The sequence below is a fragment of the Barbus barbus genome (genome assembly GCF_936440315.1).
Source record: "Barbus barbus genome assembly, chromosome: 42".
NCBI lineage: Eukaryota > Metazoa > Chordata > Actinopteri > Cypriniformes > Cyprinidae > Barbus > Barbus barbus.
This window is the reverse complement of record NC_136720.1, coordinates 6,191,844-6,336,022: the sequence shown is the minus strand read 5'-3', so window position 1 is coordinate 6,336,022 and position 144,179 is coordinate 6,191,844. Positions and strand designations below refer to the sequence as shown.

At 36.4% G+C, this 144,179-nt stretch overlaps 6 protein-coding genes across 12 annotated transcripts; 4 read left to right on the top strand and 2 right to left on the bottom strand.

Annotated features, from left to right (window-relative positions):
* The first annotated feature begins 28,658 nt into the window (after positions 1-28,658).
* Positions 28,659-41,167, top strand: LOC306861578 (uncharacterized protein). Its single transcript, XM_079403942.1, has 9 exons — positions 28,659-28,964; positions 29,440-29,642; positions 31,052-31,144; positions 33,637-33,732; positions 34,430-34,540; positions 34,685-34,805; positions 35,176-35,443; positions 39,207-39,259; positions 39,353-41,167. The coding sequence occupies exons 1-9, from the start codon at positions 28,961-28,963 to the stop codon at positions 40,573-40,575; spliced, it is 2,172 nt and encodes a 723-aa protein (XP_079260068.1). The 5' UTR covers positions 28,659-28,960; the 3' UTR covers positions 40,576-41,167.
* A 491-nt stretch (positions 41,168-41,658) lies between these two features.
* LOC306861576 (sugar phosphate exchanger 3-like) lies at positions 41,659-68,692 on the top strand. 4 transcript variants are annotated; one of them, XM_079403937.1, is made up of 15 exons: positions 41,659-41,754; positions 41,903-42,028; positions 43,063-43,183; positions 50,262-50,354; positions 53,030-53,113; positions 58,504-58,649; positions 58,888-58,984; positions 60,788-60,872; positions 61,410-61,600; positions 61,697-61,838; positions 65,926-66,027; positions 66,140-66,187; positions 66,303-66,454; positions 66,811-66,876; positions 67,414-68,692. In XM_079403937.1, exons 2-15 carry the CDS (start codon positions 41,973-41,975, stop codon positions 67,504-67,506), a joined length of 1,476 nt encoding a protein of 491 aa, XP_079260063.1. In that variant the 5' UTR covers positions 41,659-41,754; positions 41,903-41,972; the 3' UTR covers positions 67,507-68,692. The 4 variants fall into 4 exon arrangements, with proteins under 4 accessions (XP_079260063.1, XP_079260062.1, XP_079260065.1 ...); XM_079403936.1 differs by having other exon boundaries at positions 41,662-41,754; positions 41,894-42,028; XM_079403939.1 differs by having other exon boundaries at positions 41,685-41,754; positions 41,964-42,028.
* A 1,249-nt stretch (positions 68,693-69,941) lies between these two features.
* On the bottom strand, positions 69,942-75,126 carry LOC306861577 (cyclin-dependent kinase inhibitor 1-like). Of its 4 annotated transcripts, none has more exons than XR_013783485.1 (4): positions 74,979-75,126; positions 72,800-73,242; positions 71,161-72,652; positions 69,943-70,970 (listed from the first exon to the last, which is right to left on the bottom strand). XR_013783485.1 is itself a non-coding variant. In XM_079403940.1 (3 exons), the coding sequence occupies exons 2-3, from the start codon at positions 73,236-73,238 to the stop codon at positions 72,594-72,596; spliced, it is 498 nt and encodes a 165-aa protein (XP_079260066.1). In that variant the 5' UTR covers positions 73,239-73,242; positions 74,685-75,089; the 3' UTR covers positions 69,942-72,593. The 4 variants fall into 4 exon arrangements, 2 of the variants coding, with proteins under 2 accessions (XP_079260066.1, XP_079260067.1); XR_013783486.1 differs by having other exon boundaries at positions 74,685-75,089; XM_079403940.1 differs by having other exon boundaries at positions 69,942-72,652; positions 74,685-75,089.
* A 4,624-nt stretch (positions 75,127-79,750) lies between these two features.
* LOC306861383 (suppressor APC domain-containing protein 1-like) lies at positions 79,751-87,099 on the top strand. The gene is made up of 4 exons (XM_079403609.1): positions 79,751-79,918; positions 81,357-81,506; positions 84,549-84,704; positions 84,801-87,099. Exons 1-4 carry the CDS (start codon positions 79,832-79,834, stop codon positions 84,891-84,893), a joined length of 486 nt encoding a protein of 161 aa, XP_079259735.1. The 5' UTR covers positions 79,751-79,831; the 3' UTR covers positions 84,894-87,099.
* Positions 86,511-92,221, bottom strand: LOC306861381 (E3 SUMO-protein ligase ZBED1-like). The gene is made up of 4 exons (XM_079403607.1): positions 91,352-92,221; positions 88,643-89,244; positions 87,707-88,555; positions 86,511-87,269 (listed from the first exon to the last, which is right to left on the bottom strand). The coding sequence occupies exons 1-3, from the start codon at positions 92,208-92,210 to the stop codon at positions 88,109-88,111; spliced, it is 1,908 nt and encodes a 635-aa protein (XP_079259733.1). The 5' UTR covers positions 92,211-92,221; the 3' UTR covers positions 86,511-87,269; positions 87,707-88,108.
* Positions 92,222-109,190: 16,969 nt separating this feature from the next.
* Positions 109,191-137,707, top strand: LOC306861575 (xylosyl- and glucuronyltransferase LARGE1-like). Its single transcript, XM_079403935.1, has 15 exons — positions 109,191-109,644; positions 112,612-112,796; positions 118,352-118,656; positions 120,220-120,302; positions 121,471-121,594; positions 123,120-123,291; positions 124,933-125,037; positions 125,208-125,320; positions 125,759-125,884; positions 126,076-126,231; positions 126,356-126,519; positions 129,454-129,732; positions 130,551-130,697; positions 130,919-131,114; positions 134,123-137,707. The coding sequence occupies exons 2-15, from the start codon at positions 112,691-112,693 to the stop codon at positions 134,318-134,320; spliced, it is 2,274 nt and encodes a 757-aa protein (XP_079260061.1). The 5' UTR covers positions 109,191-109,644; positions 112,612-112,690; the 3' UTR covers positions 134,321-137,707.
* Positions 137,708-144,179: the final 6,472 nt, after the last annotated feature.

Genomic DNA, 144,179 nt, shown 5'->3' with positions numbered 1-144,179 from the left:
TAATGTAATTTGCAATGCAGAAGAAATATTTTCATGTTTTGGAGTTTTTCTGCAGAGCAAGTCATATTAGAGCTCCAATGCACAGAATAAATGTGCATAGAGCGTCTAAATACATTTATGCTGTGTTTAGTGCAACTAAGCGAATAAAGAGAAAGCAAGGCCACAGATGCTGAAAATCTTCTTTCTCAGTGAGAGAAAGTTGGTTTATGCAATTTTAAGAGTAAAGCTAAAGTACATGAAAGATGTTTTTTTCTCATGAAATGTAATGTAATTTGCAATGCAGAAGAAAGATTTTCATGTTTTGGAGTTTTTCTGCAGAGCAAGTCATATTAGAGCTCCAATGCATAGAATAAATGTGCATAGAGCGTCTAAATACATTAATGCTGTGTTTAGTGCAACTAAGCGAATACAGAGAAAGAGAAAGTTGGTTTATGCAATTTTAAGAGTAAAGCTAAAGTACATGAAAGATGTTTTTTTCTCATGAAATGGAAAGTAATTTGCAATGCAGAAGACAGTTTTTCATATTTTGGAGCTTTTTGCAGAGCAAGTTATTTTACAGCTTCAATGCACAGAATCAATGTGCATAGAGCGTCTAGAGACGCTGTGTTTAGAGAAAGCAAGGCCACAGATGCTATAAAGCTTCTTTCGCAGTGAGAGATTGTTGGTTTATGCTATTTTAAGAGTAAAGCTTAAGTACATGAAAGAGGTTTTTTTCTCATGAAATATAATGTAATTTGCAATGCAGAAGAAAGATTTTCATGTTTTGGAGTTTTTCTGCAGAGCAAGTCATATTAGAGCTCCAATGCATAGAATAAATGTGCATAGAGCGTCTAAATACATTAATGCTGTGTTTAGTGCAACTAAGCGAATAAAGAGAAAGCAAGGCCACAGATGCTGAAAATCTTCTTACTCAGTGAGAGAAAGTTGGTTTATGCAATTTTAAGAGTAAAGCTAAAGTACATGAAAGATGTTTTTTTCTCATGAAATGTAAAGTAATTTGCAATGCAGAAGACAGTTTTTCATATTTTGGAGTTTTTTGCTGAGCAAGTTATTTTACAGCTTCAATGCACAGAATCAATGTGCATAGAGCGTCTAGAGACGCTGTGTTTAGAGAAAGCAAGGCCACAGATGCTATAAAGCTTCTTTCGCAGTGAGAGATTGTTGGTTTATGCTATTTTAAGAGTAAAGCTTAAGTACATGAAAGATGTTTTTTCTCATGAAATGTAATGTAATTTGCAATGCAGAAGAAATATTTTCATGTTTTGGAGTTTTTCTGCAGAGCAAGTCATATTAGAGCTCCAATGCATAGAATAAATGTGCATAGAGCGTCTAAATACATTAATGCTGTGTTTAGTGCAACTAAGCGAATAAAGAGAAAGAGAAAGTTGGTTTATGCAATTTTAAGAGTAAAGCTAAAGTACATGAAAGATGTTTTTTTCTCATGAAATGGAAAGTAATTTGCAATGCAGAAGACAGTTTTTCATATTTTGGAGCTTTTTGCAGAGCTAGTTATTTTACAGCTTCAATGCACAGAATCAATGTGCATAGAGCGTCTAGAGACGCTGTGTTTAGAGAAAGCAAGGCCACAGATGCTATAAAGCATCTTTCGCAATGAGAGATTGTTGGTTTATGCTATTTTAAGAGTAAAGCTTAAGTACATGAAAGAGGTTTTTTTCTCATGAAATATAATGTAATTTCCAATGCAGAAGAAAGATTTTCATGTTTTGGAGTTTTTCTGCAGAGCAAGTCATATTAGAGCTCCAATGCATAGAATAAATGTGCATAGAGCGTCTAAATATATTAATGCTGTGTTTAGTGCAACTAAGCGAATAAAGAGAAAGCAAGGCCACAGATGCTGAAAATCTTCTTACTCAGTGAGAGAAAGTTGGTTTATGCAATTTTAAGAGTAAAGCTAAAGTACATGAAAGATGTTTTTTTCTCATGAAATGTAAAGTAATTTGCAATGCAGAAGACAGTTTTTCATATTTTGGAGTTTTTTGCAGAGCAAGTTATTTTACAGCTTCAATGCACAGAATCAATGTGCATAGAGCGTCTAGAGACGCTGTGTTTAGAGAAAGCAAGGCCACAGATGCTGAAAATCTTCTTTCTCAGTGAGAGAAAGTTGGTTTATGCAATTTTAAGAGTAAAGCTAAAGTACATGAAAGATGTTTTTTTCTCATGAAATGGAAAGTAATTTGCAATGCAGAAGACAGTTTTTCATATTTTGGAGCTTTTTGCAGAGCAAGTTATTTTACAGCTTCAATGCACAGAATCAATGTGCATAGAGCGTCTAGAGACGCTGTGTTTAGAGAAAGCAAGGCCACAGATGCTATAAAGCTTCTTTCGCAGTGAGAGATTGTTGGTTTATGCTATTTTAAGAGTAAAGCTTAAGTACATGAAAGAGGTTTTTTTCTCATGAAATATAATGTAATTTGCAATGCAGAAGAAAGATTTTCATGTTTTGGAGTTTTTCTGCAGAGCAAGTCATATTAGAGCTCCAATGCATAGAATAAATGTGCATAGAGCGTCTAAATACATTAATGCTGTGTTTAGTGCAACTAAGCGAATAAAGAGAAAGCAAGGCCACAGATGCTGAAAATCTTCTTACTCAGTGAAAGTTGGTTTATGCAATTTTAAGAGTAAAGCTAAAGTACATGAAAGATGTTTTTTTCTCATGAAATGTAAAGTAATTTGCAATGCAGAAGACAGTTTTTCATATTTTGGAGTTTTTTGCAGAGCAAGTTATTTTACAGCTTCAATGCACAGAATCAATGTGCATAGAGCGTCTAGAGACGCTGTGTTTAGAGAAAGCAAGGCCACAGATGCTGAAAATCTTCTTTCTCAGTGAGAGAAAGTTGGTTTATGCAATTTTAAGAGTAAAGCTAAAGTACATGAAAGATGTTTTTTTCTCGTGAAATGTAATTTAATTTGCAATGCAGAAGAAAGATTTTCATGTTTTGGAGTTTTTCTGCAGAGCAAGTCATATTAGAGCTCCAATGCACATAATAACTGTTAATTAATGTGCATAGAGTGTCTAAGAACACTAATGCTGTGTTTAATGCAACTAAGCAAATGAAGAGAAAGCAAGGCCACTGATGCTGTAAAACGTCATCCGCAGTGAGAAAAAGTTGGTTTATGCAATTTTAATAGTAAAGCTTAAGTACATGAAAGAGGTTTTTTTCTCATGAAATATAATGTAATTTGCAATGCAGAAGAAAGATTTTCATGTTTTGGAGTTTTTCTGCAGAGCAAGTCATATTAGAGCTCCAATGCATAGAATAAATGTGCATAGAGCGTCTAAATACATTAATGCTGTGTTTTGTGCAACTAAGCGAATAAAGAGAAAGCAAGGCCACAGATGCTGAAAATCTTCTTACTCAGTGAGAGAAAGTTGGTTTATGCAATTTTAAGAGTAAAGCTAAAGTACATGAAAGATGTTTTTTTCTCATGAAATGTAAAGTAATTTGCAATGCAGAAGACAGTTTTTCATATTTTGGAGTTTTTTGCTGAGCAAGTTATTTTACAGCTTCAATGCACAGAATCAATGTGCATAGAGCGTCTAGAGACGCTGTGTTTAGAGAAAGCAAGGCCACAGATGCTATAAAGCTTCTTTCGCAGTGAGAGATTGTTGGTTTATGCTATTTTAAGAGTAAAGCTTAAGTACATGAAAGATGTTTTTTCTCATGAAATGTAATGTAATTTGCAATGCAGAAGAAATATTTTCATGTTTTGGAGTTTTTCTGCAGAGCAAGTCATATTAGAGCTCCAATGCACAGAATAAATGTGAATTAATGTGCGTAGAGCGTCTAAGAACACTAATGCTGTGTTTAGTGCAACTAAACAAATGAAGAGAAAGCAAGGCCACAGATGCTGTAAAGCTTCTTTCGCAGTGAGAGAATGTTGGTTTATGCAATTTTAAGAGTAAAGCTTAAGTACATGAAAGATGTTTTTTTTCTCATGAAATGTAAAGTAATTTGCAAGGCAGAAGACAGATTTTCATGTTTTGGAGTTTTTCTGCAGAGCAAGTCATATTAGAGCTCCAATGCACAGAATAAATGTGCATAGAGCGTCTAAATACATTAATGCTGTGTTTAGTGCAACTAAGCGAATAAAGAGAAAGCAAGGCCACAGATGCTGAAAATCTTCTTTCTCAGTGAGAGAAAGTTGGTTTATGCAATTTTAAGAGTAAAGCTAAAGTACATGAAAGATGTTTTTTTCTCATGAAATGTAATTTAATTTGCAATGCAGAAGAAAGATTTTCATGTTTTGGAGTTTTTCTGCAGAGCAAGTCATATTAGAGCTTCAATGCACAGAATAAATGTGAATTAATGTGCACAAAGCGCCTAAGAACATTAATGCTGTGTTTAGTGCAACTAAGCAAATGAAGAGAAAGCAAGGCCACGGATGCTGAAAAGCTTCTTTCTCAGTGAGTTGGTTTATGCAATTTTAAGATTAAAGGTTAAGTACATGAAAGATGGTTTTGTCTCATGAAATGTAATGTAATTTGCAATGCAGAAGAAAGATTTTCATGTTTTGGAGTTCTTCTGCAGAGCAAGTCATATTAGAGCTCCAATGTACAGAATAAATATGCATAGAGCGTCTAAATACATTTATGCTGTGTTTAGTGCAACTAAGCGAATAAAGAGAAAGCAAGGCCACTGATGCTGAAACTCTTCTTTCTCATTGAGAGAAAGTTGGTTTATGCAATTTTAAGAGTAAAGCTAAAGTACATGAAAGATGTTTTTTTCTCATGAAATGTAAAGTAATTTGCAATGCAGAAGACAGTTTTTCATATTTTGGAGTTTTTTGCAGAGCAAGTTATTTTACAGCTTCAATGCACAGAATCAATGTGCATAGAGCGTCTAGAGACGCTGTGTTTAGAGAAAGCAAGGCCACAGATGCTGAAAATCTTCTTTCTCAGTGAGAGAAAGTTGGTTTATGCAATTTTAAGAGTAAAGCTAAAGTACATGAAAGATGTTTTTTTCTCATGAAATGGAAAGTAATTTGCAATGCAGAAGACAGTTTTTCATATTTTGGAGCTTTTTGCAGAGCAAGTTATTTTACAGCTTCAATGCACAGAATCAATGTGCATAGAGCGTCTAGAGACGCTGTGTTTAGAGAAAGCAAGGCCACAGATGCTATAAAGCTTCTTTCGCAGTGAGAGATTGTTGGTTTATGCTATTTTAAGAGTAAAGCTTAAGTACATGAAAGAGGTTTTTTTCTCATGAAATATAATGTAATTTGCAATGCAGAAGAAAGATTTTCATGTTTTGGAGTTTTTCTGCAGAGCAAGTCATATTAGAGCTCCAATGCATAGAATAAATGTGCATAGAGCGTCTAAATACATTAATGCTGTGTTTAGTGCAACTAAGCGAATAAAGAGAAAGCAAGGCCACAGATGCTGAAAATCTTCTTACTCAGTGAAAGTTGGTTTATGCAATTTTAAGAGTAAAGCTAAAGTACATGAAAGATGTTTTTTTCTCATGAAATGTAAAGTAATTTGCAATGCAGAAGACAGTTTTTCATATTTTGGAGTTTTTTGCAGAGCAAGTTATTTTACAGCTTCAATGCACAGAATCAATGTGCATAGAGCGTCTAGAGACGCTGTGTTTAGAGAAAGCAAGGCCACAGATGCTGAAAATCTTCTTTCTCAGTGAGAGAAAGTTGGTTTATGCAATTTTAAGAGTAAAGCTAAAGTACTTGAAAGATGTTTTTTTCTCGTGAAATGTAATTTAATTTGCAATGCAGAAGAAAGATTTTCATGTTTTGGAGTTTTTCTGCAGAGCAAGTCATATTAGAGCTTCAATGCACAGAATAAATGTGAATTAATGTGCACAAAGCGCCTAAGAACATTAATGCTGTGTTTAGTGCAACTAAGCAAATGAAGAGAAAGCAAGGCCACGGATGCTGAAAAGCTTCTTTCTCAGTGAGTTGGTTTATGCAATTTTAAGATTAAAGGTTAAGTACATGAAAGATGGTTTTGTCTCATGAAATGTAATGTAATTTGCAATGCAGAAGAAAGATTTTCATGTTTTGGAGTTCTTCTGCAGAGCAAGTCATATTAGAGCTCCAATGTACAGAATAAATATGCATAGAGCGTCTAAATACATTTATGCTGTGTTTAGTGCAACTAAGCGAATAAAGAGAAAGCAAGGCCACTGATGCTGAAACTCTTCTTTCTCATTGAGAGAAAGTTGGTTTATGCAATTTTAAGAGTAAAGCTAAAGTACATGAAAGATGTTTTTTTCTCATGAAATGTAAAGTAATTTGCAATGCAGAAGACAGTTTTTCATATTTTGGAGTTTTTTGCAGAGCAAGTTATTTTACAGCTTCAATGCACAGAATCAATGTGCATAGAGCGTCTAGAGACGCTGTGTTTAGAGAAAGCAAGGCCACAGATGCTGAAAATCTTCTTTCTCAGTGAGAGAAAGTTGGTTTATGCAATTTTAAGAGTAAAGCTAAAGTACATGAAAGATGTTTTTTTCTCATGAAATGGAAAGTAATTTGCAATGCAGAAGACAGTTTTTCATATTTTGGAGCTTTTTGCAGAGCAAGTTATTTTACAGCTTCAATGCACAGAATCAATGTGCATAGAGCGTCTAGAGACGCTGTGTTTAGAGAAAGCAAGGCCACAGATGCTATAAAGCTTCTTTCGCAGTGAGAGATTGTTGGTTTATGCTATTTTAAGAGTAAAGCTTAAGTACATGAAAGAGGTTTTTTTCTCATGAAATATAATGTAATTTGCAATGCAGAAGAAAGATTTTCATGTTTTGGAGTTTTTCTGCAGAGCAAGTCATATTAGAGCTCCAATGCATAGAATAAATGTGCATAGAGCGTCTAAATACATTAATGCTGTGTTTAGTGCAACTAAGCGAATAAAGAGAAAGCAAGGCCACAGATGCTGAAAATCTTCTTACTCAGTGAAAGTTGGTTTATGCAATTTTAAGAGTAAAGCTAAAGTACATGAAAGATGTTTTTTTCTCATGAAATGTAATGTAATTTGCAATGCAGAAGAAAGATTTTCATGTTTTGGAGTTTTTCTGCAGAGCAAGTCATATTAGAGCTCCAATGCATAGAATAAATGTGCATAGAGCGTCTAAATACATTAATGCTGTGTTTAGTGCAACTAAGCGAATACAGAGAAAGAGAAAGTTGGTTTATGCAATTTTAAGAGTAAAGCTAAAGTACATGAAAGATGTTTTTTTCTCATGAAATGGAAAGTAATTTGCAATGCAGAAGACAGTTTTTCATATTTTGGAGCTTTTTGCAGAGCAAGTTATTTTACAGCTTCAATGCACAGAATCAATGTGCATAGAGCGTCTAGAGACGCTGTGTTTAGAGAAAGCAAGGCCACAGATGCTATAAAGCTTCTTTCGCAGTGAGAGATTGTTGGTTTATGCTATTTTAAGAGTAAAGCTTAAGTACATGAAAGAGGTTTTTTTCTCATGAAATATAATGTAATTTGCAATGCAGAAGAAAGATTTTCATGTTTTGGAGTTTTTCTGCAGAGCAAGTCATATTAGAGCTCCAATGCATAGAATAAATGTGCATAGAGCGTCTAAATACATTAATGCTGTGTTTAGTGCAACTAAGCGAATAAAGAGAAAGCAAGGCCACAGATGCTGAAAATCTTCTTACTCAGTGAGAGAAAGTTGGTTTATGCAATTTTAAGAGTAAAGCTAAAGTACATGAAAGATGTTTTTTTCTCATGAAATGTAAAGTAATTTGCAATGCAGAAGACAGTTTTTCATATTTTGGAGTTTTTTGCTGAGCAAGTTATTTTACAGCTTCAATGCACAGAATCAATGTGCATAGAGCGTCTAGAGACGCTGTGTTTAGAGAAAGCAAGGCCACAGATGCTATAAAGCTTCTTTCGCAGTGAGAGATTGTTGGTTTATGCTATTTTAAGAGTAAAGCTTAAGTACATGAAAGATGTTTTTTCTCATGAAATGTAATGTAATTTGCAATGCAGAAGAAATATTTTCATGTTTTGGAGTTTTTCTGCAGAGCAAGTCATATTAGAGCTCCAATGCATAGAATAAATGTGCATAGAGCGTCTAAATACATTAATGCTGTGTTTAGTGCAACTAAGCGAATAAAGAGAAAGAGAAAGTTTGTTTATGCAATTTTAAGAGTAAAGCTAAAGTACATGAAAGATGTTTTTTTCTCATGAAATGGAAAGTAATTTGCAATGCAGAAGACAGTTTTTCATATTTTGGAGCTTTTTGCAGAGCAAGTTATTTTACAGCTTCAATGCACAGAATCAATGTGCATAGAGCGTCTAGAGACGCTGTGTTTAGAGAAAGCAAGGCCACAGATGCTATAAAGCTTCTTTCGCAATGAGAGATTGTTGGTTTATGCTATTTTAAGAGTAAAGCTTAAGTACATGAAAGAGGTTTTTTTCTCATGAAATATAATGTAATTTGCAATGCAGAAGAAAGATTTTCATGTTTTGGAGTTTTTCTGCAGAGCAAGTCATATTAGAGCTCCAATGCATAGAATAAATGTGCATAGAGCGTCTAAATATATTAATGCTGTGTTTAGTGCAACTAAGCGAATAAAGAGAAAGCAAGGCCACAGATGCTGAAAATCTTCTTACTCAGTGAGAGAAAGTTAGTTTATGCAATTTTAAGAGTAAAGCTAAAGTACATGAAAGATGTTTTTTTCTCATGAAATGTAAAGTAATTTGCAATGCAGAAGACAGTTTTTCATATTTTGGAGTTTTTTGCAGAGCAAGTTATTTTACAGCTTCAATGCACAGAATCAATGTGCATAGAGCGTCTAGAGACGCTGTGTTTAGAGAAAGCAAGGCCACAGATGCTGAAAATCTTCTTTCTCAGTGAGAGAAAGTTGGTTTATGCAATTTTAAGAGTAAAGCTAAAGTACTTGAAAGATGTTTTTTTCTCGTGAAATGTAATTTAATTTGCAATGCAGAAGAAAGATTTTCATGTTTTGGAGTTTTTCTGCAGAGCAAGTCATATTAGAGCTCCAATGCACATAATAAATGTTAATTAATGTGCATAGAGTGTCTAAGAACACTAATGCTGTGTTTAATGCAACTAAGCAAATGAAGAGAAAGCAAGGCCACTGATGCTGTAAAACGTCATCCGCAGTGAGAGAAAGTTGGTTTATGCAATTTTAATAGTAAAGCTTAAGTACATGAAAGAGGTTTTTTTCTCATGAAATATAATGTAATTTGCAATGCAGAAGAAAGATTTTCATGTTTTGGAGTTTTTCTGCAGAGCAAGTCATATTAGAGCTCCAATGCATAGAATAAATGTGCATAGAGCGTCTAAATACATTAATGCTGTGTTTTGTGCAACTAAGCGAATAAAGAGAAAGAGAAAGTTGGTTTATGCAATTTTAAGAGTAAAGCTAAAGTACATGAAAGATGTTTTTTTCTCATGAAATGGAAAGTAATTTGCAATGCAGAAGACAGTTTTTCATATTTTGGAGCTTTTTGCAGAGCAAGTTATTTTACAGCTTCAATGCACAGAATCAATGTGCATAGAGCGTCTAGAGACGCTGTGTTTAGAGAAAGCAAGGCCACAGATGCTGAAAATCTTCTTTCTCAGTGAGAGAAAGTTGGTTTATGCAATTTTAAGAGTAAAGCTAAAGTACATGAAAGATGTTTTTTTCTCGTGAAATGTAATTTAATTTGCAATGCAGAAGAAAGATTTTCATGTTTTGGAGTTTTTCTGCAGAGCAAGTCATATTAGAGCTCCAATGCACATAATAAATGTTAATTAATGTGCATAGAGTGTCTAAGAACACTAATGCTGTGTTTAATGCAACTAAGCAAATGAAGAGAAAGCAAGGCCACTGATGCTGTAAAACGTCATCCGCAGTGAGAGAACGTTGGTTTATGCAAGTTTAATAGTAAAGCTTAAGTACATGAAAGAGGTTTTTTTCTCATGAAATATAATGTAATTTGCAATGCAGAAGAAAGATTTTCATGTTTTGGAGTTTTTCTGCAGAGCAAGTCATATTAGATTTCCAATGCATAGAATAAATGTGCATAGAGCGTCTAAATACATTAATGCTGTGTTTAGTGCAACTAAGCGAATAAAGAGAAAGCAAGGCCACAGATGCTGAAAATCTTCTTTCTCAGTGAGAGAAAGTTGGTTTATGCAATTTTAAGAGTAAAGCTAAAGTACATGAAAGATGTTTTTTTCTCATGAAATGTAATTTAATTTGCAATGCAGAAGAAAGATTTTCATGTTTTGGAGTTTTTCTGCAGAGCAAGTCATATTAGAGCTTCAATGCACAGAATAAATGTGAATTAATGTGCACAAAGCGCCTAAGAACACTAATGCTGTGTTTAGTGCAACTAAGCAAATGAAGAGAAAGCAAGGCCACGGATGCTGAAAAGCTTCTTTCTCAGTGAGTTGGTTTATGCAATTTTAAGATTAAAGGTTAAGTACATGAAAGATGGTTTTGTCTCATGAAATGTAATGTAATTTGCAATGCAGAAGAAAGATTTTCATGTTTTGGAGTTCTTCTGCAGAGCAAGTCATATTAGAGCTCCAATGTACAGAATAAATATGCATAGAGCGTCTAAATACATTTATGCTGTGTTTAGTGCAACTAAGCGAATAAAGAGAAAGCAAGGCCACTGATGCTGAAACTCTTCTTTCTCATTGAGAGAAAGTTGGTTTATGCAATTTTAAGAGTAAAGCTTAAGTACATGAAAGATGTTTTTTTCTCATGAAATGTAAAGTAATTTGCAATGCAGAAGACAGTTTTTCATATTTTGGAGTTTTTTGCAGAGCAAGTTATTTTACAGCTTCAATGCACAGAATCAATGTGCATAGAGCGTCTAGAGACGCTGTGTTTAGAGAAAGCAAGGCCACAGATGCTATAAAGCTTCTTTCGCAGTGAGAGATTGTTGGTTTATGCTATTTTAAGAGTAAAGCTTAAGTACATGAAAGAGGTTTTTTTCTCATGAAATATAATGTAATTTGCAATGCAGAAGAAAGATTTTCATGTTTTGGAGTTTTTCTGCAGAGCAAGTCATATTAGAGCTCCAATGCATAGAATAAATGTGCATAGAGCGTCTAAATACATTAATGCTGTGTTTAGTGCAACTAAGCGAATAAAGAGAAAGCAAGGCCACAGATGCTGAAAATCTTCTTACTCAGTGAGAGAAAGTTGGTTTATGCAATTTTAAGAGTAAAGCTAAAGTACATGAAAGATGTTTTTTTCTCATGAAATGTAAAGTAATTTGCAATGCAGAAGACAGTTTTTCATATTTTGGAGTTTTTTGCTGAGCAAGTTATTTTACAGCTTCAATGCACAGAATCAATGTGCATAGAGCGTCTAGAGACGCTGTGTTTAGAGAAAGCAAGGCCACAGATGCTATAAAGCTTCTTTCGCAGTGAGAGATTGTTGGTTTATGCTATTTTAAGAGTAAAGCTTAAGTACATGAAAGATGTTTTTTCTCATGAAATGTAATGTAATTTGCAATGCAGAAGAAATATTTTCATGTTTTGGAGTTTTTCTGCAGAGCAAGTCATATTAGAGCTCCAATGCATAGAATAAATGTGCATAGAGCGTCTAAATACATTAATGCTGTGTTTAGTGCAACTAAGCGAATAAAGAGAAAGAGAAAGTTGGTTTATGCAATTTTAAGAGTAAAGCTAAAGTACATGAAAGATGTTTTTTTCTCATGAAATGGAAAGTAATTTGCAATGCAGAAGACAGTTTTTCATATTTTGGAGCTTTTTGCAGAGCAAGTTATTTTACAGCTTCAATGCACAGAATCAATGTGCATAGAGCGTCTAGAGACGCTGTGTTTAGAGAAAGCAAGGCCACAGATGCTATAAAGCATCTTTCGCAATGAGAGATTGTTGGTTTATGCTATTTTAAGAGTAAAGCTTAAGTACATGAAAGAGGTTTTTTTCTCATGAAATATAATGTAATTTGCAATGCAGAAGAAAGATTTTCATGTTTTGGAGTTTTTCTGCAGAGCAAGTCATATTAGAGCTCCAATGCATAGAATAAATGTGCATAGAGCGTCTAAATATATTAATGCTGTGTTTAGTGCAACTAAGCGAATAAAGAGAAAGCAAGGCCACAGATGCTGAAAATCTTCTTACTCAGTGAGAGAAAGTTGGTTTATGCAATTTTAAGAGTAAAGCTAAAGTACATGAAAGATGTTTTTTTCTCATGAAATGTAAAGTAATTTGCAATGCAGAAGACAGTTTTTCATATTTTGGAGTTTTTTGCAGAGCAAGTTATTTTACAGCTTCAATGCACAGAATCAATGTGCATAGAGCGTCTAGAGACGCTGTGTTTAGAGAAAGCAAGGCCACAGATGCTGAAAATCTTCTTTCTCAGTGAGAGAAAGTTGGTTTATGCAATTTTAAGAGTAAAGCTAAAGTACATGAAAGATGTTTTTTTCTCATGAAATGGAAAGTAATTTGCAATGCAGAAGACAGTTTTTCATATTTTGGAGCTTTTTGCAGAGCAAGTTATTTTACAGCTTCAATGCACAGAATCAATGTGCATAGAGCGTCTAGAGACGCTGTGTTTAGAGAAAGCAAGGCCACAGATGCTATAAAGCTTCTTTCGCAGTGAGAGATTGTTGGTTTATGCTATTTTAAGAGTAAAGCTTAAGTACATGAAAGAGGTTTTTTTCTCATGAAATATAATGTAATTTGCAATGCAGAAGAAAGATTTTCATGTTTTGGAGTTTTTCTGCAGAGCAAGTCATATTAGAGCTCCAATGCATAGAATAAATGTGCATAGAGCGTCTAAATACATTAATGCTGTGTTTAGTGCAACTAAGCGAATAAAGAGAAAGCAAGGCCACAGATGCTGAAAATCTTCTTACTCAGTGAAAGTTGGTTTATGCAATTTTAAGAGTAAAGCTAAAGTACATGAAAGATGTTTTTTTCTCATGAAATGTAAAGTAATTTGCAATGCAGAAGACAGTTTTTCATATTTTGGAGTTTTTTGCAGAGCAAGTTATTTTACAGCTTCAATGCACAGAATCAATGTGCATAGAGCGTCTAGAGACGCTGTGTTTAGAGAAAGCAAGGCCACAGATGCTGAAAATCTTCTTTCTCAGTGAGAGAAAGTTGGTTTATGCAATTTTAAGAGTAAAGCTAAAGTACTTGAAAGATGTTTTTTTCTCGTGAAATGTAATTTAATTTGCAATGCAGAAGAAAGATTTTCATGTTTTGGAGTTTTTCTGCAGAGCAAGTCATATTAGAGCTCCAATGCACATAATAAATGTTAATTAATGTGCATAGAGTGTCTAAGAACACTAATGCTGTGTTTAATGCAACTAAGCAAATGAAGAGAAAGCAAGGCCACTGATGCTGTAAAACGTCATCCGCAGTGAGAGAAAGTTGGTTTATGCAATTTTAATAGTAAAGCTTAAGTACATGAAAGAGGTTTTTTTCTCATGAAATATAATGTAATTTGCAATGCAGAAGAAAGATTTTCATGTTTTGGAGTTTTTCTGCAGAGCAAGTCATATTAGAGCTCCAATGCATAGAATAAATGTGCATAGAGCGTCTAAATACATTAATGCTGTGTTTTGTGCAACTAAGCGAATAAAGAGAAAGAGAAAGTTGGTTTATGCAATTTTAAGAGTAAAGCTAAAGTACATGAAAGATGTTTTTTTCTCATGAAATGGAAAGTAATTTGCAATGCAGAAGACAGTTTTTCATATTTTGGAGCTTTTTGCAGAGCAAGTTATTTTACAGCTTCAATGCACAGAATCAATGTGCATAGAGCGTCTAGAGACGCTGTGTTTAGAGAAAGCAAGGCCACAGATGCTGAAAATCTTCTTTCTCAGTGAGAGAAAGTTGGTTTATGCAATTTTAAGAGTAAAGCTAAAGTACATGAAAGATGTTTTTTTCTCGTGAAATGTAATTTAATTTGCAATGCAGAAGAAAGATTTTCATGTTTTGGAGTTTTTCTGCAGAGCAAGTCATATTAGAGCTCCAATGCACATAATAAATGTTAATTAATGTGCATAGAGTGTCTAAGAACACTAATGCTGTGTTTAATGCAACTAAGCAAATGAAGAGAAAGCAAGGCCACTGATGCTGTAAAACGTCATCCGCAGTGAGAGAAAGTTGGTTTATGCAAGTTTAATAGTAAAGCTTAAGTACATGAAAGAGGTTTTTTTCTCATGAAATATAATGTAATTTGCAATGCAGAAGAAAGATTTTCATGTTTTGGAGTTTTTCTGCAGAGCAAGTCATATTAGATTTCCAATGCATAGAATAAATGTGCATAGAGCGTCTAAATACATTAATGCTGTGTTTAGTGCAACTAAGCGAATAAAGAGAAAGCAAGGCCACAGATGCTGAAAATCTTCTTTCTCAGTGAGAGAAAGTTGGTTTATGCAATTTTAAGAGTAAAGCTAAAGTACATGAAAGATGTTTTTTTCTCATGAAATGTAATTTAATTTGCAATGCAGAAGAAAGATTTTCATGTTTTGGAGTTTTTCTGCAGAGCAAGTCATATTAGAGCTTCAGTGCACAGAATAAATGTGAATTAATGTGCACAAAGCGCCTAAGAACATTAATGCTGTGTTTAGTGCAACTAAGCAAATGAAGAGAAAGCAAGGCCACGGATGCTGAAAAGCTTCTTTCTCAGTGAGTTGGTTTATGCAATTTTAAGATTAAAGGTTAAGTACATGAAAGATGGTTTTGTCTCATGAAATGTAATGTAATTTGCAATGCAGAAGAAAGATTTTCATGTTTTGGAGTTCTTCTGCAGAGCAAGTCATATTAGAGCTCCAATGTACAGAATAAATATGCATAGAGCGTCTAAATACATTTATGCTGTGTTTAGTGCAACTAAGCGAATAAAGAGAAAGCAAGGCCACTGATGCTGAAACTCTTCTTTCTCATTGAGAGAAAGTTGGTTTATGCAATTTTAAGAGTAAAGCTTAAGTACATGAAAGATGTTTTTTTCTCATGAAATGTAAAGTAATTTGCAATGCAGAAGACAGTTTTTCATATTTTGGAGTTTTTTGCAGAGCAAGTTATTTTACAGCTTCAATGCACAGAATCAATGTGCATAGAGCGTCTAGAGACGCTGTGTTTAGAGAAAGCAAGGCCACAGATGCTATAAAGCTTCTTTCGCAGTGAGAGATTGTTGGTTTATGCTATTTTAAGAGTAAAGCTTAAGTACATGAAAGATGTTTTTTCTCATGAAATGTAATGTAATTTGCAATGCAGAAGAAATATTTTCATGTTTTGGAGTTTTTTGCAGAGCAAGTCATATTAGAGCTCCAATGCACAGAATAAATGTGAATTAATGTGCGTAGAGCGTCTAAGAACACTAATGCTGTGTTTAGTGCAACTAAACAAATGAAGAGAAAGCAAGGCCACAGATGCTGTAAAGCTTCTTTCGCAGTGAGAGAATGTTGGTTTATGCAATTTTAAGAGTAAAGCTTAAGTACATGAAAGAGGTTTTTTTCTCATGAAATATAATGTAATTTGCAATGCAGAAGAAAGATTTTCATGTTTTGGAGTTTTTCTGCAGAGCAAGTCATATTAGAGCTCCAATGCATAGAATAAATGTGCATAGAGCGTCTAAATACATTAATGCTGTGTTTAGTGCAACTAAGCGAATAAAGAGAAAGCAAGGCCACAGATGCTGAAAATCTTCTTTCTCAGTGAGAGAAAGTTGGTTTATGCAATTTTAAGCGTAAAGCTAAAGTACATGAAAGATGTTTTTTTCTCATGAAATGTAAAGTAATTTGCAATGCAGAAGACAGTTTTTCATATTTTGGAGTTTTTTGCAGAGCAAGTTATTTTACAGCTTCAATGCACAGAATCAATGTGCATAGAGCGTCTAGAGACGCTGTGTTTAGAGAAAGCAAGGCCACAGATGCTGAAAATCTTCTTTCTCAGTGAGAGAAAGTTGGTTTATGCAATTTTAAGAGTAAAGCTAAAGTACATGAAAGATGTTTTTTTCTCGTGAAATGTAATTTAATTTGCAATGCAGAAGAAAGATTTTCATGTTTTGGAGTTTTTCTGCAGAGCAAGTCATATTAGAGCTCCAATGCACATAATAACTGTTAATTAATGTGCATAGAGTGTCTAAGAACACTAATGCTGTGTTTAATGCAACTAAGCAAATGAAGAGAAAGCAAGGCCACTGATGCTGTAAAACGTCATCCGCAGTGAGAAAAAGTTGGTTTATGCAATTTTAATAGTAAAGCTTAAGTACATGAAAGATGTTTTTTCTCATGAACTGTAATGTAATTTGCAATGCAGAAGAAATATTTTCATGTTTTGGAGTTTTTCTGCAGAGCAAGTCATATTAGAGCTCCAATGCACAGAATAAATGTGCATAGAGCGTCTAAATACATTTATGCTGTGTTTAGTGCAACTAAGCGAATAAAGAGAAAGCAAGGCCACAGATGCTGAAAATCTTCTTTCTCAGTGAGAGAAAGTTGGTTTATGCAATTTTAAGAGTAAAGCTAAAGTACATGAAAGATGTTTTTTTCTCATGAAATGTAATGTAATTTGCAATGCAGAAGAAAGATTTTCATGTTTTGGAGTTTTTCTGCAGAGCAAGTCATATTAGAGCTCCAATGCATAGAATAAATGTGCATAGAGCGTCTAAATACATTAATGCTGTGTTTAGTGCAACTAAGCGAATACAGAGAAAGAGAAAGTTGGTTTATGCAATTTTAAGAGTAAAGCTAAAGTACATGAAAGATGTTTTTTTCTCATGAAATGGAAAGTAATTTGCAATGCAGAAGACAGTTTTTCATATTTTGGAGCTTTTTGCAGAGCAAGTTATTTTACAGCTTCAATGCACAGAATCAATGTGCATAGAGCGTCTAGAGACGCTGTGTTTAGAGAAAGCAAGGCCACAGATGCTATAAAGCTTCTTTCGCAGTGAGAGATTGTTGGTTTATGCTATTTTAAGAGTAAAGCTTAAGTACATGAAAGAGGTTTTTTTCTCATGAAATATAATGTAATTTGCAATGCAGAAGAAAGATTTTCATGTTTTGGAGTTTTTCTGCAGAGCAAGTCATATTAGAGCTCCAATGCATAGAATAAATGTGCATAGAGCGTCTAAATACATTAATGCTGTGTTTAGTGCAACTAAGCGAATAAAGAGAAAGCAAGGCCACAGATGCTGAAAATCTTCTTACTCAGTGAGAGAAAGTTGGTTTATGCAATTTTAAGAGTAAAGCTAAAGTACATGAAAGATGTTTTTTTCTCATGAAATGTAAAGTAATTTGCAATGCAGAAGACAGTTTTTCATATTTTGGAGTTTTTTGCTGAGCAAGTTATTTTACAGCTTCAATGCACAGAATCAATGTGCATAGAGCGTCTAGAGACGCTGTGTTTAGAGAAAGCAAGGCCACAGATGCTATAAAGCTTCTTTCGCAGTGAGAGATTGTTGGTTTATGCTATTTTAAGAGTAAAGCTTAAGTACATGAAAGATGTTTTTTCTCATGAAATGTAATGTAATTTGCAATGCAGAAGAAATATTTTCATGTTTTGGAGTTTTTCTGCAGAGCAAGTCATATTAGAGCTCCAATGCATAGAATAAATGTGCATAGAGCGTCTAAATACATTAATGCTGTGTTTAGTGCAACTAAGCGAATAAAGAGAAAGAGAAAGTTGGTTTATGCAATTTTAAGAGTAAAGCTAAAGTACATGAAAGATGTTTTTTTCTCATGAAATGGAAAGTAATTTGCAATGCAGAAGACAGTTTTTCATATTTTGGAGCTTTTTGCAGAGCAAGTTATTTTACAGCTTCAATGCACAGAATCAATGTGCATAGAGCGTCTAGAGACGCTGTGTTTAGAGAAAGCAAGGCCACAGATGCTATAAAGCTTCTTTCGCAATGAGAGATTGTTGGTTTATGCTATTTTAAGAGTAAAGCTTAAGTACATGAAAGAGGTTTTTTTCTCATGAAATATAATGTAATTTGCAATGCAGAAGAAAGATTTTCATGTTTTGGAGTTTTTCTGCAGAGCAAGTCATATTAGAGCTCCAATGCATAGAATAAATGTGCATAGAGCGTCTAAATATATTAATGCTGTGTTTAGTGCAACTAAGCGAATAAAGAGAAAGCAAGGCCACAGATGCTGAAAATCTTCTTACTCAGTGAGAGAAAGTTAGTTTATGCAATTTTAAGAGTAAAGCTAAAGTACATGAAAGATGTTTTTTTCTCATGAAATGTAAAGTAATTTGCAATGCAGAAGACAGTTTTTCATATTTTGGAGTTTTTTGCAGAGCAAGTTATTTTACAGCTTCAATGCACAGAATCAATGTGCATAGAGCGTCTAGAGACGCTGTGTTTAGAGAAAGCAAGGCCACAGATGCTATAAAGCTTCTTTCGCAGTGAGAGATTGTTGGTTTATGCTATTTTAAGAGTAAAGCTTAAGTACATGAAAGATGTTTTTTCTCATGAAATGTAATGTAATTTGCAATGCAGAAGAAATATTTTCATGTTTTGGAGTTTTTTGCAGAGCAAGTCATATTAGAGCTCCAATGCACAGAATAAATGTGAATTAATGTGCGTAGAGCGTCTAAGAACACTAATGCTGTGTTTAGTGCAACTAAACAAATGAAGAGAAAGCAAGGCCACAGATGCTGTAAAGCTTCTTTCGCAGTGAGAGAATGTTGGTTTATGCAATTTTAAGAGTAAAGCTTAAGTACATGAAAGAGGTTTTTTTCTCATGAAATATAATGTAATTTGCAATGCAGAAGAAAGATTTTCATGTTTTGGAGTTTTTCTGCAGAGCAAGTCATATTAGAGCTCCAATGCATAGAATAAATGTGCATAGAGCGTCTAAATACATTAATGCTGTGTTTAGTGCAACTAAGCGAATAAAGAGAAAGCAAGGCCACAGATGCTGAAAATCTTCTTTCTCAGTGAGAGAAAGTTGGTTTATGCAATTTTAAGCGTAAAGCTAAAGTACATGAAAGATGTTTTTTTCTCATGAAATGTAAAGTAATTTGCAATGCAGAAGACAGTTTTTCATATTTTGGAGTTTTTTGCAGAGCAAGTTATTTTACAGCTTCAATGCACAGAATCAATGTGCATAGAGCGTCTAGAGACGCTGTGTTTAGAGAAAGCAAGGCCACAGATGCTGAAAATCTTCTTTCTCAGTGAGAGAAAGTTGGTTTATGCAATTTTAAGAGTAAAGCTAAAGTACATGAAAGATGTTTTTTTCTCGTGAAATGTAATTTAATTTGCAATGCAGAAGAAAGATTTTCATGTTTTGGAGTTTTTCTGCAGAGCAAGTCATATTAGAGCTCCAATGCACATAATAACTGTTAATTAATGTGCATAGAGTGTCTAAGAACACTAATGCTGTGTTTAATGCAACTAAGCAAATGAAGAGAAAGCAAGGCCACTGATGCTGTAAAACGTCATCCGCAGTGAGAAAAAGTTGGTTTATGCAATTTTAATAGTAAAGCTTAAGTACATGAAAGAGGTTTTTTTCTCATGAAATATAATGTAATTTGCAATGCAGAAGAAAGATTTTCATGTTTTGGAGTTTTTCTGCAGAGCAAGTCATATTAGAGCTCCAATGCATAGAATAAATGTGCATAGAGCGTCTAAATACATTAATGCTGTGTTTTGTGCAACTAAGCGAATAAAGAGAAAGCAAGGCCACAGATGCTGAAAATCTTCTTACTCAGTGAGAGAAAGTTGGTTTATGCAATTTTAAGAGTAAAGCTAACGTACATGAAAGATGTTTTTTTCTCATGAAATGTAAAGTAATTTGCAATGCAGAAGACAGTTTTTCATATTTTGGAGTTTTTTGCAGAGCAAGTTATTTTACAGCTTCAATGCACAGAATCAATGTGCATAGAGCGTCTAGAGACGCTGTGTTTAGAGAAAGCAAGGCCACAGATGCTATAAAGCTTCTTTCGCAGTGAGAGATTGTTGGTTTATGCTATTTTAAGAGTAAAGCTTAAGTACATGAAAGATGTTTTTTCTCATGAAATGTAATGTAATTTGCAATGCAGAAGAAATATTTTCATGTTTTGGAGTTTTTCTGCAGAGCAAGTCATATTAGAGCTCCAATGCACATAATAAATGTGAATTAATGTGCATAGAGTATCTAAGAACACTAATGCTGTGTTAAATGCAACTAAGCAAATGAAGAGAAAGCAAGGCCACTGATGCTGTAAAGCTTCTTTCGCAGTGAGAGAATGTTGGTTTATGCAATTTTAAGAGTAAAGCTTAAGTACATGAAAGATGCTTTGTTCTCATGAAATGTAAAGTACTTTGCAATGCAGAAGACAGTTTTTCATATTTTGGAGCTTTTTGCAGAGCAAGTCATTTTACAGCTTCAATGCATAGAATAAATGTGCATAGAGCGTCTAAATACATTAATGCTGTGTTTAGTGCAACTAAGCGAATAAAGAGAAAGAAAGGCCACAGATGCTGAAAATCTTCTTTCTCAGTGAGAGAAAGTTGGTTTATGCAATTTTAAGAGTAAAGCTAAAGTACATGAAAGATGTTTTTGCTCATGAAATGTAAAGTAATTTGCAATGCAGAAGACAGTTTTTCATATTTTGGAGCTTTTTGCAGATCAAGTTATTTTACAGCTTCAATGCACAGAATCAATGTGCATAGAGCATCTAGAGACGCTGTGTTTAGAGAAAGCAAGGCCACAGATGCTATAAAGCTTCTTTCGCAGTGAGAGATTGTTGGTTTATGCTATTTTAAGAGTAAAGCTTAAGTACATGAAAGATGTTTTTTCTCATGAACTGTAATGTAATTTGCAATGCAGAAGAAATATTTTCATGTTTTGGAGTTTTTCTGCAGAGCAAGTCATATTAGAGCTCCAATGCACAGAATAAATGTGCATAGAGCGTCTAAATACATTTATGCTGTGTTTAGTGCAACTAAGCGAATAAAGAGAAAGCAAGGCCACTGATGCTGAAACTCTTCTTTCTCATTGAGAGAAAGTTGGTTTATGCAATTTTAAGACTAAAGCTTAAGTACATGAAAGATGTTTTTTTCTCATGAAATGTAATGTAATTTGCAATGCAGAAGAAAGATTTTCATGTTTTGGAGTTTTTCTGCAGAGCAAGTCATATTAGAGCTCCAATGCACAGAAAAAATGTGAATTAATGTGCATAGAGCGCCTAAGAACACTAATGCTGTGTTTAGTGCAACTAAGCAAATGAAGACAAAGCAAGGCCACTGATGCTGAAAAGCTTCTTTCTTAGTGAGAGAATGTTGGTTTATGCAATTTTAAGAGTAAAGCTTAAGTACATGAAAGATGTTTTTTTCTCATGAAATGTAATGTAATTTGCAATGCAGAAGAAAGATTTTCATGTTTTGGAGTATTTCTGCAGAGCAAGTCATATTAGAGCTCCAATGCACAGAATAAATGTGAATTAATATGCATAGAACACTAATGCTGTGTTTAGTGCACCTAAGCAAATGAAGAGAAAGCAAGGCCACTGATGCTGAAAAGCTTCTTTCTCAGTGAGAGGAAAGTTGCTCTATGCAATTTTAAGAGTAAAGATCTTTGTTGAAAAGTGTTAGTGCTTCGCAAAGCTTCATTTTACCTTTACTAGTGTGTATCTGTGGAAGATTTTTATTGGTCAAAATATGAACTGTTCAAGTATCACTGTGAATATAACCATCAAGTTATTCTACTATTATAATCATGTATTTGCCTGTGTGTAGAGGCCTGCATGAGAATGGAATGTGCCAACATTACAAAACTGCAGTATATAGTGAAGCTGCACATCCTATTATTTCACCTTTATTTATATAGCGCTTTTAAGAATACAGATTGTGTCAAAGCAACTTTACAGTATCAAATAGGAAAATAGTGTGTCAATAATGTAAATGACAAGATTAAACACTCAATTTTCAGTTAAAGGCATTTAATTATTGAATTCAAAGATGTAATCGTCCAGCTCAGTTCAGTTTAAATAGTATCTGAGCAATCAAGTCGACGATATCGCTGGAAATTAAGTGTCCCAAACTAAGCCAGAGGTGACAGTGGCAAGGAACCAAAACTCCATCTGTGACAGAGTGGAGAAAAAAACCTTGGGAGAAACCAGGCTCAGTTGGGAGGCCAGTTCTCCTCTGGCCAGACGAAACCAGCAGTTCAATTCCAACTGCAGCAATGTCAGACTGTGTAGAGGACTCATCTGGTTCCCGTGGTCTTGTCCCGATGGCCGTCTAGGTGACGAGGTCTTCACTGGGGATTTGTCTCTGGGGCGCTGACGTTCAGGGCTGTAGAGGTCATCTCTAGGTGACCTCTACCATCACCATCTGATCTGGATACGGACTGGATCGGCTGGCTACGGTGATCTCGGAATAAGAAAGAAACAGACTAATATTAGCGTAGATGCCATTCTTCTACCAATGTAACAAGTAGATCGGGTCTTATGGGAAGTGTTCCCGGTTCCGGTTGACCTAATTAATGCAGCCTAACAATCCTTTAACGGATTTGAATAATAGAAATGTGTTAGTGTATTATGTGTAAACCAAGTTAAAGAGATGAGTCTTTAATCTAGATTTAAACTGACAGAGTGTGTCTCAGGCGCGGAGCTGTGGGTGGGCCTGGGCCCGCCCACATTGACAGCTGGCCCGCCCAATCAGAAATAAAAAAATAAAATAAAATACTACTCTGTATTGTTAAACATGGATACTACTTTATGTGGTGTATTTCATCTAGAACATGTTATGTTAAAAACAGTTAAATTATAAGCAAGCCTGATAACTTTAAAATGTGTTGGTGACGTGTTTTCATTGGTCAATGCAACATCAACGTAGCAGGCTCTATTGTAATCTGGCACGAACCATCTATGACGCGAACAACCAACGGTTATAACGTTGGCTAGAAGTTTACGGTATCTTGATTTTTCTTAGTATGGCCAAACAAGTTACTCTCACTCATTTTTTTACCATTATAAAGCAGTTTGTATGTTTCATTGTGTTACAGTATGGTTCTAATGAGAAAAGTATTCCCGAGCAGCTTTCAGCTATGATCACTTTGAGAACTTTTCTTGCAAGCACCCTGAACTAGACAAGTGGAAAATGTATTTTGAATAACACCACGTTATAACCTTAATTTTTTTTTTCGTTTTGAATTATTTTGTTTAAAGACATTTCAAGCTTTGTGCATTTGATGTATTTCTCATGTCTGTGTGAGGCACTGAGTTTCGTTAAGTTAGGATGAGATGCTCCAGTTAACGTGCAGTGCAAGTGACTGCACGGGCGCCTCCATGAAGTGAAGTGACATTCAGCCAAGTATGGTGACCCATACTCGGAATTCGTGCTCTGCATTTAACCCATCCAACGTGCACACACACAGCAGTGAACACACACACACCGTGAACATACACCCGGAGCAGTGGGCAGCCATTTTATGCTGCAGCGCCCGGGGAGCAGTTGGGGGTTCGGTGCTCAAGGGCACCTCAGTCGTGGTATTGAGGGTGGAGAGAGCGCTGGACATTCACTCCCCCCACCCCACCTACAATTTCTGCCGGCCGGAGAATCGAACCCGCAACCTTTGGATCACGAGTCCAACTCTCTAACCATTAGGCCATGACTTCCATGATTATATTGTCTGGTATATTTGCTTCTTATTCATTAAATCCAGGCAATTGGTTGATTAAAAATTGATTAAAATTAAGATACAATTTATACAAAACGAAATTCACTTCAAAGAAAGTCTTTCTACAAAACAAACCTATGAAGTGGTCATAATCATGTCTGACCATGTCATATTGCGCCTCTTATAATGCTGTTCAGTGTTCACTTTTCATAACCAAAATAGATTAAATAAATAAAAACATATATTATAATATTGAACATATATATGAACCTAAATACGTTTTCTTTAATGGCTACAGCACCTAGTAACGTCAGAGGACTCAAGGTTTCAGCATTTCCCGAAACCTTCTTATTTAGGCTACACTTTTTTTTTTTTTTACTGAAATGCTGGAAAGTATTTACAAGAACAATATTTCATCGCAGCTTCACCACAACAAACAAAAATTGTGAACTAGAAGATTAAAGCACGTAAAAAATTGAAATGGTTATTGTGGCAGCAATATATGATACAATTTTAAAATATGTAGGCTAGGCTATCCTAATACATGCAATTTCAACTATTTCTGAAGTGATTATTTTATAAAGAACACCGCTTTCTCACATAACGCAGTGAAGCAGCCCGTGCATCAGAGAATAATTGATTCTGGAGCCGTGGAATCGATATCAACCAATTCAGCACTATCACCACGGACAGCACCTGGTAGAGTCGCACGTAAGAAGGTATATCTTAAGCAGCTTCCTAATGTAACTTATTGTTCGGGGAACACGCCTAGAAATGGTATGCCTTTATAAGTTATACCTTAAGGGGCCGGTCACATATCGCGTCTTTTGCACGCTCAAGTTCGTTATTTCAAATGGAGACGCGCGGTATGCGGGCTCATAATGGAAGCGACGCGGTCGCGGTGCGACGCGCTCGTTTTTTCCAGGCGCGTCCGCGCCGCATCGAGATAAAAACATCTCAACTTTTCAACCGCCTGGAGCTCACGGCTCCGAAATCGGCGAAGCACATTTTCAAATAGACGCTGTTTTTATAAATAAACCGCAGATTTGAGTTTTAAACAACTACATTCTCAGCTGAAATACACGCATCCAGTGCTTCCATAGCACATAAAGTGCAACTACCCTCTCAACAAAAGCCATGACAGCCATTTCGCAACGAGACTGGTCACTGGAGCCGCCTGGCAGAAGCCCCTCCCATGACGCGAATTCGTGTCTGTTGTGAAGTGAATTTCATGTGCGAATGAAGCGAGTAAACTCAAAGTGTTCAAGCGTCCAACTACGTGCGAATAGCGCACTAATCGCGCACTGCGTTCACACCAGAAGTGACTTGCGTGAATAAATCCATAATTAATTCATAGAAACAACTTTCTTTGAATGAACTCACATATCTTCAGGTCATTGTGTATATTATTACTGATCTTGTATATGTTCTTGTGTATTGTATACTGTTTTATGCATGCTTACGATAGATCACTAGTTCATATCACCTCACTTATACCATGTGTGGTCTCTATCAATTCATCTTCGGATGATCTAATTGAGAGTGAATATTACGTATTGATACCTATGCAACATATTAGTATCTTAAGAATATTTAGTAGTTTGTGCATTAACCCCAGGCGAATTACCTATGCAAATTACCATGTTCAGAGACAAAGTGTCGTAAACTTTCCCTCCAAAAGTTCAAGACACCATTGGCTCTTTGACACCCCGGAGGTGTGACCTCTATAGCAGGTAAAGCTCTTGCATCAGTGACGCCCCTCGAGTCTGCGGATCTTTTAGATTCTGAGAAGATGAGGATGTGAGCTAGAACTCTTCTGGACTCTTAAGTTTTGCGTCTTTTTCACTTTCTACCTGGGAAGAAACTCCCAATCACCATCGAGTCAGGACATCTTTGGAATTCATCACTCTTCAACCCGGAAGAACGTGATCGGGAGTCCAAGACCTTGAAACTATCAAAACTTTCATCCGAGACTGCATTCTGGACACTCGTCAAGAACCAAGGCAATGTATGTATCATACATTTAACTAAACGAAACAGAGGTTTAATAGTAATAGACCCCATTATAAACGGCGCAGATGGTTTTATTCAGGTGGTTAACTGACTCTTTCCAAGTGTGAGACACGTCATGAAAAGTGAAGCTGCAGGGTCTTTGATCGCCCCCTGGTGGCTGGCTGCAGTACAGGTCATAAACCCCGCCCTCTCCATGTAAACGAATGGGACTTGAGTCATAACAAAAAAATTAATTACACTTCCAATATAACTTTCCGAAAGATGATTTTGGTCATTTAAGGTAGTTGTTATCACGCTGATATATGTTCAATTGTTCGTTTTTGTGGTAAGTTAGATTTTAGCTAGTAATTTAATGCTATAAAAACGGGGCGTGTCGTTATGGTTGATTGGGTCTGTGGGAGTTTGGGCGGGAGTTTGGTTCCGTGGCTCCACCTCACAACTCTACTGCGCAGACTCGGGTTCCAAACGAAGCTCTACTGCGCAGACTCGGGCTCCAAACGAAGCTCTACTGCGCAGACTCGGGCTACAAATGACGTCATTTACGCAAGATGGCAGCAGCCATACTGAGATGTATTCGTTTCACTTTTGTATAATGGAAGGAAGCGGAGACACGTCATCCATCTTTTTTTACAGTCTATGACTCTTTCCATAACTGCATTCTCTGTTTCCTCTAATGGCTTCATTCATCCACTTTAGCTCCCCTTTGTATGTATGCGTGAGTGTATTTTTATTTGTTTGTTTGTTTAGATTAGTTATGTGTGTTAGCGTTTAGTTAATAAAAGTTGTGTGCACAAATTACATGAGTTTCTGGTTCTGCCTTGCAAATTAATGTCTCTTTACGATTTTGACCCTCGCTACATGCTCAAATGCATTAATAGGAAAGTATTTTCTGTGGCCATGGAAATATCCTTTCTTAGAGTTGATATGAACTTACACTGAATGTTCGCTGGATGAATAGATCAGTTGATAGCAATTTGTGAAGTGACGTGAAGTAACATACTGCCAAGTATGGTGACCCATACTCGGAATTCGTGCTCTGTATTTAACCCATCCAACGTGCACACACACAGCAGTGAACACACACACACACCGTGAACACACACCCGGAGCAGTTCATTTAATTCTGTTAATTTAATTCTGCTACAGTTATTACTGTCAGTCGATATAAGTAATTGTAATTAATCATAATTAATTGTAATTATTTATATACAATTCCCTTTTGAGCTAATTTGCCACACTACCTATGATAAAACTTTCAGGGACTTTTACATTAACTGTTCCCTCCAGGTGGAATGACCTGCCCAACTCAATCCAAGCAGCTAAGTCCTTAATATTTTCAAGAAACGGCTGAAAACATATCTCTTTCGTCTTCATTTGACCCTATAACTCAAGCATTCTCTATTCTTTCTGTATTCTTTCTACTTATTTTCTTTTTGTTTATTATAAGGGGAAGTCGTGGCCTAATGGTTAGAGAGTCGGCCTTGTAATCAAAAGGTTGCGGGTTCGAGTCCCCGGCCGGCAGGAATTGTAGGTGGGGGGAGTGAATGTCCAGCGCTCTCTCCACCCTCAATACCACGACTGAGGTTCCCTTGAGCAAGGCACCGAACCCCCAACTGCTCCCCGGGCGCCGCAGCATAAATGGCTGCCCACTGCTCTGGGTGTATGTTCACGGTGTGTGTGTGTTCACTGCTGTGTGTGTGCACGTTGGATGGGTTAAATGCAGAGCACGAATTCCGAGTATGGGTCACCATACTTGGCTGAATGTCACTTCATAAATAATGACCTTCTAACACTAGCATTATCTATTCTTTTTCTGTTCTATTCACTTGTTTTATTTTTATTTAATAATGACCTTCTAACACTAGCATTCCCTATTCTTTTTCTGTTCTATCTACTTGTTTTATTTTTAGTTATTATAAAAACAAAATAAGCAAACAAACAAACAAAAACCTTGCTAGTATACTGTTAGGTGAAGCCCTGCCCATGTCCCCACCCCCTACTGTCCTCTTTTTGGAAAAGTAAAATATGGTCACCCTATGTGTACATTTTTCTTATTTTGCCTAAATATATTATTATTATTATTATTTAGTAATGCCCTTCAAAAGCTACTTACATGTTTCCCAGAAGACAAAAAAAAGTTAAATTTACCCTGACCTTCAAATTCAAAATTCTTTCAGGCTCTTAATGCTTTGTGTTTTCTTCCGGAGCATCAGTGAGTGTTTGAACCTTTTGTAATAGTTGTGTATGAGTCCCCCGGTGTGAAAAGTTGGATCTTAAAATCAAGATGCTGGCAAAGCAAATAATTTGTGGGACCTGAAGAATTTTTCTGAAGAACAGCAGGCAGTTTAACTGGTTAGGACAAACAAGGGACTCATGAACAACTATTAAAAAAACAACAACAACAACAAAAACAGCAGCTGTGGATCATCCAGTTAACACAGTATTAGGAATAAAGCATATGTAAGTTTTTGAACAGGGTCCTTTTTTATCTATAAATTCAACTATTATATTCTCTTGTGGACTATATGTTGGCCACAGCATATTTTTTTGTTAAATATCTTATTCAGGTCAGTACTAAATAAAAAAATAAGATCCATTTTGTATGATCCCTCTTATTTTGGTAAAATAGTTAATAGTTAATAGTTACAGATACTGCAAAGTGTAGGCTGTGTAAAATGTTGACCACAACTGTAGCCTATACACTATAGATGGCAGTACACTCTCGTTGTGTGCAGTACACTGAAAGAAATAAGGGAGGCTTAAAGACACATGCGTGATGTTCAAAGCAAACATAAAAGTCTTTTTCCTCCAGGGGGTGCATGATGGCCTATTCGGGCAGGCTGTCCATTCCACCGTATTAAAATCTCAACAGTTTTTTTTTATATCTCAACAGAGATGTGTGTATACTAAAACTAATAATCTTTCAATTAAGATTCATGCACAGACTGCCACCTGACAATCACATGTATACTTGCTCCATTTATCTGTATAAAATGGATTTTAAAAAATCCGAGTACAATAATCACAAATCTCTGTGATTGGTCGACCTTGAGCTGTGCTGAGAAAAGAACCGTATATCACGTGCCTCACATATCACCGCCGCTTCAGCAGTGGTCTGGACAATCATTTCTACCCGAGTAATGAGACAGATTACCTCTATTAAAAACAAATGCAAAGTGAAGATTAAAAACTGGAGAATTATTATTTACAATTATCGTTTCTGACCAACTACAGACAAGACTCCGATGAGCCGATGAGCCCCGCCCCTCTAAGAGTCACCTTTTGCTGTTGGCCGTTCTATGCGCAGCTCACTTCTAGACGCATGCGCAGTGTGTAACGGAACGAGTCAACGGACGAAGTTGGAAACAAGACTGTTTGTGAATCCAAATATATTCAAACAAAGAAGCAATGGGTGTGTATAGTCATCTACCTTATAGTCATTAATATTATTTGTCGTTAGATATGTAATGTTCACACCTGCAGTATTTCTCATGACTGGGCTGTTGATGTAGAGTATCATAGCTCTGATGAACACAGCTATAAACTCATGCTGGATGATAGATTATTTACTGGAATGTAGCGTTATTATTAGTTTTAATTTGCATTGTTTTGCATATAAATTAATATACGTGTATGTGTGTACTCATAAACACACATGTATATTCATTAATATGCCAAATATTTAATGTATTTATTTTATCGTTGATTTCAGTATTAACATTTTTCAAAATCCTGAAACTTTTATTTACAGGTTTAAATTATTGGAATGTGGAATGTGAATGTTATTTAAAATGTGGATTCAGATATCTGAATGGCGCTCTATATGAATAAATGCAAATATATCGATATACAGATGTATAAATGTTTGAATATCCATGTCTTTGTAGAGTCTGTCCCTCCTCTCTCCTCACTTCGCCTGCTGGTTTCTCCTCTGCGCCTCACATCCGCCTTCATGTGGCAAGTTGTCAAGGATCAGAATGTGGAGCAATTTGGAAAACTGGAAGAATTTGTTTCTGTGATGACAAACCTTGTGCCAGAGCTCTTAAGTAGGAGGCAGAGGGCCACTTTGATAGTAGGGCTGCGTGCAAAGGTAAGAAGTGTTTTTGTACTGTATTTGTTACTGTTTTCATGGAGGTCTGTTTTTTTTTTTTCCATTTAATTTATTTACTTATAAATCACAAATAAACAACAAGAGTTGACCACCGTGCTGTACAGAAAAAAAGGTAAAATAGAAAGAAAGAAATAATAATAAAAATAATACGCTAAATATAAATTAAAAAGAGACCAAGAATTGTAATGAATTAAATGCAAGGGTAAAAAGATGAGACTGTAACTTAGATTTAAAATCATATACAGAAGATCCATATCTCACAGATAAGAGAAGACTGTTCCATAGCCCAGGAACGGCCACTGCAAACGCATTGTCACCTTTCAACTTCAGTCTTGATCTTGGATATTACAGAGTAATACTGTTTGAGGATCGCAAACATCTGGCTGACTTCTTCACATTTACAAGATCTGACAAATAAGAAGGTGCCAGACCATTTAAGGACTTAAACACAAACAACAAAATTTTAAATTCAACTCTATAATGCACTGGCAAACGATTCAGAGGCATTAAAATTGGAGTAATGTGTTCTCGAACCCCTGTTAAAAATCTGGCTGCGGCATTTTGAACCATTTGAAGCTGTGGCATGGAATTGGGGTTGTCCAATATAAAAGAAGTTACAAACGTGAGAAAACAAAAGCATGTATGACTCTTTCAAGATCCTTAAAGGATAAATAAGATTTAACTTTTGACAGAAGTTTAAGATGGAAAAAGCATGACTTGACTACTAAGTTAATGTGTTGGGAGGAATCAAAAAGAACTCCCAAATTTTTCTCAGTTGTTTTGAAATAATAGTTTCGATGACCACAATTAAAATTGGGTTTTCCTTTCCACAGAGGGCCCAAAGACAATTGCTTTCGTCTTACCCTCATTTTACATCAGCTAAGCATGCAAGCAAGCATTTCTAAACCTTTCTGTTCTACTGACACAGTTACAGTGGTAAAATGTGGCAGGCCACCCACTCCTATTTGATAATTGTTGCTTTTTCTGAAATGAGACAGCTATGATGATGTATGCAGCCAACAAATGCGACCTCTGCATTTGTGCAGCCTTTGAAATAAAAAACTTAATATTTTCACAATAACTTGTGGAAACAATATTTATCACTTGCTTTATTGTTGAACATACTGCTGAAGTTACAAAGGAGTTTTAATTTTCAAAAAGTGAAATGTCGGTTAAAACTTTCACTGTCAGTTTTTAAGTAGCTGCATGCTTAAAAATTTACTGTTTTCATGAAGTATGTTTCCCTTAATAATTCATTGTTGCATATCTCGAGTTCATATATTGAAAAAAAAAACTGGCAGATGTAGTTAACTTTAAAACTTAGATGCTGTCCATCATGTATTTATCGTTTTATGTTTTGTTTATGTTCACTATAATTTATCTTGTAGATGATTCTTGAGATGTGTCGAGGTGAGCTCCCAGCAGACCTTCATACTGTCAAATCACACATTCACCAAATTCAGACTGCTGATTTATTGAAGGTATGTCAAGTCTGGATGTTTTTTAATCTATTACACATCTATTTGTTTTTATATATTAAACGGAGAAATAAAATATAAAAAATATGGATAATAATATAACTTGTGTTTTGTTTGTTTGCTGTTTTTTATTGTATTTGTTATACTTGTATTTTTTTTTATTGTTTTTGCCATGAAAATAGCCTAAGATGCTGACATGGCATTAAATAAAAATATGCTACTACTACTCCAAATAAAATATAATTTTAATAAAACTCAGATGAAGCACTCAAAATGTCTATTTGCACTGTGCACCTGAATTGTCTGATTATAGTCTATTATAATTCAATATTGTCATTTTTGAATTAAGCGCCACAAATGATAGAACTGATTTCCTGATTAAATGATAAATCAAGGTGTCTGTGGACCCTTAAAGTCCTAATGTAAAAATAGGGTGTTAAATAAAATTGGCATTAAAATTTCTTAAATCTATGTTTCAGAGATTTTAAAAATGCAACTGAAGTAACTCAGCAGTAAAGATTTAGATTTTATTTTTGCTTGTTTTTTGTGTGTTTGGCACATCATATGGTGTTTTGTTGTGCAACTCTGCAATTTCCATGCCTGTTTCAATTCGATCCTAGATTGCACCAAAAAAAAAACGAGACAGCTTTGAAGCTACATTGCGTTGCTTGTTTTGCCTACTGGAATTGTCAACACTTTTGGAAATTGGTTCTTCTGTTGCTCATCACAAACCAGACTTTGAGTTCCTCTAGATCCTTGCTTTGTTTACAAACATAGCATCGGAGCCCTTATCTATGGAGCTTATAATATGACACAACTATTTGAATTTGAATTGTGTTAATTTGAATTATTGACAGTGTCATTTAACAAAACTGAATATTATGTGGCACTTAACATAGTTCTGAATTAGATTTTTTTTTTTTTACTTGAATATTGAACATTTAAAATGTAACACAATTGAATTTTTTATGGCAGTTTTTTAATAGACATGTATTTTCAAACAGCAGACTTTTTGTTCTGAATTCTTTGACTGCAAATATCCAGTTTTAAAAAATACAGAAAGTTTTCAAGATGAAGAAGAAATTCGGAACATTTAAATTCAATATTTAAAATTCAAAGCGCAGAAATTCAGATCGTACAGAAAGTAGGTCAGAAGTCATCCACAGGGAAGAGTAGATGATCTCTGAAAAGTCAAACGAAGCATTTACTGCGACCGGGAGGGGATATGTTCGGTTCACTTAGGCTAGTTTTGTCCTGGCCACAACATATTAACTCGTGGGAGTGTGATAATATGTCGTGGCCACGAGATCATTTTGTCGAGGTAATCCTGGAATCGCCACGCGGCTGCCGCTTTCTCTCGTAGTGGAAGTGTTTTGTGCGGTCTCGGGGCAGACATTGCCATAGTTCAGGGCCAGAACTCCGGCGTGCTGCGTTTGGCTGCGAGAAAATGTTTAAAAAAATCCTACATTTAAAAAAAAAACTTGTTGATATCACTTTCGAGTCCATGAGTTCGCCTACCAATGGTATGAGAACAGCTTTCACTCTCAACCAAACTAACATTACTAGCCAATCAGAAAAAGATCATTTCCTTTATTTTTCCTCTTTCACGGACAAGTGCTTCAGTGGAAATGCCTTTAAATTGCTCATATTCTTTAATCTCTTAACCTTAAACAAAAGAGTTTTGAGTCTCGCTGGCTCTCTCGCAAGAAGTGAATCATACTTGCTCTGTGTTGTGATTGGCGGTTTGACACTGATGTCACACATTCATGTGCACGCGCTCCACAAACTCAGGATCAAAGCCTGAGTTGACAAAGAAAGCTGATGATCAGCATCATGGTACCAATAAAGCCAGATTGGAGACTCAAAATATTCCTATAACTCTGAATTTGTTCATCTACCATCATGGTACAGGCCCCAGATGACACCTTTCCCTTTCTTAGTTTGGGGCACCAGTCAAGAACTTTTAGTCTGGCAGTATGAGAACATTCCCAACAGGGGGCTGTTCAATCAGTTTTGGAATTAATGTAAACTGAAAGGACTTGGTCAACAATTTATCTGAAAGATTGGTGATATATTGTTAACTTATAGAGTTTCTTACTGTACAACACAAGGAAGAAATGTGTAGTTATTAACAAAGGATAAACAAGATATATTAACAGCTACAAAATGAACACCATGAATGACAAAGGAATAAAATGCATATGGCAGGGTTACTTTATCTTGTGGGAAGATAAACTGTTGCTTCTCTGAAACTAATAAAGAGAAGAACGTTAGTAGTATGCATCAAACAAATAAATTGAAAGGTAATGTCTGGGCTGTGTATCTAAGCTTTTCCTACTGTGTATCTAAGCTTTTTTTAAGTGAATTTTGAGTATATGTGTGTATTTATATCCATTAACATTTTCTTTACACAAATTGGTGTACATTCCATTTTCTACCATTAAACTTTATTTATGTTGGCATTAATGTTATTTATGTGATTTTCCTGTCCACAGATGAGTGACACAGACATGGAGAGTTTACAAGACAGCGTACTTCAACTTGTCCTGAGCTTGCTAGAGGACTCCATGAAGAGAGAATACTTCTTTCAGGTCAGTGTCTTTAAGATCCATTAAAATAATAGAGACGTATTACAGATAAGTTGCAGAATAAATATGAAATCTTCCAGAAGAAAAAAACACACATATGTAGACGTGTATGTGATGTATGTGTACTATCAAGATCTATTAGAGGATGTTGTTATATTTAGAGTGAAAGGAAATGCATTGAATTGTGCATTAACTTAAGGCTCTTTCTCACCAAACACAATGTTAGCTAATGTGTGCACAGTAAAATTTGGTTATACAGGGTCAGCAGCCGTACTAAATAAAGTGAAATTAAATCCATGAAGTATTGCTTTATTGTTTATTGTGTTATTCAATCCAAGTTTTAAACTTTTTTTTCAGGAGCTGTGTGTAGTAACATGTAACTGCAAAAAAAGATAAAATGGGAATTGCTATCTTGGCATTGCTAGAATATGATACATGTAACTTTGGTTTGCCTATGGGTGAATGTTCGTTCCGAGTATGAATAGGAATTTTTTGAGAGTTTTCTTGCACTTTAAAGTGAAGTCTGCAGTCTTTGTCAGAGACTTGAAAATATGTGCCAAAGACATTTGATGTTTTTGATGTCCAGCCTGGACCAGAAATGCTATATATGATTTGAGAGTGGCTGTGGAAGTTGCATAAAAATGAAAAATTTTTTAGATAGGTTTGCTTGAAAACTTGAAAGTCAGTTTTTGTATTTCAGGAAGTATTTCCAGTCGAGTACGGTCCTGACTTTGACAAAGCACTGCAAGTCCTTGTTGGATTTTTTCTCTCCAGATTGGAGCAACTTCTGCCTGTACCAAACTTCAAACAGGTCTAATGATACATGCTTATCAAATACTTTAACCGTATCTGAATGATTCAAGCCAGCTGCTAGTTATTAAGCATTTTTGTTTATAAAACATAAATAATTGTGTTTCTGATTATTTTTCTGATTATTCATTTTCTTTAATTCCAGCTCTCATTGTTGCTCAACTGTCACCCTGGGGAGCTAGATGCATGTGTGGACTCGGTTTGTAAATCACACAATTTGCTATCCTTGCTGCAGATGGATGTTTGTGGGACTTTGGATAAAAATGGTAAAATTTAGTCCTTGAATGTCAATATCATTCCATGTGCTTCAGGTTCCTTTTTATCGAACATTACTTACTTGGTTAATCAGATATTTTACAGAATAGCTGGGCACAAACCTAAGACATAGACTTCGCCCAGCATGCAGGTTTGAGAATTTTATATACTGCTTTTTTTAACATTGCTGGATACCCTTGCTTGGTAAAAAAGGAAAATGTTAAATTCATGCAAAGTCACACCAAAACTTATCTGGTTAGCCACGTAAGCCTTGGTTGAAGAATAGGACCTACTTTTGTTAATGTTAAAAATACAGTTGCTGAGCACAATTGGTCAATGACAAATTTCTTTATTAATTTTTTAAATATTTTTATTTTGAAGTTCTTCCATCAATAGTGGAGGATCGAATAGTGTCATCGTTGTCATTGCCACCTGTTGGTGACTCAGTCATTATAAACCAGCACAACAATGATGGCACGTTACTGCCTATTGATTCTGAAAACCTGCCAAACCAACAACATGGTGTTGACAAGGAGATTGTGACAGGTGATCCAAACGTCCAGAATGTGGCATCCAGCTTCAGCAGTGAGTCCTCTAGAGGCAGTGATAGAGAAAAAGAAACAAACTCTAATATCGATGAATTGCAACGGTAAGTTACCATATTACTAGTTGGTAGGGGTTGGATGGTCAGCTAGTTTTACATCAACCAACTACTCAGTCACTAATAATGACTAGATTGGTTTTTTTTTGTTTATTCTTATTTGTTTTGTCATTTATTTAGCATAAATTAATAGTGCAAAAATAATTTCTATCACCCTCATGTTTTTTTTTAATATATATACAGTGCCCTCCAAAAGTATTGGAACAGTAAGGCCAATTCTTTTATTTTTGCTGTAGACTGTAAACATTTGGGTTTGACATCAAAAGATGAATATGAGATGAGAGACTAACATTTCACCTTTTATTTACAGGTATTTTCATCTGGATCTGATACACAACTTAGAAGATAGCACCTTTTGTTTGAACCCACCCATTTTTCATGTTACCAAAAGTTTTGGACCATGTGACTGACAGGTGTGTTTTGTTGCCCTGGTGTGTCCTATTAATTGATTATTCAAACAATAAATAGCACTGAATGTCTGTGCTCAGTTTCAGATCCGTGCAGACTGCATTTATAGTTAGTTAGAAGTGTACCAAACATGAAAACCAGAGAGGTGTCTATGAGTGAAAAACGAGCAATTGTGAAGCTGAGAGAAGATGAAAAATCAATCAAACCATTGCACAAACACTGACAATAGCAAGTACAACCATTTGGAATCTCCTGAGGAAGAAAGAAACCAATGATGTACTAAGTAACACACCTCAAGCGGGTAGATCAAGGAAAACATCTGCAGTTGATGACAGAAACATTGTGACAGCTGTAAAGAAAGACCCTAAAACAACTGTTAGTGACATCAGCAACAACCTCCTGAGGGCAGGAGTGAAGGTATCACAATCTACTGTTCGCAGAAGACTTCATGAACAAAAGTACAGAGGCTACACCAGAAGATGCAAACCACTCATTAGCAAGAAGAATAGGAGACGAGGCTCAAAAATGTACTGATTTTATGGACCAAAGTGATGGAAAGGCTAAAGTTTGGAGAAAGAAAGGATCTGCTCATGATCCCAAACATACAAGCTCATCTGAAACACAGTGTACACAGGTGTACATTATAGTACACATTACACAAGTAATGTAATGGCTTGGGCTTTCGTCGCTTCTTCTGGGACAGGCTCATTAATCTTCATTAATGATGTAACACATGATGGCAACAGCAAAATTAACTCAGAAGTCTACAGAAATATTTTATCTGACAATTTACAGAAAGATGCAACCAAACTGATTGGGAGATCCGTCATCATGCAGCAAGATAATGACCCAAAACACAGTGCCAAAACAACAAAGGAGTTCATCAGGGGCAAGAAGTGGAAGGTTTTAGACTGGCCAAGTCAATCGCCACACTTAAACCCCGTAGAGTATGCATTTTACCTGCTAAAGAAGAGACTGAAGGGAATAACCCCCCAAAACTGAAAGAGGCTGCAGTGAAAGCCTGGAAAAGTATCACAAAATAAGAATGCAAAAGTTTGGTGATGTCAATGTGTCACAGGCTTGATGCAGTTATTGAAAGCAAAGGATTTGCAACTAAATATTAAGTCTTTTTCACTTTAATCTATGTTAATTCTATCTGTTTCAATACTTTTGGTAACATGAAAAATGGGTGGGTTCAAACAAAAGGTACTATCTTCTAAGTTGTGTATCAGATCCAGATGAAAATACCTGTAAAAAAAAAGCTGAAATGTTAATCTCTCATCTCATATTCATCTTTTGATGTCAACCCCAAATGTTTTCAGTCTACAGCAAAAATAAAGGAATTGGCCTTACTGTTCCAATACTTTTGGAGGGCACTGTATATATACAGTGTATATATATATATATATATATATATATATATATATATATATATATATATATATATATATATAATTTTCTTGTGGAAAACAAAGCAAGATATTTGAAGACTATTTCTGCAGGGTTTTTTTTTTAAATACAATGAAAGTCATTGGGGTCCCATTGGAGTCATTGGTGGAGGGTCATTATCAAATGAAGTCATTTTGAGTGTTGATGCTTTTAAAGGGTTAGTTCACCCAAAAATTTAAATTCTGTAATTAATTACTCACCCTCATGTCGTTCCAAACCCGTAAGACCTTCGTTCATCTTCAGAACACAAATTAAGGTATTTTTGATTAAATCTGAGAGCTCTCTGACCCTCCCATAGACAGCAACACAACTGAAATGTTCCCAGACCCAGAAACATAGTAAGGACATTGATAAAACAGTCCATGTGACATCAGTGGCTCAACTTCAATTTTTCGAAGCTATGAGAATACTTTTTGTGCGCAAAGAAAACAAGCACGTTCCCCACGTTCCTGAACATATTTCTCCTGAACGTAAACAAAGCTGACTACATTGATTACGTTCTGAAGAATGTGCGTGCATGTGTCGTGGTACTCCAAAATGGCAGATGATGTTAACTTGGGGAGAAGAATTGTTGAATAAACTATTTTTGTTTTCTTTGCACACAAAAACTATTCTTGTAGCTTCGCAAAATTGAAGTTAAGCCACTGATGTCACATGGACTGTTTTATCCACCACCACTCATACTGGGAGGTCAGGAGGTTTGTGTGGTATTACAGTCAAAATGCCTAGGGTATCATCTTGACAATCAATTAAATGGCAATTAACACATTGACGAGTGTGTAAAAAAATCTCAACGTCTTCACTTTTTGACAGTTTTTGCAAAACATGTAGATTCTGCTGATGATTTAGTCAGTATGTTTTGCTCCTTGATCAGATCTTGTCTAGAGTACGCAAATGTGCTGCTAGTTGGTTGCACAAAAAAGCAAGCAGCTTTGCTGGAAAGCATTCAAAAGAACGAATCATTGAGAGATTTACCAACACATCAATACATCTACCTGATTTACAAGGCCGGAGAGAGCAATCCACCATTAAATTAATACAAGAGATGGCCCAGAATGAGCATCCCTTTCATGAACTTTTTCCACAAACCAGGGGTGAAAAAACTGGTCGGCTTCTTAGGAAGCAAAGCAATTTGACATTATTCAAAGCAAGGACAAAACGTTATGCTAGTTCTACCATTCCTTTTGGTATAAGACTGTTCAACGCATGCAATGTGGATGCTTAGGTTTTTTTTTGCTGTTGCGCTTGTATGTTTCAAAACTTTTTGTTTATGTGCGTGAGTGAATGGATGTATATTTTGCTTAAGTATGGACAGATGTTTATGTATATGTGTGCAAATGTATATCTTTTACCATTTTTTTTAAGTAGTATTATTAGTATTCTTGTAATTACATTTTTCAATGTACTTTCTGATATAATTCAATCTCAGTATTGCCAAGCAGAAAAGTAAATAAACTTCAAACTTATCGATGTCCTTGCTACGTTTCTGGGTCTGGGAACTCTCAGATTTCATTAAAAAATACTTTGATTTGTATTCCGAAGATGAATGAAGGTCTCACAGGTTTGGAACGATATGAGGGCGAGTAATTACAGAATTTAAATTTTTAGGTGAAGTTATCCTTTAAAGGCATCTTCTGAGAAGTTTCTGAGATTGTATATTGAGCAAGAACTCTACAACATTCAACAACAAATTTTAAGGTGGTTACTGTCAGACAGTTGTCAAAATATCTTATGTGAGTATTGTCCTGCATAATTACTTAATAATTGTTTGTAATCTCAAAGTCTCTTTTTTGTGAGGGCTTTGAGCACTTCACTACAGAATATTTTCGGTAGCGTTCCTAAATTAAGATATAAATTGTTTTGTTGTAAAAGATCCTGTTTATTCTTTTTGTAGGAGTAACTCAGAAGAGCCAAATGTACCGCCATCCACCGATGATGCTCATAGAGGTACAGCCTCTCTGAATGTCTGTCGAGATTCTTATTATATCTTTTCAAGGATCTTTAAAGTAAACCGTCTCTGTTTGTCATGTTTTCCTCTAGGTGATTTAATTTTTCAGACAGCTGTGCCTCTCCAACGGCCCTCTCTTGACACCTTCCCAAACTCACCTTCTAAAGGCTTCCACTATGCAGGCAGGACTGTACATAAATGTCAGCAGTGTACAAAATACTTCATCTATCGCTCTGATCTTGTCAAGCACCAGGAAATTCACACCCAGGCGGGGACCCATGAGTGTCCTCAGTGTGGGCAGGTTTTTGACGATTCAGCGCAGCTGGTGTCACACAGGAGCACCAACTGCAATTCCAGAGTTTTTAAGTGCATCAAATGCACAGCCCACTTTAGATCCCTCAGGACCCTATACAGGCACAACCGAGTGCACAAAGAGAAAACCACACACAAGTGCCCTGAATGTGGACGGCTGTTCACTAGTCTGTCACGATTAGTCGGTCACCGGCGAACTCACCGAACTCCCACTGTTAAAAGGAACTACACCTGTAAACAATGCAATGAGACTTTCGGGTCGTACCGAGCCAGTTTAATCCACCAGAAGATTCACAAAGTTAAAGATGTCCACCCGTCTAAACCGGAACGACAGCCAGGAAAGTGTCGTTTTTGTGACTTGACATTCAACGTTGACAGTGAATTAAGAAGCCATCTGAAGACCCATGCAGAGTTCAGGCCATATATATGCGACCAGTGTGGGAAGTGCTTTTCGGCGAACAGCAGCCTGCTTGCCCACCTCTCAAACCACACGGGTGAGAAACCTCTCCTTTGTTCGCAATGTGGAAAGCGATTTTACAGCAAAATCCAGTTAAAATCCCACATGAGATGTCATTCTGGTGAGCGGCCGCACGTCTGTCCGTACTGTGAGAAGCAGTTTTCACTGTCTGGGAATTTGAAGATCCACATCAGAATTCACACCGGGGAGAAGCCGTACGTTTGCCATCAGTGCGGAAAGGGTTTTGTTTCCGCCGGATGCCTGCAGGTGCATCTGCGCTCTCACACAGGAGAGAAGCCGTATCAGTGTAAAATCTGTGCCAAGAAATTTGTGGTTTCGAGTCACCTGACGGCACACATGTGCTTTCACACCGGTGAGCGTCCACACTGCTGCTTGCAGTGTGGGAAACGATTCATCCGACGTTATGACTTGAACAAGCACATGTACACTCATATTGGGAAGAGGCCTTTCCCATGTCCTCTGTGCCCAAAGGCTTACACTTGTCGTACACATCTAAACAGGCACATGAAGAGCCACAGTGTTTGACTTTAATCATTTTGTCATCCTGAGTGCCTTTGTGGAGTGAAATCAACCATAATCATTAAAGCAAGAGTTCACCCCACAAATTTTTTTTTTTTAATTCTCAAAAATGTAATTATTTACCTAATTATTTAAACCCAAAAGTCAGTAAATAACTACAGCATTTTCGATTTGGGGTGGACTATCTCTTTTAATTAAAACATGTTTCAACTTTGTATCCTGCCAAGCTGATGTCCTTGAACTTGTGTGAGCTGCAGTGGTTTCATTACAACAGTCATTTGAAGAACAGCTGCAACATTTTCTTGCATTACTGATGTGTAACACAGTTTCGTGTTGTGCATATTTTCTCTAGAACATAGGTTTGGAGCCCACTTTTTTTCTTTTAGATTTAGGTTTTTCTAAGATAATTTAAAGCTAGAATTATCCTCATTTAGCAACTATTAATGAAATATGCTGAATATTATAGCATACTAAACAGAAACAATGTGTTGACATGGCAAAGTGTGAATTAAAAATCATACAAGACAAAAGAGGTGCTGTGTCATTTTTAAATATCATTCGAACATCAAATGCACAATAAAAAACAAATAAAGGATTGAACCTCAGTTGTGTGGTAAAATTATGTAGAAAAAGAAATCAAGAGAACGCCATTATGACATCAGGTTCTAAAGCCCTTTAAATACATATATTGAATTGATGTTCATTGTTATAAAAAAAATCTTATAAAAATAATTAATAATGTTTACTATTTAATTAACTACAACAAAAGATAATTGTAAAAAAACAACGGCAGACACCGTAACTTGCTCTGGCCACCTCCGTACACTTTTGTGCCCCAAGCGAAAATCTGCCCCCGATAATAGCTGTTAATATTTAGCTGTTTTTATTTATTTTTATTTTTTTTATTATAAAGCTGTAAGAGTTATTATAATATTATAAAGCTGTAAGAGACCAATAGCAGCGAAAATGCACATATATTCAAGTTAACGTCTCTGCTGCGGAGGTTGGTATCTTTACAAAATATTAAGAACATCTCTGCTTTTATTTTTCGTTTTAATCAGTTATAAAGTGACTATTATTTTGAAACTTGCAACATCCGAGTGACGTCCGTGTTTACGCGTTTAGCATCGGAAAATAATGGCGATATTTCCCAGTCAGATGAAATAGCAGCAAATGATTTAAACGGTGAGTATTAATGCTTCCTATTATCGTATCTGTGGACGACTGTAAATGTATATTCATTTGTTGATGAGTATTAAAGTGCCACAGTAAGAACGCGGATTCATTTGTCGATGGATAGATGTTACAGTGATTGGATGTGCAGTGTTTGTAGATGGTGCAGTAGAGTGTCCTGAAGACTTCAGATCCTCCACTTCCTCCCCCTCTTGATCCAGACCCATATAATGTGGCCCCCCTATACCTATCATCACCTGCTAGCCTTCCTCCTCACGTTCTTCAGGTATGCTGTCCTGTTTCTACCGCCTTCCGTTCTTATCATGGTAATCCGTGTCTGGCTATGTTTCTGAGCATATCTAGCTAGCTTTTCTTTATTATTGTGGCCCCAGTGTTGGCTAAGAGTGTTTTTGTAGGTCCATAGGTGTTGAAAAAATTAGTCACATGCTTTACATTCATGGATTACTAACATATGCTAGCCAGTGTTTTACTGTAACGTTACATAATAAGAATATTGAACTTTGTCTTGTTTGCCATCTTTGATCTTAGATGACATGTAGCACAAAGTTCTGTGTCATTTAAATAGCTGACTTGAAATGTTATATGATTCATCTAGCTGTTATACAGGAACCTAGAAGGTTTTAATTGGTTGTAATGTAGCATCATCCAAATAAAAAAATGTTTGTAGTCTTCCCAATATCTGTTTCTGAGCTCTGCAGGTGGTTCGTTTGACCTCATGATTTGATTTTTGCTTTTTGCAGTTAAAGTGTAGAAACATTGCAAAGACGGCAACAAGATTTGGTTTGAATAGTTATCCAGTGTAATTATTTACATTATTACACATTTTGAATTTGTCATTATGGGGTGGGGCATGTAAAAAATTAGTGGAGAAAAAACTTTAAGCATTTTAGCATAAGGTTGCAATGTGGGGAAAAGTGAATGGGTGTGAACACTTTCGCAAGGCAGCGTATAAGAGTATTCATGATAAAGAAATAGAAAAAAATTATACAGAATTGGTAATACAGAATTACCAAATTTTGCCATAAGTTAATTATATTAAGGTTCTGCAATATATAAATATATTGTGGAAACTTAAATTCCTGTAGAGCTGCTTTGCAACGATTTGTATCGAAAAAAACGCTATACAAATAAACTTGAATTGAATTTAAAAAAATGCTTTAAAAAGAAAAGAAAATGTAGTTTAAAATACGTGTGCCAAGTTCTTTGAAACGTTTGCTTTGTATTCCTGTTGGTGCCCTATGATTTTGAAGTTTAAATGAAGTGACTTGGTGTAGTTAATAACATCCACTCTCTATCCAGCTACGTTCTGCTTCACTCGTCCCGTAAGACTTTCAGTAATGTGAAAGTGAGCATCTCAGCACAGTGGACACCGTCAGCATTCCAGCAGAACAACAGCACTTCATCTTTGTCTCCTGGGGAGGTAAGGATATAATACAGACTGTCCATTCTCTGTATAACTTTTATATATTTTTTTTTTTTTACCTTTCTACCTAAAGGAGTAACATTTTCCCTAGCCTCATAGATATGATAGTAGGAATGAGATTATTATTATTCACCAGTAATACATTTTTAATCTATGTATTTTTCTTAAGATTTTTTTTTTTTTTTACAGGCTTGAAAGCCTGATCTCAGATCTTAAAAACCCAGAAGAGAAATAGACTGCCTCTTTTAGTGTAACAAAAATGTACTCTGTCTGTATAAAGGCTTTCACATTTTTTATTTTAAGGTTTACGTTTTTGGAATATGGATCATTGTCCTTAACTACTATGATCTTACATTTAAATTAATCATTTGTTACAATGCATTTATTATGTACATACATGTTTTTACATTGTACTTATATTTGAAAAAACTGTCATCTGTAATTACCCCTTAAACCTATCCATACAACAAAACCCTCCCCACATAGTATTTAAAGACACCTAATATAAAGTGGGGCCGGACTATGATCTTATTAAAAACCGAGCAAGTCAAGTCAATATTATTTGTATAGCACTTTTAACAATGCAAATTGTGTCAAAGCAGCTTTACATCGGCTTGATATAAAGCTGGGTGGCTTTATATCAGCTTTACAGTATTTAGACGGGGAAATAGTTTGTTGAAATAGTGTCATTCTCCTCTGGCCAGACAAAATCAGCAGTTTAAATCTAGGCTAGAGCATAATCAGATTGTGCAAAGGACTCATCTGGTTCCTGTGGTCTTGTCCCGATGGCTGTCTTGGAGACAGGGTCTTCACTGGGGATCGGTCTCTGGGGCTCATCTAGGTGTCCTGGCTGTAGAGGTCATCTCTAGGTGCTGATCCACCATCTGATCTGGATACAGTCTATTAGAAACAGACTAATATTAGCGTAGATGCCATTCTTCCAACAATGTAACAAGTACATCAGGTGTTTTGGGAAGTGTTCCCGGTTCCGGTTGACCTAATAAATGCAGCCTAACAATCCTTTAACGGATTTGAATTATAGAAATGCGATAGTGTATTATGTGTAAACCAGGTTAAAGAGATGGGTCTTTAATCTAGATTTAAACTGACAGAGTGTGTCTGCTTCCCGAACAGTGTTAGGTAGATTGTTCCAGAGTTTGGGCGCTAAATAGGAAAACGATCTCCCGCCCGCAGTTGATTTTGATATTCTAGGTATTATCAAATGGCCAGAGTTTTGAGATCGCAGCGGACGTGAAGGACTATAATGCTATAAGAGCTCACTCAAATACTGAGGTGCCAAACCATTCAGGGCATTATAGGTAATTAGCAAGATCTTAAAATGTATACGATCTTTAATAGGGAGCCAGTGCAGTGTTGACAGAACCGGGCTAATGTGGTCATACTTCCTGGTTCTAGTAAGAACTCTAGCTGCTGCATTTTGAACCAGCTGGAGTTTGTTTATTAAACGTGCAGAGCAACCACCCACAATAAAGCATTACAATAATCTAGCCTCGAGGTCATGAATGCATGAATTAATGTTTCTGCATTTGACATTGAGAGCATAGGTCGTAATGTGAGCAACCACCCACAATAAAGCATTACAATAATCTAGCCTCGAGGTCATGAATGCATGAATTAATGTTTCTGCATTTGACATTGAGAGCATAGGTCGTAATTTAGATTATATTTTTAAGATGGAAAAATGCAGTTTTACAAATGAAAGATTGCTATCAAAAAGTACACCTAGGTTCCTAACTGACGACGAAGAATTTACAGAGCAGCCATCAAGTATTAGACAGTGATCTAGGTTTTTGGGCCAATAATTAACAACACCTGCTTTTTCAGAATTTAGCAGTAAGAAATTTAAAGGAGTGAAACGTTGATGAATGGTGGTTCCTGGCTGATGACCCTGCAGCTGACTCGTGGGCACCGGAGGAGGTGCGACCGGCAGCAATGCCTAGCAGGTGTTCCATCTACCTGTACTTTTCATAGTCATCCAGTTTTTGATATCAACTATACATGCTGTTAGTTTTGCAAATTGGTAAGTTTCATCAGGTGGTGAAGAAATATAGAGCTGGGTATCATCAGCATAACAGTGAAAGCTAACACCATGTTTCGTAATGATATCTCCCAAGGGTAACATGTAAAGCATGAAAAGTAAGGGACTTGTGATTGGTATGATACCTCGTCATTTACTGCCACGAATTGATGGCGGTCAGTTAAGTACGATTTGAACCATGCCAGTGGACTTCCTCTAATGCCAAAATAATTTTCTAGTCTATTTAAAAGAATGTTGTGGTCGATAGTGTCAAACGAGGCACTAAGATCCAGTAGCACTAATAGAGAGATACAACCACGATCAGATGATAAAAGCAGGTCGTTTGTAACTCTAATGAGAGCAGTCTCAGTACTATGATATGGTATAAAACCTGACTGGAAATCCTCACATATATAATTTTTCTCTAAGAAGGAACATAGTTGTGATGATACTACCTTTTCTAATATCTTTGACAGAAAAGGGAGATTCGAGATCGGTCTGTTATTAATTAATTCTTTGGGGTCAAGTTGGGTTTTTTAATGAGAGGCTTAATAACAGCCAGTTTGAAGGTTTTTGGGATATATCCTAATGACAATGGTGAGTTAATAATATTCAGAAGAGGACCTATTACTTCTGGAAGCACCTCTTTTAGGAGCTTAGATGGAACAGGGTCTACAATACAGGTTGTTGGTTTAGATGATTTAACAAGTTTATACAAATCTTAATTTCCAATAGAAGAGAATGAGTGGAATTGTTCCTCAGGGGATCTATAGTGCACTATCTGGTGCGATACTGTGGCTTACAGCTGCATGGTTACAATTTTATCTCTAATGGTTTCGATCTTGGAAGTAAAGTAGTTCATAAAGTCATTACTACTGTGCTGCTGGGTAATGTCTGCACCTGCTGAAGTTATATTTTTTGTTAATTTAGCCACTGTATTAAATAAATACTTGGGGTTGTGTTTGTTTTCTTCTAAAAGAGACGTAAAATAAGCAGATCTAGCAGTTTTTAATGCTTTTCTGTAGGATAGGGTACTTTCCCGCCAAGCAATACGAAATACCTCTAATTTTGTTTTTCTCCAGCAGAGCTCCATTTTCCAGGCTACTCTCTTTAGGGCCCGAGTGTGCTCATTATACCACGGTGTTGGACTTTTTTCCTTAATCTTCCTTAAGCGTTATAAGCAACCGTATCTAAAGTGCTAGAAAAGTGAGAGTCAGTAGTTTCTGTTATATCATCAAGTTGTTCTGAGCTATTGGATATGCTGAGGAATTGAGATAAGTCAGAAAGATTATTTATAAAGTAGTCTTTTGTAGTAGAAGTAATGATTCAACCATATTTGTAACAAGTTGTAAATGTCTTTATCATCACTTTTGATCAATTTAAAGCATCCTTGCTAAATAAAATTATTAATTTCTATCATTTCTTCACCCAAAAAAAAAATAAAATAAATATTGAGTAACAACGAAAGCATGTTGCCGGAGACTGGCTTATTATTGAAAATGCAATCTGATTCTCTGCCAGTAAGAGGCGCTTTGAGAGTGGTAGAGCTAGTGGTTTCCTCAGTAATGGCTGTAATCTAAGCAGCTCCGCTCATGAACGCTAATTTATCAGATAAAATGAAAATGTCATCAAAACTATTCTGAAGACAGTCGGTTCTCTTCAGAGATACATTCATATAAATCACCCGCGCCGCGTTTTGATTTTGAAACGTGCAGTGCTCATGTTTATTCAACAAAGTCAAACACCACAAATAAATAAATGTATGGGAAACGCTGTATATCGAAATATCGGAAATGTTTAAAAATCATATCACCGTTATTGAGAAAAATTATATCGCGATACATATTGATATTGAATTATTGTCCAGCCCTAAGTGATCATATCACTTACAAAAAGTGCTTTTGTAGAAAGGGATCTAATATTCAAAAAGCCAAGCTTTATCATTTGCTTATCTTTATTATATCTGTTTTTATTTGTTGAACATCAATTAAATTGTACTCTTAGTTTGGTTTAGATGTTTTCTGTATTTTCTAGTTCGGGGAACAGACACAGTCTCTATAGTGTGATATCTAGGTGAAAGAGTCTCTATGTGCTGAGAATTACTTCTGTGACGTGACGTGGCTAGCAGACGGTCGGTTTAGCCAGTCTGTCTGCTTCCTGACCTGGGCCCCAGTTAGTTAAGGACGAACTCTAAAGGTGATGATACACGAGGCAACATTTTGAGCAATGTTGCCGGGCAACTTTGGGCAATGTTGCCGTCAACCGGCAACCAGGTGAGACACAGGGCAACTAATTAGGGCAACGGACAGTTGGCAACAACCAATCAGAGAGGAGCAAATCTGTTGCCAAGGAGACGGACACAGCAAAAGATGGACGCGGAAACATTTGCAGCTGTTAACTGTTGTCTTGGCTTCAACAATTTTACTTAAGTAAAAAACTTCTTATGCTTCCTCCACACTGTCACAACCTCAACCAATTTGTTTAATGTACAGAACACAAGAAGATGATAATAAATGAAACACTACAAATCAAATACATTTTGTTTTGTTTATTATTTTTCACTTCAGCCACCTTTGCAAATGTAAAACATAAAATACAAAATTAAATAAGTTAATATACTATATTATTATATATTACTGTTATATTAAATAAATTAATTATTATTAAATTAAAATTAATAATTAATTACAGATTAATATACACACTAATATACATACTAGTCCTCATCTTGGACAGCATGAGCCAGCTCAATTATCTGCCTTTTGAGCTTCTTCACCTTGTTGTCAGGCAGAGTTTCTAGACAGCTCTCAAGATCATTTAAAATCCCTGTGTGTGGTGAGGAGGCCTTTTTTTTTAGGAAACCCACAGCATACTGCATGGCCTCTGCAGCTTTATCAATTTTTTGCTTTCTGGGCTCAGACACAGCTTTGTGGCACTGGGGTTGAGGTGGAGTAGTAGGAGTATGTGTTGAAGGAAAGAAGGAAGGAGAAGTAGAAGGAAAAGGAGAAGATGTGATGTTCTGTGGAGGCTGGGATGTTGAGGGAGCATCCGAAACAGTCAAGTTGTCAGAAGCGCATCCAAACTTTAGTTGAGGACAGTAAGAATGTGAGGGCTGTAGATACAGCTTTGGATGCGGCTAGCTCAGGGAGTCCAGTACACTTTACTTTTTGGGGCAGAAAACCAGCTGAAACGAACCAAAATGCAGTCACGTGACAACATCCGCTTCACTTGTTGGTTAGATGTGTCTGTGAACGCATTCCCTAAACTGCTTTTCGATTGGTCAGAAAGAGCGTGTGTGAAAATTCCAATGGTCCCCAAAATTCCAGTGGTCCCCAAGAAAAGTCCCCAAGTTTGTCCGCGACCTGCCATGCTAAACTGCAAACTGTCAACAAACACTTCCTCATCCTATAACGCACAGCGTAGCTGACTACGGCAGCTGGTTTAGTCCAAAAACGCGCAGTTCGTTTTGCAGTTGGGTCTGTTTGAGATTGGATCGCGTTCTCACCACAAACGAACCGCTCCAGGGTTCGTTTGAAAGCGTGCCGAGAGTACGCTTGTTTGGTGCGCACCCGAGTGCGATTGCTGCATTCTCACCTGCCCAAACGAACTGCACCAAGAGGGAAAACGAACTCTAGTACGATTCAACTGAACTAAATGAGGCAGGTGTGAAAGCACCCTAAGACTATGTGCCATATTTCTAGAGAGAAGAGTGGCACCATCCCAAGAGGGATGAAGACCATCTCTTTTCAACAGGTCAGGTCTGCCCCAAAAATTCTTCCAATTGTCTATGAAACCTATGTTATTCTGCGGGCACCACTTAGACATCCAGCCATTGAATGATGACAGTCTGCTATGTATCTCATCACCCCGGTAAGCAGGGAGCGGACCAGAGCATATTACAGTGTCTGACATCGTACTTGCAAGTTCACACGCCTCTCTGTTTGATGTTTTGATTGGAACGGAAGAGTGGTGTTTTGACCCGCGACTAGGCCGCCTCACAGTCACCCAGTTGCCCTGCTGCACAGGCTCTACCGGAACTGAACAATGTACTGGACTCCCTGAGCTAGCCGCATCCAAAGCTGTATCTACAGCCCTCACATTCTTACTGTCCTCAACTAAAGTTTGGATGCGCTTCTCTAATTTTAAAATCTTCTCTGTCAGCCTAACTATTTCTCTGCATTTATCACGTGTGAATCCCTCGTCGCCGACAGAGAGAGATAAACTGTACGTGTGGCAAACAGTGCAAACAACAATAGCAGGAGAAGAAGCCATTACTCACCGTGATTGAAGAATGATTTGCTTACCACTGTTGTTTGATGAACCCATGAAAAACGGAGCGAGAAAAAAGAAAACAATAATAGGCGCGAATGGAACGCGAGTGACAAGCTAACCGGCTAACGAATGCTAACATGCTGCACGCACTCTGCACTCACGGTTTTAAAAAGCGAACGATCAAATTAGTTTGATAGATAATACCAGAAATATAGTGGTAATTAAGTTATATATTATCACTTTAAACAACAGAGAGTGAAAGTAAGATTCAACAGAAAAGCGAAGCTACATGGAGCTACAATCGCAAACGCATGACAGACAGGGACAGACAGAAGCAATCGATCATAGGAATAATATTATTCTTATGTCACTGCATGCTATGGAGAAAATGTGTTCAGCTAGGTAGAGGTGAGAGAAACATTGATTCAAAGTATTGTAATATTTTATCCTCAAAATACTATACTGATACTCGTCTTATGAATAATACCTCACAAAACTGTATCAATATTAGATTTCACGTTAGTATTTTCGTTCAGATTAATATTTTTGTGGTCACCATTTTTAAATCTATTAGAGGACATCTCAAGCATTACATCAGTATTTCAAGCACTATATTCTTTCTATTTGGCAAAAATACAAATTAACGTTCTCACAACTAGCAATATAGGCCTAGTTGTACACTTAGGCTAAGTCCAATGTACACCTTTCAGTTTAAAATATAATCTAAAAATGTTGCTACACACTTATTTTTGTTTATATTTTTAGACATGGGAGGAAAACAAACTTTTTGCTGATGTGGGAGAGGCCACGCTGTTCCTGGGTGCTCTGGACTCAATCTTTCTCTTCTCTTATGCTGTGGTAAGTTAAAAACAGGAATAGGTGTAGCAAGCTTTGGGGGTTGTGGGTGAACAGTGATGGTCTGTTATGGACACATAATGCTGCTGCACCATATTGAACCATAAAATATTACTGTGACAGTAGGGGTGAGTGATATTTACAAAAAATATTAGAATTTTTTTGCCTGCATACATCAAGGATATGTCCTTTTTAAAGGGGTCATCGAATGCAAAATGAACTTTTACATGTTGTTTAAACTGAAATGTGTCTTGGAAGTGTGTGTACACAACCACCCTATAATGATAAAAAATCCACCCAGTGTTTTGTTTTAAATCCCCATAAATAACTCCTTTCTCAGATCAAGCCATTCACAGATTCTTGGCAGAGTGGCATAGTTCTGAACAGGCCCCTCCAATGATTGTTGATTGACACTGGCGTTTTATCACAGACCCGCCCTGAGTGATCTGTAAACAGTCTGCCATTGTTTCAACGCTGGAGCAGGATTAGACAAGAATGGCTCCTAAGCGATTGAGGTGTTTTGTTGTTGGATGTAATAATGAATATAGCAGTCGTCATTTACTCCCGACATCTGAGCCACTGAAGATGCAGAGGATTATTTTTGTTTTGAAGGGAATGCGCCCCCGATCTATCTAAATGCGTCTGTGTTCGTGCAAATCATTTGTGATCCAGATTCACTTACAGAAGAATTAAGTTTTTTTTTTTTTTTTTTTTTTTTTAATGAATCTTTTCAAATCGCCTTTCTAATAATGTGATAGTTAGCCAGTTCCATGACAAATGCAGCTAAAGTTTACAGCCTCAGAGAATGCCTCGTCACCCCACGGAAGAGAGGGGCTGGGTGAGCAGAGCTCATTAGCATTTAAAGGGACATCCACCGAAACGGATCGCTGTGAACAGTACTTGACCAGGTAAAAAGGGTGTTGTTTACACTACTATTGAGAAATTTTTGCCAAGGTAAAGACTTTTCATTAAGACCCAAAAGAATCATATCAACTTGTGGAAAAATGTGCATCCGATGACCCCTTTAAAAAAGTAACTATTACAATTCAAAGTAAGAAAGAAATTACAGTAATGTAAACCGGCTCACACAGAATAATAGTATGTTTTTTTAATGGTTACTTTTATGAAATGATTAATATTTTATAACATATGTGACTGACAAATGTGATCTCTGGAAAGTGCAGCCTTTCAAATGTGTGCGCGTGCGCGTGTGTGTGTGTGTGTGTGCCACATGAGGCCAGCATTGTCATGCACTAGGAGGAACCCAGGGCACACTGCACCAACGTAAGGTCTGAGAGTGGCTCTGGGGAATTCATCCCTGTACCTAGTGTGTATACCTTTGGCTAGTATGTGGAGGTCTGTGTGTCCCTTCAAGGATGTTCCTCCTCAGACCATCACTGACCTACTGCCAAAACGGTCATGTTGGATGATGTTGTAGGCAGCAAAATATTCCCCATGTCATCTCCAGACTCTGTTACAGTGCTGGGCTATGAGCAGAATAGGGGTGACCCCAAATAGTCGACGATTCGATGGTTCGATAGGAGGAGCCTGATTCGACTCCCAATCTCAGTCAAATATTCGCAGGGTGTTATGATCATGCCATTTTGGCTAGGGGGGTGCTGAAATGTCTGATTTCACATAGAACTACTGGTTTTCTCCCAAAAAGTTGATATACAGCCTATTAAGATAATTCTGTAAATACGAATCTGAAAAGAAGGAAGCTTTACATAAATATTTTAATGTGCGTAAATAAATCCAACCACCCCTATAGATTTAAATTTCACATTCCATAATCCGTGACCTACAGAGGAGCATTTTGGGGCAGGGATTTAAATCTTAAATTCAAGACTCAAATTGACACAGGCAGAGTGAAAGACTGGATTTTTTTTTTTTCGATCAGGTAGGGTACAAGTGATTTCAAAACATTTCAGCCAGTTTATATATATCGTGTATATATTATTTATATGGCGTCCGATACACATTTTCCCTGTGTGTTAACGTCAGTACTTATGACTGTCGAATGTCTGACTTGACTCTTGGTAATGTATTTTGCCCCGCCCCCAAACATATGATTCGACTATCAGTCGACTATTGGCAAGATTCTAAAATTCCGATTCAACTATGAAAATCCTTAGTCGGGGACACCCCTAGAGCAAAATGTTGGGCCCTTGCCACTCTCATGGAATCTTTCAGACAGATTGGTCAGAACCATAAACACCAGTAGCCTCATTTTTGAGGGCTTTGGCAGTGCTCCTCCTGTTCCAACTTGCACAGAGGAGCAGATACCAGTCCTGCTGATGGGTTGTTGCACTTCTACGGCCCTGTTCTTGAGTCTGTGCTGGTTGACACCAAACCTCCTGACAATGGCACATATGGAAGTGCCATTATGGAGGAGCTAGACTACCTGTGCAACCGGATTGAGTTGCAGATACTGCCTTTTGCTATAAGTATTGAGAAGGACCCTAACAAAAAATAAACTAGGGACAAATCAGTCAGGAAGTATAAGGAGAGAGCAATTGTCTGTGGCCATGAAACTGATTCACAATAACTTATGCTTCCTAACCGGACAAATTGATATCCCTGAAGTTTAATTGACTTTGTTATACTGTGATGATTAAGTGTTCCCTTAAAAAAAAAAATACTCTAGTCTTGTTTTGTTTTGTTTGTTTTTCTTTCAGGGTTTGTATATCAGTGGAGTAATTGGCGATCGATTCAACCTTCGCTATGTTCTGTCCTTTGGTTTATGTGGATCCGCTGTCACGGTTGGTATTCTACTGAAATATGTAACTAGGGCTGTGAATCGATTCAACTTAATTTAATCTCATGTTTTTTTAAGTGGAGCTCAATGCATTAAAGTATAACATAAAGAAAACATCTTCTATATGTTAACACTGGTTGCCTGAGTAGGGAACAAGATGCTGCATTAGTAGCTAGGTACTATGGGTAGACCCTCCAGGTGTGAAGATTGACTGAAACCCATGTAGAGTAAATATGAACAGTGCAACAGTTGGTGGAAGCAAAAATACCATTGGTTGATTGAGAATTGTTTTGTAACGATAACTTATAAACGATAACGATAGCTGTTAATTAATGGTAAATGTTTTTGTTGAAGCCATTAGTCCTCATTACTGTTCCGGGTGTGTGTTCACTAGGGCTGCAACAAACGATTATTTTGATAATCGATTAATTTAATGATTATTAGAACGATTAATCGACTAATCATCGATTATTCCACTGATTAATCAGTAGACTGATTATTCAGCTTTTGCGATTAGTTAAAATATTAAGTTATACATATTCTAACATAAAGGTCACTTCAGCTTTAGAAAAGCATATTATGTAATTACAATTATTAAACAATTAATTGGCAACACTTTACAATAAGGTTCATTATTTAACATTAGTTAACATGGACTGTTTTTTATTAACCAACATTAACAAAGATTAAGTTAAATGTAATAAATGCATAGTTCATTGATGTTAATTAATACATTAACTAATGTTAATAAATGATACCTTATTGTAAAGTGTTACCAATTCCTTATACAAATAGATGTATTTGGCACACAAAATGAAAGCTCTATTCTCACCATTCGCTATTCTCAATCGCTCTCACCATTTAATTAGCTACATGAAAAAGAAACTGAATGACACGTTCTGCCTAACTTCTCCTTTTGTTAGTAATATAGATAATAAACAAAATAAAGGTATGCGATACGACGCTTTGGATAAACTATTTTATTCACAACATATCTTAAAAAACCTTATAGGGTTATGATAATCAAAACAGTCCTTAGCTAGATCAAGCTTTGGTCTCTGTAAACCAAACTGTCACTTTAATGAAACAATTGTTTTTCCCACTAATAAAAATATTTAATCATTTGCTAGCTCCACACTGGAGAGCTGCTTTATATCAAAAATCAAGTTGTAATTCTAACTGAAAGCGACACTGGCTCTGGTTTTTCATGTTTAATACCGTAAAGATGCTTGAATTAAGGCTATCTATTGCATAAAGTGCTATATAAATAAACATGATGTGACCGGACATTACTGGAGTAACGTTACATTACTGAAAAGCAGAGCTCATGCAAACATCCACATCGTTGTAATCAGATGCATTTTTAACTGCTGCTTTCACACTGCTGTCAGTTTTTGTTGTGTTTATTTAGTTACTGAGACGAAAGCGCGCAATATATATTAACATATTCATCCAAACGCTGCTCAAGTTCGGATGCATTTTCTCTGAAGTGCTGTCTTCTTCTCTTGAATGCATCCAGGAGGGCTGAACTACAGTCTTGCGCTACAGTGCCACACTGGTGAAACCACAGTATTGCAGGCTCTAACATTAGGTCATGTGAGATCAAACGACTACTCGACAACAAAAATATTTGTCGACAATTTTTTATTGTCGACGTTGTCGATAATGTCGACTAATCGTTGCAGCCCTAGTGTTCACGGTGTGTGCACTTTGGATGGGTTAAATGCAGAGCACAAATTCCGAGTATGGGTCACCATACTTGGCCGTATGTCACGACACTTCACTTCATAATTTTTTTCATAATTTATTATTTTATTTAAACGTATTTTTTAAATAATCGGGTGAATTCCTGGTAAAAACTGCACTCTAAAAAATGCTGGGTTGTTTTCAACCAACAGTTGGGTTAAATGTTTAACCCAGTCGCTGGGTTTGTCCATATTTTACCCAGCGCTGGGTTGTATTTAACCCAGCATTTTTTAGAGTGTACATTATCCATGATTCTGAATCCCTATGAAATCCCCACCAATCGAAAAAAGCTAATTGCAAAAGAACTCTTTAACTGTTTGTCTATGGTCTTGCTCATTTTTTTTTTTTTTATTATTTTCAATTTAATTTTTTTTTGCTTCAGATCAAAGTCTGTAAAATTGTTTCACCTCATAGCTGGTTAGATCAGTTCATGGTTTACAAATCTTTAATGAAGACTGCCTATGGTAAAATACTTCCAGAACCAAGGGCCAGATTTACTAAACTTGGCAAATTAGCGGTAGAGCGCAATTCCATAAAAGCACCGATGGGAGGGAAAATCCTGTGGCTGATTTACTAACAATGCACACATTAAAGAACACAGACACAGTCAGATCATTTACATAATGACCAGCGCAATCTACCAAAAGATGCACAGCTGAAGAGTTCTGCGTTCAAATACACACAATAAAGCAAAAGTCCCAGCAAAAGTAATTACCATGAATGTGTCTGGGGGAAATAGTAAGGATTCGCCATCTCCTTGTTAGATGCGCCTTTAGAGAGAAGTGCATCTTCACGGATAACGATTGTATTAAATAGTTTTTGTTTTCGTTTTTATTTATTTCGTTTAGTAATTTTAATGCTTTCTATAGCTATATTTATCATGTCTGTGAGGCATGTATTCACTGACTTTCGGTTCATTTTTGTGAAGTGCTCCTGTTCAAGATAAAAGCACGATGTTTTATTGATATTGTGAGTGCACACAAATAAAAGTAGACCCTTTACAGTTACGAATGATGTATTACTCTTACCTTTATGAGCAAAAAAAAAATTATGGCGTAAGTTGTTTCCATTGAAAAAAAATTGTAATTGATTGCGCTGGTGCCTCGTTGTCCTGCGTTTTATCTCCCACTCTCTGCACAAACTACTGGATGCAGCGCACATTTATCTAGGTTTAACGTTTAAACATTGTTATATGCTTGAACTGTTTTAGTATATCTATAGATTTTATTTTAGGCAAGTCATGATGATTTGAGAAGGCTAAATTGATCAAACATAAGCTATGATCAGCCTGCCGGTCTGCCGCTGGCTGCTTGGTTGTTACTTTAAGAAAGAAAAACCTTGTTTAATGAACAAAAAAATGCTCCAAACGTTTTTTTCTAAATTAACTTAATAAAAAGCCGGAATGAAATATAAACACTTTGCCATTAGGGCAGGGCTCTAGCACATTTTGTCATTTTAGAATGTTAAGTTCTACTTCTGTAGATATTTTGGTGAAAGTAACTCAAAAGTAAATGGGTGGTGATGGCGCAGTGGATAAGACACATGCCTTTGGTGTGAGAGACCCGGGTTCGAATCCACTGTGAGACACCAATGTGTCCCTGAGCAAGACACTTAACCCCTAGTTGCTCCAGAGGCGTGCGACCTCTGACATATACAGCAATTGTAAGTCGCTTTGGATAAAAGCGTCAGCTAAATGAATAAATGTAAATGTAATACAGGAGTCATGTAACGCATTACAATTCTGAGACCGTAATATTGTAATAAAATAACAGTAACAAGTAATCTGTAATGTATTACAGTTTGGAAGTAACTTGCACAACACTGTTGATTGGCTGATGGCGCTAACACTGCCCTTTGAGGCGCCACATAATCAGCAGAGGTGAGGGCAAGTCACACATGTTCAAGTCTCAAGTCACAGTACAGGTCAAGTCACCTTTATTTATATAGCGCTTTTAACAATGCAAATTGTGTCAAAGCAACTGCACAATATCAAAATAGGAAAATAGTGTGTCAATAATGTAAAATGACGAGATTAAACACTCAATTTTCATTATTGAATTCAGTGATGTCATCATCCAGCTCAGTTCAATTTAAATAGTGTCTGTGCAATCAGGTCAACGATATCGCTGGAAATGAAGTGTCCCCAACTAAGCAAGCCAGAGGCGACAGCGGCAAGGAACCAAAGCTCCATCGGTGACAGAATGGAGAAAAAAACCTTGGGAGAAACCAGGATCAGTCGGGGGGCCAGTTCTCCTCTGGCCAGACGAACCAGCAGTTCAATTCCAACTGCAGCAAAGTCAGATTGTAAGGGCTTTGTTTTGTTTTTGTTTTCTGTTAAAGAAAAAACAAACAAAAAAATGAATATAGAAATATGAAATTAAATGATAGACCTACTTTACCTACATTAATTCCGCCAGTAATTGGTGGCAAATCACTGCTTTATCACAGAAGTGTTCATTGAACTGATTAATTCAAAACAGTTGATTTGTTCATGAACAAGCAAGAATGGGCCACTGTATCACTCAGCCGATTCATTCAAATCCCTTGATTCGTTCAGGATTCAGTGTGTTTCTTAGAGACGCTCGTAACTCTAGCTGTGGGCTGAACGGAACTGTTCTCAGCCATGCTGAAAATATGACTAAATATCGTATGTTATAAATATAAAAACTCATACTAGGGCCATTTTGCGTTCAAGAGAAATATCACTAATCGATAAAACACTGGTTTCTGTGGTACAATTCCATATATTGATTTACAAAGAAGGATACTTGACACTAAAGCACTGTTTTGAGAGGCAAACGCCAGCGAAATTTGTTTGAAAAAAACGTTGTTAATTACAAACACAATATTAATAATTTATAATCACTTTAATTTAATGACAGACCTAAGCTGAATTTTAAGACCAATGCTGTTTTCAAATAACGAACAAGCTTACATACCTTTCCTTTATGAAGTTGTGACGTCCTGGCTTTGCAAATGCATACACTTTCGAAGAGTTAATCCAAACATCTCGGAAGATTCTCTTGCTCCCTGTATTTGGCGCGCTGTGTTCCTGTGCTCGTGCAGTGTCATGAACTGCGCAGACTCGGATCACTTCTGCCGTTGGTTTAGTGGCTAGCATTTTGTTAACCAAATTATGTCGCAATGATTTATAATAATAATTAGAGTTTGTTATAAAGTCAAACCTAGCCGAGTCATGAAGGTCAAGTCTCAAGTCAATGGATCTCAAATTCAAGTCAAGTCATTTTCTTTATTTAGTCAAGCAAGTCACAAGTCCTTAAATTTGCGACTCGAGTCAAGTCATGTGACTCGAGTCCCCCACCTCTGATAATCAGTGCCTTAAAAGGACTTGCCCAAGCCATTACTACTCAGAAACAAATCATAGAATTAACAAATCAAATGAGACAGTTTTCAAATTTAGCCTGTCCCAAACTGGTAGAATGCATGATATGAGGGGCCCAAATGATGCACCATTAGCCAATAAATGGTCATCATTATGTACGGGCTTTAGGCAATCATCACATCTGGATGGTGTTCCAGTAGCTTCCAATACTGACACAGCATTGAGTGAACCTATGTAAATTAGCAATAATAATAATAATCTGTGAATTCCTGTCTTTATTTACATTCACTCTCTCTTCTCTTTAGGAATTTGTGTTTGGCACTTTGACAGAGTGGCTTCACTTTTATAATGTGTACTTTTACTGCATCTTGTGGGTGATAAATGGACTGCTCCAGTCTACAGTATGGCCTTGTGTTGTAGCCATCATGGGCAACTGGTTTGGAAAATCTGGGTAGGTGTCAGTATGTAGTGTGGGATTATTAATATTATTTGTTATTGTTTTTTTGCATACAGTATTTTAGCGTAAAATTATCTGCATTTTCTTTTCACTAATCATCCTTGATCCAGTTTAATCAGGTGCTAAATGTGCTGATATGACACTGTGCTGTATATTTTTGCACCTGCACAAATCGGCCTCCTTTCTATTCTTCCTTTCTCTCTGATTCCTGCATATATCTTCTCTCTGCCAGGCGAGGCTTTGTTTTTGGACTTTGGAGTGCATGTGCGTCCGTGGGGAACATTCTGGGTGCATTTCTTGCCTCCAGTGTCCTGAAGTACGGCTATGAGGTGAGAGGGACATCATTCTTACTGAAACACATCATTTAACGCTCCTGTGTGAAAACCAGATTAATAAACAACATGCTAAACAATGTAATGAAAATGATAATGTAATACTATATATATATATATATATATATATATATATATATATATATATATATATATATATATATATATATATATATATTATTTTTTTTTTTTTTTTTTTTTTTTACACACACAGTGGGGAGAAAAATTATTTGATCCCCTGATGATTTTATGATTTTGTAAATTTGCCCACTGACAAAGAAATGATCAGTCTATAATTTTAATGATAGGTTTATTTGAACAGTGAGAGACAGAATAACAACAAAAAAATCTAGAAAAACTCATTTTAAAAAAGTTATAAATTTATTTGCATTTTAATGAGTAAAATAAGTATTTGACCCCTTCGCAAAACATGACTTAGTACTTGGTGGCAAAACCTTTGTTGGCAATCACAGAGGTCAGACGTTTCTTGTAGTTGGCCACCAGGTTTGCACACATCTCAGGAGGGATTTTGTCCCACTCCTCTTTGCAGATCCTCTCCAAGTCATTAAGGTTTCGAGGCTGATTTTCTATGACTGATAGAAACCTTAACACCAGGACCTTAATGTGCTTCTTCTTGAGCCACTCCTTTTTTGCCTTGGCTGTGTGTTTTGGGTCATTGTCATGCTGGAATACCCATCCACGACCCATTTTCAGTGCCCCGTCCATCGTCCCTTTGATGTGGTGCAGTTGATCTGTCCCCTTCGCAGAAAAACACCTCCTAAGCATAATGTTTCCACCTCCATGTTTGACGGTGGGGATGGTGTTTTAGGCAGCATTCCTCCTCCAAACACTGCGAGTTGAGTTGATGCCAAAGAGCTCGATTTTGGTCTCATCTGACTACAAAACTTTCGCCTAGTTCTCCTCTGAATCATTGGCAAACTTCAGACGGGCCTGTACATGTGTTTTCTTGAGCAGGGGGACCTTGCAGGCGCTGCAGGATTTCAGTCCTTCACGGCATAGTGTGTTACCAATTGTTTTCAAGGTGACTATGGTCCCAGCTGCCTTGAGATCACTGACAAGATATACTCCCGTGTAGTTCTGGGCTGATTCCTCACCGTTCTCATGATCATTGAAACTCCACGAGGTGAGATCTTGCATGGAGCCCCAGTCCGAGGGAGATTGACAGTTATTTTGTGTTTCTTCCATTTGTGAATAATCGTACCAACTGTTGTCAACTTCTCACCAAGCTGCTTGGCGATGGTTTTGTAGCCCATTCCAGCCTTGTGTAGGTCTACAATCTTGTCCCTGACATCCTTGGACAGCTCTTTGGTCTTGGCCATGGTGCAGAGTTTGGAATCTGATTGATTGATTACTTCTGTGGACAGGTTGTCTTTTATACAGGTAACAAACTGAGATTAGGAGCAGATTTAAGAGAGTGCTCCTAATCTCAGCTCTTTACCTGTATAAGACACCTGGGAGCCAGAAATCTTGCTGATTGATAGTGGATCAAATACTTATTTGACTCATTAAAATGCAAATCAATTTATAACTTTTTTGAAATGCGTTTTTCTGGAATGTTTTTGTTATTCTGTCTCTCACTGTTCAAATAAACCTACCATAAAAATTATAGACTGATCATTTCTTTGTCAGTGGGCAAACATACAAAATCAGCAGGGGATCAAATAATTTTTTCCCCCACTGTATGCAAAACTGTTGGTGTGAGGGTTTTCCTTTGGCGAGGGGATTGCTAGCTAGTTTGCATAAACAATGTTGATAAGTGTTTGTGTGTTTTTGTTTCAGTATGCTTTTCTCGTGACATCAGTGGTGCAGTTTGCAGGTGGTGTAGTGGTGTTTTTTGGCCTGCTTACATCCCCAAAAGAAATTGGTGAGTTCATCTTTGTACAGTTTTTGTATTTGCAGTAGTGTTTTTTTTAACAACAGCAAATACAAAAGTACAGATAAAAGAGACCTGGTTTTGGGTTCTTCCTCTGCTGTTCACTGTCATTTAGCAAAATAGTGTAATTGTGAGCTCGAAGACCAAGTCATAGTTTTAAGTAACCAAATGCACAAATCGTATTGGTTAGCCATTATTCTTGCAGTGCAATAGAAAAGGGATTAGAACACCTCTGTAAAATATCTGTCACAGTGACAGCATGTGAATGTCTGTGTCAATCAAAACAGTCATTCATTCAAATTAAAATGTGCATTCTGAATTAATGCACCAAACATTTGTCTTAATGTGAACAGATCTATAGTCTGCAATGATTCATAGGCCTTGTTCCTTACATTTGGAAAAAAAAAAAAAGATTTGTGCATTTTATTTTCATTTCTAATTTCTTATAAGTATATAATATATCATAGTGTATAATAGTGTTTACACTAAGTGTTCAAGATTGTTTTCATCTGTTGGTCTTTTTTTAAGGACTAAGTGACTACTCTGAGACAGGTCTGAGATCAGTGACAAGAGACTCTGACAGTCAGCGTCCTCTGATAAGTGATGATGAAGATGAGTTATGTGATGAATACTCCATACAGCAGCAGGATGAGGAGCCTGAACCGCAGCCCAAAGCCATAGGCTTTCTCCAGGCCTTCAGCCTGCCAGGAGTCATTCCTGTCAGTGTCCATTTAAACACTTCCTTACTTGCATACTAGTGATGGACCACTATTGTCGACTAGATTTGAGATTTATTTATTGTCTGTCTCCTGCAGTATTCTCTGTCTTATGCATGTCTGAAGCTGGTCAACTACTCTTTCTTCTTCTGGCTGCCATTTTATCTCAGCAACAACTTCGGCTGGAAGGAGGTTCAGGCCGACCGGCTGTCTGTGTGGTATGATGTGGGAGGCATTGTTGGTTAGTACCCAGTTTGGTTCTAACCAGACGTTACCAATTAAGTTTTTTTTTTTTTTGTTCAATTAAGAAACAAGCCAATCAAAAGATCAAAAACACAAATACTGGTGAAAATGGTCATTAACAAAGATGAAACAACAAATGCACATCATGACTATAATTAGACAATTTTAATAGAAACATACAGATGACAAAAAAAACAGGTTAGATATTAACAATACAAGCAATGATTTTAAAGTAAATGCTTATATTGTAAATGTAGTTTCAAATAATCCAATCATAGGCAGTAATATTTTAGCTGTGTGAAGCTGAGAGGTGAATAAACACTGGAAAACTGAAGCACTTTACCTTAGCAGGCTAATTAACTTACCCAAACTCATACTATGCACACGATTAGTCATAAATAAAAGCAACATACACTAAAAATCTTGCAGTCCAAAAACGTTTGACTGTTTTTTTTTTTGTTTTTATATATATAAAGAATTCCCTGTCTCACCAAGCCTGTATTTCTTTGATCCAAAATACAGCAAAAGCAGTAGTATTGTGAAATATTTTTACTATTTATAATAACTGCTTTCTATTTGAATATATTTTAAAATGCAATTTATTCCTGTGATTTCAAAGCTGAATTTTAGCATCATTACTCCAGTCACATGATCCTTCGGAAATCACTCTAATATTCTGATTTGCTCAAAAAAAAACAAACAAAAAACATTTGTTATTATTGTTAAAAACAACTGAGTAGAATTTAGTTTAGGTTTCTTTGATGAAAAGAGAGTTCAGAAGAATAGCATTTATCTGAAATAGAAATATTTTGTAACATTATAAATGTCTTTATCAGCACTTTTGATCAATTAATGCATCACTGCTTAATAAAAGTATTAATTTCTATAATTTCATAATAAATATATACAGGTGCTGGTCATAAAATTAGAATATCATGAAAAAGTTGATTTATTTCAGTAATACCATTCAAAAAGTGAAACTTGTATATTAGATTCATTCATTACACACAGACTGATATATTTCAAATGTTTATTTCCTTTAATTTCCTTTAATAATGATTATAACTGACAACTAATGAAAATCACAAATTCAGTATTCCAGAAAATTTGAATATTGTGAAAATGTTCAATATTGAAGACACCTGGTGCCACACTCTAATCAGCTAATTAACTCAAAACACCTGCAAAAGCCTTTAAATGGTCTCTCAGTCTAGTTCTGTAGGCTACACAATCATGGGGAAGACTGCTGACTTGACAGTTGTCCAAAAGACGACCATTGACACCTTGCACAAGGAGGGCAAGACACAAAAGGTCATTGCTAAAGAGGCTGGCTGTTCACAGAGCTCTGTGTCCAAGCATATTAATAGAGAGGCGAAGGGAAGGACAAGATGTTGTAGAAAAATTGTACAAGCAATAGGGATAACCGCACACTGGAAAAGAATTGTGAAACAAAAATGTGGGGGAGATTCACAAAGAGTGGGCTGCAGCTGGATTCAGTGCTTCAAGAACCACCACGCACAGACGTATGCAAGACGTGGGTTTCAGCTGTCGCATTCCTTGTGTCAAGCCACTCTTGAACAAGAGACAGCGTCAGAAGCGTCTTGACTGGACTGCTGCTGAGTGGTCCAAAGTTATGTTCTCTGATGAAAGTAAATTTTGCATTTCCTTTGGAAATCAAGGTCCCAGAGTCTGGAGGAAGAGAGGAGAGGCACATAATCCACGTTGCTTGAGGTCCAGTGTAAAGTTTCCACAGTCATTGATGGTTTGGGGTGCCATGTCATCTGCTGGTGTTGGTCCATTGTGTTTTCTGAGGTCCAAGGTCAACGCAGCCGTCTACCAGGAAGTTTTAGAGCACTTCATGCTTCCTGCTGCCGACCAACTTTATGGAGATGCACATTTCATTTTCCAACAGGACTTTTGAACATTTGAAATATATCAGTCTGTGTGTAATGAATGAATCTAATATACAAGTTTCACTTTTTGAATGGTATTACTGAAATAAATCAACTTTTTCATGATATTCTAATTTTATGACCAGCACCTGTAATGATTTAAATATACTGACTCCAAGCTTTTGAATGGTATAGTCAAGTCACCTTTATTTATATAGAGCTTTTAACAATACAGATTGTGTCAAAGCACGTAACAGTATCATATTGGAGGATAGAGTGTCAGTAATGTATAAAAATAAGATTAAACGCTCAATTTTCAGTAAAGGCATTTCATTATTGAGTTCAGAGATGTCATTGTCTAGATCAGTTTAGTTTAAATTGTATCTGTGAAATCAAATTGACAATAATCACTAGAAATTAAGTGTCCCCAACTGAGCAAGCCAGAGGCGACAGCGGCAAGGAATCAAAACTCCCTCTGTGACCGAATGGAAAAAAAAAACACTTTTGGCTCAGTCGGGGGGCCAGTTCTCCTCAGGCCAGGAGATAATTGTTTATTTATTGTTTACTTATTATTGTTTTAATTAAATTTTTTAATGTATAAATGTATTTATTTCCATTTTATATTGTTGAAATTTCTAACAATAATAGTATTATGTAGTTAGTTATTTTATTATATTTTAGTTATTTTCTGAAGTCGTGGCCTAATGGTTAGAGAGTCGGACTTATAATCCGAAGGTTGCGGGTTCGAGTCTCCGGCCGGCAGGAATTGTAGGTGGGGGGAGTGAATGTCCAGCGCTCTCTCCACCCTCAATACCACGACTGAGGTGCCCTTGAGCAAGGCACCGAACCCCCAACTGCTCCCCGGGCGCTGCAGCATAAAATGGCTGCCCACTGCTCCGGGTGTATGTTCACGGTGTGTGTGTGTTCACTGCTGTGTGTGTGCACGTTGGATGGGTTAAATGCAGAGCAAGAATTCCGAGTATGGGTCACCATACTTGGCTGAATGTCACTTCACTTTTATCAGGCGCTCTGGCTCCCGGTAAACATTGGACTATGGTGGCTGGTATCTCTATTTTCACGTTCCGTACAATAGAATCGCCAATAACTAGACCACTTTCATCAGGTTCCTCAGTGGGTGCGTCACTGAGTGGGGAGAACCTGTTTGATGTTTTGATCGGAACGGAAGAGTGGTGTTTTGACCCGCGACTAGGCCGCCTCACAGTCACCCAGTTGCCCTGCTGCACAGGCTCTACCGGAACCGAACAATGTACGGGACTCCCTGAACTTGTCGCATCCAAAGCAGTATCTATAGTCCGTGTATAATGTTACAAAAGTGTTTTATTTCAGATAAATGCTGATCTTTTTATATTTCTATTCATCAAAGAATCCTGAAAAAGTTTACTCAACTGTTTTAAATATTGATGATGATAATAATAATAAATAAAAAAATAAAAAAAAATTGAGCAGCAAATCAGCATACTAACTTTTCACTGGTAGTGTATAAAATAAATCTTCAACTTTTTCTTCAATTCAGCTATTCTACACAAAATGACACACAAGTCAACCTGATTGCAGTGCATGCTAGTCAGGACGTTGTGAATGATATTGATTGCTCTGTATCTCCTGCTCAACTTACATTCATTTCTATAGTTATATGAAGTCTATTTAAATCCGCTTATGTGAGATTTTGTTGGAAAACAGAAATGCATTCTTAAACCATACAAAACAGATTGAATACTTGGATTGAACCCTTCAATTGATTAAACTCTTTAATATTACACTTTTTAATACATTACAATATATAGAACTTAATAAAATAATTTTTTCCTAAAACAAGACATTTTGCCTTTGCCTTGTTTAATGCTTGATTTGATATATAAAAAAAAGGAAAGAACAAAACTTAGTTGTTTTGGTGGTATGAAACGGCTCTGAACTTACTGCCATTGGTCCAGTGTTTTGCGTAACAGACAGGAGTTACTTTTTCTCATTTCACATTTATATGCTTCTCTAAAACACGGCCTGCAAATATTTGGGCAGCTTCTGACCAATTGTTAGCAGTAATAAAAAACAAAACAAAAAAAATGATTTTTGCTGTGAGTATGCTGAGACCTTTAGACACTACATTTCTTCCTGAGGTAGTTTGCAATCACAGTGTAAAGATTTTGCTCATGTGCGGAATGCAATCTCTTCCAGGAGGAACAGTACAAGGCTTGATCTCAGATCTTTTGGGAAAGCGAGCTCCTGTGTTAGCGATCAGTTTGCTGCTGGCCATGGGAGCATTAGTGGGATACAGCCGTGAGTTTACAGACTAAATCATGTTGTCTAGAAATTCTGAGTACCCTTTCTGGCTTTTTGAGACATGAAAGCAGCATACATTTCTGGTTTCAATTTTTTTTACTTTCCTCAGACTCTCCAAATAACCAGCTGGTAAATGGAGCTCTTCTAGCAACAACAGGTGACCCATTATAATATGATTTAAAAAAATTATAACTATGAACTCAGTCCATAGTGGTTTCCTAAACAGGAATGAGAAGTAACTATCATTTGAATATTTTTATAATTTGTTTCAGGTTTCCTTATCGGGGGCCCATCAAACATGATCAGTTCAGCAATCTCTGCAGATTTGGGTCGACAGGACGCAGTGCAGAATAGTCAGGCGGCTTTGGCCACCGTCACGGGAATAGTGGACGGCACAGGAAGCATTGGAGCGGCGGGGGGACAGGTAATGCTCTCTTCCAAAAGCATGCTTTAAATAGTTTTCTTTGGTTTTAAACCATTTAACGACATACAAGATCTATTTGTGTCTGTGGGGCTAATAAAGTCCACAGTAATCTTTATGCCACTTTAATAATTAATACAAAAGCATATTCATTATGATTATGAATGTCATAGCCCAATTTTCATGATCTAGTGATGCAGAAGGAATAAAATCAAAACCCTACTTCACTCTATTATCTTTTTCACTCTGAAATATGCACTGTGCAAGTTGTATGCAAATCATGTTCATTGTGTATGTTTTTTTTTTATAACATTATTATTTCATGTGTAAGTATTAATTTAAAAATGTCTCTTTTGTAGTATCTGGTATCGCTTATCGAGAGCAAATTAGGATGGATGTGCGTCTTCTATTTCTTCATAATTATGGTAGGTTAATTGTGATGCAACAGCACAAATTCAGCCAGTGAAACATTAAACGCACATATTTTCAGTGGACAAAGTATTCAGTGAACATTGAATTTGACATGAAGGAAAATGGGGCAAAGCACAGTCAATGTAAAGTGTATCATTTTTGTGTAATTAGCTTCACCAAACTAAATATTTAAATCAGTAAACAGACCTAAAATATTAATGACTTATCCTGCTCTGCAGTCAAATGGTCTCTAGAATAAGAATGTCCCTCCCTTCTTTACAATTTACCATTTACTAGCAAGCAGCTAATCATATAATGTAATATAACTAAAATTAAGGGCACAATATTTCAACAGAAAATACATCAACACAAGAAAGAAAACTGTGCCAAACCTTGGTATACTATATTTAAAATAAAACGCATAAAATAAAAGAACATTAAAAAAAATTGCTCTTCACCTTCAAATGTAGCATCTACTCTAAAGTCTAAGTCCGTGTTCTGAAATATGAGCAGAGAAAACACTTTAAAATTTGTCTTTCTCTCATCCACAGACAGGGTGCAGTATACTCTTTATCATTCCACTCATTTACCATGAAATCCGCTCTTTGTGCCGGGACAGTCAAGCTCGAACACATCAGATCTGAGATGGACTTCCTTTGCCTGAATCTGAATAGAAAAATAGGACATTTTGAAAATACAGACATCGTATTTGTGAATTCACCTTCTGTTTTAGAATTTAGTTTTCAGCAACAGAAACCTCACATTTAGTCTGGCCACTCCATATCAAGGCATTGTTCAGACAGGCAGAAAATGTTTTTTCTTTTATTAACATGAAAACCAAATTTCACAAATGATCCGACTCATTACTCTAGTAAACACTGTCTGAACAAAAGGATCACGAAATGGCAGTGTGGTCATTTCTAAAGCTTGGATATGGAAACCAAATCAAATTTGTTTTAGATTTGTCACAGATCTCTCCCTCAGATCATCCAATTTATGAACGCCTTCCTGGAATGTTGCTTAAAATTAGTTTCTGTTTTATTGCTGTGTATTGCAGTTTTTTTTTTTAAAGAGTTTTTAAATTCCAGTTTTATAATTATTGTTAGAGGGCAGGACCCTTTTGAGCTTAATTCATGGTGATTGTAGCCTGATTAAATAGTGTATTGAATGATTACTTGAACCGATCATAGCATATGTTGGTTTTTGGATTTCGGTGTTAGATGTGCACCTTTTTTATTTTCTTTATTCACTAAGTGTATAATGGTATATTTAAATGTAACACTACAATTCAGCAAATGTATGTTTTGTATTTAATCTGTTGGAAATCTGTACAGTTGTTGCTTGAATGTTTGACGTGTGGTACATTATTCGCCTGTATTTATTATGACTATTAACTATATATGTAGGAACAATGTCTTTATTGAACAGCTTAGATAAATGCATAGATGTTTGGGTGATTGCCTCTATCTATGTTCACTCATTCTCAGCCACTACTGTCACCTCTACCATATATGTTAATAATAATTTAGGAAAACTCAACTAGTTTCATTTATAATTGCTTTTCTTCATAACATTAAACAGGAACAACAAACAGAAGAGCATGAGTATTATTTTTGAACTTTTTCTTTTCTTTTTCTTGTAATCGTTCTTAAAATGCATGTTATTCCGCTGGCTTTGATTGTGGCAACATTTCTTTTTATAAGAAGCAAAGCAAGCAGCAACTTTAAGGTGTTTATACAACCAAACCGTTTATGAACTAAATGATTGAATCCTAAATATCAAAGAATCCTAGAAATGTATCACAGTGTGCACAATAAAAAAATAAGCTGGACAACTGTTTTCAACATTGATAACACTAAAAAAATGTTTCTTGAGCACCAAATCATTTTAGCATAATTTCTGAAGGATCATGTCACACTAAAGACTGGAGTAATGATGCCATGAAAAGCTTTGATGTCCATCAAAATGTCCATGTTAATTTTAGTTCACAGTGCATTTACTACATTAAATACTGAGAACAACTAAGGTTAATAAATGCTTTAGAAGTGCTGTTCATTGTTAGTTTGTTTTAACTTATGTTAACAAATGAAATCATCCATAAAGAAGATTAATCAGTTAAGTGCTGTGTTGAAAGTCTTATAGGACCTAAATAGTGTTATAAAGAATTATTAATTATGGGATATTTTTATTACATTTACAACGGTAAAAAGAAAAGTGGGATAAAAAACCTTAAAGCTTTAACGTATGTGTGAGAGAGTATCCAATATCCTTGTTTCCCTGTTATTTATTGAAGAGGAGAGAACGGTCCTAAAAAAGACATGATTGATAGGAAACCATTCGAAAGTTGAAATGTATAGATATTTTAAAAATTAAATCATTGACCTGCTGAGAGAGTGTTTAGTCTTTGTAGTTGGATGGTTGAGCGCCAGAAAATCAAAAATCAGGTGGCTTTAACAGCTAGATTTGAAACACAAAGAACCCTAAACTCCAACTATTTCAGGATAAATATGTTCTTCATGGTGCTAAACATTGTTAAAAGAGTAACAAGAGAACGACTCTTGCTTGGTTTTTTTTTTTTTTTTTTTTTTATATTACTTAACTGATTAATCATAGTAACCACATATATTAATATTTGTAGAGAGAATTGAAGAATTGTTTAGCAAACAGATGACTAACTAGGCAATTTGAAATTTGAATTGCTATTGAAATCACTGATTAATGTACAAAACTGAAACATTTTCTGTGTTATGTTTACGGGCTTTCTTTCCTTTATTTGCTAGGACAGTTTAGACAAAAAACAATGGGAGGGTCTCAAACGTGGGTCACCTGAGGTGCAGAGGTGAACAAGGAAAAATAGTTCTGTTGTGTTTAGGTAATTAAACTGATTGTAAAGTGATTATATGTAAGGAAATATGTACGCCCTTAATGAAAGCACATTGCAGGTTTTGCATAAACCACTAAAAATATATCACTTGTCAAAATAGTACCATGTTTAAAAAAACCTGAAAGCTGTTTTAATTTATATTCTGACATATATGCACTATACTACAATCAAATAAAGACATACTTCCAAATAAATTGCTTTGTACATATATTTTATGGGTGATTTTTGCATACTATGTAACACGTACATAATTCACAAGTCAGCTAGTATTAACATGTTTTAACATAAGTAACATACAGGAGTACACATAGCTACTAATTCGCAAAAAAATGTAATATTGTTGACAAATCTGCAACAGAAGCTGTAGGGTAATGTCATCATTATGACAACTTGTAGAGCATAATACAATATTTAATTGCTCATATAAAGAGGCACTTAAAAAACTTCCCCCAAAAAATAATGGCATAGAATAAGGCAACTGTGAGTTGTTTTAAGTTGTTCTAAAAACAGAACAGTACACACACAACCTCATGTAAACCTTTCAGGCACAAGATACTTCTGCTGTACTTCTTATAAAAGAAAAAAAAAAGAAACAGTGCATCCATGATAAAAACAAATGCTACATTTTACATATTTGTTTTCTTATGTGTGTAAAAAATTAAGGTCCTTGTCATTTTATGAGGTAGACCACTAATATATTTCTATGAACACATTTTTAAAAGATTACAATTTAATGGACTGTTTTAAGAGGAAGTCACTGAGTGAACTGTTTAGCATGTGTCTGTGATGAATGCAAGAAAAAAAACTAATCTCTCATATCTATCTTAGAGAAGCTGAAACAGAATTTTGAATTCTACAAAGCAAATTCTACAGTTTAACAGCATGTGGGCTTGGTTTAGTGGCTTAATTGAACAACTATTCAAAGGGCTTTAAAGCAACTGTATGTAGTTTTGTGTATTGTTGCAGCTTTGTGAGTGGATTTCACTGTCCTAAATATATATTTATATACATATAAGTATATACAGTGGGTAGCTGTATATGTGCGCTTGTTGTTACCATAAAGCTTTTACATGGAATTTTGTACCTGCTTACCACAATTATATAGCCTACTCCAAAACAGATTTTAAGGGGGATGTGTGAAAGAAACAGAAGACAATCGCTTTGTTAGAAATCAGTGTACCATTAGAATGATTCTACACTGTAAAAAGTGATAAGTTGCCTTAACTTAATTTTAAGGCAAGAGGTTTCCTCAATTTTTTTAAGTTAAGTCAACTTATCACTTTTTACAGTGTAGGAAACCTGTTGCCTTAAAATTAAGTAAATAAATAAAAAAAAAAGTTAAGTGAATTGTCAAATTCACAACTTAATTTTTTTTAAGTAAATAATTATTTAAAAAAATGAGGAAACCCCTTGCCTTAAAATTATTAAGTTAAGTCAACACTTTTTACAGTGTAAAACTAAGACTTCAAGGTTAAAAAGAAATTACATAGTTACTTAAGCATCCTATTTATTGTGGAGCCATTACTTTGCTTAATTGCATCAGCTGCCTCTTTAATATAAAAAATGTCAAATGTATGGCTAATTCAGCACATTATTATACATTATATCTCACATGCACAAAGCAAAAATACAGTATTAAAAAAATGATTGTACAACTGATGTCCTTGAAATTGATATGCTAATACTAAAATTAAGATTCAAACTTAAAATACATACAAAAGTAGCTTGTCAACATATTCAATTTTCCCCCAGGTCTCACGCTCATCAGACAATTGGTCGGACACTTCCCAAATAATATTTTAAGGGCAATATCCTTTTACAAACATGTTTGAAGTTACATAACTTCAAAGCTATCGAAGCATACCTATTGTCTATCTCTATAATAACAGTCACATCAACCCCCCATTTTAATATGCTTCATGAAAAACATTAATGGCTCAGGTTACATACTTTTATGGGTCACACTTTAGTTTGGGGACCAACAATGGCTTTTGCCTCAATAAAATCCTAATTTGCTTATTAATAGTTAGTAAGGTAGTTGTTAGGTTTAGATATGCGGTAGGATTAAGGAACCTAATATATAATAATGCAGAATAAGGCATTAATATGTGCTTTATAACTATGAATATGCATGTAATACAATATGCTAGTAATATGCATGCTAACAAGCAACTATTTAATGGTGAGAATTGGTTCCCAAACTAAAGCGTTACCCTGTTTTGTAGTATATAAAAACAGGAAAATAAATAAAAGCGGAACAGAATAATGGTATGACACTGTTAGCTTATAGATTGTGTGCACTGATGCCACTTAAGAGGATCAATGCATTTTGAATTTTGAGTCTGAGAAGACTAATGTGTATGACCAAACAGTCTTTTTATAGTGCATGTTTGTAAACGTTCACAGTAATTGTTTGTGTATATATACTGTATATTCAGTGCACAACAAAAAATAAGAAAAAACCATTTATATAGTGCATTCCTAACAATTTTTAAATGGAACAATTAAATATAAAAAAAAAATATTTTTCTAATTTGGTCATGCATTTAAAATGTATTAGTTGATTTTACAAGAGTGAATTCTCATTCAATTACGGAATTAATTACTTCGAATTATTCAAATGCACTATAAAATCAGAATATTTGAAAAAATTTTCACATTTACTTAACAATAAAATAGGTACCTTTAGGTACTGCGTTTAGTAAAAAAATATACATACACATTTGTGTACATAACATGTATCTGTGTGTGTATGTACAGTATATACATCCTATTAAGCCTTTATCTGCACATGTAGCTATTCTAACTGACCAGCAATGTATGTACATTTATACAAAAAAGGTCTGTTTACTGTCCTGATGAAGCTTTGTGATCAGGAAATCTTTTTTTTGTCACTCTGAAAAAGTCTGAAAGAGAAAAAAATAAAAATTTTAGAATTGTAATATAAAAATGACAGTGCCTATAACTAATATTTTTTAACAAGGTCCCAAAGTCCCTGGCCATCACCGAGTGGCCCTGAGAATGAAATGTGACAACTATATCTACTCTCTTACCTGTGATGCTTGCTTGTCTGCGTTTGACCCCTAGCAATGCAGCCATTCTCTTCTCTGGCTTGGTTCCCCTCAGAGTTCTTCTGGTCCGCAGCTCCAGATATTTCTCTGTGGCCATAGCTGGAGATGAACAAGCTTCCACCGTTTGCTTTGCCACAACGGGCCTGAACACACAGCTATGGTAAAACACTGGCACATCCTGGCACCGCAGCTCCTCCCACTCAATGCACCCGGGGACTGGTTGGTCCATCTGAAAGTCAAAGTTCCAGCGCTGTTTGGCGATCTCCACGTTCATGCAGAATAGCCTCTGGAAGTCCTGCTGTAACTGCTGGTGGTCCACTGGGCCAAACAGGTTCCGCCGAACCAATGCTGGCTGAGGCTTAATGTCCTCCTCCTGCCCTTCCAGCAACCCAAAATAACACGCATCTGGTGTCGTGGACATGTTCCTGGGACAAAGAATAGAAATGCCCCAAAAGTATTACTATTAGAGCACGTTAGAATTCATTTTATTACTACAGTAGATAACAAAATCATGTCTTTCAATCAACTGGTATTTTGGTGATTTTTAGTAGATGTACAAAGCCAGTTCTCAGTTGGACAACAGTTCACACAGTTGTCCAGGAAGATCAATCACAAGTGCAGTGTATACATAAATAACATAATAACATAAAAACACAAAGCATAGTTATGTCACACACTTTCAGTGTCTGAATGTCTGTCGAGTTACTTTTTGGGGTCACTGTCTATCAGGATAAATACAAATTCTTAGAAATATACTCTCTGCATTGATGAAAAAATGCCAAGTGTGTGATTTGTGGATGCAAAATAAAATAAAAAAATGCACCATTCTGAATAGAACTGAGGATACTTTTTTTTGAAGGTATTGTGTTGTTATTGTTAAATTAACATTTTGTTTCATGTTTTTTGTTTGTTTGTTTTTCACTTTTCTAGCAACAAATATTGTGATTTCATGCATTTATAAACATTTCTAGAAAAAATAAAAAAAATAAAAAAAATCAAGACAAAAGTTGCCTGACTTTGCCAGATGGGTTTGATATGGTGGAAACAGATAAAATAAAATATTTTTTTTCTTAAAAACTGCTGCCAAAATAAATAAATAAATTATATATTTTTGTCCGAAAAATAAGATTTTGCCAAACTACTTAATTTCTTTTTTAAAGAATACTTTTACTAAGGCTTTTTTCCATCCATGTACATACAATTGTCTTACTCCTCGAATACAAAGGGTGTAAACTTTTTATTTATTTCCCCCCCCAAGACAAAAGTTGCCTTGTAACTTTATTAGATAACTTTGATTCGGTAAAATAAAATTAACTGCTTAAAAAACTAAATAAACTGCCATTTCTGTTCAAATAAACTGCCAAGCTTATTTATTCAGCTTTCAGATGATGTACAAAACATTGACCCTTATGGCTGGTTTTGTGGTCCAGGGTCAAATACGAGACATGAAAAATGTAATTTAATTACATTTATTTTGTACGATCACAGCATATAGTAACCACTGAAGAGCGAAATCTGTGAGTGAGGCTTGTTTACGTCGAGAAAGTAGGCGCGGCACGCCTCTCACATTACTAGTACACACTACTACACGCTAAACTACACACTTCACAAATACACACGCGCACGAGAGAATAGAAAGCACGAGGAATGACTGACACCTGTTACTCACTGCCAATTACCTTTATAAAACAGAACACATGCATCGCAAATTACCTCTATAATATTGACAGACAGACTAACAGTGAGATAGGCTAGTTAGCCAGCCAGCCAGCCAGATAGACAGATAGATCCCTAGTACTTCTGCAGTGAAGAGTAAATCATGCAGAAATTGTCCATGTCAAAAACAACCGAAAAATATCAAACTCACCATTCGAGTAAAAGCAGAGCTCTAGATGAGGGAGATTAAATCCACTAACGTTACTAATGCACTTTCTAATCAATAAGAGAAGCGAAACGACCTGAGCTACAAACACAACATGAGCAGCGAAGTAATAATAATCTCATCTGCAGCAACGTTGTTTGTTTTGATGGCAGGACTGCCCATTGTCACGTGACCCGCGCAGCACCACTCCACTCAATATTTAAATTATAACATGTCAAATAACACGGATTTTTTCATCTCACTATTAATAAAAACGCAATACGCGTAAAATTAGCGTACCTTTTCTACGTCTTAACGCTGCAGCGAGGTTTCTGTGGAAAGTAGGTCAAATCCCCCTGAACCCCCGCGCGTGACACACATTCAGTGTTTTGCCCTCGTCACGAACAGCTCGGGCGCGCGCCAGTGAGCTTCAGTCACGTTGATGTGCAACGTGACAGGGAGGAGCCACACGCTGCATTTGATTTTCTCCCGCGCACAATGATGAAGGAATGATGGGAGAAATTAAGCATTTTAATGCTTTTGTTTAGGAAACATGCATTCAGAGAAAACACAGAACGGGCGTGGTGCATTTTAAGTTGTAAACCTGTCATGTTTATTTTTCTAGGTCACAAATCTGACAGCTTTTCTGTACCTATTTTCCCAAATCGGTTATTGCCACTGAATAATAATTTTAAAAAAAGGTAATTGACACTGTTTATCTCACAATTCTGACTTTTTTTCTCGACTTTTGCGTCATATAAACTCGCAATTCTGACTTTTTTCCTCAAAAGGTGTTCTGAGGAGAGAAAAAAAAAAGACTGATATGTTTACAACTCGCAATTCTGAGAAAAAAAAAATCAGAACTGCGAGTTTGTCATCAGGCAATTCTGTTGAAAAAACACCTTTTTGTCCCAAGTGTTTTTTCTTTTCTTAATCACCTTTGTTAACGTTAAGTTCCAACTATAAATTCATTTAAATTCAGTTCATATAAAATGTTATTTGGAAGGTAAATATATATACTTATAAACATTTTGAGATCATGCACTGCAGACAAACATCTTTTCAGGAAAAGTGGGTAATCTCTGATTTATCAAAAATGATCCTGTATCTGTATTAGAAAGCATAAAGACATTCATCATCTATCTATCAATCACACAAATATTTTCAGCAACATATTTAACAAAATATATATCGCCTAGGCTATGAGTAAAATACACTCACCTAAAGGATTATTAGGAACACCATACTAATACTGTGTTTGACCCCCTTTCACCTTCAGAACTGCCTTAATTCTACGTGGCATTGATTCAACAAGGTGCTGAAAGCATTCTTTAGAAATGTTGGCCCATATTGATAGGATAGCATCTTGCAGTTGATGGAGATTTGTGGGATGCACATCCAGGGCACGAAGCTCCCGTTCCACCACATCCCAAAGATGCTCTATTGGGTTGAGATCTGGTGACTGTGGGGGCCATTTTAGTACAGTGAACTCATTGTCATGTTCAAGAAACCAATTTGAAATGATTCGAGCTTTGTGACATGGTGCATTATCCTGCTGGAAGTAGCCATCAGAGGATGGGTACATGGTGGTCATAAAGGGATGGACATGGTCAGAAACAATGCTCAGGTAGGCCGTGGCATTTAAACGATGCCCAATTGGCACTAAGGGGCCTAAAGTGTGCCAAGAAAACATCCCCCACACCATTACACCACCACCACCAGCCTGCACAGTGGTAACAAGGCATGATGGATCCATGTTCTCATTCGGTTTACGCCAAATTCTGACTCTACCATCTGAATGTCTCAACAGAAATCGAGACTCATCAGACCAGGCAACATTTTTCCAGTCTTCAACCGTCCAATTTTGGTGAGCTCGTGCAAATTGTAGCCTCTTTTTCCTATTTGTAGTGGAGATGAGTGGTACCCGGTGGGGTCTTCTGCTGTTGTAGCCCATCCGCCTCAAGGTTGTGCGTGTTGTGGCTTCACAAATGCTTTGCTGCACACCTCAGTTGTAACGAGTGGTTATTTCAGTCAAAGTTGCTCTTCTATCAGCTTGAATCAGTCGGCCCATTCTCCTCTGACCTCTAGCATCAACAAGGCATTTTTGCCCACAGGACTGCCGCATACTGGATGTTTTTCCCTTTTCACACCATTCTTTGTAAACCCTAGAAATGGTTGTGCGTGAAAATCCCAGTAACTGAGCAGATTGTGAAATACTCAGACCGGCCCGTCTGGCACCAACAACCATGCCACGCTCAAAATTGCTTAAATCACCTTTCTTTCCCATTCTGACATTCAGTTTGGAGTTCAGGAGATTGTCTTGACCAGGACCACACCCCTAAATGCATTGAAGCAACTGCCATGTGATTGGTTGATTAGATAATTGCATTAATGAGAAATTGGTGTTCCTAATAATCCTTTAGGTGAGTGTATATTAGGTTCACCCAATCAATGCATAAAATTCAAAACACGAAAACACATACCCCCAGTTTCACAGACAAGGCTTAAGCCTAGTCCTAGACTAAAATGTAAATCTGAGCTGTTTCAATTTAAATAAACTTGCACTGACTGACCTTAAAATACATCAGTGCCTTTGTTTTGTCTCAAGATGCACACCAGTAAAGTTTTTTTCTAAGAATGTTTATAAAAAGTACTTAAATGTCCTAATTGAACTATGGCCTAATCCTGGTTTAGTCTAAGACCTGTCTGTGAAACCGGGCCATAGGGTACCTGAATAAGTTCTGAATATGTATTTTTACTTGATATGCGTAAACACTGCATTCATGGAAGCCAACACTAAGTTACTCTCCTTAGTTGTGTCTATGTAACTGTGAGCAGTGTCTTTATTTACCAACAAACATTTTTCCAGTTGCTTGACAGTAACCATTTTTGAAATCAAGCTTTTGCAGAAGCATTATAAATGCAATTAATCTACTTTTTAAGAGTTGCTTGACTGTAGATAAACAACTTTTTAATACTACTTTGTGAGTACTTTTTAACTTGAAACAATACAGTTTCTAAGTCAAGTCACATTTATTTATATAATGCTTTATACAATACAGGGAGTTCTCCTCTAGCCAAGTCAACGAAAACGGTAGGATTCATAATTCCAGTCTTATGAACACTGATATTATTCAAAACTTTGCAACCAGCTCCTTCTGCTTGAGCATTGGGGTATAAACAATAGACAAAAAAGACAATGGACAAAATATGTATGTACAGATACATATATGTTATATACAAGGGAATGTACATAAAAGGTGCTACCTCAAATAAATGTAAGTATAAATAATGTTGGGCATGTGCAGGGACAGTATATTGCACATTTTTATTGCACAGTGGGGGCTTTTAACTGCTCATAAGGTAGATGGTCCTGAGGAAAGAAACTGTTCTTGTGCCTGGCTGTTCTGGCTGTTCTGGTGCTCAGTACTCTGTACTAGCGACCAGGCAACAACAGTTCATGGAAGTGACTTGTGGATGTGAGGCGTCCAAAGTGATTTTCCCAGCCCTTTTCCTTACTCTGTATGAGTAACTGTGTGAATGTTGCCGATTTAAGGAGGAGCGTCTCGCTGCAGCCCACAAGATCCAGGGGGCGTGGTTGGATCCAGATCCAACTCCTCCCACCTTACATATACCTAAACCTACCCATCTCCTCACCCTGATCCCTAAACCTACCCCATGTCCACCCCTAAACCTACCCATCCCCACCTCCTAGATGAGGATCCCACCACGCCCCCTGGATCTTGTGGACTGCAGCGAGCCCTACTTGGATTTAAGTCTTTCCATAGCATGTGTGACCAGCAGATGTCCTAAGTGTGCTGTGTTTGATTGCATTCGAACAGTGAATTATTCTCCAAATCAATTGGACATCTGAAATTTTTTATTTCTCCTATTATCCTAAAAGTTTCTTGCTCAACTAACAGCAAAAGTGGTTGAATTCTCATCTCTAAGATTCTGGCTAATTTAGTGATGTTCTTCCTTTTAAAGAGACAAACAAATAGTGTAAGCTGGTTGGCTGATCTCCCTGCCTAGTTTACTGGTTTTAGAGGTGCTTTGGGCACAGTCACAATCTTAAATATGATTGATGAAATATGGGTGGATGTGACAACATAACAGGGTTGAACAGAAGTACAGAGACAAAGACATAACATACATGAAGCTTTCGGTTCTTTATTTAAATACAATATAGTTGAAGAAGACACCTAATGCCATGTTCACACAGCAGCAGAATACGGTTGTCGGTCCTGCATTTGAGTCATCAATATGGTTGCATTTATACACGATTCGGTTATTTACAGGACTGACAACTGCATTCAATAACCAAACTTCCACCCATAAACTTTCAAGACTCACAACCATATTTTTGGCGAAGCCCTGCTGTGTGAAGGGAACTGTACTGAACAACTAGTTGTCTGTCGCATCACACAGCTGCCTCAAATGTGCCAAGACTTAAAAAGAGGTCTGTTTTGTGTTGACATTTAAAGCTACGTGAGGAGTAATGCTCCTGTAATAGTATATTTTGAACTAACTGAACATAACTTGAGTCATGTTTTTCTGTATCAAGTCTTATGCAACCATTGTGAAATGAACAGCATTTTCAGCTGTTGGATTTCTTTATAAATTTGGCTTCTTTATAAATGTGGCCCTAAATGCTCAGGTTCTGTAAACACCCCTGCTTTTACATCTGAAATATTATTGGTTTATTTTCAAATAGATGTGTTAACACACCTCTTATTATTTCAGTCCAGGTTCAGTCACATTCCCCAACATGTTGGAACAGAAAACTCAGAATGATGGCAGAGATGAAATTAGGTGTTTCCAGTTTCAACTGACAGCTCAGGGGTTCTTATTGACAGCTTGTTTAAGGGAATAATGTCTTACAATCCAAAAAATCTTATCTCTGTTATCATCTTTAGGTGCATGTTTAGAGTTCTGGTTTTGCAGTGTAAGTAATTCAGCCATCATAACTACAGGAGCTGCTCATCATCAGCTTTTATAGAAATTTCCTGAGTATCTATTTACATTCCTTCCGTCCGTCATTCCCTCCGTCCCTCCCTCTCTTGCTCATTCTCATATTTCTTTGTTTCTTGCCTTCTCTGTCCTGATTATTCATTTTGTGTTATGTCTTGAATTTGGTGCCAGCGTTTGTACACATGGCATATGATGGCTATTACACCGTCCTCATCATCCCTCTCCAGAACAGCCTCTACAGCCCTGACGCACTGCACTGCTTCCACAGGGTAAGAGATTGTCTACTGTGTGTAATTTTGGAGGGAAAATGTTCCTCATGGGACAATTTGGAAACAGGACAGTTTTGTCTATAGTGATGAAACTTAAAAGTAGTATTTGCGAGGACAAAAGAAAAAAGAAAAAAGAATCTTAAGTTTGGTTTAATAAATATTAAGTTGAGCATACTTTAGATGACTTAGACAGAATGAGGAGAAAATGTTTTAGTATGTAGGCCTTATATAGTTTAAATGCTTGCCAAGGCATTTGTCCGTTGTTGCTATGCAAGTGCTAGATGGTTGCTGAGGTCTTCTGGCTGCTAGGGCATTGCTAAAAAAACAGTCCCAAATCTCGTACTTGTGCACTATTCAATGCAGTTTTATAGTATATATAGTGCAAGTAGTGTGTACATTAAAATTAAAAAATTAAGGAAAAAAAAAGTGCACTTTAAATACTCTGGTGATGCACTGAAAAAAAAATGAAGTGTGGACTTTTTGACTCTCTGCATCCAATTGTCGCAGCCATTAATTACATAATGGAGGGAGGGACTCAGACTCCGATTATGAATGACAAAATAATCTTATATACACTACTGTGCAAAAGTCTAAGGCCATTATTATTTTCACCAAAAAAAGGATTTAAGTCAGTTATTTCTATCTTTTGCTGTAGTGTGTCAGTAGGAAATATCAGTTTACATTTCCAAACATTCCTTTTGCCATTAATTGTAATAATCCAGTGAGATTTTGTATGCACAAGGAGTCTGACAACAACTAGTATGCTCCACACTGATCTCACGGACATTATCAAGTCCATCTGGAATGACATGAATAAATAGAAGAAACTAAGACAGAAGAACTGTGGCAGCATATCCAAGACACCTTAAGAAACCTGCAAAGCTGCAGTACTGTGAAAAGTTTTAGACACTTGTGTAAAAATGCTGTAAAGTAAGGATGCTTTCAAAAATAATGTCATAAATGTTATCAATTAACTTCTATTAACTAAATCAACTCTACATTTGTTGGTGGTGGTGAAAATAATAATGGCCTAAGAGTTGCACAGTAGTGTAATTCATACACTGCATGCTCAACATTTGCTTATCAAAACATTTGTTTTACACAATAGTTACTTGCATATTTTCTGTAGGGGGAGCAACACTTCTGTTAATCGGCCAAACAGGTTATTGACCAATGCCAGTAATCTCAAAATGGCCAACTATCAGCTGATAAATCTGTATATCACTATATGCTCCAGTCGTAATGCTTATTTCTGACATTTGTAATGTGCCAAAACCACTGATCTATAATAGAGAACATTATATATAGATTATATTATGCATTAAATTATATATTACTGTATATATTATTATATTATATATTATCAGTGGCCAAAACACTTAAAGTTAATATGTAGTGAGGGGTTTCAATGTTTATGATAAATGAATGTTTCTTTTAGCTAAAGAGACGTAGAGATTTGGAAAGACAAAAAGACGTCCTGTGGGCTGGACTGCAGGTTGTGGAACAAACGCAGCTGTGGTACCAGAATCGCCTGAAGATGAATTTAAAAAGGCAAGTTAGCTTCAGCACAGGAGACTTGGATGGAAAGGTATGTACCTTCACAAATCACACCTGAGTAATGCTGCTGTCACATAAAAGCGAGAGTATCTAATTGAAGTATAAGGAGGCCTGTTCCTGCAGACTTCAACTCCACCTGCACATTTTAACTTAATTCAAAACTTTTCATCTCCCAATGAGCTGATGATCTAAATCAGGTTTGTTAAATAAGGTACACATACAAAATGTACAGTGCTGTAGGTGCCTAAACCAGGAAAGAAAACCACTGGCCTACAACCAATGTTAAAACAGGCTACTGTACTAACCCTTAACCGAAACCAGAGCTCTCCAAAAATATAACCAGTGTAATTGATATCTACTATGAAATAAGGATTTTTTGTGTGTGTGTAATTTTGAATGAGAAACTTTATTTATACTAACTTTGGCTACCAATGAAGAAAAATGTATTTTGCCAAAATAATGACATCGACCAGAGAGGACTGATCCTACTTTAATCTGTTTGTCAGAAGATCATTGCAACTTGGTAGCACAGGTATCAAAATTATTTCTGATATTCCCTGTTGTACGCATGTGTTACCAGCTTGAAATTATACATGAGCCCAAAATGGTGAAATTCTGTTATCATTTACTCACCATCAAGTTGTTCCAAACCTGTATGAATTTCTTTCTTCTGCTGAACACAAAAGAAGATTTTGAAGAATGTTGGTAACCTAACAGTTGCTGGTCCCTATTGACTTCCATAGTATGAAAAAATGAAACATTCTTCAAAATATCTTCTTTTATGTTCACCAGAAGAAAGAAACTTGGAACAACTTGAGGGTGAGTAAATGATAACAGAATTTTCGTTTTTGGGTCAAACCTAAAACCTTTGGCATTAAATGCCAAACCTAAAAAGGATAGTCCAGCCAAAAATGAAAATTCTGTCATTAATTACTCACCCTCATGTTGTTCCTTCTGTAGACCTTCTGTAAGTTCATCTTTGGTATACAAATTAAGATATTTTTGATGAAATCAGAGAGCTTTCTGACCCTGCATAGACAGCAACAGAACTGAAGGCCCAGAAACTTAGTAAAGACATTGATTAAAATAGTTCATGATATGAAGCTACGAGAATATGACTTTATTCAACAATTTCTTCTCTTCCATGCCACTCTCCGCCTATAGCGTTCAAGACAGTACCACTATGCATGCGTGTGCTTTCCTCTAATTGAAAACAAAGCACATCCTGGTTCTACGTCAGAACACCGGCTCCTGCATCAGCAGCACCGTGGTCGTGGTATTCTCGTAGCTTCATAACATTTCAGTTTAACCACTGATATCACATGGACTGTTTTAATGATGTCCTTACTACCTTTCTAGGCCTTGAACGTTTCAGTTCTGTTGCTGTCTATGCAGGGTCAGAAAGCTCTTGGATTTTTGTTATGAAGTTAAACTAAGGTCTTAGGTTTGGAATGACATGAGGGTGAGTAATTAATGACAGAATTTTCATTTTTGAGTGAACTATCCCTTTTGATCCTGAAGTCCTTGGTTAGCTTGGTCACATGTGTTTGATTAAGGTTGGGGTTTGAAATGAACATATTAGTCTATTAATATGCATTAAGAATGATCACATAATTCAAGATAAAGGGGCAGAAAATGTATAGGCCTATATATATATAGCTATCAATTCATATAGTTATTCAATATCACACGAAGAGTGCCATTTTTTCTTAAAAAATCAGCATGGTTACAAATGTGATATTGATTTTATACAACAGTTCAATAATAATAATAAAAAACTTAATATCAAGAGACTTACGTTTTAGTGACAATATTGGCCGTTTTTGCTCTATTTCACCAACAACAAAAAAAAACAAAAACATTCCAAACCCAGTGCTACACTGTTTTGAGTGTAAATACATCTAAATGCCACTTTAAATGCTTCAAACTTCTGCAAAGATTTCTTGATTTCTGACTTTCATTTGTTTAGTAACAGCCTAAATGTATTATTATAATTAACTGATTAAATGTAAGAATTTGACTCAAAAGATGATGCACACTTTTAGAAAAAATGGCGTTAAAGGTAAAAATGCCCATAAAAGGTAAAACTCAATTTAATCTAATTGGAAAAGATTAATTTCTATCACTGCTGTGAATTGACCACACAGAATATGAAGAATATCAAAAACTTTAGGAGTCAGCTGTCCACAGTAGTCCTTAAGATATCAGCACAAAAACACACTCAGCAAAATATTGTCTAATTATCTTTATTGATAAAATCCCAGAAAATATTGAGATATTATTTTTTGTCAATATCACACAAGCCTTAGTAGCCTGGAACGTCCAGTGTAGACAGCCTCAAGCTGTTGGTTTATTTCTGTTTTATTATTTTTTGGCTAGCAGAAGTTATGAATGGCTAGTAACTTAAAAATCTAGCAGCCAAATTGGCTGGTGAGTGAAAAAGTTCATTTATCCCTAAAGTCTCAACAAAGGTTGTTCTACAAGAGCAGGATTAAAGGTAGGGTATGTAATTTTTCAAAAACGCTTTAGAAAGCTGAGTCGGGGCTGAGTACCAAAACAAACTTGTAGCCAATCAGCAGTAAGGGGCGTGTCTACTCATGATGTGGAGGAGAGAGGGTTCAGTGAACAGCCAAGCCGAGCGACAGAAAGATAGAGATGGTGGATAAAAAAACAAAAGAGGAAATTGTCAGCAGCAGTTTTCTGTCAGAGATTTGTCGTGCCGCACAGTATCACTGATTATAATGACTTCTATAATGACTTCTACTCACGACCGGTGTAGACACGGTGTAATATTGGTTTTGCTTTGTTTCACAGAACTAATTGTTGCCTGGGTTGCGTAGGCTACGTATGTGTGGGGCGGAGCTATCAAATTAGGGGTGAGACCCTTTTGGGGTAGGGGCGTGTTTGTTTTGGTGATTTCAAATATCAACATGGTCTACCAGAAATCGCTTACCCCACCTTTAAGTAAACTTGGTGTATTTAAACAGACTTTTCAAAGTGAGGATATGAGGAATAGAGATACAGTTTGTTCAATATGTTGTACTGTTATTTATAAATTACCTATACCTTACAGGGCAGGTGGTCCTGCGCTATGCGGTCTTGTATGCAGCGTGTGAATGGCAGTCTGGGTAATCTGATGAGTGACTCCTGTGTCTGGAACAATTTGGCCCCAGAGGAGAGTGGAGGATCAGACTGGGACCTCCGGTGGAGCAATGCCACATTGGTCAAGGTGATGATCAGTAATAAAAATAGTATTCTTTTTGTTTCTATTGTGCAGTCCTATTTATTATCAACATAACAAGCACTGTGTGGATTTCATATACAGGAAGTGAATCAGAAGAATCAACGGATTTCCATGTTGGAGCTTGAGAAGGCACAACTTCTTCAGCAGCTGGTGTCTTACAGCACACCTGATTGATGACATCCACACATTTTCAACTTGAATTACAAAAGGGTTTCATTCAAATCACGCAGAGAACTGTAAATAGTTAAAAATGCTTTGAAAAGACTGAATGTTAAAATTAATTTAAGCTCTGGTATGCACCCAGTCCACCCTGTCTTCCATTATTTAACTGAAAGAGAATTCCAGATATAATGTTTAATAGTTGTTGTTTTTTTCTTAAAATATTTGTTTATCTGACTTGTTAGTGATTCAAATCCCTACATTTATACAAAACAGGTTTTGAAGTATTATAATTCAGGTATAATTGAACAATGAAGATTCTATATTATGGCTAAAATTAGTATTGCAATATCACTTGTATTAGTTTTGATTTACATATAAACATATAAAGAGGGGGTAAATGTTTATATTGCTTGTCATTATTATGTATTTGCAAAATATAAATATATATTAAAAACTTAAATCAGCTGCACTGAAAATGTCACAATCAGTTTTGGTTTAGTTTTTATGGACTACTATTTTGTATGCCTTGTTTTCATGCGTGTCCTTTGTGTTTCTTGTGTTCACTTTGTTTTTAACTGTTACAGTTGTTATGTTGTGCACCTGCTTTTTTGTTGAGTTCCTCATTATCTTGTGTATAAATGCACTTAGACTAGTCTTTGTTTGGCATTGTCTTTACATACGTGAAGCTGTTCTGAATCTGAATCCATAGGTGTTTGTGCTGGGATGTCCTCTGATGGACAGGCCCTGGAACGTGGGGAATAGAGACTTCCACAGTCAGGGGGAGAATCTGACTATAGACACAGCGATCTGGTCCTCTGGGTGGACCAGATTTTGAAGATACTCCGAACTGGCTGAAAATTTAACCTAACAGCTTCACATATGTAAAGACACCACCAAACAAAGAGGAAAGTTAGAGCATATATACACAGGATGATGAAGAACCCAACAAGAAATATGTACACAATATAATCAACAACTATGGAAACACAAATGTTTTCTTTCTGCTTCTTGTGTTCTGATCACATGAAAATAAGGAATACAAACTAAGTCCATGAAAACTAAACTCTGATTGTGACAATTTCAGTGCTGTGCGTTTGAATTTTTAAAAATACATGTATATTTTCAAAATACATAATATAATGACAAGCAATACAAAACATTTACCCCCTCATATATGTTGACAAAACACTGGTAACAATATAATATCTGTTCAGTTGGTGGTCTTTACAAGATCATGACTGTATTAAATCTAAACTAATACAAGTGGTTTTGCAATATCCAGAGCCTATTCCCTCCATGGACCCTCCACTGATGGAGAAGGTTCTCCCAGAGCTAGAGCCTGTATCCCTATTTATTTTGAGCTGTGTGTCCGTCCTGGAGGGAATATTGTTTAAGTTATACTTCCTGGAGTGGAGTCTTACTCATGCTCCCACCTCTGAGGCATGTTTGCCTTTGCCGTTCTTGTCAGGATTAATTTACTTGCTAGTCCATAACTGTTCCCAAACGCTCCCCCTCCGCTGGTTTCCTTCAGTAGCCATGCTCCTCCTTCTTTGCCACTGGTATACCTACCTACCTACTTATATGACATATTTCCTGTATTTGGCCCAAGTGAGGATGAAGATGACAATTGTGTGTATAACTTTTCATTACCTGATGGGACACAGTTATTGTGAGGTAAAAATGCAAGTATTTACATAGCTATATTTTTATTTGAAATACTTTGCATTTTAAAATCAATACATTTTCAAAATCTGTTCAGTAGTCCCTATAACATGACACAATTTAATTTGTGGTGCTTCTAATTAAGTGATGAAAAGCAGTTGCAAATTTTACAAAATAAATTTCACCACCACTCATCTTTGCTCCAAAATAAAACATGCAACACTTTGTTTTTCTACCAAATTATATGTAATAATATCTGATTAAGTGACAGTGTATTTAAAACATACTATTAATTCAAAAGCTACAGAAATGAATGATATGCACCTAACAAATGTAACAGGCTTTAATAGTTAAAATGCATTTTATTACTGTAATGTGTCATTTCAAGTGGTAATGCATTTGTATGAAATTCTAAAACCACAAGCCCATTCTAAACCCACTTTTAAGCCAACGAAAACTCTTTTCACAGTTTTCACCAACTGTGCATACCAAAAAATAAATAAAATACAGAAAGAAACAATCTGTAGATGCATTGCAAATAACATTGCATAGGTTGTAAAAAAAGAAAAAGAAAAAAAAAAAGCATTTATCTGTTTAAGATTACAGTTTTTTCTGTATTAGTGGCACTTTTTGAATTTGTGCTTTTGAAATTATTATTAAATATTTTTAAGAAAGAACTAGGGTTTTGTGAAAAATTTCATTTTTTCAATATTGCGATATGTGACCCTGGACCACAAAACCAGTCTTAGGTCGCTGGGGTATATTAATAGCAATAGCCAAAAATACATTGTATGGGTCAAAATGATCTATTTTTCTTTTATGCCAAGAATCATTAGGATATTAAGTAAAGATCATGTTCCATGAAGATATTGTGTAAATTTCTTACTGTAAATATATAAAAACTTAATTTTTGATTAGTAATATGCATTGCTAAGAACTTAATTTGGACAACTTTAAAGGCGATTTTCTCACTATTTAGATTTTTTTGCACCCTCAGATTCCAGATTTTCAAATAGTAGTATCTCAGCCAAATATTGTCATATCCTAACAAACCATATATCAATGGAAAGCTTATTTATTCAGATGATGTATAAATCTCAATTTGGAAAAATTGACACTCAAGACTGGTTTTGTGGTCCAGGGTCACATATTATAAATGGTACCATGAGTCAACTTGATCAAGGAAAATGCACACACAGATTAGTGATATTGCTGAAATGTGTATTTGTAAGACTAGAAAATGTTTTCAAAATAAATATTTTTTTACAAAATGAAATAACATTTGCATTCATGTAATACTTGAGAAAATAAGTTAGCTAAATTAAATAAAATAATAAATAAAAACATACACATTTTCACAAACATAAGATATTTTAAACATTTTGTCCAAACAAACAGGGACATTTATGCAGGATGCAACATATACTCAGTATAAACTCCTTTGAAAAGGAAACGGAATATAAAATTGTGGTTTACTTAATAAAATTCAAACCACCAAATCTTTTTTTTTTTTATGACCACCTGGTACTTCCAAATCCTCTTTCTAAAAAGTTCTACTTATCACATCAGAGGTTCTTTGCCAAAAAAACAAGCATATCCACTTTGTCTGGTTTCAGACAGGAGCGATGATTCGATACAACATTACCACTAGTGCTAAAAGCTCTCTCTGATGCAGAGCTTGTTGCTTGTATGCCCAGATATTTCTGTGCTAGTTTGCATAGCCTAGGGAAGTATACTTTGTGGAACTTCCACCATTTCAGTGGATCTTCTCCATGGTCTATACATGGCATGTAAATGTAAGCATTGAGTTCAGCAGCCACTGCTTCTCTAAACTGTGCCATGGGATCAAATGTGGTTGACAACGATGCTCTTGGTGCTGTGTATGCGGTTTCCTTGAAGAAACTTGCCAGAGTTCTCTTCTTGGCTTTAGCAGCAGGTGGACTTTCCACATCCAGACTATCATTCTCTATCGCTGCAGTGCTTTGGGCTACAGTCTGTTGCTGGTGAATTTCCTGAAACAAGTAAAAAAAATGCACCTGTTTTAGAAATTTGTTACATGGAATTCTTAGCAGTTAAGTAAACTCTGTGGTTTTACTCACCATCAACTCAGTGATGACTCGTTCCTTTAAGGTCTCGATCACTTCTGCAGAGATGTATTGTGTTCGGAACCTTGGGTCTAGGAAAGTGGTCAAGTTTAGCAAGTCCTGCGTGCCTTCATATTTGTTGTTGAGGTAGCTACGAATTTTTGATTTCAGTGATTTGGTCAGGTCAGTGTCCGCTTCATCTTTAACCAGCACTGAGGTGTTCAGAAGATGCAGAGCAGGCTTCACGCAAGATATGCTTACATAACGTTCACCTGATAAGGCATCCGTGAAGTCCTGGAGTGGGCTTAGTGCCTTGTTTACAGATTCCAAGACCTCCAGGTCCTGCCACGAAGGGAGTAGGTCTTGCACTTTGCAGTCTGTGGAGAGAACCTTGGACAACGCACTTTGCTGCTCCAGGACTCTTGCTATCATTTTCTGAGTGGAACCCCATCGTGTTGAGCAGTCTGTCACCATGGCATGCTCTGGGAGGTTGAGCTCTCGTTGTGCTTCCCTCAAGGCCACTCTTTTCTTCCAACTATGGGAGAAGTGGCCCACAATCTTCCTGCATATCCCAGTAGCACTGTTAATACATTGTGCATTATCTTTCAGAGCATTTTCTGTGAATGATAAGAGGGTGGAATCATAAAAAGACAAAACATTTACTTACTACAGTGACATTGCAAAACATTTAATATTCACATTCTGATTACATGCCCAATTCCATATTAATAGCATAAATGGCCCACTCCTAGTATCTTTTGTGGCACACATAATTTTACATTGTATTTAAAATTATTTTATTAATTAATTAAGCTCTCCTTGGGGTCCAGCTGACCCCACTGGACTTTATTCATTTTTAAAAATGTTCCCTTCATCTCAGGGGCATGAGACTCTGTGACTTAAATAATCTATCTAAAAACACAAAAAATCTTGATTTGGACTTGATTTGGTTGTTCTAAAGGTGTGTAAAAAAATACAGTTTTTCTTCCTTGGGGTCAGATTGACCCACATTGAAAATGAATGGGAAAAGTGTAAAAAAATGTATATATATTTTTTCATTTCGTTTGTCAAAAAAACTAAACAACAAAAAAGTAAATCTGAAAAATTTACATTTAAATAAAGGCCTGGTCCAAGAGCATAAACACAAAGTGGAACAAACTTTCTCTCTCATACACACACACATACACAAACACACACATGTGACTGCAACAGAGACCATTTTTATAAAGATTAGCATGTAAAATCAACAAATCTGAAGTCTGAAAATTTTCATACATAAATGAAGGACTGGTACTAGAGCACAAATACAACATGGAACAAGCATGTTCACTCACTCACGTGTCTGGGGCATTTTTTAGATTTTGGCAAATAAAGTCAGACATAAATGCGCAACAATGTGAAGGAGTAAACATGACATAACATACAAAATTTTAATTTATTTTAGAATGTTTAAATATATATTCACAAAATATAGATCATAAAATTGTGAGAAGTTGAAGCATCAAAAAAATTAAGTGAAAATGAAATGAGTCTCTTCTGCTGGATATATTGCACTCTTTCTTTAACTGTAATTCCTACATTTTTTCAAATAACCTGCAGAATGCAGTATTCTATCCCTAACACAGAGCAATGTCCAAAAACAATTTAGATTTAAAGTGTGCAGTAAATATGTATAAAAGTACCAAATATCCACGAAATCACCGCACGAATGTAAATTTGAGAAGTAAACGGGAATTTTTTTTTTTTAATATAATATTTTTTTATGCAATCGCTCTCTAAAAGGGAAGTCGTGGCCTAATGGTTAGAGAGTCGGACTCGTAATCCAAAGGTTGCGGGTTCGAGTCTCGGGCCGGCAGGGGTTGTAGGTGGGGGGAGTGAATGTCCAGCGCTCTCTCCACCCTCAATACCACGACTGAGGTGCCCTTGAGCAAGGCACCGAACCCCAACTGCTCCCCGGGCGCCGCAGCATAAATGGCTGCCCACTGCTCCGGGTGTGTGTTCACGGTGTGTGTGTGTGTTCACTGCTGTGTGTGTGCACGTTGGATGGGTTAAATGCAGAGCACGAATTCCGAGTATGGGTCACCATACTTGGCAGTATGTCACTTCACTAAAAGTTTGGGGTCTATACAAGGGCGTAACCATGGTATAGATATTGGGGGGGGGTCCAAATGTGAGCCCTTCCCCAGATATTTTTTTTTAAGTGCATTTCCCACAATTCTCATATATTGATAAAGATTTGCTCATCTAGAACGTAGTTTTGAGGAATACATTGACAGAGCAGTTTTTTCAAACGATGCCGCAATCCGGCGTTTACGGGCTCAACCAAGTGTACAATCGAGGGGGGGTGGTCACACAGTTTTGTTTCCCTTGTTTTTCTTAAATTGAAAGTAAATCGGAAATAACAACAGATCCACTAGGCTACAACCAGGGTTCATAAAAGCAGGGCATATCATATGTCACATACTACAATATAATAGGCCTATTATTGGGGGTGACAGATTGGTATTTTTCCAATATTGGGGGGGGGGGGGGGGGGGGACACGTCCCCCCCTCCCAAAGTATATGGTGGTTACGCCCATGGGTCTATATGACCCCAAGGAAGAAAATCGTAAACCCGACTACTATTACACTAACGTTACCCCATAGTTAATTGCTCTTAAAATTACATTAGTTTAAAATATTTGCAGTAGCCTAATGACAAAAGAATAAATCAATTTAACTTACCAATGGCCAAATGAAGTCTATGCCCAAAACACTGGATTCTAGTCCACTGATTAAGCTCCACTGCTTTGACGATGTTGGTGCCGTTGCCTGTCGTGATCGCGACCTGACGCGCCTCACAGAGGTCCCACGCAGACAGTGCCTCTCTCAAACCCAAGGCTATGTTCTCTCCGGTGTGATCGTCGGGGAAATACGATGTTTGCAGGCAGCGGCTTTTCAGTTCAAACTCCTCGTCGACAAAGTGCACAGTCAAGCTGATATACGGTTCACTTGTCCTGCTTGACCACAGGTCCGTAGTGGTTGAAAAGAAGGCCACCTTAGCCATTTCCTTTTGAACTTCGCCACGACGCGAGTTATAAAGAGCAGGGATCGCTACTTGAGAGAAATAGCTTCGCGAGGGCAGCTGGTACCTCTTGTCCAGTGTGCGGATCATTTTCTGAAATCCCACTTTACTAACGGTGTGTATGGGCATCATGTCTTTTGCCAAGCAGTGCGTGATGGAGTCTGTGATTTCTTTATATCTAGGCGAAGACTTATCATACGGCGTGAGACTCGCAAACACATCTGTACTTACCTTTTGATTTGTTCGGGTAATAGCTTGTGTCTTGTTTCCTACAGCTATCTCTTTACTAATCTGGGTTTTCTCCATCATGCATTCATCATATTTTTCTTTGTGCTGTTTCAGGTGCTGATATAAATTTGTCGTATTGCCACGTGATGTAGCAACTTTAATTTTGCAAATGTTACACAGTACCTCTCTCTGCTCAGTGTCGGTAATCTTAAAGCCAAAATATCGCCATATAACAGAGGTAGATTTTTTTTTTCTGGCTACCAGTTCAGTGTCGATCTCCTCCGCGTCCATCTTTGTTCTGGTCCGCACACCGGATAGTCACGTGACCACACACGCCACGTGCTGTCCTTATTTTGTTTATTTTAGTTAGCGGCGCGGAACATCGGAAAACTGTTCTCAGAAAGTATATGTTGTCAAATCCACACATGCACTTTAATTAATAAAATTGCAACATTGTGCCGTCATATAATCGCACAGGTTAACATCGCGATTTATCATACGATTAATCGTGCAGCACTAGAAAAAATATAATTTTTAATGTTATTATTATTATTATTGACAACTGTAATTGTAATTGTAATTGTACATTTTCAAGAATCCTGCTTAGGTCTACACCATGTGAATGTTTTGGTGTTTTGGTCGTAACGGATCTCATGAATGTGCATATAAATAGTATGCAAAATAAAAATGAAAACTCGTGATATTGATACACAAAAATGGACTTTGGCGTGTATGCTACGCGATGGGTAGGATTAGGTAGGGTAGGATTAGCACGTTCGTATCATATACACGCCAAAGTCCATTTTTTGCGTATGGATATCACGATTTTTTATTTGGCGTACTATTTATACGCATTTTCACGAGACCGGGCTTTTGAATCTCTGTAAAATAAAATGCCTGTATTTGATGTCATCTGACTCCCCAATTCTGATGCATCTCTGATCAATCTTTCCTCTCCCTTGTAATCTTTTCGGATCTATGTTCACAAATTGCAAAAGCTCGCTCTCCTTTCCTCTCTCTCTCAATGAAATTTTCAATTTAAATGAGCTTTATTGGCATGACTAGTACAGTATTGTAATGATTATATAGCTAATCATTACACAAACAAAAACAAATGAATACATACAGTGCCCTCCAAAAGTATTGGAACAGTAAGGCCAATTCCTTTATTTTTGCTGTAGACTGTAAACATTTGGGTTTGACATCAAAAGATGAATATAAGATGAGAGATTAACATTTCAGCTTTTATTTACAGGTATTTTCATCTGGATCTGATACACAACTTAGAAGATAGCACCTTTTGTTTGAACCCACCCATTTTTCATGTTACCAAAAGTATTGGACCATGTGACTGACAGGTGTGTTTTGTTGCCCTGGTGTGTCCTATTAATTGATTATTCAAACAATATATAGCACTGAATGTCTGTGCTCAGTTTCAGATCCGTGCAGACTGCATTTATAGTTAGTTAAGACGTGTAACCAACATGAAAACCAGAGAGGTGTCTATGAGTGAAAAACGAGCAATTGTGAAGCTGAGAAAAGATGAAAAATCAATCAAACCATTGCACAAACACTGGCAATAGCAAGTACAACCATTTGGAATCTCCTGAGGAAGAAAGAAACCAATGATGTACTAAGTAACACACCTCAAGCGGGTAGATCAAGGAAAACATCTGCAGTTGATGACAGAAACATTGTGACAGCTGTAAAGAAAGACCCTAAAACAACTGTTAGTGACATCAGCAACAACCTCCTGAGGGCAGGAGTGACGGTATCACAATCTACTGTTCGCAGAAGACTTCATGAACAAAAGTACAGAGGCTACACCAGAAGATGCAAACCACTCATTAGCAAGAAGAATAGGAGACGAGCCTAAAAAATGTACTGATTTTATGGACCAAAGTGATGGAAAGGCTAAAGTTTGGAGAAAGAAAGGATCTGCTCATGATCCCAAACATACAAGCTCATCTGAAACACAGTGTACACAGGTGTACATTATAGTACACATTACACAAGTAATGTAATGGCTTGGGCTTTCGTCGCTTCTTCTGGGACAGGCTCATTAATCTTCATTAATGATGTAACGCATGATGGCAGCAGCAAAATTAACTCAGAAGTCTACAAATATTTTGTCTGACAATTTACAGAAAGATGCAACCAAACTGATTGGGAGATCCGTCATCATGCAGCAAGATAATGACCCAAAACACAGTGCCAAAACAACAAAGGAGTTCATCAGGGGCAAGAAGTGGAAGGTTTTAGACTGGCCAAGTCAATCTCTACACTTTAACCCTGTAGAGTATGCATTTTACCTGCTAAAGAAGAGACTGAAGGGAGTAACCCCCCAAAACTGAAAGAAGCTGCAGTGAAAGCCTGGAAAATCATCACAAAAGAAGAATGCAAAAGTTTGGTGATGTCAATGGGTCACAGGCTTGATGCAGTTATCGAAAGCAAAGGATTTGCAACTAAATATTAAGTCTTTTTCACTTTAATCTATGTTAATTCTATCTGTTTCAATACTTTTGGTAACATGAAAAATGGGTGGGTTCAAACAAAAGGTGCTATCTTCTAAGTTGTGTATCAGATCCAGATGAAAATACCTGTAAATAAAAGCTGAAATGTTAATCTCTCATCTCATATTCATCTTGATGTCAAACCCAAATGTTTTCTGTCTACAGCAAAAATAAAATAATTGGCCTTACTGTTCCAATACTTTTGGAGGGCACTGTACATATGAATGCATAAATACCTTTTATAAACACCAAGAAATAACACAATGTAAATAAATAAATAAATGTACATATTCAGACATGTTAAGATGTAACAATATTTCTGACGCTAGTTTTGTGCACTGGCAGGGTGCTAGCCTATATTTTACTGCTGGAGTTTTCTCCCAAAATGTATATAAATCTTTCTGGATTTGGTAGAGAAATATAATTTGGTGCTGTTTGTTGCATGGATCGATAGTGGTCACAGTGCAGCAGGAAATTCAGTTACAGGTCTCTGAGAGCACAGAAAACACAGTCTCTGCTCTGGCGGCTACCATCTCTGTGCCATCCTCTCTTTCTATTATTTTATTTTATTTTATTACTTTTTTCACTTTTCTAGACAGTCATCACTCAGTCTCTATTTGGTTTGGTGTCTTTCTCACTTAATGCTTTTTCACACAGCTCAGGTATGGTTTGTAATCACTTTTCAATTGTAAACAAAGTTCCATTTTCTTTTGTGGCTTAGTGGCATCTTTCCAAAAAGCAATGTACTGTAATTTTGTATTTATATTTGTATAATTTGTTTGGGTGTTGGTTTGGATGGAGTTTCAGCACCAGCGGTGAAAGAGCAAAGAATTCTGGTCCTCACACTGCAGGGCTTGAGTCGCTGTATTTTAGGTGTTTATCTAATTTCAGAGCTCTTTTTTGGATCACTAAAGAGTATTGTAAAGGGTATCTCTGTTTGGTAGTGTTCTGTTTACTTTTAGGATGCTCTTACAAATGTCAAATTAAATTATTTAATGCTTTGGTTAAATGTTAAAGGTGACCCTGGACCACAAAAAAGTTAATTTTTCGAAATTGAGATTTATACATAATATGAAAGCTGAATAAATAAGCTTTCCATTGATGTATGGTTTGTTAAGATAGGACGATGATGAGATATTTGGCCGAGATGGAACTATTTGAAAATCTGGAATCTGAGGGTGCAAAAAAAACAAAAAAAAAAAAAAAAATACTGAGAAATTTGCCTTTAAAGCTGTCCAAATGATGTTCTTAGCAATGCATATATTACTAATCAAAAATTAAGTTTTAATATATTTACGGTTGGAAATTTCAAATACATATATCTTCATGGAACATGATCTTTACTTAATATCCTAATGATTTTTGGCATAAAAGAAAAATGGATAGTTTTGACCCATACAATGTATTTTTGGCTATTGCTACAAATATATCCCAGTGACTTAAGACTGGTTTTGTGGTCCAGTGTAACAAATAGATGTTAAATAGAGTGTGGCTCAGTGGGCAACATTGTGGGCAACACATCTGGGGACATTTTTCTTCGAAAGTCTCTTACATTTACATTTAGTCATTTAGCTGACGCTTTTATCCAAAGCAACTTACAAATGAGAACAATAGAAGCAATCAAAATCAACAAAAGAGAAATGAAATACAAGTGCTATAACAAGTCTCAGTTAGCTTAACGCAGTAGCAAGTTTTTTTTATTTTTTATTATATAATAAAAAGAGAACAGGTAGAATAGAAAAAGAATAGAGCAAGCTAGTGTTAGAGACCTTTTTTGTTTTTGTTAATTATATAATAAATAACAGAAACAGATAGGATAAAAAAAGATTTGAAAAGTTCAAGCAGTAAATGAATGTGCAAGTCTAAAAGGGAGATGTTTTTTTTTATTATTATTTTTTTATATATTTTTTTTTTTAAAGGATAAGGATAACAACAGAACTTGGTAAACAGGTCACCTTTGCATCTTTACATAGGTCTTGTTAACAGGTACATACAGAGGTCAAATTACAAAACAAAGAGATAAGCACAATCCATTTTTCCCAGTATTGAGAGTATGTGTCCATCCGTAAATTTAATGCGAAAGTGATTCTCTCCATATTTTGAACACTGGTTACAATGTCCAACCATTCAGACTTTGTTGGGGGATCAGACTGGAGCCACTTTCGTGTTACAGCTTTCTTGCTGGTTGCTAATAATATCTTTAATAAGTACTTGTCTCTCACCGTCAAATGAGCCGGTAAGTTCCCCAAGTAAATAGTAGAAAAGGAATAATCAATTGCATCATCAAAAATATTGTATATTACTTGTGTTACCTCCCGCCAGTATGGCTGAATGATTGGGCAGTTCCAAAATACATGAAAGTGATCTGCTAGTTGTTCCCCTCATTTCCTCCAGCACAGACCACTACCATCTCACCATTCTGAATAGACTTTAACTCGGGGGTTATAAAGTATCTAATAAGATTCCTCCATCAGAATTCTCTCCACATACCGGAACTAGTAGAAGTAGCCTGAACAGAACAGATATTTAACCACTCTTCCTCTGAAATAGCAAGACTTGCTTCTCTCTCCCATTTTAATCTTACCTCCCTAGTTGAGTGTTCTTTATTGGATTGAATACATAAAGTTTTGAGACAAGTTTCCTATTATCCTCATTTTTATAAACATCAGTAAATAAATCTACTAAATTAGGTTTATGTTTCTCCAAATATCTTATTTCACTGTTGAAATAAGTTTTGGTTTGTAGATACCTAAAAAATCTCATTTTTCCAGGCCATACATATTAGAGATATCCTGATAACTATCTAATTCACCCTTTGAGGAAATTGAACCAAAAGTAGTGATGCCAAGTCTATACCAAGATTGAAACCTCCCATCAGACATTGCTGGTTTAAATTCAGGGTCAAAGGAGACCCATCTCAGTAGTCTTGACTGTCTTTCAAGTAAAGGTGATTTACATTCTTTAAACCAGATTCTAAAAGGAACTTTAGTCCATTGATTTAAACTATTTAAATACCGTTTATATAAAGTTTTACTACCTAATAGTGATTGCAATGGTATAGCTAGCTGTGAAATTTCCAGATCTTTCCACTTTGCTGTATAATCTGGGTTACAGCAGCACACTAATGATCTTAACTGAGCTGACTTGTAATAGTCTAACAAGAAAGGAAGTGCTCTCTACCTCCTTTCTCTTTAGACAGTTGCAGTGTTTTAAATTTAATTCTTGGCCTCCTACCCCTCCAAATAAATCTTGAAATCCACTTGTCCCATTCTCTAAATTGTTTTAGAGGAACTTCAATTGGTAGGGATTGGAAGAGGTATAAGAGACGGGGAAGTATGTTCATTTTTATTGTATCTATTCTATTATACATCTCTAAGGGGAGCTGGGACCACCTATCTATATCTGATTTAATAATCTTATTTGTAGGACCATAATTACTATCAAATAGTTTTGTAGTGTCTTTAGTTATTAAGATTCCCAGGTACTTAATACCTGTTGAGTTCCATTTAAATTTAAATCTATTCAACATATTTCTCTGAGGAGTATAATTAAAACTTAAAATTTGTGTTTTTTGAACATTTAGTTTATATCCAGAGTAGCTGCCGAATTTTTTTAAAATGGACATCAGTCTAGGAATACTAACCTCTGGCGATGCGACAAGCAACAGTACATCATCTGCATACAGACAAATCTTTTGCTCTAAACCTCTAACTCTTATTCCTTTGATTCCCTGATCATCTCTAATTAACTGAGCTATGGGCTCAATAAATAAAGCAAACAGAGCAGGACTGAGAGGGCAGCCTTGACGACAGGCAGCCTCTGTCCAAGTTAAAACTCGGAGTAAGATGACCGTTGATCTTAATTCTAGCATTTGGAGAAGAATACAAAGTTTTAATACAGCTAATGAACTCATCTTTGAAGCCAAATCTTCTTAATGTCAGGTAAAGATATTCCCAGCGGACTGAGTCAAACGCTTTTTCAGCATCTAAACTAATACCTACTGCTCTGGAATTTTCTTTGGTGATATGATCAATTACATGCAGCACCCGTCTAATATTATCTTGTGTCTGCCTATCACGCACAAATCCCGCTTGATCTAAATCCACTAATTCTGGTATTATATCTTCCAGTCTTTTAGCTAATATTGCTGCATACAGTTTATAATCCACGTTTAAAACAGAAATTGGCCTAAATGCACTACACTCCTTCTTATCTTTACCCTCTTTAGGAATAATCGAGATTATTGCCTCACTCCATGTTCTTGGTGGTTCGCCTCCTTTAAGCATATAATTAAAACAGTCAAAAAGCATTGCAATTAACTGGTCTTTAAAGGCCTTATACCACTCAGCAGGGAAGCCATCAGATCCTGGTGTTTTATTAACTTTTAATCTTGAAATTGCTTTCCCTATCTCGTCCTTATAGTAATCTCTGCCATAAGGGCTTTATTTTGTATTATGCCTATAGAGGGTAAGTCCAGTGATTCTAAAAAAGTATTTATTTCTTTGGAGCTAGTCTTATTCGTTTCACTATATAGATTTCTATAGTAGGTTTCAAAAATTTTGTGAATATCTTCTTGTTTGTGGCAAACTTTTTTAGTTTTAGGGTCTCTAATTTCAAATATAGTACTCTCTGCCTGTTGCTTCCTTAGCTTCCATGCCAACAGCTTCAAAGCCTTTGAGCCATTTTCATAATTTCGTTGTCTAGTAAATGTAGCTTTTTTCTCTAATTCTTCCTCATACAATTTGTTTATTTCCTTCTTAACATTATTTAAGTGATTTAGAATATGAGGTTTCTTTTTCTCACTATGTGCCCTCTCTAAAATCTTCAGATTCTCCTGCAAATCAACCAGTTTTTTACATTTTTTCTATGCAAAGTAAGAGCTATTAGTTTACCCCTTATCACTGACTTTGACGCATCCCATAAAACACTTGGCGATACTTCCCCGTTATTGTTGTTGTCAATATAATCCCTTAGTTCTTTTTGAATATATTCTTTGCATGCACTATCATTCAGAATGCTTGTATTAAGGCGCCACAATGAGTCCTTCTTTTTATTATCTAAATGCATAGTCAGGTAGATAGGAGAATGATCAGAGATATCTCTGGCGCCTATTTTGCAGTCTGTAAGTCTATGTCTGTCTGAATTATGAACGAAAAAATAGTCAATTCTTGAGTATGCCACTTGGCTCGCAGAGTAAAATGTGAATTGTTTGTCTGTTGGATGGAGAACCCTCCATACATCAACCAGACCCAGCTCCATCAGCAGTTTTTTAGTTACCCTTGCTTTTTTTTAATTTTTAAGAATATAATTAAAATAGAGAATGCTAGAATTAGAGGCTCAAATAAAGATGGAAGAGATGTGTTTTTAGCCGTTTCTTGAAGATGGCTAAGGACTCAGCTGCTCGGATTGAGTTGGGCAGGTCATTCCACCAGGAGGGAACAGTTAATTTAAAAGTCAGAGAAAGTGATTTTGAGCCTCTTTGAGATGGCACAATAAAGCAACGTTTTTATAACTGTGTCTAACCATAAGATGCACCAAATAATTCACTGATTAGCGAATTAGTTATGAATCAATTATGTTATTTGGCATATAATATGAACAGTGTTGGGGAAAGTTACTTTTAAAAGTAATGCATTACAATATTGTGTTACTCCCTAAAAAAGTAACTAATTACGTTACTTAGCTACTTTTTATGGAAAGTAATGCGTTACATTATTTTTGCGTTAATTTTGCGTTACTTTTTAAATATGAGCAGGGCTTGATTGTTTTTAATACAAGAAATTACATTAATACAAATGTAAAAGCCCTGTATCTTGTGAAGGAAAAGTAAATTCACGTCTGTAAAGTAAAACTCAGGATAAGAAGGTTTAACACTCTTCGGCAATAAAAAAACAATGAAGTACAATTGTTAGTTTATCTAAAGTCATTTTTGCTTATTAGTATGGTTGAACTGGATCATCAAAGGTCAGCAGCAAAGACATTGGTTAATAAAATGGGATTAGATACATTTGTGTTGTTTAACATATTTAATTATTGCAGTTTGAGTCATATTCTGAGTTTGCATTTCACTGTTTTAATTCATTTTGATGAATACTAAATCTGTTTTTTGCGAGTGGGATGAATTCATGCACATTCACATTTAGATCTATAGTAACAGCATGCTCACACAGCGCACTGTCAGTCAATAAATGGGGAAAAAGTAACGGAGTGTCTATTTACACTAAGTGCAAATAGCCCATCTTGTTGGCAAAGGCTATTTACACTAACTCCGCCCACTAACGTGTGATTGGGGTAGTCAACAATAAAAAAAGAAGTTAGTTCAACATCAGTTTCAGTGGCGTAGATGGTAAGGCGCATGCTTTTTGACGCAAGTTCAAGCCCACCTTTTGCCAAACATTTTTTTTCTCCCTTTTCAAATCTCATATCGCATCAGAAAGGCATTTATTTTCAATAAAAATGAAGGAAATAATAAAAAAGTTGAAAATAAAGTATCAGGTAGGGTTAGGGTAGGTGTAGGGAGGGCTTTATTGTCCCAATAAGGTGGCATCCATTTAATAAATTTGAATTAAAATGATAATTTACACTCAGTAGGTTATTATTGCGTACTGTTTTTTTGAAAAAGTAACTCAGATATTTTCTTGTAAATTAAAAAATAATGCGTTACTTTACTAGTTACTTGAAAAAAGTAATATTATTACGTAACTCGCGCTACTTGTAATGCGTTACCCCCAACACTGAATATGAACACCAAAACAAAAACGATTAATAATATATTTTTAAATGTATAAAATGTGGGGCTCTGGTGAATGAACACAGAAAAAAAAAAGAAGTTTGTTCATGTTTTTTTTAAGTCTTTTTTAAACATTGTTGTAGTAACAGTTGAAGCCACTGTTTATAGTGATTTGCAAACCAAAGTATTTTGGGGCTTATTGCTTTATTATAAAACATTTTCTAAGACCATGGTAATTTATGACACTTTTACTTAAAACTCACCATGGAGTGTAATAACTTTTGATTGTAATCTAATGAAAGGTTTCATGCTAAATGTTTCAAGATCCAATGAAAAAGCAAACTCTAAAAAAAAGAAAAAAAAAGATAAAGACAAAATACTACAAAAAAACATCCTAATCATCCTTGTGTTTTAGGTACCATGAATAAAAAATGAATTAAATTGGTTAATTTCTACTTATATGTTTATATATATATATATATATATATATATATGTGTGTGTGTGTGTGTGTGTGTGTTTATAATGAACAGTACATTCATAAACTAGATGAGTAATGTTGATCAAGACAAATGTTGATGTTGGCTTGAGAAAGCCTGGCCTGAAAGTTTAAAATGATTTCAATGTCTTGGAAATTGGATGCTTTCTAGCTAAAACCAAAGTGCAGAAAAAAATAAATAAATAAATGATGCCACTGAATTAGTGTAATGGTACCAGCACATGTTCAGAAATCTTCCTGATGTGCCCTCTTTTCTGCCGGCTGTGTTTATAAAGCCTCTGTCACAACACGTTACTGTTCGTACCCTGGTGGTCTCGCAATGAATTTCCAGCAGCTGATAAGACCTATCTGCTGATCATATAATACATTTACACCAAAACACACACAAAGCCATTTTGCTTATCTAAGACTAAATATGACTCCTTGCCTTTCCACAATTACATGTGACTACATGCTGTAGATATCAAATACAGCTCACGGTCTACAGTCGCCTCAGAATGTTTTTAGACACATAAATCACATGATTTTGATTGCTTCCATTGTCCTCATTTGTAAGTCGCTTTGGATAAAAGCATCTACTAAATGACTAAATGTAAATCTCACAAAATATCTTGAGGGATGAAATACTTCTCAGAACTAATTTTCTTTTCTGAGCCATTTTTGCAATAATGTTAGCAACTGGTTTTAAGGATTTTTTGAAACTATTTTATGCTGAATTTCTTTATATAATCGCTAAAACAATTTTTTAAAGTAATTTAGAAATATTTTGTTGTTTAATGATAAGAATAACAATTTCATAGGGTCTTTTTCAATATCCAGTCCTGTCTTGAGCCACTGATGTTGATGTTTTAGACTTATTTCAATTAATTTAACTGGACTGCTAGTTTGCTTCAAATGGATAAATAAATACATTGGCTTTTCATTACTTAAGATTTCAACATTTTGACACATCACAGTGATTGCTACACATATTTTTAGCTAGGAAACCTTATAGTTGCTAAAACCTAAATGAGCGACCTGTTTTCTAGTTAAGTAGGACCAAACATATAGGCTATTGTATAAGTATATATAAATCCTGATGTATTATTGTCAGTTACATAAATGAAGTGAGACAACATAAAGTTAGTGGACCACTTGAAATCCTTCATGGCCACCAGTTTAAGAACCATTGCAGTGGGATAATTATGTGACAATATGCCACATATTTGTATAGGCTATATTTAAAGTCTGAGGAAGTGCCGCATACTCAAAATGTCCATTCTAATAAAAGTCTGTTAGCTGAAGCTTTTTATACTTCTTTTTATTGATGCAAAAACCGTAGTGTTTTTACATTACTGGGCTGTATTTAGTAATCTTCAAGTATTCCATTCTTACCATTCTTATTCCATTCTATTCCATTCGTTTCCATATTCATGCTATCTTCAATCTGAACTTTAACTAAAATCTTGCCAACAGGAAGCAAAAGGTCTGTTCACACTTGGCTCATATTTCATGTGATAGATCGTGTGCACTCATGCACTTCTACAAATGTGTGCAAAAAACATTTTTTTTTTTTTTGTGTGTTACTATCTAGGTGGTGTTTCTGTGATTGTGATCTTGAGGAAGGCTATTATTGTGCTAGCAATGTGATTTAACTTCCTTCCTCCCTCTGCCTACCACTGAACCATTACAGTCAGGGTACCAGCAACTCTGTTAATTACCAGCTCCTATTCACACGGAAGCCATGAATGCGCTTTGTTGACACTCTCATTCCACCTTGACAGAGCATTCTTCCAGCCTTTCTGGCTCATTGGTTTTCCCTTTTGCTGGTTTTCTGTTTCTCACTGATGCTCAGTCAGTTGCTGCAGTTAAGAGTTTGCTGGTACATTAGCAAGAAAAGGACATGCATACCACTTTCCTGTAGTTTAGCTAAAGCGTGAAGAATTAGATGAGATGAAGGAGGGCTTTTGTAGCTTGATGTGGTTTATATTTCCTCCATTTCCTTTTACTAAGTACAGAATACATTCCAGAACATATTATCCAGAGGGGCTTGCATGTCCACATATATAGGCTGTGGGTGTTTGAGGAATGTTTAGGGGGAAGAGATGGTGAATATGATAATAACATTATAATAAAAGCAATAACACAAACACACAAGAAGCTAATATCAATCCGGAGCCCTATTTAGCACAATGAAGAATGGGTCCACTAAAATTTAAGCATAAAGGACTCTTTCTCTTACAATATTAAATCGGTATCAATTTCTTTGCATAGAAGATTAGAATATTAGAATGAAAGTTAGAGATATATAACCACCTGCCATAAAAACTTAGAAGATACAGTAGCATCAGGAACATTTCTAGCCTTTCATTCAAATTAGGCCATTGATATTGATACTCAAATTATATAAATAGTTACCTGCACTAGAGTCGTTCACAAGCTGCATGATAATCTGATAAATAATAAATGAATAGTTGATATTTCATTACCCAATAATTCAGATTGCTACACATACTTTTAGTTAAAAAAACCTAACCTAGTAAAACCTAAATGAGGCTAGTTCTCAAATACGACAATAGAAACACTTTCTAAAACAACTGACAAAAAAGGATTTATCCGAATTTAAGAGATGAAAACATTACTTAAAAAAAAAATCAGAAGAAAGACCATGAATATGACTTATATAGAGCCTTTACATAAAGTGGCTGCTCATCATTCCGCGTAATTTTCCTCTGCTGTCTGTGCTTTTCATATGCAAACATTGGGGAAATTAGACAGCTTTGGTCCTGATCTATGCAGTGTTACATTTGTGCATTTTATTGCAATTTGCTAGTTTTATAAAAGATGTTAGACACTGGAGGCAGTGCTGTATCGTGAATAGAACACTAGGCAACTCTTTAACCATGACTACGTTCATAATATACCACAACCTCTCATTGCTTGTTTTCGAAGACCTCATAAGTTCAATGTATGTTGGGTTTGCCAATGAGCTTGATCAAAGATATAATCTATAAGGAGAAAATACTTTTACGATTAATCTGGTGCTCTTCGTTCACTTTTGACTGAAAACATTTCTGTTTTGAATTTTTAAAAATCACAGCTTCATCGGAATGGTATGAAACTTGGTGACTTTTGGCATTTGGAATGTGAACACACAAAAAAATTGATAGCATGATTCGAGCAGGCTAAGTGGTCGTAAAAAAAAAAATAGTCACACTTGTGGTCTTCGGTCAAAAATGACCATAGAAAATGAATGGGAAATCAACAAAAACACAAAAATTCTGAGAAATTTTGTGTGTAAAATCTACAAATCTGCCACAATGCACAAAAAAACTACACAGCAATGATGGGATGAAACTCTTAAACATCAAGAGTGCAAAACCAACACATCACACACACACACACACACACACACACACCTATGAACTGGTGTGACTGTAACACAGCAAATATGTAAAATAATAGCAATAATTCAACTACAATGCAGTAAAAAAAAAAGTGGACAGCAAGGAAGGGGTTACACTTTAAAACATCAAGAGTGCAAAACAGACACATCCACTCACACACACAAACACACACACACAAACGCACACACACACATAAACAATTATACACACTCAAATGAATTGGTATGGCTATACCCATTTAGCCAAAACGAGTCAGAAAACTGAAATCAGATCAGACCCAGAAGAATTAAGCTCTGATAAAACATTCCTGTTAATTTTTGTTACATTTTTATAGAATTTTAATGTTTTGTGTAACAAAATGCTTTCTCTTTGTTCAGGTTTGACTGTAGTCATAATAAAAAAAAACTGACGCTTCAAATCAACATTTCAAAAAAAAGAAAAAAAAAAATCTAAACCTTTAAAAAAAGTTGTCTTTGAGAATGTCTAAATATATATCTAAACCCAGAATTTTATAAAAATAAGTATTTAGTATGTCTAAAAACTATTTAGAGAATTTATAAGCCTTTTATATAGAGCTATATAGGAATATATGGGCTAAACCATGGAATTGCAGATGTTTTTTCTTATTTTACTCCCACCAGATGGCACTAATTAGACTTCAAAAATTGGATTTTAAATGCATTGACTATTTTAACATGAAATATTGCATTAATTGAAAAGTAATATAAAAATTTATATATATATTTTAAAGGGCACCTATTATGCCCCTTTTTACAAGATGTAATATTGATCTTGGGTGTCCCCAGAATGTGTCTGTAAAGTTTCAGCCCAAAATACCCAACAGCTCATTTATTATAACAGCTGAAAAATTTCATTTTTGGGGTGTGTCTAAAAAAGAGCTGTTTTGGAGTGTATGGCTTTAAATGCAAATAAGATGCATATTCCCACCCCATCTCCAAAAGAGGGCGTCCTCTATACGTCTCTCTGCATTGCATATCTACAGCAATAATAGCCAGTAGAAGCAACATAACTGAGAGCGAGAGAACCGGTGTTCAGCCATACATATGGGAAGTCAAATGCACTGAAAGTGAGACGAAACAGCGCAATGTTACAGAGCTCGCGCTGCGCTGACCTGTCATCGGCACGGATCAATGGACTGAGCCGCATGACCGTGCTACCGAACAAATCTCGTTCTACGAACGGTGCAAACTAATCTCACAAGCAGTGAAAAAATATTTATGCTCAAACACATATGGTTAAAATGCTAAGCACTATAACAACATGACATTCACAAAGGAGTCTGGAGTGATAAACGTATTTAGGTAGATTTTAAGGGGGCATTACCTTGAAAAATGAAAGTAATCCACAGCGTCCTCAGCAGCTCGGATGTTAGGATAAAATGAAGACTCTTATGTTCAGTCTTAGATCCAAACACAGAACATCGGGATTGAAAATTTTAGGTGTCCAGTCACTTTTGACCGTGAAGATCACTAGTGTGACTCCCAAATGAGGAGCACCAGAGGGTTAAATAAGCAAGTAAACATTAAATATATTTATATACAATATAAAATATTAAGATACATTTTTACATATTTTAAATATTTAATAATTAAAAACATAAAAACTTTTAAAAATCTCTAAGCTGTTAAATGTTATTGTAAAGCATAAAGATTAAGACAAAAACAGCATGGTTTACTGTAAAGCTGCTTTGAAAATGTGTTTTGTGAAAAGCACTGTAAAAATAATTTGAGTTTGACTCAACATGACATTTAGACCAGTGTTTTACTTTCAAATGTTGCTTTCGAACTTTTCAAATGGCAACTTTTCAAGACTTTCAGCAGGGGAATAACCTCATAACCTCAAAATAACTCAAATAAGCAGAAGCAACATAGGGCCACTTTAACCTTTCTTTCTTTTATTTGTTTGTTCCTTGAATAAATGTTTAGTCAGAACAACATTCACATACATTTTACACAAAATTACAGATTTTTCTTTTTTTTTAGTTTAGTTAGAGGAAACTAAGAACATTTTCGGGATCAAACCCATACAAGCAGCTCAAGACCTCAGTTAAAGAGTTTATCATCTGGAAAGCATTACATTTGTGTACAATCATCTAATAAGCATCAAGTGCCATCAACAATGAAACAATTCAATGGCAAGCAGTTTTCAGTAGCCCAGATCAGTGCTGTCACTCACACTATAGTCCTTCAGTTCCTCTGCCCTTCTCTGAAGACAGTCCTGACATTCCCTGAGGTAGACTGACCTCCAGAAGGTTCTGCAGGTGTTTAATGTAGTTTATGGCAGCCTGTAGTGTCTCTACCTTGCTGAGTCTTTTATCTTCAAATTCCTGTGGCAAATGTTTGCGAAGTCTCGCATATCCCTCATTGACGCATCGAACTCTCTGCCGTTCTCTCTCGTTACGTTTGTGGATAAATGCAGGTTCCAAAGAGTAGTTGTGCACACTGAAGTTCCCCTGGTAGGAAAGGTAGGAAAAACACCCAAAGGAACATTGACTGTTAACTTGCTCTTGGTCATTATGGGGATTTTTAAGTGCATCTTTGAACGGGGAATACTGGCGGTTCAAAGATAAGCCAAATGTCATGGGATGAGACACTCGGTCCATGACACCATAATCTGATCCCATTTCTCTGGGGGAAAAAAGCATGAAAACATTACATTTCCTCCAATTTATTAAACTATTTTGAATTAGGACAAATAAACAGACAAGTAAACTTACTTTGCAGAAGTAACGTCAGTCTGTCTCTGCAGTTGACATTAAACAAATAGACAATGCTGAAGTTTTCGCCTTGGGTTCAGTCAGCATATTATCATCTTCATCTTCTGTCTGCAAGTAAAAACTTTCTTTTTCCCCTTCCTTCGTCTTATGAGGGCAGGTGAATAAGGTGATGAAAGTAGGAGAATGTCCTCTGTTCTCTCATCATCATCAGACAATCATCTCATCATGAGCATACTTCTTGCAGAGAAACACGCCTCTGTGTAGTGCATGATATTCTATTTTTGTTTTCCTGTTAAATTCCTGTTATAGTTTTATGTGGTAATTTCGAAATTCCTATAGTGAACAAATCTTTTGGAAAATAAAGGCAAGTCATGTCTGAACAGTGAGAATACAAACCCATGCAGCTATTGGAGACAAACTCAGTTATAGCCTAATAAAAAGAAAAATGACAATTCTTACTACTGAAGAAACAAAAAGTAAAAGAAAACAAGCATTTTTTTCTGTAAATTGTATACAAAGGAAGTATGTGCATGCATGCATGAAACAACATTTTAGTGAACAATCTGAGACCAGTTTAAAACAAACTTTCCTGCCCTCTGTGTTTTAAGTGTTTGTTAGCATATTTTCAAAATGAGCATCAATTCAAATTTATTTAAATTTAACAATTGCTGGATTACTGAATAATTGCAAGGTTCATGAAATCACATAATAAAAGATTTAGGAGAAAAAAAGTCCAAGCTTGATTGCTACTTTGCCCACCTATTCATTTTTTGTGTTTTTTTTTAATTTTATTTACATATTGCATAAAACTGACCAAATAAACACATTTTCCACTCATTTATAACACAATTTACTCCTTCTTCTATGACATGCTCACAATCACTATATGTTGCAGTTCATGAAGTCTTTGTAATAAAGGTGTAATTGTGTAATTAGCTTATGTAATAGTCATACAGACTTTTTTTTTTTTTAGCTCAAGTCATTTATACAATGATTATCTACAAACATGTTTGTTTTTAAATAATATCTTTTTTTTTTAATAGTATAAATGACATTTACTGTGGAACTATTATGAAATGTTTTTATTATAGACGAACACCCATGTCTCAATAATCTGTAGTCATATGGCTAAGGGTGGCTAAAAGACAAAACTACAAGGGGTAGGCTATTCAAACCAATCTGTCAAAAAAAAAAATACAAATAAATAAATAAAAAAAGTTTAGTTTAGCTCATTTTAGCTGTAACGTTAGGTGTAGCTTGTCCAGTATACCAAAGAATTGATATACTGCAGCATGAGAGTAAACTGTGCTGAATCCAATCCATTCTTTCCAGGTCGTAGAGAAAACATTCGCCTGGACTGGATTGTGGATTGTGGATTGAGGCAGTGATTGGAGGATATGTTGGGAATGAGAACTGGAGGAGGCTGGGAAACAATCAGGGAGTGTTGTGTGGACTAGAGGCCGCAGTGTTCATATTATTCGCATTGATATCACAAAAATGATCGAATAAACGGCGCGTTTGGCGGATTGCAATGCACAACTAGCGTGCAGGGAAACAGGAGACGATATTTCCCGCAGATCTTTACAAAAGACAAACCACATCAATCAAATTCAGCATGCGGCATTTTACGCGCTGATCTTGCATCCGAAATGAACACAAACGCGTCTTGAGACACGGACATATCTGTGGTGTCTCTCACGGTGATTCTGACTGGATTTGTGAAGACGATTGGCATTAAAGGCGTTAGTTCTTCATTCATGCACATATCGCACGGATTCTGAAGATCATCCGTTTGTCTCATTTTTTTTGGTTTATTTTAGTGACAATAAAGGACTCGTTCAGTCACAAGTGATTCATCACAGGTGAGACGGCATGCATTGATATAACTGTCCTACAATTTGCAACCAAAATCCCCTGTAAATAATAATATATGAATGGTTGTTTCTTCATGCCACTATATGGCTCTCGTGGACTCATCCTTAAAAACTCTTTTTAAACACTTCACCCTCTAATTTTATTCGCTCGCTAACAATGTTCAACAAAGGACATGATTGCGTCATTTCCCCTGAACCGTGAGCATAATCATTACATCTCAAATCACCACTCATTATGTGAGGAAATACACTTTAAACATTTTTGTAATAAAATGGCCGACTCCTTTATCTTGCTACGGCTAATTTCTTTATTTTACGTTACCTGCGACATTTTAATTTGTGTATTGTTTTTGCACAATATTGAAATGGTTTATAAACACTGTGTGTTTACCAGGAAACAACAATTGTGTGGGTTCAATCAACCCATCTCAACATAATTATTTTCATAATTTTTTAAGTGCTACTAATTTACCACAGTTTTACTGCATTAATAGTATTCGTGGCATTTTGCTAGGCTAATTGTAATTTGTAGTTCCAGACTTTGTGGGTATCATAGTTCGTAAGTGATAAAAACCAGTGAAATAGTGATTGTTTCATGCAATAATATTTACATTGATTTATCATAGTTTAATTACCCAAAGTGATGTTGTCACTGTAAGTGTAATGGCTCTTCAAACTTTCAATACCGAGGAGGCTTTGGTTTAGATTTTTTTTTTTTATTATTGCTTTACTGATTGAGTATATACATATTTGCACTGTTTTTTAAAAGATGTTCCTTCTAATTATTAGGCTATATCATTTTTCTAGATTGAATTTGGAAATGGAAATCTACTCAGACTTGCGTGTTTGATTGAAGATCAGTGTTTAAATTTTGCATGAGAATATTAGGCACAAAGGTTTTCAACTCAAAATGCAAAGCAGACTTTATTTTTAATTGTTTATAGCACTGTTTTTGAAATTAAGGTTAATAGTAAAGTTAAAGCAAGGGTGGAAATTCATCACAGTTGTCTGTTAAAGCAGCTCAGTAGTGTAATCATGAATGTAAACTGTACTGTAGGCCGGAATATCTGGTGTTTATTATTGGTATATTGATATAATTGAAGAAAGTACCAGTATTTTTAGTTCATAAGCTGGGTTTACGAAGATTTTGAACCGATTTAGTCTCAGCAGCATGATCATACAGTATGATGCTTTGCATTTCCACAGCTTGAATGTTGTCTTTAGTGCTGACACAGCAGCTGCTGAATCTACGCAAAACCAACCTCATGATGAATGCTTCAGCCTATTCTTTAGCACTGCAGTACGAAATCTGAACAGTAGTAGTTCATTAAAGTGCCCCTATTATGGATAATGAAAGGTTCATGGTTTGGGAGTCCACAACAACAGGTTGACATGCGTGCAAGGTCAAAAAACACTTTTATTGTCTTATAATATGCATTTATTTTTTACCTTACTTGCTCAACGACTCCCAAACGATTCATTTTTCCAAACCCCTCCTTTGTGTGACGCTAATCTGCGGTGATTGGTCCGATTGGTCGATTTCATTTTCATTTCATCATGCCTGTAATGCCTGATAAAGCAGCGTTTGTGAGCGCGGTGCTGCTTTGTGTACAGCGTTACTGTGATAGTGGCAAAGAATGAATTTGCATTTTCATTCAGACCAACGCGAAAAGACCAACAAGTGGGTGGGCAATATACTAATGTTTCATGTTGACGTCAACATGAAACGACTTGGGATTTGTTTTAAAAAAGACTTGTTTCAATGATTCAGAGTCGACTTTTTTTTTGAGAGACAATAACTTTATACACGGTGCACTTTCAGATTTAAAACTTTGCAGGATGTTTTCATTCACTTAGAGCTCTTACACACTGCATGAAATGTAATTTTGAAAAATCCATAATAGGGGCACTTTAATGTTGAGGTTGTGTAGTGGTTTCAGATCTTGGCTGCTGATTGAAAGTTTTTTGGTTTGAATTTAGGTACACTCTCAGAAACACAGGGACAGAAGCTGTGACTGGGACGGTACCTTTTTTAAAAGGTACATGTTTGTACCAAAAGGGTCCATTTTGGTACCTTAAAGGAACATATTAGTACTTAAAGTGTACACATTAGAACTTAATAAGAATGGGCAGTCGTGGCCTAATGGATAGAGAGTTGGACTTGTAACCCGAAGGTCGCAGGTTCGAGTCTCAGGTCCGGCAGGGATTGTAGGTGGTGGACTGAATAAGCAACACTCTCTCCACCCTCAATACCACGACTGAGGTGAGACCCTTGAGCAAGGCACCGAACCCCCAACTGCTCCCCGGGGCATAAATGGCTGCCCACTGCTCCGGGTGTGTGTTCACAACTGTGTGTACACTTGGATGGGTTAAATGCAGAGCACAAATTCCGAGTATGGGTCACCATACTTGGCCACACGCCACTTCCCTTTCCCTTCCCTTTCCCCTTTCCCTTAATAGGTACAAAAGTGTACCCTATAAAAAAGTATCACCCCAGTGACAGCTTTTGTAACTTGATTTCTGAGAGTGCAGTGCAATTTTCTGGTTCGTTTGATTATTTTCTCTTTAATTAGGAACCTGGGCCCTGTCTCAAACAACTTGTATACTTACTGTCTTAAAATGGCTTGACCAAACATCTTCACATTATGAATATTTTGAATTCAAAGCAAAAGGCTGTTTGAAACTGTTTGGGCTGGCAGTGCTTGAAATCATTTTGGTGACATTTGCAAACTTTTATGTATTCTGGTAGATATTTTGTTATGAACATATTTGTGCTATCACTAACACTTTTTTTTGTATTCTTTGGTTTTGGTTATTTGTTGTTATTCTTTTATTATCTGTGTCCTGTCCTGTTGCTGTCTTTCTGTTGCACTGTGGAGCTTCTGTCACTACAACAAATTCCTTGTATGTGTAAACATACTTGGCCAATAAAGCTCATTCTGATTCTGATTACAGAGCAGTGCCATGCACCCTCCGTTCAAACAGCTGATGCCCACATAGAGGTCTCTGATCAGACACCCTCTGGCTACAGAGGATGCTGGGAATGTGTCGCGGGCGCAGGAAGTTTGTGGCTGCCTCCTTCGCCCTGATCTTTATCCCAGCCCTCACCTGGCTCTATCTGTCATCCGCAAATTTCACAGGTATGACACCGTACATCACAGACGCATTTTCTGTGGGTCTCAAACTTAAATTATTTGATTCAAATTTAACATAAATTAAACATTTTGGTAAATTTTTGGTAGATAGTTACATTAGATGGATGGAAAATAATAATAATGTAATTCATGAAATGTGAACAATGGTAATGAGACTATTCTACACACTTATGCATAAACGTAATAAGTTCTGTTCAGAAACAATATATTCTAGAACACAATAGATGTATATGTGCTCCTTCTTGCACATAATATTTGTAACAAATGTTAACTTAAACCAAGGTCAGATCTTACTTTGTGAGTTGTGGGTGTTTTAAAAAAAAAAAGTGTTTTATTGCTTATTTGGAAGGTTTTTAGCAGGCATGTATACAACAATGCAATCGTAAGGATTACAAGGTTTCTACGCACACGGTACAAGTGAGATACAAGATAAAACAAATCACTATCTATTCATTCTGATCCTTAACTGTTGCAACTCATCCCAGAGTGATATGCCCTCCTCTCTAACACCATTTACTTTGCTGAGTATGGATTTATATGATGCAATTTCCACCATTGCATTGGCCCATTCTTTCAGTTCTGGGACACTGTCTTTCATTGTCTTAGAATAGTCTTACTGACTGTTGTATTACCATAGTAGCATAATGTACACATTTTGATATCAGTGAAGGTCAAATATAAGACAGATCCAAATTCTGCTTTAAATAAGGCTCTAAAAAGGCAATAGTGTCATTATGTAGCTCCAGTCAGTTCTGTGTTCATTCAGTTTAGTTCAATAACTGTGTAAAGTTCATCAATTATAAAACGAGTTAAATTCAGTGAAGAGAGTAGTGTTGTTATTCGGCCCGAGTAAGTTCAGTGTCTGTGTCTAAGTTGCAAATTGATGATATTAATGAAACCAGACTAAGTTTGCTGACCCGTTCTCTGTCTTCATCTGTAATCTTGTAGCACTGTCACATAATATTTCATTTGTAAATAACTTTCTTGTTAATTTGGCATTACTGGCGTTGAAATTCAAAATATAAATTTAAAATAAAAATAACTTAACGCGTATACATGACCATGTCCTGTTGATGTCCATGTCCTAAGATTTTACTTGGGAAGCTGATATAACTGAAAATGAACCCCTTTGGTATTAAATGGTTTTATTAATTTTTAACAAATCGTACACAACAAGTCAATAATTGTTATTCTGAGGTGAAAATCATGGGGGCACTGCAGGGCTGTGTTAGCTCACCCATTCTGTTTGCGTTATACACTAATGAATGTGTTTCAGGTCAGGATAATTTTTTTATTAAATTTTCGGATGATACAGCAATATTGAGTTTACTGCTCAGGAATACTACTCCTTCGCAGTATTTTTTAGAAGTTGATAGATTTGTAGGAAGGTGTGATGATAATTCTTTGATTTTAAATGGAACAAAGACTGTTGAAATTATCTTCGACCCTAGATCTGTGGGGGATCATAGTCCTGTAATAATAAACGGAAAGTCTATTGAACAGGTTTCATCACCCAAATATTTGGGTATTTATATTGACAATTCGTTAAGTTGTTCTTCTCACATCAACAGCCTGTGTTCTAGACTGCAGCAGAGGCTATATTTTTTGCGAAGGTTGAAGGTATTTGGGGTAAATCTGAGGATTTTATTTCTGTTCTATCAGTCTGTTTTCAAGAGTTTGATAAGATATGGCATTACAGCATGGTATGGAAATCTGACTGTCCAATCGAAATCGAAACTCGTTCGACTTGTACAGACTGCTTTAAAAATTGTCGGTTGGGAATTGAATCGACCTATTCAAGAGATGTATGAGGTAGCCGTTTTAAAGGTCCCATGACATGCTGTTTTATGGATGCTTTTATATAGGCCTAAGTGGTCCCTAGTACTGTATCTGAAGTCTTGTTCCCAAAATTTAGCCTTGGTGCAGAATTTCAGCCACTACGAGCCAGTCCCAAAATGAGCTTTCCTTAGGACGAGCCATTTCTGTGTCTGTAGCTTTAAATGCTAATGATGAGGAGAGAGGCTGGGCAAGGTGGAGGGTGGGTGTGTCCTGCAGCTTGCGGCCACGGTACCATGCGCTAATGTTGACAGTGGATGTATGGCAATGGCTCGTAGACACGCAGTCCTTCAAGCTTTTCAGTTTGACCCCGAATCTGATCCGGATGGAAAAGCACCGGATGAAGAAGTTGCAACTCAGTGGCTACAGCAGTATCGCCATTTCTAGCCACTGGGGGACCATAGTCAGGCTAGCGGAACTCATATTAATGTTAGAAAACCTCATAAAGTGACATTTTCATGCCATGGGACCTTTAAGATAAGCTAAGAAATTTGTGGCTGATGATACACACGTTTACATGAGAATTTTAATGTTACTCAGGGAGACGATTGAGGATTTTGATGTGCAAATCAAATCGCTACAAAAATGATTTTGTGCCAACTGCTGTTAAACTATTTATGTCAGTCTTGTCCTGTGTTTCCCTCCCTCTTATGTCCATATATGGTTTTTCCTGTTTCCCGTTCCCATTAGGTTCTTCGATTATGATTCCTCCCAGCTGTGTTTGATTTCTACCCCACCTGTTTCTGTTTCCTTAGATTAGTTTCCCAGTATTCTTAAGCCTTGGTTTTCCCCGTGTCTGATGTCCGGTATTGTTTGTCTAACCCCCCAAGTTCCATGTTCCTTGTGTTGGCTTCAATAAAAAGGATTATTATATTGAATATTTTCCTCGCTCCTTGCTCCTGCGTAGTTTGTGACAATTTAATAGACAAGTACAAAAATTTACAAAAAGGTTGTTGGCATATTGTAGCTTGTATTATATTTGGTATGTGTAATTTATTGTGTTGTAATGTGATGTACTGATCATGTCATGGTTGTCCAAGACGAATTTCCCAGAAATGGGAAAGTATATTCTATTCTATGTTGGCTTACACCTAATTGGTTGGAGAATGAGTGTGTAAACATGTTACATTTTTATTCTTACACCAACCATTAAACATAATTTCATATGTTTGATTTTATCTGAAAAACATACAAAAACAAGCTATAAAGTAGTAATAATTTTGTAAAGAAATATGAGTAATGATTTTTTTTTTCAGTGCATCTACTAAATGTTGACATAACATTCTATCAGCATCTCAGATTTTGGCCAATGTTTTGTGTAATGTGCTACAAAATGTAGTGATATAAACATGTTCGTGTTCATTCCACTAGTCTTGTACTTTAGTTGGTAAAGTACTCTAGGGCCATTGAAGCATTCTGGCCTGTCTAAAATTTATGATTTACTCCAGTGGCTTTTAATGACTTTTGGCTGAAAGTTTAATGTCTTTGCTGTCACTTTATTAACTCTGAATTAATTATTACGCCTCTGATTCATGCTCACTGAGGTTGAACAGCTCAAATAATGTATTGAAGTTTGTTTCTCTAGGGTCATTCTTGAGTGTTCTTGCAGTACATTCTTATATCTTACCTGTTAAAACAGTTTGTGCTGAATATCCTTTTTAAAGATGACATTTAATTAATGTAATTTGGTTACACACAGATTTGCTGCTTTCAAATGGTAAGAAAACATTGTTTGTGAAACGTTATCAGCACATATTTCAAACCTTTTAAACTTCATACAAGCAAGCAACCTCTAAAATATCAAATACAATCAAAAAATAATTCAGTGCAATTGTAAATATCACAGTAATAAAATCTGTACTGCCTTAATTAAATCTCTCAATATAACTTAAGTGCTTACTAAAATCCAAGTTAAAAATTGACTTAAATCTGTTATATAAGTTTATTTCACAAAAAGAAATTAGCATTTGACTAACAAATTATATTTTTAAGAGATCCTTCATTTTTTTGGTACATTTTAATCAAAATATTTGAGAATGGAGTGGTTACACTGATCTGTTTCAAGAACTACAATTATTGCTCATTCTCTTTGAATATTCTTTATATTTAACTTTAACAACATAAGAATTTGAGTGAGTTGCATAGAAAAACCTAATGATCTGTAGGCAAAATAACAAATGGCCACAGAGAGAGAGAATCTATTTTTCTCCATCATGTGTTGCTTTGGACTGTATTAGTTGTGTAAATATTGAAGTTAAGTGTTTGTGTATTATCACACAAGATTAATATAGTGAGAGATCTGTTAGTGTTGACTGATTTTATATGTTCACACTTGTAGGGGATTCTGTTAAGTTGCAGTTTCGATGGTCACCATTGTGGTGTGAGTTGAGTTTTGCACCACACTCATTTTTTTATATCATACTATGAATTATGATTGCAAAATCACATATGGTACGATGCTCCAAAACCTATTGATATTTGTTAATCAACACTGAACTGACTGGATCTAAATAGTGATGTTGTCTTGTTAGCTGCTTAAGTACAGGATTCAGATTTGCCTCATATTTGAAGTTTGCATAATTGATTCTGTTACTTTCCTGTTTAATGCTGTGAAGATGCTTTGAAACAGTCTCAACTGTATAAAGCACTAGGCTATTAAAATAAAGAAAACTTGACTTGTGAAATAATATACCGTGATATTTTAAAATAAAGTCCAAAAGTTTGTGAGTTACTGAAATTTGAAATCATTTTATTTCATGTTGTTAAAAAAAATAGGTATATTTACTTTCTTTCCCTTGTGCTCTTCAATATGCGTGAAAGACCAGTTGACAACTGACATATTGTATTAATGAATACAGAAGTGCTATAAATAGAGCTGATAGTAAATCACCAGTTTGCCCAACATTAACATTAAATCATCCAGTAAATGATTTTTGTGTATGTGTGTGTGGAATATATGTTTCCAATATGTTGTTACACCAGTATGGAAGAGAAATTTATTAAAAACTGAAAGTAAATGGATTTTTCGACTTGATGCTGTACAGTCAGATGGTTTGAATAAACATATTAATTTGTCTAGTTCTTTGTAATGTGAATGTAGTTGTGTTGATTGTTTTTTTTAAATTAATTAATTAATTAATTTATAAATTCATTCATTCTCTTCCTCTTTCTCTGAGTATTTGTCAACTGCCAATTGAGTAGCTGGTCTGTAAATGATTGACTGAATTGAAATGTAATTGTAATTGTATATAAAGATTAAATGTTTCAAACTAATGTGAACACTGTGGAAGGTCCTGCGTGACTGAAACTTTTGTTGTGGATTTTAAATGCACTCAGCACTTTTATGCTTTAATGCTTGTAACAGTAAAAGAAGATTGCAAGTATTTATTTATTGGTAATTGTAAAAATGTATAAATATGTATATATAAATACATAACTTTATTATATTTGTTTATAAGATATCTTTTATAAAATAAATATTGAATATGCGCATGTGTGATTGATTCAAAGAATCTGTTAAGAGTCATTAATCTGTGAATCAGACAACACTGGTCACGCTGTTTTTTTTTTTTTCCAGTTTAGACTCCTTAAACAAGTGACATCTGCAATCAAAAAATGAACAGTTGTCAGATTTAGTGATGTAGTTACGGTTTTGCTGGACAGATATTTAGTGATCCTCAACTGTCTCTGTGTTTCCCCCTCAGTCAAACCGCTGCCTCTATCGCCGCTGGATCCTCAGTCATCTTTGCTGATCGGAGCAGCCGGTGAGCATCAGGATTTGGAGCTGCGGCTACGAGATGTGGAGGAACATAACCATGCGCTGCGGAGAGAGATTAGCCTGTCAGCCAGGGTTCCAACCCATACCAGCCATCATAGCAACAGTCGCCAAGGCAAGCAGTTACACACCCATTCCACAGAAGAGGGTACAGGTGATAGCGAGGCTAAAAAAGGAGCAGCCTCGGGCAACAGCTCGGACTGTGTGCCTCAGCCTGTGGTGAACAAATGTGAGGTTAGTATGCTGAATTAAGACTTTACACTGAACAGATTCACACATTGTCAAGACCCTAACCCTGACTCGTTCCTCGAATCATATGTTTTGTTGAGGAGAGATTTGATGAGACTTAAAGGTGGGGTAAGCGATTTCTGGAAGCCAATGTTGATATTTGAAATCACCAAAACAAACACGGCCCTACCCCAAAAGGGTCTCGCCCCTATTTTGATAGCTCCGCCCCACACATACGTAGCACACATATGCAATCCAGGTAACGATTAGTTCTGTGAAACAAAGCAAAACCAATGTTACACTGTGTCTACACCGGACGCGAAGAAGAGAATTCATTATAATCAGTGATGCTGTCTACACTGGATGCTGTACGGTGCGACAAATCTCCGACCGATAATTGCTGCAGCGTTCTATTTATGACGCGCTGACACAAATTTCAAATGATTTTCAATGGTCGCTTTATCACGTCCAGTGTAGGCAGACTTTAGCTGCTGCGGCGCACCGCGTCCAGTGTAGACACGGTGTTACTCACCTATTGAGAAGAACCAAAGCAACCTCCGTGTCCGATCGCAGGCCTTCTGCTCCTTGAGTTCTCTCCAGCACTGGAAAGCTGATCCGATATTTACACGGGTCCTACTTCTTGCCTTATCGTTCCACAGACGTTTTCCTCTTTTGTTTTTTTATCCGCCATCTCTAGCTTTCTGTCGCTCGGCTTGGCTGTTCACTGAACGCTCTCTCCTCCACATCATGAGTAGACATGCCCCTTACTGCTGATTGACTACACGTTTGTTTTGGACTGTTTTGCAATATAGTCTTATTTTTTATTTTCAGAAAACATAGTTTCTGTTCAGTGGTATTTTCCTACTTTGTGAATTTAACTAAGATATGATTTGATAAAAATTTTAGTGTCAGAAATTGTGAACTGAAATGTATGTATTGCAGACAGAGTTGACGCCAGCCCATACAAACTGGGGGGCATTTGCTTTTCTATAGGGGGTCTTGGTAGAAATCACGTCCAAGTGTGGTTCCCCTCTCGGTAGAAATCAGCAAGGTGAGGGAACACAGGGACCGAAGTGGCCGGGCCAGGCCCCTTTAGGCCCGCTCGTGCCGCCAACACTGATTGCATCAATAGACCAATTCGGTATTTGCAAACAGTGATGATGTTTTTTGTTGGCGGAGCCTATCTGGTGGCAGAAAATGACTGTTTTCAAGTAGAAGTCAATCAATAATCAATCAATAATAATTTAATTCCGGTCCTCACAAACAAATTTTCAAAATATGGATCAAATAAAGTCTATGGAAGCCATGGAATAAAATAATAAAAAAGGTAAATTTGAGTTTGTATTTCAAAATTCTGACTTTATTATTGCAATTCCGAGATATCTGATAAGAAAACTCGTCATTCTCTCTTTTCTCCTCGGCTCACAGTCATGGGTCACAACAATAAAAATTTTTTTCTCTTACTCCATGGATTTTGCCCGTTTCCCTGCACTTAACTGTGACGTCTACTCCAAATTGGTCTATGCTGCTTCAAACTGTTCTAAATACTACTTGTCTTTCTCATCACAGACCATTCATATTGCTATTGTGTGTGCGGGGTACAATGCAAGCAGAGATGTTGTCACACTGGTCAAGTCAGTTCTGTTTCACAGGTAAATTTAGAGTCTGTGTCTGTCCACATTCATAGGGTTTTCACTGCTCCCTACATTGAGCAATATTTGTTTGTTTGTTTTATTTGACTAAACTTAAAACATAATACAAACAAACCCATAAAGACTAATTCATACACATTTCAAAAACTGTTGAGGGTAATATACACAAAAAGCCATAGGCATCCATTTTGGTCCTCTGTATTTAAAAAATGGACAAACAAATCATAAATGGAATGCAATCAACATCAAGTTCAGAAACTCACAGAACAATTCCTATACATCAGTGATTAAAAAAAGCCATTTTTTAAAGGGATAGTTCCCCAAAAATGAAAATTCTGTCATTATTTACTCACCCTCATGCCGTTGCAAATTAAGATATTTTTAATGAAATCCGTGAGCATTCTGGCCCTCCATAAACAGCAACAAAACTGAAACGTAGTAAGAACATTGTTAAAATAGTCCATGTGACATCGGTGGTTCAACCGGTGGTTTATGAAGCTACGAGAATACGTTTTGTGTGCAAAGAAAACAAAAATAATGACTTTATTCAACGATTTCTTCTCTCCCGGGATCGTGGTACTCTCGATAATGGCGGAGGACAGTACAAACAGAATAAATTTATTTTTGTTTTCTTTGTGCACAAAAAGTATTCTCGTAGCTTCATAAAATTACAGTTGAAACCCTGATGTCACATCGATTATTTTAACGATGTCCTTGCTACGTTTCTGGGCCTTGAACGTTTCAGTTTCGTTGCTGTCTATGGAGGGCCAGAAAGCTGTTGGATTTCATCAAAAAATCTTAATTTGTGTTCCAAAGATAAACAAAGGTCTTACGGGCTTGGAATGACATGAGGGTGAGTAATTAATACTAGAATTTGTATTGTTTGGGTGAACTATCCACCTGCAGTCAAATAACTTTATTATGCTGTTATGGCTTTATTGTGGTGCCAGTATTACACTCATCTTAGTTTGTAAGGATAAAAGCAATGACACTGATCTTTTATCCCTAATGCTATTTCAAAATAATGACCTTCTTGGCATAGAAGGTGAATTTCAAAATATCCTGGCTTTTTGTATATAATAAAAGGTAATGAAAAGTGAGTAAATGATATGAGCAAGTGAACTAGTCAACATTAAATGACAGGAAATGTTCTCTCTGTGTGTGTCAGACGTAACCCACTCCACTTCCATTTCATCACGGACTCCATCGCTCGGAAGATCCTGGCTGATCTCTTTCACACCTGGATGGTGCCAGCCGTTCATGTCAACTTTTATGACGCTGATGAGCTGAAGGTTTGTGTGGCTACTGCTTTGCTCAGTAGAGCTCTCTTTTTTAGCAGAATTGATGATGATTTTCTATGTAGGGTTTTCAAAAGATTCTTAAATATTCTGATTCCTTAACCAAACCAACCAGCTCTGAAATGAATCACATCACTGAGTTAAAGCAGTGTTTATGAATGAATAACTCCTTATCCCTTGAATCATTGCATATAGTCATAACAATCTCTGTTTACACTAGTTACCAAGTTGGTCATATCATACTTATTTGTTTTATTGAAAGGTAATGGTAAAGGGGTGGTGATGGCGCAGTGGATAAGACACATGCCTTTGGTGTGAGAGACCCGGGCTCGAATCCACTGTGAGACACCAATGTGTCCCTGAGCAAGACACTTAACCCCCTAGTTGCTCCAGAGGCGTGCGACCTCTGACATATATAGCAATTGTAAGTCGCTTTGGATAAAAGTGTCAGCTAAATGAATAAATGTAAATGTAATATACCAAAAACATGTCATTTTTGTCAGACCCTGCTGTCTATAAAGCTTATTTTGTTGGAATGTACTACTTCTTTAAATGCCACTAGGCAACGTTTTAGCTCTCTAATGAATGTTTTAAAAAATGTTTAATCAATAATAACCTATTTTATTTTAGAAAAATCTATTTGTTTTTCTTGTTGTTTTCATTACTACTGTTACAACTTTTTTTTTTAATACATAGGTCTTCCTATAAAAATAGCCATAGATGCTGGTATGACAATAAAAATAAACAAATATTTCAAGCATGAAACTATTGACTTCTAGACAATTGAAGTTGAAATCCAAATTTGTGTACAAATATAAAGTAATTTGAAAGTTTAAAGAGCCTGATTTGACTAAATTATCCACTGTGCTTCATGGGAATTCAGAGATTTCTTTTTCCATTTCTGTTTTCCAGGGTAATTTCTTTAATTGGTAGATCACTCTGCAGGATTATGGTGGTTCTTCAAAACTGTTAATAATTGCTAATCGTACATAGGCTCAGATTAATTTAACAAAGATCAGAGATAGCAATTGCTATTCCTAACAGAAATCAAATCTTTTGAACTTTGCCTGTGCTCTGTAATGTGCTTATTTATGCATCAATAATCAGAATGCAAATGTCCGACTTGTAAAAATACTGTAACACTTAATTGTATCTACCACACACAGGAGAAACTATAAACTTTTACATGGCTTGTCCTTTACATGCTCTGCTGCTTTCACTGCATATTTTCCTGAGAGAGATTTGCAGATCCACCAGGTGAGCACCAGCTCTGGCATGAGAAGCATTTTGGTTAGTCCGGGTGGGAACACGCAAGACTTTCCAAAAATAATTTCAGACTTAAAAAAAATAAATACAATTTTTACTTCCATAACCTAACTTTTACCCTATGTAGGTCTGTGATGTTACATACATTGGTGTTCCTTTATTATTATTTGTTTCCTGCTTTTTTCTTTATTGCTGTCTTGAAGTTTTTGATTTGATTTAATTTTTTTATATTTGCTTTGTTTGTGTTTGTCAGTCTGAGGTGTCTTGGATCCCTAACAAGCATTATTCTGGCATCTACGGCCTAATGAAGCTGGTGCTGACCAAGACGCTGCCCTCTGATCTACAGAAGGTCATCGTCCTGGATACTGACATCACCTTTGCCACGGACATCGCTGAGCTGTGGGTCGTCTTCCACAAGTTCAAGGGTATTTTTGACTTAACATTCAATTGAAATGATTAAGTGTATTTGTCATTTGTACTTCACTAATGTTTTGAATTAAATAATGCAAGAAATTTCAGAAGATTCCCATTCAAAACTGTGTGCATCCCACAGAAATACTTGCCTTAAGACAACGTTTTGACAGACGTGCCAATCATTAATGTTCAATGAGGCATGTGATTGCAGCTCAGATCAATAATGTCACAGATTATTCCACCAGACACTGACCGCAGCAACCACAGTCAAAGATGTCAATGATTTCAGTAATGAGCCAGCCTTTGTGACTAACTACATTTGATCTCATGCCTGAAGCTTTTATCAACAGAGCAATGGCCCGTGATTTGCATATACACGCATCACCAACCAGATACGGGTGGGCGACCTGTACCAGCCTTTGACATGAAATCCTGTTGCTTAGAAACAACAACACACTCTAGTCTTGTTGAATACAAGACAATATTGATTATTGTGTCTTGAAGGACAGATGCTAGGAAAGCTTGAGATGTCCTTGTCTTATTGACCATTTGTTCTGTTCTTCATGTCATGTGGTGCGACTCCCCAGACTACTTTTTACCTTTTTCGGATGTATACACTCACATGTATTCAAGGTAGAGCTGCACGATTAATCGTTTAAAGATCGCAATCTTGATTCAAACACCCATGCAATCCCATTTTAAAATGACAACGGTTCGACCGTGTCTATTAAACCTTTGAAAAAATCATACCGGAACATTCAAATCATCTGCCGCTGATACACAGAGAGCAGACAGTTACCATGTTTGGGAAAGAAACAGCTTCACAGACAGTCTTTTCAACTACACAGTATTATTTCTGCCTTACAGTCATTCATGTTATCACAGAAATACTGGAATGAAAGTTTATAGTTCAGATATAAACACTGATGTGTTAGCAATCAAAATAGAGCAAGTCATCTTTTGAAAGTAACTGGTGCTTCGAATAAAGTTTTTGTCGATTGCATCATTTCGCCAATAGGTGGCAAAAAGTGACTGTTAAAAATGTTTTTGTTATTGAATCATTCATTCAAGAGATTCCTTTAAAAACGCTGATTCATCCAGTAATGAAACAAGTGAAGTATTTATGAGTAAATCATTGAATCATTCATTCAAACCACTTTTTCATCATTTTAATATAAAAAATTGGTGTTTTAAATACACAGCCTATATAATAAAATTTTAAGAATTCATTCAAATTAATTAAACACTTTTAAGTAGACTGCAGCAATATTTATTTTGTTTAGTTCAGAATCGTGGGAGAATCGTGATCTCTGTTTGAGACAAAAATTGTGATTCTCAATTTTTCCAGAATCGTGCAGCTCTAATTCAGTGTGTAAGGAAACTTATTTTTTTGCTTGATACTGGGCACCAGTATCAAGAAAATGGTGTTGAAAATATAATGGAAGTTTTCAAAAACCATATGAATCCAACATGAATACAAAAGAGTACATTCGTTTTAAATCAGACTTTTAAAAGATTTCCTTTCCAAAATAGATGTGAGAGCTTTAAATGAACTACACAGATTTTTGTCCATAGTTCCCCATAACTTAAATGCTACCAATCATTAAATACAGATGCATTAATATCACTGTGGGGGTGTTTGTGTATTTAAGGTCAGCAGGTTCTTGGTTTGGTGGAGAATCAAAGTGATTGGTACCTGGGGAACCTGTGGAAGAACCATCGGCCATGGCCAGCGCTGGGCAGAGGCTTTAATACCGGTACGCCAACCAGGTTTCTAATTATCTGGCTTACCTGAAGGGGAAGATCAGTTTTAGAATATATACTAAAATTCATTGTTTAATCATGTTTTTGTGATTTTAACTGGACACTATGTTATAAGTATGAATTAGTGTAATGGCCAACAAATTATGTTGTGTGTGTGTTGAAGGTGTGATTCTGCTGTTGTTGGATCGTTTGAGGAAGTTAAAGTGGGAGCAGATGTGGCGGCTGACGGCAGAGAGGGAGCTCATGAGCATGCTGTCTACATCACTCGCTGATCAGGTAAACACATGAGCTCTGTTTGAATCTACTTAAATATAACCATTTAAATGGTTAGTTCACCCAAAAATGTTGTTCCAAACCCATAAGACCTTCGTTCATCTTGGGAACAACAAGATACTACCACGATCAAGGCACAGAAACGTAGCAAGGACATCTGTAAAATAGTCCATGTGTTAGTCAGGGGTTCAACCGTAATTTTACAAAACAGCGAGAATACTTTTTGTGCGCAAAACAATAAGAAAACAATAATAACATAATACACCCCAGAATGTAATCAACGCAGTCAGAGTTGTTTGCGCTCAGCATGCGCAAAGATTTGTGGGTAAACAATCAGGACCATTTTATCAAGGTGATTTAGAAAGTTTCTGCTAAAAGATTTAATACTAGCAGTCGTAGAGTCTGTTTTATGAGTCATTTAGAATAACTTTGTGCCTGCAGGACATCTTTAACGCTGTGATCAAGCAGAACCCGTTCCTGGTGCACCAGCTGCCCTGTTTTTGGAATGTTCAGCTGTCGGATCACACCCGCTCCGAAAAGTGCTACAAAGATGTGTCCGATCTCAAGGTGATATCAGCGTGGAGCTGACACAAACAACAATTTGACAAACAACTAATTTATGATTAGCTGCCAGGACAAACCACTTGTATATACATGTGTGCTTAATGTAGAAATGTTTCTTCTACATAAAGAAACACAAGCAGTTCAGTTTGAGACAGAGGTCAGGCACGGTCTACATTTGTGAACTGATTGTGCAGGTGATTCACTGGAACTCTCCGAAGAAACTGCGTGTAAAGAACAAACACGTGGAGTTCTTCAGGAATCTCTATCTGACATTCCTGGAGTATGATGGGAATCTGCTGAGGAGAGAGCTCTTTGGCTGTCCCAGCGAAACAGACCACAACTCAGAGAATGTGAGTTTCACCTTACTGTGCTTCATGTTGCCAACTGCTGCTTTTATTGTTGCAGAGGTCTGCAATGATTCCTTTGATCTGGCAGCATGACGGAATAACACTTGTTTTCTTAATATCCCTGCAGCTCCAAAAGACCCTGTCTGAGCTGGATGAAGATGACCCATGTTATGAGTTTCGTCGGGAGCGCTTCACAGTCCACCGCACACATGTCTATTTCCTGCACTATGAGTACGAACCAGCCTTAGATAACACTGACGTGACACTGGTGGCCCAGCTGTCTATGGACAGGTAAGAAAACATACTTACATTTACTTTCTTAAAGACATCAATAGCACACAAATCACCTCAGATATTTAATACATGATAATAAAAAGAGGCTTAGAGAATATTTGGGTTCATTTATACAAGTTAAGCTCAATCGACAGCATTTGTGGCGTAATGTTGATTAACAAAAAGTAATTAAAATTTGTCCCTTGTTTAAAGAAAATTGGAGTATTTTAAAGCAGAAAATTGTAGCTTATAATTTTATAAAAGCACATAGTAATTCGTTATTTAAAACTTGTTTATTAAAACTGTGTAAATCATGATTTTACAGTAGATTAAGGGTTTTTATCATGGCAACAAAATTGTAAAAATTGCATTTACAGGTAGTGCTGTCAAACGATTAATCGCATCCAAAATAAAAGTTTTTGTTTACATTATGTATGTATGTGTACTGTGTATATTTATTATGTATATATACATACACACACATACAGTATATATTTTGAAAATGTTTATACATTTATATATTCATATTCTTATATTTTATGTTATATATAAATATATTTAATATATAAACAGCATTTTTTCTTAAATATGTACATGCATGTGTTTGCATTTATATATTCATAATAAATGTACACAGTATATACGCACACATATTATGTAAACACAAACTTTCATTTTGGATGCGATTAATCGCGATTAATCATTTGACAGCACTATTTACAGGGAGATTTACACAGTCATGTTAACACTCAGATGAAGCGGTACACCGATTTCCTGGCATATCATGGTATATCATAATTGACAGTTATCATACTGTGTACTGATATGGTACTCAAAAAATACGGTAACACTTTAGAATAGGGACCAATTCTCACTATTAACTAGTTGCTTATTAGCTTGCCTATTAATAACACATTTGCTGTTTATTAGTACTCATGAAGCACATATTCTGCATGACTATATATATTCTACATCCCTAATTCTACCCAATACCAGAACTGAACAACTACCTTACTAACTATTAATAAGCAGCAAAGTAGGAGTTGATTGAGGCAAAAGTCGTAGTTAATGGTTTGTTAATAGCGAGAATTGGACCTTAAAATAAAGTGTGATTAAAAATACAATATACATTTTATATAAAATAATAAATAGAATAATTTTAAATAAGTCTATATAGGGAACACCATAACTGACATTTGCAGTGCTAAAAAAAAGGTTTATGTAAAGTGCTTATTTAATTTAATTTTTGTGTGAATTTTCTTGTACACATGTGAAAGAGGGCTTCACATTGTATTGTCTAACATGACTGATAATTTAATAATAAATAATCTAGGTGTTTTAATTGGCTGTTTGGTCACTCTTTATTTTAAATTCTATTCTATTAATAAACCATTACGACTTTTGTTAATAGTTAGTAAGGTTAGTAAGGTTGTGTTTAGGTATCGGATAGGATTAGGGATGTATAATATGGTCATGCAGAATATGTGCTATAAAAGTACTAATAAACAGCCAATATGTTAGTAATAGGCATGTTAATAAGCAACTCGTTAATAGAGAGAATTGATCCTATTCTGAAGTGTTTTGAAGATTTTGAATGCTTTCAATTGTCCTTTAATGACAAATGTCACTTTAGGGACTTCATAGATATAGCCCAAAATGGTTAATCTTTAATCATAAGTCCTACAGTTTTGTTGCTGCAAAGGAAATGGAATATTATTTAAACTGAATCAACATGCGACTGTAACAGTGGCTGTGTTAATGTTGTAAATGAACACTGAGATTAGTTTGCTGCTAAATGAACCACACTGTATCCTATAATCTACTCCTGATCATACTCAGTGGCATTCACGCTTTGGGCTGAACTAATTTAAAATAAGATCCTTTGTCATCATTAATCACACTGTTGACATTAACTGGCAAATTGCTTCTGGAAATAAACCTGATTCAAATGTATAGAGTCAAAGCTTCACAGCTTTTACGATCAATGTAATGAGTGTTGGCTGTTTAGTCAGGCATGTATGGGTTACTCCAGAATCCCAGATAACCTACGTATCAGTCAGTGGCAGAGGGTGATTGTCCTTGTCAACACTGTGGGATACAATTCATTGTCATCTTTGAGGGCATAGCCTCTTTGACAGCCCTCAAGAGAGTAGATACCACATCTAGTAGATACCACCATTGATCTAGTCAAACTAGCCACATCTAGTACCGCATCACGCGCTCAAACTCATCTAAAGTCAACAAGTTCAACAAGCAACAACGACTTATCCAAGTGACTGCTGCAGAACGCACGCGAGAGAGACGAGGCAGCGCAGATCGTGCGTCTCATAAGTGAGTGGGAATTTACCGAACGTGGCACTTGCGGGAGTTAACACTGTACGCGATACCCACAACCTCACACCAAATTTCAGGCCGTGTAGATGGGCAAGCATATATACAAATCATTTAGTAAGCATTTACCTTAACATATTAGAGGAAGATGCGGCTTGAAGAATGCACTTCCAGCAGCCATGATAAACAGCAGTTGGCGGTTAAAGTTTTCTATGCACAATTTGATTTGACGAAAGTCACAAGACCGATTACTAGCTCTCTATCCAATCACATTAAAATAAAATTAAAATAAGCATGAAACGACCACAAACGGAGGAAAATAGCAGAGTAAAAGAACAGATACATCACTTAAAATGTACTCAAGTAAAAGTACACAATTTTTTAACTACTCAAAAAAGTACAATTACTGATTAAAAACTATTTAATTCCTGTAACGTATTTGTAATTCGTTACTTCACACCCCTGATCCAGTATAAGCTCCAAAACCCAGTCACGTCAGCACCAACTTTTGTCAATGAAGCAGAAGGGTATAAACCAAATGTGTGTGGCTTTAGGCCCACTGTATAAAATTGTATAAGTTATTTGTTTTTGGTCAGTTACTGGAGTGTTTCTTTGTTCCAGACTTCAGATGCTAGAGGCCATCTGTAAACACTGGGAAGGGCCCATCAGTCTGGCCCTCTATCTCTCAGACGCTGAAGCCCAGCAGTTTCTGCGATACTCTCAGGGCTCTGAGGTCCTAATGAGCAGGAGCAACGTGGGATACCACATAGTCTATAAAGAAGGCCAGTTCTACCCTGTTAACCTGCTGCGTAATGTTGCTATGGGGCAGGTCAACACACCCTACATGTTTCTGTCGGATATTGACTTTTTGCCCATGTATGGACTCTATGAGTACCTCAGGTGAGACAAAACCTAAAGTTAGAATGGTAAAACAATGTTGGTTAATTTTGGCTTCATCTCATCACAACTGATACCTATAATTTTCATAGGAACTGAGTAAATTCTGGTACTATCACTCCATTTGGTGTTTAATTTAAATCACTCACAATAATTCAACAAAACATGACAGTTCTCTTTTAAAACGTTTTGTGCAAAAGAAAATGTAATTTTAGTCAACTCAATGTGGATCATTCTCAGGTGCAATTTGTGAATGATTATTAATGTTACTTATTTCAACAAAGCATATTTTTGCACTTAATATTGTAATGAATTAATAATGAATATTTTTGCCCTGTATATTGTCAGCATTATTGAAAATTTTTTTTCTTTAAAGAAAATAGTCTTAAACAGTGTTCAACAACTGAGCTTGACAATATAAAAATGAAATACTGATAAAGAAAGGAGAAATTGCCTCTGATTAAATAATGTGCTTAAAAATGTTTTTAAATTGTCACTTGGTTAAATATGATGTGAGAAAAAAAAATGAAGGGGAGAAAATCGTACACAGATCTGCAACTGAAAACAAACTCTGGAGTGCATGTTTGCTTCAAACAAAGTTAAGTAAGATACTAAGTGAATGCTATTGTATCTGATGAAAGCTGATTGCAAAACTCATTTTGCTCTGACATCAGAAGAGTGTCAAACCATGTACTTTATATTTAAGCATGGTTTTAATTTTTGGTGCAAACAAAATGTTCATAGGTTGTGAATGTGATGTGTACATAAGTACAATCCATTACAGTCCATTCCACAAGTAATCCATCTTGTTTCTGTCTCAGGAAATCGGTTGTTCAGCTTGATATGGGGAACACTAAAAAGGCTCTTGTGGTTCCGGCATTTGAAACTCTGCGTTATCGGCTGTCCTTTCCTAAATCAAAAGCAGAGCTCCTGTCACAGCTCGACATGGGCACTCTGTTCACATTCAGGTGATTAATTTAAGAAAAAAAATCTCAAATGAATTAATTCAAAAGTAATGGCAGATGAGATTTTCTCAGATGCGACTGAATCATTCATGATTCTTTTAAATCAGATTGATCCAACCAATCACAAATTTATTTTATTTATTTAGTAAATTCTTTACAGTTTTACAATGACTTGATAATGTTAATATTGACTTAATAAAGTGAAGTAATTTGCTTGTCCACAGATATCATGTCTGGACAAAAGGTCACGCTCCAACAGACTTTGCCAAATGGAGAACTGCTACAACACCATACCGAGTTCAGTGGGAGGCCGACTTTGAGCCATATGTTATGGTCAGAAGAGAAAGCCCAGAGTACGACCGGCGCTTTGTGGGGTTTGGATGGAATAAAGTAGCTCATATCATGGAACTGGATGCTCAGGTAACAGTTATATTCTTTTAGAGGATTAGTTCACCCAAAAATGACAGTATGCTCGCCTTCAGGCAATCCAAGATGTAGATTAGTTTTTTTGTCATCGAAACAGATTTGGAGAAATTTTGCATTACATTACTTGCTCACTAATGGATCCTCTGCAGTGAATGGGTGCTGTCTGAATGTCCAAACAGGTGATAAAAACACCACAACAATCCACAAGTAATCCGCACGACTTCAGTTCATCAGCTAATGTCTTGTGAAATGAAAACCTGCGTGTTTATAATAAGTTCATCAAGGCATTTTAAACTTCAAATCGTTGCTTCTGTCTAAAATATGATTCCTCTATCCATAATATTGGATTCTCTAGTGAAAAACTTGTCTCATCTGAATCAGGAGAGAAATATGTACAAATCAAGTACTTTTTAGAAGCAAAAACAGTCCAAAAGCTCAGCTCTAAACAAGCATGTTGGTGCATTTTGACGTGATAGGACTGTAGGGATTGACTTGCAGAGGCGGTTTAAATGTTAAAACACTTGATGATGGATTTGTTTCTTACAAACAATGCTTTTCAATTTACAAGATGTTAATGATAGATATGTTAATTGATAAATTTGATATAGTTTTTATCAGCTGTTGGAACTTTATGCAGAGAATCCATTGGTAAGCAAGTGATGTAATGCTTAATTTCTCCAAATCTCTTCCGATATAGAAACTAACTCATCTAGATCTCGAATTGCTTGAGGGTGAGCAAATTTTCAACATATTTTCATTTTTTTCATCAACTGTTCCTTTAATGGACTTTTTTCACAGATTGCAATGATATATTTTAAGTTATTAACATCGTAAATGCAGCAAAGTTTTTTTATTGTATCATTTTTTTTATTTAATGTACATTTATAACAATATATTTTGTGAGATAAACTTGCCATTAAATTACAGAAATTAGTTGCTGCTACGTGAGTGTTTCTAATACAATGACTGAGGGAATGATGGCAAATTTGACATCTTTCTCTCATCTCTACAATGTGATCGAACTATTTCTATAACACAACAAGTATTTTGTGTAAGTGTTTATGTGATTTGAGATGGCAGTGAGAATTGAGTGTGAATTGAGAACTGTTCTTTTTAGTGGAATGGTTAATGGTCATGAATCAGTCAGTCTTGAAGTTATGACTCCCTCAACAACTGAATTGGATGAATTCTGAACTCAGAACTGTTCTTAAAAGAATCTTAAAATTAGTGCTGTCAAACGATTAATCGCGATTAATCGTTTGACAGCACTACTTAAAATGTAAAATTCAGTAAAAAATAAAATAATATATACATATATATATATATATATATATATATATATATATACACACACACACACACACACACACACACACACACACACACACACACACATATATATATATATATATATATATATATATATATATATATATATATATATATATACACACACTACTACTACTAATAAGGCAAATGTCCTAAACAAATCCGCAGTGTAATTGAGTGAAATGATTCCTATCTTCATTTGTACGGGTGATATTTGAAAATAATGTTCACTTTTTCATAAAAGTATGAAACTTGTTACACTTGTATAGTTTGTGGCCCTAAACATGTTCAGAAATGGAGCCATTGCAAAAACACCTCGTGGTTGCTTTCCGCCATAACCAAATTATGTATTTTGTGTCATATCTCCTGAACCAAACATGATAACACAGAAAAAGTGATGTCTACCCCTATGTTTTGATGGCCATTGATATCATATACAGCAACATAAACTGTTCAGGTGAAGAGTTAATGGTGAAATCAGCAATGTGAGAAGGAAATCACCGTATCTGAGCATTCCTTACCTCTTAGGCAGAGTCAGGTAGGCGGTATTGTGTTTCCAATACATTCTTGTTCTCTCTCAAGAACGATCTAACATCACACGCAGACGGCAACGAAATCAGATGAACAACACTATTGAATAAAATATTAGTTAAGGTGGTGTGTGGTGGGCGTTCTAATAATAATAATAATTCATTACATTTATATAGCGCTTTTCTGCTTTTTCTAAGCACTCAAAAGCGCTCGACATTGTGAGGGGTGGTGTCTCCTCATCCACCACCAGTGTGCAGCATCCACCTGGATGATGCGACGGCAGCCATAGTGCGCCAGAACGCCCACCACACAACAACTTACTGGTGGAGAGGAGACAGAGTGACGAAGCCAATCAGTGTAAGGGGATGATTAGGAGGCCATGATGGTCAGAGACCAATGGGGAAATTTGGCCAGGATGCCGAGGTCACACCTCTACCAAGTTCTGGCGCAATTTGGCTGCTGTCACATCCATCATCCAGGTGGATGCTGCACATTGGTGGTGGTTGAGAAGATTTCCACATGTAAAGTGCTTTGAGTACCCAGAAAGCTCTATATAAATGTAATGAATTAATAATTAATTCGTTAAAACAATCTTTTATTGTACTATTGAATAAAATATTACTTAATTGTCAAAGAAAGAAAAAATTGATAGCCATAATATGGACTTTTGTAAATACCGTGATTTCCTTCTCACATTGCTGATTTCACCATTAACACTTCACCTGAACAGTTTATTTATTTTTTGTATTTGGTATCACTGTAATCCTTGACCATCAAAACATAGGGGTAGACATCACCTTTTCTGTGTTGTCATGTTTGGTTAAGGAGATATGACACAAAATACATAATTTGGTTATGGTGGAAAGTAAAATGGTCGCCATGGCAACCACAAGGTGCTTTTCCGATGGCTCCATTTCTGAAAATGTTCGTTCAGGGCCCTAACCTGTACAATTGTACCAAGTTTCATGCTTTTATGAAAAAGTGAACATATCACCTAAAATTTTACACACACCACCTGGACTACATGGTCTTGGTATATATTTTATGCTCTATGATATAAAACGGCTGCATTAAATCTCTTTTTGTTTAGTTGATGGTCTTATATTTTGTGAATTGACTGATCTTTGTTGTGTTATTTTTAGGAGTACGAGTTTGTGGTCCTGCCCAACGCCTACATGATCCACATGCCCCACGCGCCCAGTTTTGACATCACCAAGTTCCGCTCGAACAAACAGTACCGTGCTTGTCTGAAGACGCTGAAGGAGGAGTTTCAGCAGAATATGTCTCGGCGATACGGTTTCGCTGCACTCAAATACATGGCAGTGGATAACAACAGCTAGCCGAGCACGTTGTTCAGTGAACCGATAAAATAACTGCCATGAGCTGAAGGAGTGCTGTGTGACAGCACCTTTATGGATGTGTTCAGTGAAACTGAGATTGCAGGGGGCACGACTCGTGATCATCCATTCATTCAGGGATCCGATAAGACGTTTATCAGTGGTGTTTGACAAAGGTGCCGAGAAATAAACTGCTGATTAGAAGTCATTGGTGAACTTTTGTGAGAAGGCTAGCAGATCCTACAAATGGCAACTTCTAGAATAAATAAGGTGTTTTGTTACTTATAAATGATGGACAACAACACTGATGCACTTCAGATTAAAGCCTTGAATCTGTCTGTCTTTCTGCCAACCTGTCTATCTTTCTGCCTTTCTAACTATTTGCCTGCTTGTCTACCAGTCTTATTGTTTCTCTCTGCCTCTATTTCTAAGCATCTGTCTCTCTGCCTGTTTATTTTTCTGTTTGTCTATCTAGCTATATGTCTGTCTGCATATTTCTTTCTAAGAGTCTGTCTTTTGGTCTGCTTATCTATTTATCAATCTCATGTATTTCTGTCTAGTTTTTCTGCCTCTATCTCTATCTCTCTTTCTATTCATCTCTACAATCAACAGTCTGTTTCGCTGTCTATCTACCAGTATCTTTATATCTCCATCTAACAATCTGTCTATATCTCTGTGTCTAACAATCTATATCTCTTTGCCTATATCTCATTCTGTTTGATGTCTATATCTGTCTAACAATTTTCTATAGCTCTCTACCTGTTTTTCTGCCTATTTCTGTTTAACATTGTTTATACCTTTATCTAACACTATCTATCTCTCTATATCTCTAACAAACTATATCCAAGCATCTGTCTCTCTTCCATTTTGTCTGGCTATATCTTTAACAATGTCTATATGTCTGTCTCATTATCTAATTTTTTACATTTGTTTGTCTGCATCTCTCTGTCTCTTTCCTTCTAACAATATATCTCTTTTGGGGGGGATTTATTTTATAATTATTTTTTTTCCCCTCTTTATTATGATAAGACAGATCAGGTGCCAGTTGCATAAACTTAGCCTCTATGTTAAGGCATGTGTCTTAAATTAGCCAAGATGTAATCAGTCTGATTTTTGGATTAAATTTAGACTAATCTATACTTTTATGTAACTAAATAAAAAAAATTATGACCAGTTTTAAAGAAAAAACATTGGGTGACTAATTTGTAAAACTAGTCTTATCCTTTTATGCAACTGGGCCCAGATCTGACCGGAAGTGAAGTGCGAAAGAGAGGGGGGCGGGATGGGAAAAAGTCCTCGAGTCTGGATTTGAACTCGACAACGGTATTTGTTTAACAATGGCTATATTTGTCTGTCTGTCTAACAGTCTATCAGTTTATAGCTCTGTCTAGCAAATTGTCGAACAATCTAAATATATCTCTCTGTCTATCTTCTTATATACTTTTTATATACTTCTATACTCTCTCTTGCTCTCACTCTGTCTTTGTGATCTGCCTGTCTAACAATCTGTTCATATCTGTTTATCTTTTTTTATATCAACAATTTTCTCTCTCGTTCTGATTCTTTCTCTCTCTCTATTCAAGGTTTTTTTTCTCAGTGTTGACAGTTGTTGTGTGTGGTGAAGTAGTTGGATAAGTGTTCATTCTTAGTGCAGATGTGAACAAATGTAATAAACAGGGATCTTCATTCATCGGACTGGCAATAATACGTAATGAGAGGCCAAAGTGAACACAACATTGACACATTAGAGATGGTTATTTAAGTGTTTGACTGTCATTCTCCATCAGAGGGCATCACACACCACACTAACAGACTTATGCACTTAAATACAGGCTTAATTAACAGACTTATTAATTTTTTTTTCATAATTTGTTAAAGATAGTGGAGTTGATGCTGATGCAGTAGCAGAACGTGTCATGAGTGTTTTTTGTAGTTACTATCAGCCAACAACATGTCTGACTCGGGCTCCTGTTGATATTTTGCCTTTTTTGCCACCCTGACAGCACACAAACTCAACGTTGCCGAGACATCTGTGTATCAGTTTTCATATGCCATACGTCTCTAAAACGTTTCCTGTCTGATGTTATACTGACACCCAGCAGTTTATCACATTTATGATTGTGAATTTTTGTGAACCAGATATTTTGAAGATGTTTGTACACAATATTTAGAACTTGATGCGTTCTTCAACAGGCATCTTGGCAGCGTACGTGTGTATCAATGAAGTGCTTTTAATAGGCTACAGTCTGTGTTGTGTGCATTACAGTATGCCTGTGAGATCATCTTTATAAGCTGACCTCACCCACAGGACTGCTGCTTTATTTTGTGTTATTTTATTGGTTGGAACGGACCATAGACCGTTCATGCTTATGTTCTATAGAGCCCCTTGTGGCAAAGCTGAGAACTCTGCTGAGCTGAAGCTGAGCACTCGCACTTGCATTGCATTACCAATTGCATTGTGATCATTTTTGAAAGAAGTATTTGTTTACATACTTGCTTGGAATAAGTAGTGGGCCTAATACGAGCAGATAAAAAAAAAAAAAGAATCTGTGAAAAAAACGCAATGAATGTGTTCTACTCGTATTCAGAATTACAGGTCCATTAGAACAGAACAACTGGGCTAGTTGTCAATTTTTTTAAATTTTTTTTACTTTAGTGACTATTTCTCAGGGTGGGTTTATTTTTAAATTCAGTTTCTGTATAGACATAAACCTTAAAGTCTTGAGAAAGCTGATGAGTTATTTTCACTGGTACTGTCCTGGAAACAAAAACAGTTAATTCAATACAGGGGCATGTTGTCACACTGTATGAAGTAATATGTTAGGCTGTTAAATGCCTTTTCTTCTTAAAGCATTTTGACATGCACATATACACACAAAAACCATAAAAAAAACTACAAATGTCAGTGTTCTTTTGATTTCACTTGTTCAACCTGTATTCCAAAATTACAATATTCCCTGTGACAACTAGCCCCAGGCTCCCACGTAAGAATTCAAACCAGCAGATGAAGTTAATAATGGACAGCATTTATGTGTGACTTTTCAGAAGTAAAATCTTCTGAAGGATACTATGTTCCAACCATCCAGTTTGTTTTGCATTCACTTGGAAACCGTCCATGTCACTGTACTAAATAAAGTGCTGATATGTTCTGATGTGGAAGCCTTATGCCCTTCTGTGCATACAAGTTTCATAGGTGGCAGTTTTACTACTGATGTTCTGAGCGCTCAATGAGATGGTTGCTTTGGAGTGGTGTCGTTATTTTTCAGTATTGTCTGAGGTTGTACGTGAGTACTGATGTGCTGAGCTGTATGTGCACACTAGCTGATTGATGTGTGTGTTTAGTATGAATATAAACAGCCAGGATAACACTGATAAAACTGCTTATGAATTAAATTGCGTCATGTCTTTGCCGCTTATTTTACTGTCGCATACATGTCACATTGCGAAACAATGTTTTTCAAACAAATGTAGCACACCATTTGAATATTTCATACATTCGTTGCATTTTCTTTGTATCTGCTAACCACTTAAAGCATAGATTGTTGAAAAAGAATTTGAAATGTCATCCTCTGAATTAATGTGGCATCAATTTTTATAAAAAAATTAAATATTTCAGAGACAGCTGTCAATTTTTGCTTTTTGTAGGATATGTATGAAATCAGCATGCTAATATAGTGAATCTGATATAAACCAATAACATCAGTGCTGTGAATTTTAAAAATAATTGTAAATCACATAAGAACAATATATTGTCAGCAAATTAGAAAACCGAACAAAACTTAGTCACAATAGACTGTAAATTACAGTCTAAATTATGCCTTTTGTTTTTAGAAATACTATAAAAAAATTCTAATGCACTTTAGAGAGAACATGTTAGAGAAAACAATTTAATAGAACGTTATAACAAATATGACTAAATGTAGTTGCGATGTGATAAAAAAAGGGACACTGGTTTAAATTATTTAACAGAAAATGCTTAAAATATGTTTAGTACCAATCATTACTATTATTATTAGCAATATTGATAACTATGTACTAATATTATTAAGCCTGTATATCAAACACACTCAATACATCCAGCAAACTATTAATGTCATACAAGGTTCAAACACAAGAGGGAAGCACAGAGAATCTAAATAAAAACACGAAAGAAACTGAATGTTAGTTTCAATTGCCTTTTGTTTGAGAGTGCTCAGTTTCTTGCATGTTATTTATTAATATGGAAATAGCCAATAAACAACATAAGGTTTTCCTTATCAGGACATAATAAAAAATGGTTCTTTCCAGGTCTTAAAATTTGGAAAATAAAACCTCAGATGAACAACAACACATGACATATTGCACAGTGCCATTGTTTATTTAACAAAAATAAAGTCAAAGTGGAAAAGCCATGGGTGACAACATTAGGACACCCTTACTGTTAACATAGGAATTAAGAGGGTAAGTAGCAGTCAGACACTGCTAATCGAATGCCTTTGATTAACTGATCATCAGCAAGTGTGAGCACCTCTATAAAAGCAGATGTTTTGGCAGTTTGCTGGTCTGGAGCCTTCAGGTGTGTGTTAACACAATGCCAAGGAGTTAAGCCATCAGCAATGATTTTAGAGAAGCAATTGTTGCTGCCATCAATCTGGGAAGAATAATACAGCCATTTCCAAACAGTTTGAAGTCCATAATTCCACTGTGAGGTAGATTATTCACAAGTGGGAGACATTCAAAACAGACACCAATCCTCCCAGGAGCGGACATCCCAGCAAATTCACCCCAAGATCAGACTGTGTAATGTTCAGAGAAATGGCAGACAACCACCGCAGGCTTCACAGGCCTCAGTTAACATGTTAAATTCATGACAGTACAGTTAGAAAAATATGTGACAAGTATATGGCATGTTTTGGAAGGCTTGCCAGAGGAAAGCTTCTATCTAAAAAAGCATGGCAGCACCGTTTAGGTTTGCAAAGTTGCATCTGAACAAACCATAAGTCTTCTAGAACAATGACCTTTGAACAGACGAGACCAATGTGGAGATGTTTGGCCATAATGCACAGAAGCACGTTTGGTGAAAACCTAACAAGCATTTCAGCACAAACACCTCATACCAAAAGTCACACATGCTGGTGGAGGGCTGATGAATTGGCGCTTGTTTTGTAGCCACAGGACCTAGGCACTTCACAGTCATTGAGTCGACCATGAACTCCTCTGTATACCAAAGTATTCTAGAGTCAAATGTGAGGACATGATTACTTCAAGTTATTGCTGCTAAAAGTGGATCTACAGGCAACTGAATCATAGGGTGTCCTAACTTTGTCACACATATATACCCATCTTGGCTTTGTTTTTGTGAATCAAATAATGTAACACAGTCTCATCCCAACTCGTCACATATTGACGCTTGGTTTTTGCGTCGCTTTTTGATGCTCAAGGTACCCCTTTCGCGTCACTTTTCGACGTGAAGGGAAGTGATATTGTTCATCTGAGGCTTTATTTCCAAATCTTAAGACTTTCCAAGGACCAGATAATTTTTTATTATCTCCTGACACAGAAAACCATGGAATTCAATAGGGTGTCCTAACTTTTTCACATGACTCTATATATATATATATATATATATGGGTAGTTGACAAATAGGCAGTAAAAAAAACATTTTTTGAAAAAGAAATGCATATATTTATGTAGTGTGAAGTTTGATCTTTGAGAAAATATAAAGGGTCACTAACTACATAAATTTTTTCACTGCTTTTTTTTTTTCACATTTTTTCTGAACTGTACCATAAATTTGTCCTATGGTGTGACATAGCAAAAATTAAGAAAATAACCTCTTCGAAACGTTTCGAAAACAAAGTAGCGTATTTTATTCTCATTTTTATGAGACTTTATAACAGTAAAAGTTTTCTGTAAAGCATCAGAAAATAGTTTAATGTAATTATTGCATTTAAGAACACAGAAAATGATAAAAAAAGAATAAAGAGATGTTAAACAAATCTTATTTAACTGTTTAAAATGCTTTTTAAAGAGACCTTGTCCTCTGGTGTGAGATCTTTGTCCTGTGGTGTGACTGTACAGGCGTCACACCGGAAGACATTTTCTGTCATAGGACGTTTCAGTCTTTTAATTTTTTTGTCAATTAATGACCTTTCTATACCAACCTAACCTGTCATTAGTGGTTAGCATGACACATTTGCATAATTTCCCATGATTATTTAGTTTAACATGTAGAAGACAGGCTTTAAGTATAACTCCTTAGAAGTTATGGTGCTTCATATAACATTATCTAGAGAAAAAAGTATTAATGATAAATCCCCCGTGATGTTTGTACTGGCTACTGTATACAGGCCACCAGGGCACCATACAGACTTTATTAAAGAATTTGGTGATTTTCTATCAGAGTTAGTTCTGGCTGCAGATAAACTCTTAATTGTGGGTGATTTTAATATCCATGTTGACAATGATGCATTAGGGTTAGGGTTAGGGTGCATTAGGATAAGCATTCATATTAATTCTGAACTCTATCAGGGTTAGAGAACACGTCCCAGGACCTACTTACTGTCGAAATCATACTCTAGATTTAATACTGTCACATGGAATTGATGTTAATGGTGTTGAAATTCTGCAGCAAAGTGATGATATATTAAGTCAAGTCAAGTCAAGTCTGCTTTATTGTCAATTCTTCCACATGTACAGCACATACATACAGAGAATTGAAATTGCGTTACCCTCAGACCCTTGGTGTAAACAGTTAACATTAAACATTAAACACGTTCAAACAGTTAACATTAACATTAAACACGTTCAAATACAGATAATACGGTTTAAACATATGTACATACAACTCTATAGCTATACAAGTAAGGACATTGTAGAAAAAATAAATAAAAAATTTAAAAAATAAAGAAATAGATAAAGTGGCATAAGGCGCATGGCAGATAGTGCAAACCAGTTAAATAAAAACAAAACTGTGCAGATATATTTGTAGTGCAAAAAGAGCTTGTCAGTCTGAGGACATTGTAGAAAAATAAAAAAGATAGATAAAGTGACATAAGGCACATGGCAGAATAGATGGAGTGCAAACCAGTTAAATAAACCAAAACTGTGCAGATATATGTGTAGTGCAAAAAGAGCTTGTCAGTCTGAGGACATTGTAGAAAAATAAAAAAGATAGATAAAGTGACATAAGGCACATGGCAGAATAGATGGAGTGCAAACCAGTTAAATAAAACAAAAACTGTGCAGATATGTGTGTAGTGCAAAAAGAGCTTGTCAGTCTGTTAAATTGACAGGAGAACAGTCTTTTTATGAGACTATCCGAGGAGGTAGTTTACAGTCAATGCTGGATGAGGTAGTGATCAGTCCAATGCTGCACAAGTGAGAGGTGCTGGTCACAGTTTGTAAGTAGGTGGGGGTGGCTGGTCCTGGGGGTGTGGGGAGCCGTAGGGGGGGGGGGGGGGGTCTCATAGTGTCAGAGTTCAGTGTTGTATGGGGTAAGAAGAGGGGAGGGGGGGCAGGGACGGGAGGGAGTTCAGCTTCCTGACAGCCTGATGTATGAAGCTGTCCTTCAGTCTGCTGGTCCTCGCCTGGAGACTCCGCAGTCTCCTCCCTGATGGCAGCAGACTGAAGAAGCTGTGTGTCGGGTGGGTGGGATCACCTGCAATGCGGAGGGCTTTGCGGGTGAGACGGGTGCTGTAGATGTCCTGGAGGGAGGGGAGAGAGACACCAATGATCTTCTCAGCTGCTCTCACTATTCGCTGAAGTGACTTGCGGCAGGATGCGTTGCAAGCGCCATACCACACAGTGATGCAGCTGGTTAGGATGCTCTCGATGGTGCCTCTGTAGAAGGTGCACATGATGGGGGTCGGGGCTCTGGCTCTTCTGAAGTGAAGTGACATTCAGCCAAGTATGGTGACCCATACTCGGAATTCGTGCTCTGCATTTAACCCATCCAACGTGCACACACACCGCAGTGAACCCCCACCTACAATTCCTGCCGGCCGGAGACTCGAACCCGCAACCTTCGGATTACAAGTCCGACTCTCTAACCATTAGGCCACGACTTCCCCCAAAGTTTTCTGAGTTTGCGGAGGAAGTAGAGACGCTGCTGTGCTTTCTTGGCCAGTGCTACAGTGTTGTTAGTCCAGGAGAGGTCCTCTGTGATGTGCACACCCAGGAACTTGGTGCTGCTCACTCTCTCCACAGTCGCACCGTTGATGGTCAGAAGGGCATGCTGAGTGTGTACTCTCCTGAAGTCAACAACAATCTCCTTCGTCTTCTCCACATTAAGAGAGAGATTGTTGTCACTGCACCACCCGGCCAGGCGGCTCACCTCGCTCCTGTAGTTTGTCTCATCTCTGTTGCTGATGAGACCCACCACAGTTGTGTCATCCGCAAACTTAATGATCAGGTTAGAGTTGTGTGACGGTGTGCAGTCGTGGGTCAGCAGAGTGAAGAGAAGGGGGCTCAGCACACATCCTTGGGGGGCCCCAGTGTTCAGTGTGATGGTGCTGGATGTGTTACTGCCAACCCGTACTGCTTGAGGTCTCCCGGTCAGGAAGTCCAACAGCCAGTTGCACAGAGAGGTGTTGAGCCCCAGCTGGACCAGTTTGTGTGTGAGCTGTTGAGGGATGATTGTGTTGAATGCTGAACTGAAGTCTATGAACAGCATCCTGACATATGAGTCTTTTTTGTCCAGATGTGTGAGGGCTGGGTGGAGGGCAGTGGCGATGGCATCATCGGTCGAGCGGTTGGACCTATATGCAAACTGGAAGGGGTCAAGTGAGGGGGGGAGGACAGACTTGATGTGGTGCATGACTAGCCGTTCAAAGCACTTCATGAGAATAGGAGTGAGTGCTATTGGACGGTAGTCATTGAAACAGGATGGAGATGACTTCTTCGGGACTGGAATGATGGTGGTAGCTTTGAAGCATGTGGGGACAACGGCCTGATTTAGCGAGATGTTGAAGATGTCTGTGAAGACATCAGTGAGTTCCACTGCACAGTCTCTCAGTACACGCCCAGGAATGTTGTCAGGACCCGGAGCTTTGCGTGCATTGATCCTGCTGAGGGACCTCCTCACGCTGTCCGGGGACAGCGTCATCACCTGGTCGCCGGGAGGAGGTGGAGTCTTCTGTGCAGTGGTGCTGTTTTGTGCCTCAAAGCGAGCAAAGAAGGCATTCAGCTCGTTCAGCAGGGGGATGGTGCTGTCACAGGTCTGTGGTGGGGGCTTGTAATCCATAATGGTCTGTATCCCCTGCCACAGGCTCCGCGTGTCTCTGCTGTCGCTGAAACGATGGGCTATCCTCCTGGAGTACTGTCTCTTGGCCTCTTTGATGCCGCGGGATAGGTTGGCCCTAGCTGTCTTCAGGCCCTCCTTATCTCCAGCTCTAAAGGCAGCGTTCCGAGCCTTCAGCAGTCTGTAGACCTCCCCTGTCATCCACGGCTTCTGGTTGGCCCTGACAGTGATGGGCTTTGTGACCGTTACATCATCAATGCACTTGGAGATGTAGGCAGTGACAGTCTCCGAGTACTCTTGGAGGTCTGTAGTGTTGTTGTATGTGGCAGCCTGTTTAAACATATTCCAGTCAGTGGTGTCAAAACAGTCCTGAAGTGCCTCTGACGACCCTTCCGGCCACACTTGAATCTGTTTGTGTATTGGTTTGATGACTTTGACGAGCGGTCTGTATGCAGGCATTAGCATGACAGTGATGTGGTCTGAGGCTCCGAGGTGGGGGAGGGGGAGGGCCTTGTAAGCTCCTCTCTGGGTGGTGTAAACAAAGTCCAGGGTATTTTTTCCCCTTGTTGGAAAGTCTATGTGTTGGTGAATTTTTGGGAACACACTCTTTAAGTCTGCGTGGTTGAAATCCCCAGCCAAGAT

What these genes read in the sequence shown, in the direction of transcription:
- LOC306861578 (XM_079403942.1), top strand. An exon ending in TAGTAGGGCTGCGTGCAAAG is followed by an intron (nt 29,643 to 31,051) that starts GTAAGAAGTGTT and finishes TTTATCTTGTAG; the next exon opens with ATGATTCTTGAGATGTGTCG. An exon ending in CTGTACCAAACTTCAAACAG is followed by an intron (nt 34,541 to 34,684) that starts GTCTAATGATAC and finishes CTTTAATTCCAG; the next exon opens with CTCTCATTGTTGCTCAACTG.
- LOC306861383 (XM_079403609.1), top strand. Translation starts at nt 79,832, where the DNA reads ATGGCATATGATGGCTATTACACCGTCCTCATCATCCCTCTCCAGAAC. An exon ending in CAGGAGACTTGGATGGAAAG is followed by an intron (nt 81,507 to 84,548) that starts GTATGTACCTTC and finishes TATACCTTACAG; the next exon opens with GGCAGGTGGTCCTGCGCTAT. An exon ending in GCAATGCCACATTGGTCAAG is followed by an intron (nt 84,705 to 84,800) that starts GTGATGATCAGT and finishes TTTCATATACAG; the next exon opens with GAAGTGAATCAGAAGAATCA.
- LOC306861576 (XM_079403937.1), top strand. Translation starts at nt 41,973, where the DNA reads ATGTGGCCCCCCTATACCTATCATCACCTGCTAGCCTTCCTCCTCACG. An exon ending in TTCCTCCTCACGTTCTTCAG is followed by an intron (nt 42,029 to 43,062) that starts GTATGCTGTCCT and finishes CTCTCTATCCAG; the next exon opens with CTACGTTCTGCTTCACTCGT. An exon ending in AACTGGTTTGGAAAATCTGG is followed by an intron (nt 58,650 to 58,887) that starts GTAGGTGTCAGT and finishes TCTCTCTGCCAG; the next exon opens with GCGAGGCTTTGTTTTTGGAC.
- LOC306861577 (XM_079403941.1), bottom strand. Translation starts at nt 73,238, where the DNA reads ATGTCCACGACACCAGATGCGTGTTATTTTGGGTTGCTGGAAGGGCAG. An exon ending in CAGACAAGCAAGCATCACAG is followed by an intron (nt 72,653 to 72,799) that starts GTAAGAGAGTAG and finishes TTTCTCTTTCAG; the next exon opens with ACTTTTTCAGAGTGACAAAA.
- LOC306861575 (XM_079403935.1), top strand. Translation starts at nt 112,691, where the DNA reads ATGCTGGGAATGTGTCGCGGGCGCAGGAAGTTTGTGGCTGCCTCCTTC. An exon ending in CAGACCACAACTCAGAGAAT is followed by an intron (nt 126,232 to 126,355) that starts GTGAGTTTCACC and finishes ATATCCCTGCAG; the next exon opens with CTCCAAAAGACCCTGTCTGA. An exon ending in GGACTCTATGAGTACCTCAG is followed by an intron (nt 129,733 to 130,550) that starts GTGAGACAAAAC and finishes TTTCTGTCTCAG; the next exon opens with GAAATCGGTTGTTCAGCTTG.
- LOC306861381 (XM_079403607.1), bottom strand. Translation starts at nt 92,210, where the DNA reads ATGGACGCGGAGGAGATCGACACTGAACTGGTAGCCAGAAAAAAAAAA. An exon ending in TAGACTTCATTTGGCCATTG is followed by an intron (nt 89,245 to 91,351) that starts GTAAGTTAAATT and finishes TATCATTCACAG; the next exon opens with AAAATGCTCTGAAAGATAAT. An exon ending in GAGTCATCACTGAGTTGATG is followed by an intron (nt 88,556 to 88,642) that starts GTGAGTAAAACC and finishes TACTTGTTTCAG; the next exon opens with GAAATTCACCAGCAACAGAC.